We start from the raw sequence: 135,979 nt of genomic DNA, 5'->3' as shown, positions 1-135,979 counted from the left end.
CCTCCCTGGTATATTTCCACCGCCCCTTTTCCGCAGTCACTTGTTTGCATGGAAAGCGCATAATCATCGCGTGTCATGTGGAAATTTATACTATTTATGGTCTGTTTGTTTGTAGTCAGATGGAATCAAACGGAATGGGTAGCGTTGGGCTTTAGTCTCCGGTCTCCGGTCTCCGGTCTTTGGTGTTGGGCCTTGAATGGGGTGGGATGGGGTTGGGATGTACGAGATGTTAGCCCTGAGCATTTGCACTTAAGCCGGGCTTTTGTCTGCGTTGCCCTTAATTTTAATAAATTCATGGAAAATTGCGGGTAATTACGAGACAAGCGACGACGATTTCACAGGAATTCCGCCATCCAGCCCGCCATTTCCTTCAAACTGAAACGGCTTTCAGAGGGATCATTTGCATATAAGAAAATTGGAGCTCGTAAACCCCATTAACGCGCACAGCTAACATTGTAGATGGATTGCGATAAATCTTTTGGGCCCCTCGAGGGCTTCTGAAAACTGAGAGCTAGTTCGAGACCCCCAATTGGCATTTCCCAGGCAACTTTCTAAGCTGAGCGAAAATTTTGAATATTCATTCAGCAGCACCCACGTCTGCGGCTTAAGTTCTACATGCTTAAATCAACTGAATTATACAAATTAAAGCACATTTAATTACGTACTCCAGATGGTGTGGAATTATAGCTTTGGGGTGATGGGTCGTCTTAGAATCACACCGCTTTTCCTCCATTTAAATCACCGATATGACGATCCTAACACCTGCTTACCCCTTTGCGTTACTGTTTTCTTGTCATGCAGTGGCATCAAAGACATCAAAACTAACCTGAATGAGGCATAAATTTCATCTGACTCTTTTTTTTTTGCTCTTCAACTTTCTAGTCGCGAGCTGCAGCTCAAAAAAAATGAAGGAAAAAAATTTGCAATGCATTGCATTTTAGTTGGAATTGCTTAATTTATCAGTTCAGCACACAGTTGGCATTTCCAGCCCGGAAAATGGTGAAAAGCGGGAGGCGGACGAAGCACGTATCCCATGAATATGCATTGTGGAACTTGCCACTACCACATACTTTTAGTTAGACATCTAGCCTTTTCGAAGAAGGCCTCTGGTTCAATACTGGGAATGTTTGTGAACGCTATTGTGAATGCTATTGAACGAGTTTAAAAATTTATATGAATTATTCGGAGTTTGATATATGCAGAAATCTACGGGAGACAAAACTCAGTTGTAGTTTTTTTATAAACTACTTTTAGTACGGGTTCTACAAGAAAAATAATTTTTTTGATTTTTTTAAGTACCGTTTCTAGCGAATAAATATACTTTAATAATTTTTCAGGATTTAATTACTCTTCAGCTTTTAAATACCCATTTAAATATTAAGAATTTATATTATGGAGATATAAATACCATTACATTTAAGTGTGATTCATAGTCCCATTGCGACTTGCTTCCCACCCTCATGAACTAAGTATGGGACCTTAAAATCATACAAAGAACTTCGAATTATAACATTTGCGTGTATTTAATGAATGCAAGTGCTGACCACAATCGAATGTCGAGTGCCCAGAACCCAATAACCACGGGCAGGTGTTCTCCAATAGCGAATTATGCAATTGCAATTTGCCTTCGACAGAAAAAAGCGAAACAAAGAAGCCTTATTAGCATTCGGCCAATGCAAAAGGGAGCCAATTTGTAAATTATACTCATATGAAAAGGTCGAGCATGCTAGTTAACCACTTCCCGTTCCTGCTGGTCATTAATTAAAAATTAGTTTTGTAAATACTTTGCTCGCCTTTTTGCGCAATTCGGTCTCAGTTTGTCTGGTATTTTTTATTGTTTTAATGTATTTTCTTTGTTTGTTCCTTTCGGAAATGAAATTGTTTTATAACGAAGTGTCTGTGGCTTGCGAAGCGCAAAAGTGGCGCCGTCCCCTTCCCTCTTTTCCGGGGGCAAATGGTTAACTTCCCGGCACTTTGCATGCGATCATGCAACTGCACCGCTCGAAGTGGGCGGTCAAGTGGGCGGAAAGGCGGTAAGGGGGCGGGGCCCACAACCCAGGACGGTCCATATTATTTTTGAATTTAATTTACGGCTCGACTCTCATTAAAGCTCGTGGCCATAGAATGTCTCTGATGCCAAGATTGTGATTTTACCCAGGAAACCTGAATCCGGCGAGCAAATCCAGAACCCCCATTCGACTCTCTTGGCTGGGTATGTTAATATTGGCTGGAGGAGAAGAGGACCGTGTGGCCACAACACCTACTTCATTACAGGTTGCACAGATATAATGCAGTCGGGATTTTCATGCCACTTTGAGGTAATTCCTCATAAGTGAACAGTGGGTGAAAAGTACCTTAGATTTCTATTAACTCTAATCTTTTAAATCACTAATTATTTGATCACTTAGCTATGTTTGTTCTTGTAGATCTCTTATAAAGAAGAATATACAAAAATACTATTATTAGGCATGAAAAAATTAGAAGATTTATTTAGACCAACTTGAGTTTTAAATATTTGACTTAACCCACAATCCCCATATGTCGCATCACTGTGCAGCTACAAATCGAGTCGTTGCATTATGCCAAGAACTATCAAAGTCTTATTAAATAACAATGTAAAAGCCAATCCCCTGAGGCCCAGCGGATCGCGTTAATAGAAAACAACATCAAAGCGAACAAATATACATTTTATGATTGCGATAATCAAGTGAGACACCCAAAGAAAGGAACGTTTGGCCATGGTCAGTGGGCTGGTGGAAAATTATAATACATATAACTAATTGGTAAATATCATTTGCTGCTACCCAGAATCGCGTACATTAGCCATAGACACCGGCCATGCAAAGACATAAAATCAGTATAAAATGTACTATCTACAATCTAGCCATGATGAAGAGCGCAGAAAGCGATCCAGCACGCAATCCCAACGCGCAGCATTTTTATTTCTCATTAAATGCACATTAAACCCGATGATAATTGTATTTTCTTGTACCGCTGCGTCCATGCAAATCGCCATTTGTGGGTGTTTTGCCTGTCAACCGATTCTCATAAGAAAAATCCACTTGATTACTCACTTAGGAGGCGGCAAGGGGATCGTTCTCATCTCGTGTCGGCCGACATGAAGCCAATTAAAGCTGCAACTGCACTTGCAGCAGCAAGTGTCATAAAATTTAATTTATTTAAATTAAGACGATGGCAAAAAATTTGCGTTTTTAATTGTCAAGTACTGCCGGCGTTCGAAGCGTTTGTAGCGCTGTGCGAAAGTAATAATTATCTTGGGAATTTTCAGAATTTACAGAAACATATTTCCTTTTAAGCTAAATATTCAAAAATGTAGAATAATACAATATTACAATTTTTTATGGTCCACTATATAGCTAATAAATAGCACCTAAAACTATGATTAAAATTTTTTATTGTGGCAGGCCCTTTGAGTTGACCGCCATTGAAAATGGTTAAAACCTCACAATGAAACATCAGATGAATGTAATAACCCATATCCCCATCAATTTTAGCCCTTGAAAATTGCAGGCGTTCGAGCTGCTACCAAAATCGAAAGATTTTGTTTAACCATCCTCAGCGGACAATACTCCAAAATTAAACAAAAGAGCGTTCGAAATGCGCTAGCTGAATGCAATAAAAATTAAATAAAGTCATCAAGTCTATTTACAATTTTTCGAAATTGTTTCATTCAGCGCGAGACAAAAAGCCATTGTCAAATGAAGCGTGCAAGAAGAGCGAGCAAATCAAAGAACAGCAGCCATCGAAACTGAGTTTGTTGAGTAATTTAGTTGAACTGCAGGAGTGTCCGTTCTAACGGATGAACTATGACCTGCCCCGCAGTGTGTGGGTCACCCACAAAACGCTTCCAGGTGCAAATACTACTGATGGCAGTTTGTATCTATCTCTCCCAGTGATTTATGATGCCTTTTTGTCTCCGCATTCTGTGGAAAAATTCCGCTCGAAACCAACTGCCCAACTTTGTGTAGGCGTCCAAGCAACACTCCATGTCTGGACCCGATCATCCGCACTCTGTGGTCATCTTTCCACCCCTCCTCCGCTCTGATCATCCCCCATTTGGCGGACACAATGCATCCTGTTTGACCAACGCACTTTTGGCACGCTTCCCAGCCCCTATACCATTGCCATATCATAATAACCCTACCCGAAAGTCCTTTGCTACCTACCTACTCGTCCTCCCACTCCCTGTATCCCTGTATCCCCCTGCATGGCGATCTCGGCTAAACGCTCCGTTTAGGCTGACCTTAATTTCTCGAGTGGCGTGGAATTAACCTTGACTCGGTCCGATCCTTATCGCGATTGCCTTTATTGTTTATTGTGTAACATCCATGGAAAGTGCTTTGTCATTCCCGCAAGGGATCCACAAGGCAGCTAGGGAGCGAGGGAGGGAACCGCTTGCGAGGGTGTTTCTGGCCCCTCGATTACGTATTTCTCCCGGTGTTATGGTACTATAGGTATCCCTATTCCTTCGCTTCGTTCCCTTAAATTTATTATGACATTTGGCGCGTGTTGAAAGGTTTTAATTCGGGGGATCTGGAGTGCGACCATGTGGTGCGGTGAGTGAAGATCGCCTTGGAAATGGGATCAGTGCCCTTAAATTCTACGTTAGTATATGCATACTAAATCTTATTCTCCTGTCATTATAAGTAGAGTTTTAGTTTTAGACTTCCACACATTTACATTTCTTTCTCAATTTCATTTTGTTGTGAAATAGAAATAGAAAGAGTTAAATCCTTCACTCCTTTCATTATAATTTATCACTATGTACTTATTACAATATTTACAAACATTTAAATTGATTTTTTTTTAAATTTTATTCTGTTGTTTAAAAATTATTAAGAATTATAAAGATATCCTATATTCCTTTCATTATAATTTAACACTATGTCCTTATTAATAATGGTTTAACATTACAAATAATATTCAAATATAAGATAGAGTTTCTGTTTTCATAGCTTCCTTAATATAACTATATTTTGCATAAATATTAATAATAATGCAAAAGCTGAAAGAATGCTAATTGAATTCAAAAATACCAAAACATATACAAGCTTTTGGGGCATCTCTAATTGATCGTCGCTGAGAACTTTTTAGGGAAAAGCCTTGTCAAAAAAGAATTCCCATGGCTTAGTAAATTATTAATTGTCAAACTAAACCTTTAAGCCAGCGGCAAGTAAAGTTGTCTAACTCGCAATTGCTCTCCACTTGCCAACTTGTACATATCTCGTTGATTCTTTTTCAGTTTTTTTTTTTTTTTGACTTCACACACCGACGCCCATTTTTCTGGAGCACCGCCCCATTTATCAATATTCATTTAGTGTCGTCGTCAACTTGTTCTTATTGTTCCTGCTACTCCGCCCCGCCCGTTTTGATGATGATCATTAAACGCAGGGAGGAGGGGGGCAAAAATTAATTGACGGCGCATAATGACAGTTTATCTGGAAAAAATTGTTTGCCCCGAGTGTTGAGTTTTAATTAAAAATTATTGGATTACTTTGTTTGTCTCAGGCACCTCTGCCTCTGGCCGTCTTTATCGCAACAACTTGTGGTCCTACTTGGCTATGCCTAAGTGTAAGCCAAAGCATTTCATCATCTTAATGATAGTCTAAGAAAAAGCTAACTTCTTCGAGTGACAAAACAATTTGCGAGGCAGCTCAGGTCTTCCCACTTATATCTACCCTGTACTATTCTCAAAGATGGTTTGAAGGGTGTAGTTGGCTTCTGGGAAATTATTATGGCAGCTGGAATTCGCAGCAGTAAGGCGTTGGATTAAGTTGCTTCTTTCTAATTGGTGTTAGCCACTGCCAAATAAAGGTAACTCTTTTTACACCTGAGACGTTCTGAGAAGTGTTAGACTGGCGACTCAAGCTCTTTACTACTTTCTGCATCTTTCAATAAAATCAATTAAATGAAAAGAAAGAAATGTACATTGCTGGTAATATAAGATGCTAAATAACTTCTTGCATTGGTTGGAGAGGTATTTATATATACTAGAATTTATGAAAAGTACATTTATAAATATTCGGTAATTTACCAATAAATTAGAAGTGCATAATGATATTTTGATGATACTATACATAATATAAAAGATTATTATTCCTGCAATAAACAAAATTTATTCAAAAGTACCGCTTCAGTATGCACATGAGGATTAACCTTATTCTAATAACAATACTAATTATTAAATCCGCTCATTCCAAGTACCATTTTAGATCAGGAACCGCATAAAGTCGAAACTCCATCCTTGACACTGCCCGTTAATTTTGCTGGTGACCGATCCTCGGCATGGCCACGTTGACAACCTCATCATCATCTTCATGATGTTGGCCATCGGCGAGCGGCTCTTGCCTTTCTTGACTTCCACTGTCGGCCGTATGATTTTTGATCATGTGCTGAAGATCGGACCCCACTGCCCCCCGGTTCCCCCTTTTGTGTGGTTGGCTTTGGTTTGGGCCTTAAGGAAGCCATTACACGCATATATTCAAGAGGCAGTCGGCCTTATGAACTGCAATCATTTCTGCCGCAATGTCTCCTGTTCCCTGTCGCACTTCAGATTGCGATGATGGTCGGTTACGCTTTGTGGTCGCGGTTGTTATTTTCGATGGCCGCCTGTGCATCGCACAATTTATTACAACAAATTTAAATGTATTTGCCTTGTGTTTGGCATTTTTATGGTGTTTTTGTTTGGTATTCCTTGTCAACTGGACATGCAGATGGAGATATGCCATTGATATTTAAATTACAAGTGCGGTTTAAACTACAAATCTTATTAAATGCTTGCGTAAATACCATTTTATCGTTTGTCTATTAGAGGTAAGATTCTAATTTGTTGACTTTTTTAACGGCGCAAATGACATCCCCACATAGACGACTCAGGTTCGTCAGTCAATTTTCGCTACGCTTTAACAATGGAGCTGGAGCTCGAGCTGTGCATAGTTTTTAAACTCAAATTAAAGCACAAATTGCTACCGCAACGAGCGACTTCAAAGGCTCAAAGCCGATGGATGGGGCCAGGGACAAGAGCTCCGGGTCTCCGGGTCTCCCAACAGTAGCCCAAAAGATTTGCGTTGCGGCTGGGAGCCAAAGTCCCTGGCCAGAGCCCCTCTCACAACATTCAGCCCAGCCAGCCAGCCAGCATTCACATCCATCAATTTCTGACGCTTTCATCAAGCGGCATCAACGACATTTGCCACAAAGCCAAGCAAAAGCAAAGGAGCGCAACTTGGTTGAACTGAGCCGAGTTGAGCTGAGCTGAGGCCATGTTCTGATTATTGTTGCCACTGTGGACCGTGGACAGTTCAGTTCGGATCAGGTTCTGCCGCTCCTCCTGCCCCAAGCGCGCATTTAAATTGTCGGCAGGATCCAAGCGTTTTGCACTAATATCCACCAAAAGCAGCCAGTCCTTGTCCCCAATGCATTCCTTCTGTGAATGTGACGAGCAGCTTTTGTCTTTCGGTGTCTTTTTGCGACTTCGCTTCATGGCATTGACATCTTTTCGTCAAAGTCAAATCATTCATTTTGCCGCATCAAAATGCATAAATATTTTCGGCTTTTGGTTTTCGGTTTTCGGGTTATAGACTGAATTGGTAGTTGATTGTTGCCGATTGTTGTTTGGCTTTGCTTTTGGCCTTTTGCCTTTGCCTTTGCAGTTGCAGCCGCTTCTTGCCGCGGCCAAAAAATTTAAATCGCCAACATTCTATCTGCTGGGGCAAACAAAAACGCCGAACAGAGCTGCCAAGTCAATCAGTAAATTTAAAGTAAGCTTGACAATTATACATTTTTGGTATTAAGTAATATGGTTTAAACATTAAGAAAACTATGAGTATTTATTATGGCAATTATTCTGATAAAAAATAAGCCATTTCTATATTTGTGGACTTGCCAACACAATGAGTTAATAAATTATTAATTATAAAATTACAATCAATTAAAAATATTTTTGAAGCTTTTTAATATATATGCTTTTAATGTTCAAAGATATAATACTACAAATATTTTAGTTATTACATACAAAATTATTCATAAAAAAGTTTTTAAATACTTCACGTGCTACCAAACATGTTTTCCTATTTAAATTTTAACCCATTTAAGTTTTTACCTATTTAAGTTTTCATTGTTAACCTGGCAACCCTGAAAACTACCGCTAGCAGCTTGCGAGCCTTCGCCGATGACGAAATGCCAAGAGCAGATACAGAGATACAAAGATACATCAAAGGCAGATCGATGCTAATGCTGGCCGTATTCTATAGCTACTGTATTCCGCACCGGATCTCGATGCCCCCGCCCCTCTGGCCATCGAAAGGACTTGCGGCACCGCTTTGAAGAACGAACGTTGTTGGTGTTCACAATGCCATCAAAATTTAAATAGCAAACAATGAGGGAGGGGCGGGAAAAACGCAGCATTCCCCTATGTCTGCGACATTTTTTGTGCGCCTTTCGAAAGTTTTCTCCTTTTTTTTTTTTGGGGCTTTACTTTGTGGTGGTATTTTTGGCGAATGCTTTTGTTTTGCAATTAGTTTTTGTGGCCTACAGCGCCTAACGGTATAACAAATGCCTAACTTGCGATTTTATTTTACTAAAACCCAAGGTCGCAAGGAGGAGAAGAGAAGGCGAGAGGAGGGCTTCGAAGAGTCAAAGGCTGTTAACTCCCCGATTTGATTTATGCGACTGTGAAAATACCGAAGACCCACAATTACACAGCCGCAGAATGACAAAGATGAAAAACGAGCTCGATCCGCGGCTATGGAAATGTGATAAGCTATAATTAAGCGACCGAAAAGGATGCGAAGTGCTGCAAGCCCCAATTGGGGGCGTGGCATATGCTAAACAACATGCAAGGGGCGTGGACAGTGTAAGCAAATTTAATTTATACAATGCCATGCCAATATGCAAAGAATTAATTTCGTATTGCGAATAAGACAGAGGAGTGAACCCTGGGGTGGTGAAGGGGGGAAAGGGGGGCGGTTGGGGAAAGGGAGGGCCGACTGGATGCCGGGGGCGTGGCAGTCGTTTGGCATTTCAATTGGATAAAGTGGCGCCCCGAACTGGTTTACGAATTACCAATTGGCATTTGGCTAATCCCTGGCTAAGAACTGGAAAAATGGTTATGATTAACCCGTTACGAACGAGCAGGGTTGAGAACAAAAATATTAAATAAATATTTGAATACATTATTAATAATAAAATATTATGAAAAAGGAATTTAAAATTATTTAAGTGATACTGTCGTATTAAAATATTAATAAAATTTTGAGGAACCTTTCAAAAATCTTTATGACATAAACACATTATAATGTATACGTATTTTAGCTTTTTTGGCTGAACTAAGGATCTGCAAAGCGTAGATATGGGTTAATTATTCCCTCTTACGGACTCGCCTCCTGCTGACCACAGAAATTATACACAAAACATGCAATATGTCATAATATTTATTGTTTTTTGAACGGAACACCCCCCGGCCGTAATGCAAGTCCCCTAACCGATGACAACAGACGTAATCGATCAGGTGTAGAACCCACGGCAATTGAGTAATAATTCATAAACATATTTCCACTCGATGGAAATTAATTTGCCGGCCAAGTTCTGTCCGTTGTCCGTTGTCCGTTGGCCAACGAGTTCAATGGGGTTTTGGTGGTCAATACGGGGACGTGTTGACGTTTGAAATGACAACAGCCAGCACACACAGCTGTCAATCAATGCCGGGTGTTCCAGTAACTAGTCTTATTGGCTATGCCCAATTATTCATATTGTTCCAATGAATCGAAACCAAAAGCCGTCAGCTGTCGCGGTCAAAGAGGGTGGTCGTAATGGGAAACTTGTTCCTTCACGATTTTCACGTGATAGTTAGCGGATATTTCCGTTACTTAGAGTCACGCAAAGTGCTGTGAAAATTTGTGGAAATTGTTTTACAGGAACCGACAAAATATTGTGAATAATTCACGAATGCTGAAGGATACTGGGTGTAGACTAAAAACGTTTCAAAGTGCAGAAATAGTTTTATTTCAACTGAATTTTCATGAATGATTCCGCATTTATATTTCACAGTTGTATTCTCTTTTTTCCACCCAATCCCCCAAGGAACTTGTTCCTCCTTTATTTATTTCCAAAAATGCAAATCATTTCCCTTACTCCCCAAACGATTCCTATTATGAGCTATTAAATGGCCAATTGAACTACGAGTTTCAGCATTTAAATGTCTGCTTTTGAATAAACAAATTTCGGTTTGATTAATTGCACGTATGATAAAAGAGGAGGGAAATTTGTTCACTGTCATGCTGAAATGTTTATTTTTTTGGTTTTGGTAGACGTCGTAGTCAACTATCTGTGTCTAACGAGATTCACAACTGGTTGACTTTCTTCTTTTGATTTGAATATGAACCACATTCAATTATACACAATTGAAAGTAAGTAGCTCTAACTATTTTTTTTTATAACTATTTTCCCTTTCAACGGTCAATAAACTGTGTAAGCTGGCGGTCCTTTAGTTGCCCACGTCATTCAATCATCAATACCGAACACACCCATATGATGACACATAGCACCTACGAGTTACACAACGTATGCATTCGTACCCACATATTTACTTAGCAAATTAACTAAAAAGCAAATGGAATAAACGAGTTCTCCTCTCCGCTGGAGGAGTGGGAGATCTGAAATTGAAATTCAATATGATGAGCGAAGCAAATACGATTCGAATACAAATAAATTGGAATGCGATAAACGTTGCAATCAAAGGTAGAGAACGGAAGAAAACCACACCCCTGGCGACCCTTAGCCACTATTTCTATGTTATATTTTTACCAGCAGGTCCTGGCCATGCGATACTTTGTGACAATTAATACGCTAAACGATGGATGAAATGCCGGCAAGGACAACAGTTCTCACCGGACTGCCAGGGATGTGGTTAAAAATCAAGGGGGCCGGGGAAAAGGAGCACGCCTAGCAGGCTGAAAATTGCCGCAGGACACGCGTCGCGCTCGTTTGCGCAACTAAACTGAAATTAGTTGGTAAATGATGCGACTCCACCCTCTGATAAAAAAACAGATAAAAAATGAAACCAAACGCCAGCCGAAGGAGAAAGCAACCGCACGACGACCACAAGAACGCATCGATAATGACTGTAATACGGATTCAATGATTGTCGTGGATTTTGTTTTATTCTATTTTTTTTGGTACCAACTTGCACCACCCCTTTTTTATGCCCTTCTTTGATAGGGCGCCCTGCCAGGGTTACTTTCAATCCGAATCCAAATCGCGTTAGCTTGATGGACATTGTCATCCCCGATCGGTCGCATTCCATATGCATTTTGCCGTCTCGATGATGACGAAATTTGTCAAGGAATTGTGCACCCTCTTGGGAATATTGGCACAAAATGCAAATCATTTTGCCCATTTTTTATGGACAGTCATAGTTATTTTTATGTGAAATTTATGCCATGGGAAAATGGCAAAAAACTTATGCAAAGAAACTACATTTATTGCAGCGAAGGAAGTTAGTATAAAGTAAATCATTATCTGAAAATCAATATTAATTAATTTTCATGTTCCCATGTTGACGTCGCTTATCAGACTGCGCATAATATGATAATTATTGCATTTTAAATGCAATTTATGTAATTATTTGTCTTTCATTAAGTTCAACACACATTACAAGATAACCAGCAGTCAGCGAGCGGCAAACGAGCGACCAAGGACCAAACTGGAATCCAGCCGACAACAAACCACCAGATACGCGCCATTAGAAGCCATCGCAGAAGCAGAGGTAAAATTGCATATCGAACGCTCGAAACGCATACATTAAGATCTGACCAGTCCCCAGTCGGGCAAAAAGTGGCAAACCAACCGAGCAGAATGCAGATACCAGATACAGGAACCAACTGCTGTCCATCGCTCGATGGATGTGGATGTGGCTGTGGTTGTGGATGTGGATGCATCTCCGTCTCCACTTCTTGTCGCTGGATGAGCATGGGACCAGCGGTCCCAAGGATGGACTTGGACCGCTGGATGACTGCGCCCAGAGAGCAGTTTGTCATTGTGACTTTGGCAACAAAACGACCACTACTTACCAGATACAAGGGCACATTAGCTACACAGTGAATGTCATTAAAATGCATTAGAAATTAGAACTTAATCGCTTGACAAAACCAATATCACTTGAACAGAACCTTTGGTTCGGTAATAATATAAACCAGTTTTGAAACATATGTATACCACTATTTAATTATATATTTAAAAATAACTTGAATGTATCTTTTAACAATTTAAGTATAAATCCAGCCTTTGTGACCATTCAAATATCTGTATAAATATGTACGTAAAAAAAGTCTTCTTTTGAATAATAATAATATCACAGTTAAAAAGATAATATTATCTTATTAATAATTTAGTTTCTATTAAAATTAAGTTAGTTAGCGAACGGATGTGAATTTCATTTGAAATATATTGTTTCCCATTTTTCAGGCTGACTTGCTGCTTCTTAACAATATTCTTAAAGGGTATTTAACACAGGTTTTTAATTCCTGGCTGTTCAGCACCTGCAATGTAAATTTGACCACCGGTGTGTGTGCGTGCACCTCTGGAAGTTAGGATCGTTTTTTCCATCACCGCGAGAGGCTTGCATATTTATGTTTTCTGCGATGGATGGCGGGATCCCATGGATGGAGGATGGAGAAGGTTTGAACTCCATCTTGAATCTTGGCGGTGCATGCAAAAGGCGATGGGACAAAAAAACTTGATTGATTGGCCTGCCAACGACTGAGGATTGCGGGACGGGGGGTTGGGGGCTAAGGGCGGCACAAAAAAAAGAGGAGAATGCAAAAATCTTGGGGAGCTTCGAATAAAATGGCTGACTTAAGTGCCAGCCTGAACTGCGACTTACCGCTGGCATTTCCGCTTGTAACCAGTATCGAAGTGCACTTCGACTTTGACTTTTGACGTGTTCTAGTGCATGTAATGTATATTCCTATCGATTCTTGATTTTCTACGGGAAATCGTCGCTGCATTTCTAGGAATTTCAATATTTGTTATTTTATATCAGTCGGAAAAAATGGAGATAAGCGCTTGCCTTGCATCGTCACCTGTGAAAAGGCACTCAACGTAAATATCATAAACAAATAAGAAAAAGTATAAATTCAGCAACAACAAGAACGGCCGAAATTTGTTTATACATCGATAGCAATTACAATCGCTCCGATTCGTTTCGTTTGGTTTGGTTCCGGAAATTTATTAATTGGTTGTTCCCTCGCCTCCGCCTCCACCTCCCATACAATTTGAATTGAATTACGCGCCCGATTATTGTGTGCATTATCAGTTGGCCTGATACTCCGGTACTCCGATACTCTGATACTCTGATACTCCGTATATTTATTTAGGCCATGACAGGTTTGTCCACCTCTTTAATGAAATCATGTCCCACGTCTGAAGATATTCCCTGCTATATCAATCTCTCGAATGTCGTTCACATATAATCGGTCATTCCGTGTAGTATATATACATATAAGTCTATCGGTCGAACCCCTCGTATATCTTCCTATGCATGAAATTTAAATTCTTAACATACTCACTCGCCGCGAGATAAGAAATGCCCTTTATTGACTTTTAAAAAGTGGTTAGTTCCTATTTTACTTATCGCACTGGGGTTTTCATATTTTGGAATATTTACCGTCGATTATGTGCTTAATTTTCCATTGATATTCCGGGTCATAAAATTTCCGACCTGTTCATAAATTTTTATGAACATTTTAAAAACTTATATATCTTTATATCTTTACGCCTTGCAAGGCCGCAGCCATTTTTCTATAAAAAAAAAAAACAAATAAGGCCTTTAGATAATGATAAAGAAAAACATTAAATACATTTTTATAAATATTATTTAACCTTACATTTTATTTAACAGCACTTTCATCCCCACTTCATCCACTTTGATGGTATACAATTTTATTTAAATGACCCTCATAACAATTATGCATTCAATTGAGGGCCGCGGCAAGTATCTGTATCCGAAGCCAATTAATTAATTAAACCGTTGATCAGCCCACGCAGCTCAGATCTGCCCCATTGAGTGGTTAGTTTTTTACATAAAACAAAATGCAATGAGAATTTATGGCCCCTGAGAAGTCAATGTTGTCAGCGAAATTTGTCAAAGCAAATCAATCGACATAAAGCGACCCCGCTTCGATCTCTCGGTACCAAAAACATTAAAAAACATTGGTAGTTCTCAGGCAAACCGAACTGGGTAATTGTAACTGACGCCCAAAGGAGGACCAACGACATTTTTCATAGGGAAGAAAACAGGGGGAGTGGAGCGAGCTCACTCGAAATCGATACGGAACTACTCTGGCTAATTATTCAATTGAAGAACGTTTAATTTATTTCAATATAATCGAATTGAACGATCGCTGCGAACAAGTCGAGCCAGATGGAAACGAGGAGGACCAGTTGCTGGGGGCATAAAGACACAAGGAGTTGAGCTAGGGAACAGAAGGCCAGATGAGGCTCCCACGAAAGTCAAGCAAATTAATTTAGGGTTTAATTGGTGAAAACGAGAGCGAAAGGGAAAGCAGGGGTGTAACGAGGGGGTCTTAAACTAAGAAAAGGTCTCAAAAGATTTCAAAAACCAATACTTACTTACTTTTGAAAAAGTTTTATCTACGCTCTAGAAAAATTATGATAGCGTCGAAGTAAAATTATGATAACTTCGGAGTAGTTAATTACTCCGGTAAAAGTTTATTAATAAATTAAATATTACAGATAATTAATTAATATATCAATGTCTTTCATATTCAGTTATCCATTATTTACTATATCTGAATGTATAAATGTGTTCTTTATGTGGGATGCTACACTATAGTGTCCTTTTAATTAATCGTTATTTGAATCCCCTTTTCTACGCCTCTGAGTGGCGCTTCAAAGCTGTCGCCCTTATATTGACAGAAAGATGCCGCCCACTTGGAGCGCAATAAACGAAGACAGTGAATTTAAATTTGATTAAAGGCAAGCGGAAAATTTAATTGCGAAAACTGGAGTTTAATTAAATTGTCTTCGATTTTGCTGGGAAAAGTTTTACAAAATGTACGACTTTGCAATGGAGTCTGGTCAAGGCTTGATTAAACACAATTTTCTTAGCAATATATTTCTATCAATTTTTACTTCGTATTTATAAAAGAATAATTCTTGTCTATTTATACATTAATATATACTGAAAGTTAATATTATCAAAAATAAAATTGTATAGCAATAGACCTCGATAAAAACATGTTTTACACCTTATGCTAAAGCAATGACAATAAGGTTAGGCACTCGATTGCTGCGGCGAATGGCAATTAAAGAATCACTTTAATGAGCGTCAACATTACGCATAAATTAATTAAGTGCCCGTTTCCATTCGCAGTGACAATGAAAGTCGAACTGAAATCGTAAATGTTTTCGTTATTAATACGTTATTGGTCGGCTGCATGGCCAGTCGGTCAGTCCACGACAATTAAGCATTAAACATATGTATATGTACATATGTATATATGCACTATGACTATGTATTACTAATGTATTTACGATCAGCACAAATGTGTCAGCCATGACAAACGACATCCAACCAAGTGGCAATGGGGCAAAAACCGTAGCACGGCCACACAACATGACACAAATTTAATAACAGAAACGATTCCATTGTGTCTTGGTTGCCCCTCCCCCCCACACACAACTGACATCCATCCGCATGTGTCGCTTTGAGGTGAAGTCATTAAATTTACAATAATGCGTACAATAACTAAAAGCGTATTAAACGCCAACGAAAATAGACTAAAGCTGGCGGAGAGATATCGTCGTCACCCGCCGAAAACAGAACGATATGAGCAAATGAAAAAGATGTCAGTTGGGAGTGATAAGAGCAGAATCGAATTTTTGGGTGGCATTTAGAGGTGGCACAATTAATTTCTGACTATTTAAAATTTATGAAGAAAACTAATTTTTTAAATAATTTAAAGTTCCATCTTAAATAGATTTTCATAAACAGCATACATGTGGAGTAATTTGTAGTTGGATCTACAAGCAACTTGTAAAAACTTATAAAGCCTGCTAAAATAATATTAATTGAAGAGCCCAAATTGCACTCTTTTGGGAGAAGTAATTTTTGCAAAATTAAAAAATATTTCCTTGAATAAAATCACTGTAGAGCTCTCATCTCTTGTGAAAACTCCGAGATAACCAGAGATAAGCAATGGGGAAAGCAGCCATAATTATTTCCTTTAAATTCAATTACGCGGTACATCGTTTTCAGGGAATATGATTTGATTTTCTGAAAATTAGAATTGTTAAAACTGTGGGCAAACAAAGATTGCCAGGTATCAACGAACATAAATTCATTAATAACAAGCGGTTCAGTTTTTGTTTTTTTTTTTTGTTTTTTACTTATGGCTGAAGGTTATCAGCAAGTTAAACGGTGATAAACCCGAATGGAATGCACTTAATTTGTCGAAGGCTTCTTACGCATGTTAATTTCGGCTAATCAGCAGTGAGTGAAACAAAAAAGCCACTCGATGTGCGCAAAAAGTGAGTACACAAAATCATTTCCGATACGTGATCGTCGCATATTTATCGCCAGCATCTTTCTTCTGCGCTGGTCTAGGCCATTAACAGGCCAAACTTGGCCCGTAATGAGGCCAGAGATAGCAGAGATACAAGATCTGGTCGGGATTGGGAATGGTAGTGGTAGTGGTAATGGTAGTGGTAGTGGGAGTTCGGATGGAGGTGGAGATGGAGTTTGGAGTTTGGAGGTGGAAGCAGATTCGAGATGGGCCGCCTCGATATGGTAAGCACTCAAAACTGAGCTGCACTTGCCCGTCGTCTATGCAGAGCAGCACCCGTTGCCATCCTCCTGAGCTCATCTTGTGCTCCTGCTCCTGCTCCTGCTCCTACTCCTCCATCGCAGCAGAGATTGAGATTGCTATCTGGAGGAGTACGCGAAACGCGTGCACGAGCTGTCAAATGGCTTAAACTCGATCCGAAACTTTTTCACCATCGTGCACTCATTATGATTATGACTCGCTCATTGTGTTTTCGCCAGTAAAAAAAAAGGGTGTAAAAAGTGGTGCAAGGAATGTGGCTTCTTCTTGAGTGGAGATGAAATTTGTATGCCTAGGCTTAAATATCTTCTCTTCAAAATGTATCTTTGCTATATCTTTATTTAATCTTCTATATATATTAAACAGCTTTTATTTGCAATGGAGACTTACAGAACTGAAAGAACTACCCTGCAAGTTTATTTTTTCTGCCCAAGCTTACCACACTCAGCCTTTTAAGTGCTTCGCTTGGAATCCCTTAAAGCAAAGCGATGAAAATAACTTTTAGTTAATTATCCCAAATAATTCACTGCATATCTGTGATAATTTTCATAAATTCTATGGCAATCGTCTAGCATTTTGAGTTGACAACTAATTGGCGCAGCTCCATCCCCATCCCATTCCCATTCCCCTCTCCCGCCAGCCAGCCAATTAATGAAAGCCAGCCACTGAGGATTCTTACCTGGAGCAGAAACTCCAAGGAAAAGCGAAGGCGCAGATAAAGTACGAATATAAAAATGCTTTACAAGTACACAAAAGTGTCATTCCATCACTCACTTAAAGTATTCATCCATTAATTGCCCGAAAGCCATTGCCAAAGGAGCCTGGAGGAGAGGAGGGGGCAGGAGGGGGTCTGGGGCGGAGGATCCGAGGACATGTCGATGTCGCCACCAACTGACGCCAGACGAGGACGGCCACGTCGGTGCGACTTTCAAGTCCAAGGCGGCATCGCCGGCAGCCATAATGCAAAGAGGAGCTCCAGAGGCAATTACCATGAGTTGGAGTTGCAGTTGCCAGGATGGAGATGGAGTTGGAGTTGGAGATGGTGATGGACCTGAAGATGGAGTCCGGGTTGGGGCAGAGCTGGAGATTTAAATCAGACCTTCGACTGCAGTGCGCAGTACTTTGTGATGGATGCATGATAGAAGTCTTACAAATATACAATACATTTATAATATATTTAATATATGAAAATAAAATTAAATCACCACTTATTTGACAGATTTAATCACCTAACGGATGATATCTTTACAGCTTTAGAGCCAAACTATTATTGAAAGAAAACTATTATGCTTCAGATATAATCATAAATGTAAGTTGAATACTTTCATAGTGTGTTAAATTAATTTATAATTATGTTAAATAAATATACTATACTATATTTAAATATAAATTTAAATTTCACTTGAAGTATCGACGCCACACAAGCGATAGTTTCACGATCTCCTCACCAACTTAACCACTGACGGGCAACGACGTTGACATCCCGACTGGACTTGGATCTTCTCTCTATATCCCTCGACTGACTGGTGATATTCAAAGTAATTGCTTGAAAAATGCAATAAAAATGTACAAACAACAACAAGTTGGCAAAAGAGCAAGAAAACAAACAAAAAAAAAGAGGAGCAAAGGACGTTGGAGAGAAGCACAGAAAGGCCGAATGAAGAAGATGGTGGAATCTGGCTGGGAACGCCTGAGTATGTGAAAAAGTACAATTGTTATGGTGGCATAAAACTCTATATAAGTGGACGCCGGACCAGTGGACACTGGCAAAGCTCGGCAGCACCATGCCGCCGATCCCCATGCCCGATCCCCGATACCAAGACATCTGAAGAGCTCAAGACTTTGACAGGCCCAACTCCAGAGTCCGGGACCTCGGGACCTCGGGACACTGGGACATCAGGACATCGGGGCAAATGGCGCGCAGTGATTGGATGCATATCAAAGTAGACAGCGCGGAACAATGAAAGGCGGCAATCGTGGATGGAGTCAAGCTCCTCTGGTTAACTCCTTCTGGGTCCCCTAGGCCCCCAGTCGTGGTTATCCCTTCATCATCCTCTGTGCGTATGTACATCCCGATTCCCGAGCTATGTTTTTGGTTTATTTGGGTAACGCCTCTGACTGTCGGTGATGAATGCTGCAGCTCTGATTCGTCCACGGAATGGGAGGCATTCGGCTTGAAATAGGCAAGGAAAAATAGGTTCCACTCATTTTAACACTTGTACTATCAGGAAAAGTTAATAGGCAGGAATATAGAGCTTTATAATATTTAGAAAACTATTCTTATTAAACATTAATTCCCGTTTGCATTTTACTTTAGCAAGACGTATTTATTCATCAACGCTAAACTTCACCTTTGATTGATATACTCGAGAAATTTGATATTGTTATTTCATATTATTTCATATAACCGCTTTTGGAGAGCTGTTATCGTTTAGCCCTTTATCTGCAAATGAAATAAATGTGCTGAACAACGATTGAAGCAATTAAACAATCTTGGGCTCATAGTCTCTGCTAGCTTTCTATTTCATAATCATAACCAACCAGACGGTTTGCATAACCTGACCTGCTTTTGATTCAAAGTTATTCTACCATTGAACCGTTGCACCTAACCTCTAACCTTATCCTTTTATTAATTCACCGTAAAATTTTGATGACACGGGCAGTTATCTAGAGCATTTAGAACCTGACCTCCAAACAGAGAGAATTGACCTAGGCTGACCCAACGTGAAATTGGTGGGTTTTAAGTACATGCCAGAGCGCAACGGGCAAATGAAATGTAACCAGACGGTTTACATAACGCAGGACATTTGCCAAATCGAGTGCAGTCGATGAACCCTAAGGAATGGATGCCCAGATACAACGATAGAACGCAACGAAGATACAGAGATACAAGTTACAGATGCGGAGAGAGTGAGAAAGTGCCCACTGCTAAATACTCGTACTTGCAGTTTTATGAGCCAGCGGAAAAGTGAAAACTGGCTGCAAAGAAGGAAACACAATACAATTGGACACAGTCGGTGGCCAAGACGCAGGAGTCAAGGACATGCCACAAATCCGGGCAGACAAACTGTGGCTTGGGGGTGTTGTTCGCCTCCCCCCGCGAGGCCCCAACACGAAGGTCAATGGAAGAGGCCACAGTGCAAGTGAAAAATTCGCGCGAAAAAATAATCAAGTTTTGCAGCGAAAGTGAGATAACTAAGTGTTGGCCAGATGAGGTCAGCCAAAGCGGTGGGACAGGTCACTAAAAGGGGATTGCACGTTATCGAAATCAACAGTTTGCACTTGTTTTGGACAAAATCTTCTTTGGGCCCAATGCAACCTACCGACGGCAAAAGGTCTTGTACTCATTCCAAGATAAATTTGAAACAGCAAAATTATTGAAATAAATAGAACAAATCTAGAAATATTCAGCAGTATTTATAGATTTATAAAAGTAGCATTTACAACATGGATGCGTTTTACAATATTGTTCAGATAAATATTTCTTTAACAAAAGATACATATTAAAGGGCAGAAGTAATCATACTTGGATGCATTCATTTATTTATATAAGGTACATTTTTCAAGTGGTCTAAGTAATGAGTGTAATTTCAAACAAATATGATATATACATTTTTGTGGATTTTTTGATAGAGAAGCATATTTTGAATTTCCAATTATCTTTTTAGTTTGTGCAGTTTTAATTAACCCACCCCAAAGCAAGCTCAAAGTAAGGCGCATTCTAATCAAAAATTATTAGGTGCGTGTGCAGAGAAAGACCATGAATGAATGAGTATGAATAAAAAACATAAAAAAAAGAAAGAGGCACTGCAGCACGCAAAGAAGAGGGGGAGTCTTTAATGTAGAGTTGGGGGAGGCAAACTCTTTTCGCGTCTCGAAGGCGACGGTCGCGCGCATGACTCGTAAATAAAATTGTAGCCACAAGCAAGCTGAGTACTGATCTTTTGGAATACACTAAAAGAAACAATGCTTACCTATATACCATACGCCGGTATAAAAGGGATTCTATATTAATCTGATTAGTTTTATTTCAAAGTACGAACACTTATTCAATGGAAACATATAACGAACTTTAAAATGCACTTAGCCGACAGTTGGACATTACACTTATACAATTAACTTGAATTTTTTTTTAGTGCATACTATGGAACGGAGAGGACTGAACCCTGCTAGCGGAAGCCAGCGAAGATCGGACCGCACAGCAGCCAGCGGATTGGGCAAGGTTAGGATCAGCTTCATCTTTTCGGCCGGTAAATTGCTGGACTCGGTTCTGTTGCAAGAGCTTATCAGATCGGAGGGAGGCTGCCCCCGAATCGAGGCCCAGATGCTGGTGGCAAGTGCTCCCGATCCGAAGAGGGGAGGCGGATGGGGCACTGGTTTTTTGGGATCTCGTTGTGTGGGAGCTGCTACGTAGCCATTTACACGTGTGCATCCTCAGCTTTTCTCGCTGGTGCGTGTTCCATAATATTTAAAAATCGCAAAAAGTTAATTGCGAAAAATTGTGGCTGCCTCTTTCATTTGGTTCGGTTTCCTTTTTTTTTTTGTTGCGTGAGCGAAGGATAAATGATAGTGATAAGAAAGGCAGCCGGAAAAAAATTTAAACGGATGCCAGCTTCAAACTGTTAATAGTCGTTGCTTATAAGCTTAAAGGCAAATCTTATGATTGAAAAAATCTGTAAGCCTTACCAATTATTTATTACTAATAGGACATAGCTTTTGCATCGTGTTTATAGAAAAAAGCAAATACATTGTAGGGCAACAAGGTAAAATAAAATGCATTGACATTTAAAGAGCCTTTTCAATTGTTTATTCGGTTATAAAATGTAATACTGAGCTCAATTAAAATCGAAAACATCAATACTTATCTCAAACTATTGATAACACTGGACCCAATGCATTATGTCTACTTTATTTGCTCTGCTCTGCTGAAAGTGAACTAAAGCGACCCACAGCACTTGGGCAGCGAAAAAAAAAAACATACCAAGACAACAAAAAACGAAGTAAATATAAAAATAAATAAACTAAAGTGAACCGAACTTGAGGAAGGGTCTTGGAGGAGTCCAAGGAGTCCAGGGAGGAAAGGGGGAGGGCCTCCCTCCGGCGGAGGTTACTGCCACACCACGGATAGTGGTAAGTGCCGGGCTAAATGGCTTCCCCATTAAGGCTCATTTGAAATCAGACACGTCCGATTAAAATCTCATTTCTCACCTTGTGGTCCGTTTCGACTGCAGCTCAAATTGGAGTTGGGCTCAAGCTCAGGCTGAGGCTAAAGCTAAAGCTGCGACTTCCATTCCGAGGTATTGCACTTCAAGAAAATATAATATTCGTAATTTTATGAAAAAATTTCTGAAAGCTTGATGGTAATTGATGTATTACATTTTAGGTAAACTCTGTAATTCAATATAATATACATTAAATTCAAATAAAACCGATGGCTTTCTTTTTTTATTCAATCTTATTGTATTTCTTATCTTATTATATCATATTATATTTATACAAACAATTATTTTTAAAGCCAAATTAAATTTTTAACTATTTTTGAGCTTTTTAATATGGTGACCATATTTTCTACCGCTTCTAGTTGTAGTTTTCTTCTATTTAGCCGAATTTTTGCTAAGTGTCCTTTCGGAGGACTGACACTGTGGTATGGGGAAAGGTAGAGACAAAAAACAGCTGCAGAAAAAATCATATTTAGCTGGCGAGCCAGGCAACAACTTTAACTTCCAGCTCAGCCACCAAGGTGGCCAATGCTGCAGCTCCTGCCATTGATAGGCTGCGATAGAGGCCACCGAAGGTATTTCCCAAACATCCCGAAGGCAGTCACTATTTCACGCCTTTTTGCCACTTATTAAAATAGGCAAAATGTCTATTAGCCCGCCGTTGAGCAGCCGGTGGGTAAACCACATTCGGTTTTATGTGGGTGGCTAAAAAAACACCTGGAAACGCTGAGGGAATGAAAAACCGACTGGTACAAGACACGATGTAGCCAGCTTGGATCCTCATAATCGCTTCGTGGGCCAAACTCTGGTTGTCTCTCACAGATGTTGATCTTTGGAGGTTTGATCTTCTATATATCTCTAAGGAGATACCAAGAGTACAGAGTCTGTGAAACATGGTTAAGGAATGATAGGAAAATTATTAAAAGTAATTTTAATAATGCATTTACTTGCAAATGTTTTAGATCCACTACTTCCCACTCCATTGAACCATTAAAAACCCTAATAATTTTCTTTGGCTTGTGCATCGCGATAAACACGCAAAATCCGCTCCACACACTCAACACCTTTTTGTTCTGGTTCATGGTCCTGTTCCTTGTGGCCAAATGAGCTTTGAGCCTCTCCGAGCCACCCATATTCCGCAATGAATCGGATCGTCCGTTGTCCCCTTTGGGCTATTTAAGCAAATGATCAGCAGCCGCAGAGCAGCCGACACGCAACGCGCCCGTCTTCCCCCGCTCCTCCCGCGTTACCCATGAGATCTTGGCCAAGTGTGAATTGTTTCGTGCCCAGAGCTAAGTTGGCCAGATAAGTTTGAGATGCAGGTAAGGCCTAAAAGCTGATTTCTAGTGACCACACTTTCAAATACCCTTTTTTTCAGATTTTTTGTTTTATATTTTCAACACCAATAAAGTTTTCAGATAATTTGACAAATTAGGTACATACACCTTATAATTCCAATAGGCTGGTAAATATTAAAATATAATATCAAATAAAAAATCAATATAAAGTCAAAATGTTATTTAAGTCACCTTTTATCCTAAACCAAATACATCATTTACAAAAGCGCAAACTAAAAGGATCCTTTCTTTGCTTTCTTGCAAAAAGGCTTTCTTTTCATGTTTAAGACTTTTTTTAAATTATTTGAATTTGAAAGAATACATTGTAGTATTCCATAAGCCACTTGGAAGGGTATAAAGTTTTGGCTGAACTTGCAGCTGCCTCAGTGCAGGCTTTTTGCATATGGAGGAACTGAGGCCGCAGGGACGAGGAACCGAGGGAAACTGGCGAATTCTCTTGTGGTCCCTGGGCTGGCGTGCAAATTCTTGACGTTTTTTCCCACATTAAGTGCATTGTTTCTGGGCTACCGGGCTTGAATGTGGTTCGGTGGTTTGGTGGTTTGGTGGTTTGGTGGTGCGGTGGTTCGTAGGGCACCTGAGAGATCTGGCCCCATGCAAAACAGCTTGTTAAGCACTTGTGCCTGCAACAAAAAGAAAAGGCAGCAACAAGGTCCCACATTGTGTGCCCGACTTTTGGCTTGTGGACCTCTTAAGGCCCCAGTTCTTTGGGCTTATTAAGCACAGCTGAAAAAAGGCCAAGAGAATGGCTTATAAAAAGGTAGCAATTTCCGCGCTTAACGCGATCACGCACTATTATCATAATCAGTTTGGTCAAGGTGGAGTTGCACTCGGGGCATCATTATCATTATCGCTATCAAACTATCATATAATGAAGAGTCTGAGATGTTCTTACGTTCTACAGATGATACAATAAAAAATTAAAAACATTTGGTTAGTAAATGGATACTAAAGAAATTGAATACCAAATTTAAATGTATAACTTATGCATAAATATTTGTTGGATCCTTTATAAAATTGATTGCGGTTCCTACTCGTAGGTATCAGCGAGAAAAGTTTATGTATACACACTTCTTTACCTTTCCCTGGAAATAAGTGTAATTTTCCTATTAAATTCGATTTCAATTCCAGCCAACGTAAAACACGAAAAGCACATTACTCATACGCCCTGTGGCGGCCTTCTGTACAGCGAACAGAAATGAAATTTCACTCCCACATTTCATGTAAAGGAAACTACAAAATGAACTGTAGCACACTCCACTTGAAAATTCAATAAAAAAAAGGAAGAAATTGATCAAAATTGAAAATGAGCAATAGCTTTGACCTCCTCCGAATTCCCCTCCTTCGAGCTTATTCCGTATTTTCGGCCACTCTCATGCCAATATAAACAAATATAGAAAAGTTTCCATCGCTCGTTTGCCCTTTGCTACAGTTTGGTTTGGGCTCATAAATATTTAAAAATTAATTTCACAATATATTGAGCGGCCTGCGCTGATGTGTGTACTTGTCTGTGAGCGATTTTTTCAATTTCATACTTCATTTTATGGCACAAATGCCAAAGTTTCAGTGAGGAGATGGCAAAGAAAGAGGGAATATTTGGCTTATATAAGCTGCCATCATGTTTTATAGTTTCATTTGGGTTCGTATATGCAGTGCTGTGGAGGTTCTCAAAGGTGCAAAAGAGGGAGCAAGCGTAATTATATACGACCTCCCACTTCAGGACAAGGAAACGCCTTTTATACTCTAAAACTTGTGTATGTAGAGTGACTGCGGGGAGGTAAAATCAGGGCGGAAAAGGGGAGCCGTAAATGGGGAGCACTCCCAAGAACTACCTTTCATATGTAGCACTTTGGTCCAACGTTATCGTATTTTATGTGCAAGTGCTTCGTTGTCCTGCTAGCAGGACCTCTATTTTTCGGTTTGCCATGCACACAGCCCCCATTTTTACCACCCCCACAGGTCATGTAGCTTTGCAACATTTTCTGCACATTTGTGCAGTTTTTCATGTTCCCTGCTCTCATGTGCACCAGCCAGGATATGAAAATTTTCCAAGCGCAATGAACGAGTCCTGCGGACTGTGAGTGCGCGTGCGAAAGAGAGGCACGGCGCAGGAAGAGAGATAGACTGTGTGCATCTGTGTGCGCATTCAAGTTGGGAAAATTGTGCACTTACATTATCATAATGGAAATGCTTTTGACTTGAGTGACCAGGGTTGCCAGCGAGCAAAAATTCGGAAATTTAATTGAAACTTGCATCGGTTTTTATTTTATCACATTATTTGTAATGTACTAAAGTTATATTTGTGTTTTGTAATTATTATTCATATTTATCTATTCATATTCTATACATCCAGAATTAACTAGTCAATTCCTGATTAAATTTACATATCAATTTAAAATTCTTTAAGTTACCTAATAGAAACTAAGGGTTCATTATTGATCGAAAACAAAATCTTTCTATTTAGCAAAAAATTCAAATTTTAAACAGATTTTTGATAATAAAGATATTTTGTTAAAGATATGTTATGAAACCCAATTAAAATGCCTTTTATATTTTAGATGGCAAAACATACTATGTCTAATGGTTGGATCCCTCCGATACCATTACTCTTTTAATACGGCTGGCAACCCTGGCTTAAGCACCTCTATTCTGCAACTCTGTACGTAAATGCAAGCGAAGCCAACTGTGCCATATTGCCCGGCACCTACCCGCCCCTTCATGGCGGTGGTATATACACCACCACCCCCTCTGGGCGCCCTAGGCAGCCATTGTATTCTGATTGTGCGCCTTATGGCCCAGGACTCCTTCAGGGCTCCTATATACATATACACCAGTGTGTGTGTGTGTGTGCGAGCGTGGAGAGATGGAAAAATATTATTTTTCATAAATTTTAAAATATACCATGGGCAGGGTTGGGTGCGCGAGTGAGAGAGAGCGAGCTTGTGTGTGTGCTTCTCTTGTCCTGCTCCATCCGTGTATAACGGTAAATGCCAGCCATACGTGGTTATATATTTGCACAACATACATATGTACACATCGAAGGCAAAGTAGAGGAAAATGTATGCAACATTTTACAATGCAAAAGCCATTTACTTGGGCAGCATAGGAAAGCCAAGGGAGATGGAAGGCGAAGAGCCTCAGAGTGAAAGAGAAAAAAGAAACGTTTGCGTGTTAGTGTACGTGTGTGTTGTGTGTGTGGTTGTGTGAGTTTGCTTGTGAGGCAGTCAGCATATGAAAAATGAAAAGTCACAACTGCGAAACGGAAAATAAGAAAAGAATACCGCTGAAATACAGCCTTAGGAAAGGAAAAAAAAATTTCTCATCTTTGTTTCCCTATATACAACAAATACCACCCGCTAGCACTTATATACACATAAACATCATGGGAAACTTTCAACTTTTATGTCGCCTCGTCCTCGGTGGGTAATGTAAATAAAAAGAGACAGGAAATGCTTGCGATATGTAAGAGCACACGACACAACCAACCAAAAAAAAAAAGGAAAAGTGCAAAATTCTAAAAAGTTTCCACAGAATGCGGGGAGTGTGGATGATATGGCAGGAACCATAACTTAGGCACCCGTCAGCTTAGCTTTGTTGGTTGGTCCTTAGGTGCTCGCCCTTCAATATGAAAAATGAGCCAGGGAAGGCAGCTGAAATTTCGGGGCAGGGCGCTGTTTTCAAGTTTTATGGGGCGTATACGGAATGTGGAATAGCAAATGGAAAATGTAAGGGCAGAATTCCTGAGGTGGGTGCCTAATTTTTAGAGCGCGTTCTGCATATGGTAAAAATAATATTTCTAAAGTAATTAATTTTTATTTTGTTCAACAAAAATTAGTAAATGATCCAAGTAAACCGCTGAGATTTAAAAATTTACATAAGCTTCAAAAATAGACAACAAATATTTCTCTTCGTTTCACCAAAAAAAATTCCATTCTTACGTGTTAATCAATTAATATTGTTTTTGTTTCAATGCTGCAATATTATTATTTACTATCATGTATTATTATTTTTGTATAGCTTTTTATTGATATGACTTTGTACACAAAAGTTGAAAGCAGTAAGTAAAATTGAAATAGTAGCCACGCATCCATTTTATTGTTCCCCAACTTCCTTATTCCATAACTATCTTTTAACTACCAAATAGTTACCCCGTGAATAGTTAGGTCACACTTCATAGAACCTACCACCACAAACTATACCATTATCAGACGCAGCCCATCGATTAGTTGGACTTAAGCATCTCGAAACAGCGACAACTTAAATGCTTACAAAACAAGAATAGTGGAGAAGAGGATGTAAAGGCGACTGCCGAGAAAACCAAAACACAAGCAGACGGGCAGACAAGTGAATAGAAGTGACAAACCAAAAATAAAAGGGCCAAGGAGGGAATTTCCTCGGCGCTAATCAATGAAATTAAAGTTGCGGCCAAGGAGAAATATCTTTAAGGACTCACTGCTAAGAGAAGGGGGCGGCATGCCGAGGGGGAGTGGCACATACTACATATAGAATAGTGAGCGAGGCGGGCTACTGCCAACTTTAATGAACGGAAATTAGCAGTCAAAAGGTAAAAGCCCTCTCGCTCTCTTTTTTTTCCCCCGCAGCATCTGGACGCCGCGGCGAATTCGCACACATGCACACACAATGGCCACAACGGCGAAAGAGAGAGAGCTCCCCACAAAGAGCGAGCATGCGCCAGAAGAGAGCGCCAAAGCTCCAAGCCCATTGGCTGCCTGCTGCCCACTTTGAGTAAGTGTAGGTGTGTGGGAGAGAGCGCGCTCGTTGGATATATTTCCCCAAGATTTTCTGCCTCTCCCTCCGCACTTTCTCTCTCGCGTACTCTTTCTGTTCGGACATAAACAAACCATTTTGAATAAAATCAACAGCAACAACAACGGCAGCAACTGCGTTGTTGCAACAATGTGGATCCCAAGTTGCCGAGAAAAATCAACTGATTCTACACTCGGAAAAGTTATTTATATATGAAAATTGCTTTTAATAATGATATTTTCAATTGGGAATATTTGTTTAAAAAATAAAAGGGAAAAAATGGTTTTAGTTGCGGTAATTAAGGATGCAATATTAAATTCCTAGAATTAAGGCCACATTATTTGAAGTGTATGGTTACTGTAGTTGGTTGTGGTGCTTCTTCTTACATTTATTCAGCTAGTACTGCTCTTCTTCTAGCCGCTTTGGCCTGGTCAAGTTGCATTCAATTGCAGTTTTTCAGTTGCCACTCCGTTGGCCGTTTGTCGGTTGTCGTCCTCGCGACTTTTCTTGTTTATTTTTTCCCCCGACTTTTCAACTAGCTGTGTGTGCGTGACAGCAACAACAATAATCTGAGGACGCCTCTTGTAATTATTTTAATTTATGCGTTTATCGCTTTTTGCCTCCTGCCGCCGTTTCAGCGCATTCTGTGGGCTATCTTGCTGCATTTGCTTCTTTTTTTGCCTTGACATTCGCAGTTTGACAGTTCGGCGAATAATTCCCGGTTCTGCCATCATTGCAATGTCAATTTTTTTTGTATTTCGCTGTTATTCCGACTTGTTCACGGGGCGTATGCGTAACGCGAGCTGTGTTGTGATTTCTGACAAGTGCAATGCCGTCGGAACATTGTTTTTTGAAAGGAATAAAATCAGTTTTGCCCAAAAAATCAAACAAGTATTCGTATGGTTTTGCCTTATTTTTATGTATCACAAATAATACGAGAATAAAGAACTTTTTATTTGACAAAAAAAGTAATCCACTTATGATACTTAAGCGGAAAAACTTATAAAAATTGAGCCCTATAAATAAATTGATGAAAAATAGTACTTCAATGAATACCAGTTATAATAAATAATATTATATTTTATAAACTAAATTATTTGTTTACCCATCGATTGCTCGTATGTGCGCGTCGACTTTTCTCCTCCTTCCATTTCCTATTTCATCCAAAAGGAAATTTTCATGCCGCTCTAAACTACAAATCAACTTAGGAGCCCCCATATTAATTCTTCCCTCAGCGAACAGAAGCAGCGGCAGTCAATACATATATAATTCGGAATCCGATAAGAGCCACCCACCCATATATACATATATAGAACACACACACACATATAGAGCACTATATTCCACCCACACAATACAAGCTTTTCATTTTAAAACCTCCTGCAAAAAAAAAAAGAAGCAAGAGAAAGAAGAAAGAAAAACGAAGTCAAACGCCCCAAAACACCCACGCACCACCCCCTCCACCTGTTTTATGGCTCCCTTCCACATTCCCCACCCCCCACAGACACACACACACACACACACACACAGACACAGCGCAGGCAGACCAATACACGGGCACACACACACTCACACTGACTCACTCTCTCCAACATCTTCTATAAAAAAGTATTTTTTGTACTCGCTTGACATTTTGTGGATACGTCGGACGTCGGACGTCGTCGGAAGTCGTCGCGAACTTTGCTTCTTTTTGCTCTTTCTCTTTTCTTTAGTCTGTCTTTTTTTTTCCACTTTTTACTTTTTGCCCATATCTCCTTGCGCGTTTTTTTAAGTCAGTCGTTTGTCGGAAGTCAATCAAAAAGCGTGTCTCGGAGAATTGTCCCAAAAGACAGAGATCACCTCGCCTCACCTCGACGGCCCACAGAGAATGCAGCAAGCAGCAAGCCGCAAGGCGTGAAGCTGTCGCCATTCTCGTTGGCAATTACAATTTATAAAAGTGTGGCAAAATAAACAATTAAATTATAATTCGTGACAGGAGGCCAAAAAACGAGTGGAGGAAAACCGCAGTAAGGAGGTGCGCCGTCTTGCAGCCCAAGTGAGTTTACCTCTTTTTAGGACCCACTGAGTGTGTCAAGGAGCTTGTCTTGTAACGCCCACACTCAATGGTGGATCGATGGATCAGCCAGATGGATGCGGAAGATGCCGCAGATGGGAGGAGGCAACTGTTTCTTCTGGCTTGTCAGATTCCTAATGAGCTTTCCCAAGTGTCTGCGCGTATTTCTGCGTCCTTAATTGGCCATATGTGTTTGAGGGCCAACAAGTGTCCCGATATGGCCGACTGTGCCAGTTGGACGGGCGAACTGAATCCATCATAGAGATCTTGGTCGGAATTTAGCTAATCTCAACAAAATGGTGACCAGTACAGCCAAATCCTTAGCAAAGGATATTCTAAAGGTTCAGTCAGATAGGGAAGAGCAAACAAATATTTCGATTAAAAAGAATATATCGTTAAACTAAATCAATTGAAGCAAAATTGATTTCTATTTAAAAAAACAGAAATAGGAAGTAGATTTTATTATATGCAAGGAAATATACTTTGATTAGCATATATAACATAACTTAATGAAACCGATATATTATTTAATTTAAAGGACACTTTATTCACTTTTACTGAATATTTTCCAACAAATCTCGTGATTGGGGTACACTATCTTAGAGGTGCCACATATATTTTTATGGGCCTTTTACAGTTCCACTTCTGGCAATGATTCGATAATCACGACAAACAATTTTTCAACCGAGTGTCAGGCAAATCACATCATCGAACTAAGTTGCCTCGTATCTTTACAACCGAACTGTGTACACCCAATAGGAAATTATGAAAACACAAATTCCAAATTGAAGACAAACAATCGCAATGTTCGGTATTATACGACAGGCGATACGATTCCAATTGGAGTAAGCAATAGTGTTTAAATTTAAAACAAGATAAAGTTAAACAAAAATAGCGAAAGCCCCGATATCGACGGCCCAATAAGGAATTACCGATTGCCGATTGGGAATTATTGAAAGTAGCACCGAGGAATAAGTGACTGCATTTAGTCGGCCACTTTGATCTTGCCGGCAGATAGGTAGATATATGGAATCCTCGCAATTGGTTGCTGACATGCAAAGAACATAATTTACCGACTGGCAAAATTGATAAACAATCTTCGTGTGGCACTTTGCTTGCGGCCAATTTGCCGTCGATACTGACAACTCAATTGATTTGTTTACACGTGCCATTAATGTTAGTTGCCCCGCCCCGCCCCGCGCCGCACAGCCCCGCCCCTATAGCTCCACATACCCGTTCGGTTATGTATGTAAATAACCATTTCCATAAACTTTGCGATGCACTTTGCAGCACCGTATCTTATCTGGCCGAGTTCACTTGTTGTTCGGGGCATTTGATCGTGGCGGTTGTAGTTTAATTTCCCATTTCCATTTCCTTTGATTTCATCGCCTTTTGCCGTGATTTTTCGACTCCCACCCACCCACTCGCTCCTTATCTCATTTGACTTCAATTTGCTTTCAATTTACAACAATTTCGTTTCAAGCCACTTTTGGTAAATGTGCCCATTTCCATTCCCCTACATTTGTTTGCATAATATCACTAGGTTTAGGTTTTAGTGCATTTTATGGTGTCTACTGCTGTAAAGTTTTATACAACCACTTTTCACTTGTGGGAGCTGATTTGGCAGGCCATGGGAAATTTTAAAGAAATGTGTGCACTGCTCATAAACAAATTCAGGAGAGCAAACATGTAACTATTTAAATTGCGATATGTACTTTTATGACACACTTATTATTTTGTTTATCGCGTTAACATAAAAGATAACGACAAATTTAATTTGAAATGTTCACTCAAAGCTTAGAATTGTTAATTACTTATTTTGAATAAGATTTCCGAGAATCCTCGATTATTAGCTTCCCTATTGGATGACGTACCCCCTTGTTATCATTTATCAAAATTCAAACTTGTAATCGCAGAATGGGCAGACAAAGCATTATACACATGAGCCAGTTAATAAACAAAACTAATTAATCTCAGTTGTAAAGTATGCAAACATCCGTTTGACTTCAAACAAATCCACTGTTTGCACCTGCAAAGTGAAAAGTCACGTGTGAAAGAATGTGGATTGGCCAGTTACTTTAAGGGAAAATCAATTACTTCCGCTATCGAGTCGTTGAGATCACAGCGCTATATGTATTTAATAACAGCTTTTTAAAGTGCACTTAACAGCAAATTAGGCTTTCAGCAGAAGAAGACACTTTTAATTACCAACCATTTGCAGGCAGCAGAGAAGGCAGGAATATATATCGCTAGCGGTCCATGGGTCAATATCATAATCTGAGGCAGCAACCGGAGCGGCAAACAAGTCGCCACAGGCAGCAAGGAGCACTTGAGTTGGCCATAAATCAAAGCGACGCAATTTGCTGCTGACGAACTGCAACGCAACAGCAACAGCAACAGCAGCAGCAAGAGCAACATCAGCAGCAGCAGCAACAACTATGCCATTACTGCTGGCAACAACACTTGCCAACAATTCCCATCATCAACACTTGAGCGCAACAGCAGCAGAGACAGCAACAGCAGCAACAACAGCAAAAGCAGCAGCAACTGCAGCAGCAACAGCAACCATGTTGCTGACTTCGCCGACAGCAGCAACTCATTGCCTTGCTGCTGCAACATCGGCAGCAGGTGTTAATGTTCAAATTACTGGCCAAGGCGTTGCGGCCACTTTGGTCGACGATCAACTGCAACTGCCGGCTAATTATGCCGCCAACATTGGCCATTTGAATGGCTTTAACCCTAAAGACAACTGCCCACCACTTCCACCCACCAGCGAGCAGGCATTTGAGGGATTGCTGCGCCTGCCGCAGATACAAGTCAAGCAGGAATTCATGGAGTCGCCGCCACAGGAACCCAGCTGCCATCCCATGAGCCACCAGCGAGCACCAGCCAACTCAGGTGAGTTGACCTTTTTCTCATTCCCACGAAAATATATATATCATTAGGCTAAGGAGCAATGCGCAGGCATTACATTATTACAAACATATTTTAAATAGTTTACACGAGTTGCTAAGGCCAATATTAGACTATTAGACGGTACATACCAATGATTGCAAATTATGTTCATGAAAAGCATTATTATTGGAAAAAAGTGTTAGTGAACCCAAAAAAAATTTGAATAGCTCATTTATAAATATAACTTATTGAGAGCCAAATATCTTTCTACATTATATATATTATAGATCATTACTTGCAGCACTTATGTATCTATGAAATCTAAAATATATTTATTTTGTTCGCCTTCCTTAAGTGCTATAAGTGCAATACACTTTATATCAAAATATTTTACATCCTAAATCTTTATTTAAAGAACTGTAAGTTAGCCACCTTGCCAACTTGTCTGAGTCCATAAAACCCATAAAAAAGTTAACCCTTTTCAGCCTACCGCCCAGTTTCCCTGCATATGTGTATTTAAAAACCCGTTAAGTGAAAAATGAGGTATTTACAACGTGTTAACAAGAGCACGGCCATTTTTCATGGCCTCACGAAGTGGGGGAAAAACCCCGAATGTCAAAGAAAAACTCGTGCCAAACGCATGCTTATGGGATTTTCAATTTTTTATGCATCGAAACAGATTTCATTTTTTATTGGCAAGGCAAGGGGTCGTCGTCGTCATCTTGATAGAGCCAAGAAAAAGGATGCGACACAAGGGACCCAGACTCAGAATCGGGCTAATATTGCAACAGAGTGTGGTACGATGCCACGAGTGCGAACATTTATGAAGATTGAAAGGGTTGTCAAACACTTCATCCGTCTTAAGGGACAAGGACAAGGACGAGGACAAGGAGAACCACAAGGGGTTCAAGAGGGTGCCGCACATCCTGTTGCTCCTGCTCAACCCAAAAGAAAAAGGGGGTTGCAACATCTTGTTTTCTTTCGATTATTGAAATTGCCATTTTGCCGTTTGATGATCTCACTCGGGGGACTTGAAAACACTTCTCGTGACCTCAATTGTTATTTAAAGCCAACCAAAGCGAAACCCCAATTTACCCAATACACGATTTAAATAGGACTCATTACCATTCATCTTCATATGTAAATCCATTTCCTCTGCTTCAACTCGGAAATGCTCGCCTGACATGCAAAACCCACAAAAAATCAAACCTCCTTAAGTGCGCAATTATCAAAAATTTAATGTAAAACAAAGGCAGGCAGCCCTAAAACGAATAAGTCCAACACGCGACCGGAAATTAAAGTCGATTTAAGCAAATGTAACTCACCGAAGTTGGTTTCTTTGATTAGATTTTCTGTTAGATATTCGTGATTTTCAGTCCCAATCCACTCCCAAGATCGTTAGCATTTGAGGCTATCCATCACCCGAGTCAGCAGCCAGCTTCCCATTACGATTTGAACCATAATTTGCCATAAATGAGCCAACTCCATACAATGGCACATCTGCGGCCGATAAATGATGGGAAATGGTCTGACTAGCTGGTAGATGCAATCCAAAGGTAGAGACTGCCCTTCTAATGCATTAGAAACTAAAAAAAGAAAGAAAGTTGCACTATAAGTGACTCATTCCCACTGTTTAGACACTGTTTATTTTTGAAGTAAAGCTATATTCTATATGTTTTATGACTTGGTAAGAATCGAACAACTGCTGCACACAAAAAGTGTCTTTATAAAGCAATATAAGAATGAAAGAATGAATTTTCCATCCAGATCTTAGGAAGTAACACAAACAAACACATATGCAAAAGGGTATTCAAAATAAGTGCTGTGCATGCAGCAAGTGCCGGAAATGCAAGGAAAAAGAAAACATTCGAATGCATCCTCTTTTCCCAGTTGCTGCTACTGGGCTGTGTGAGAACACGAGGTCCGGGTTAACAAAAGGGAAACGGCGTTAGGAACTCAAAGATTTCATTCAGAACGGTCTCGGATTTATCTCGCCAATCTCCGCCAGAACCGAGATGAACTGTCAGACGATGAACGAGACGAGAGATGCTCAATGCATCGCCGCATGAATGAAAATAATTATGATAATTGCAACTGCCACGAGATCGGATGGGTTGGTCTAGGTATAGTATGGTTATGGGTTCCTCAGTTCCTCAGTTTCTTGGTTGCTCGATTGCTCGGTTCACCGACTAATTGTAGGATCACTGGCAGCGGGAACCGCAACGGCAACTCGATGGTTCGATTCAGATGAGGAAAACCCAATAAATCCATTGTGCGCTTAATTATTGTCGAAATTCAAATTGAAATGGTTGGGTTACCTGCCGTGCCTCTACCTTCTCTACCTGTCTTACCTGCCCCATCATTTATCTTCTCGAGATGCGCGAAATTTGAATGCTCAACGACTGCACCTGATCTCTCTATAAACGCATCTCCATATGCTCTTTTCCCTCTATATATGTATATTCCATAGCCGTATATATTCACATAAAAAATGGGATTTTCTTGTGTGGAAATTAGATCCTATTTGGCCCAGCGTGTGATTAGCGCGCCCCTTTGATCCACGCTGATGTGCGGCTGTCGGTTGCATTTGATTTATATTCAATTGAGGTGGTTCTCTGTTTCTCTGACGGAAAGCAGACAGGTTCTGCCTGCTCCAGCCGCAGCAATTAAATTCAAATCAAACATTTATTTAAATTTTATGCATCGGTTGGTGGTTGATTGAATTGCATTTAACTGGGACTTTCCTGCAGCTACTGAAGATGAGCGCAATTCGAGATGGTTGGAATATAGTTTAATGGTCTAAGAAAGAGCTACAAAGCACTTTATTGAAAAGAACCTGCCACAGCTTGAATAACATCATCAGCACACTGTACTAATTTTTGAGGATAAATTTATTTATGACAACTTTAAAGCATATTGGAAATTGTAGTTTTACTTTCTTTCGAGTTACAACATATTTGTTTATCCGCCCAAAACAATTGGTTCACTTACTTTTGACCGTTCTGACCCTTCTGAATTCATGAACCCAGGCTGAATCCATTTCAAAGAAACCAAACCGGAAAGGCGTCAATTAGGCCAGAGCCGACTAATATTCCCCACCAAATTATGCATCATTAATCAATAAATGGTCGCGTTAGGAGAGATGATGCCCCAGCTGACGCCGTCACATCTTCACACCTTCTTGAACCTTAAGGTTCAAGGAAGCGCCGATGGAAAACCCTTGCAACAGATGTGACTACGTGCAACGCTAATATCGTTTTAATCGCGTCAAATTAAAGGTTCAATGAACAAACAAGTCAACTCTACTGAAAAATTCCCATCGCCTTAAGATCAATGCATGGTAAACACAATTTTGTGGCTAAGAAGCAGAAACACCAGTGATCCAAAAACGGAGTGGAAAAAAGCGGTTGCCTTGTGCCGCGTAAGGCGGCTAAGAAAATTAGATTTTTAATTAAAATAATTTCGTATGCAATTTAGATAATCGTTGGCGAAAAACAGAAGAAGCTGGAACATGGGCAGGCAGAATCCCCAGCGATCCATGCGATCCATATGCGATTTGTTTGGCTGCATTTTTGGCTGGTCCGCGTTTTTGGAGCTGAGAGCATTCAGAGTTTCTGAAGTTCGGAGCTTGGCAGTTGGGGCGTTAACCCATGGAGGCGGACGCCGGTCGCGGCCAAATAAAATGAAGCACATTTTTTATACAAATCGAGAGGAGGCGGCAGCATCGGCAGCATCTGCAACAACAGCAGCAGCAGCAGGTTGCATCAAGATCCGCATGCATTTGCCCCGCTCCAAAGATGCTTCTCCTGGCTCCCCAGCTGCGGTGGCTTCGACTTCTTGCGGAGGAGCACCACCACAGCTGAGGGTCACTAAAACCAAGAACACTCACGCACCACCGGCAACAACAATTGCAAAATATTTAAATTGATCATCTCCATTTAATAAACCTACGGGTTCAATGGTTGCAGTTCGCCAGAGGTGGCAGCGTGAGCTAACTTAAAATATACCTAAATCCAGAAGTAACATTTATTTCTTCATCAGTGCTTTAAGATACACTGAGGAAGGTAGAGATCAATAGTAATAATTACAAAATAATTGTTATACAGTATATAGTACACTCAATCAATATACAATGACTCTTTCCAACAACATCGTAGTTTATTATAGAAACTTACTTTCTCTTTACTGATACTATATCTCAGGTAAATATTTATAAAACAGATTTTTAGTGGATTTCAATGGGTCATCAGAACATTTAAAACACCTTCTTTGCAATCCGCTTTTATAGAAATCTTCAATATATGATATGCAACTCACGATCCTCTCACGCTGCCACATCCACTTGCAACTTCCACTGCGCCTGCCTTTTTGCTTCCTGCTCAGCTGGGGAAAAGTTCTTAACTTAATTTCGCAACGATTTTCATAATTCACCATGAACACCCGACTTGGCAGCTAGTGCACCGATGGATTCCTGCCGATCCTAGTCCCTGTCCCCCCAACCACCCCCCCCCAGAAACCCCATCCCCAAAGTGGCCGGCAAGTGCAACTGTTTTGGTAGTTTCTACCTGACTGTTGGCCCGGCTAAGCTTAACTTTTAACTTGGCCTGCGACGACGCCCCTTTCGTTCAATTTCGGCTGCGATGGTGCAGGCAGATGGAGATGATGGCCAGGACGAGGACGATGATGGGCATGAGGATGAGGATGCGGATGATGGTGGGTCAGCCAGTTGGGTTACTGTGGAAAGGGGTGATGGGTTATGGGTGTAGGTTGGATGAGGCATTATTGGCTAAGCGGCGGAAGCAAACTGCCGTGCCATGAAAGGCATTCTGCATGTAATTATGGAAACATGGTTTTGGCAAGTTGTTTGCACAGGTCGCAATGTCCCAGGGTTGCCAAGTCAATGTGTAAAGCGTCTCATTAAGTAAATCAAAGAGCAGCATTCGTCTGTAAATAACTTCTTTCTTCTTGGAGGGACTATTAAACGAACTTTTTTTAATTACACATTGAATTGTCTTTAAACTGGTTTTGTAATGCCCGGCAACTCTTTTAGTTCCCAATCCCGCACATCACCCACCCAGTGTGGACTCCACCCTCTCTGCCCACCAAGATCTGGCCATAGCAAGTTGATTTTTTATTACAACGACTACGCCTTTCGAATTACTAGCGACAAGCCCTCTTCGAAATGGTTTACATAAACGGAATTAATGCGATCAAGATGGGGCATCTAGATGGTCGAGATGTGAGGAGGGGGCGTAGACCCAAGAAGCTGGGCCACAAGATTACAAATGAAGGCTAATTTGACTGGTCCATTGTGCTGGGCAAATGCAATTATGAGATAGAGCACTGCCGTCTCGAATTTCCCAGCCGAGGAGATTTTGCAATTTGCTCGGCTCGAAGACCACCTCCACGATCAGTTGTTTGATGTGGGTATATGTATACGAGTATATGTATAGGATTGCACTTTGCATTTCCTCGTGCACAAAAGCCATTAAATTAATGATCTATCTCATGCAATGCATGAGCCAGATTGTTGCGACCTGCCAGGAGTCAGGATGCCCCGCTGCGAGGATGCAAAAGGCAGCAGGATCGCTTACCTGGCCAGCTAATAAGAGACCTGGCGCCGAAAATCCATAACAAATGCACGAAAATCCGTTATGCCGTCGCTGGGACGGCCGAGATAAGCCCGAATATCCGAATATCCGAATATCCTTAAGCAAATACATATCGTACATATCCTTATTTCGTATGCAGACGGCAGCAGGCTCGATCCAACGGTTTGGCTACCTTTTTGACTCCTAGCCTTTGGCTGGGCTAACACATTTGGGTTTTGTTCTCCGTATCTGGACTCTCAAGTGACGACTAATGATGGTAAAAACTGTTTTTCTTTTTGGGAAAAACAGAACACGGCAACGGCTTTCCAACTGCATCCTCACGTATTCTGCACCTTTTCTTGTAGCCGGTGACTTTCTATTCGCTCTTTTGTTGCACCTTTTGTTCGCCGGCCGAAAATGCCATTAATTCGTAATGAGAAAGGTGTCATCGCTGCAAAGTCAAAGACAAATATTGCCAGGACCCGCCCACAGTTCGAGTTCCCCTGCCCGATGGGTGGTTCCTCCGGCAGGTTCTGCATCAAATCAATTAGTATTTCGGCTCTTTTCGATTGCCATCAGCTGTTCAAAGTGGGGGGCGTTAGTTTGGCCCATGAAATATCGATTTTCTGCCAGCGGAAGAACTATAAAGTCGCTGATGGTTTTCAAGCGGAAAATACTTGGCCTGGCTAAATGAAGACGTCATCGGGGCTGGCAAAACAATATTTATTCGGGTTTTTAATTCCAACATTATTGCACTGAACAGGCAAAAAAGGCACTTGAAAAAATAAAAAATGATACCCAAATAATTCAATAATAATTTACTGAAATGCTGAAACACTATTTCTACATTAAACTAATTTTGAATATTAATGCAGTACTTTTTCATGTTGTCATTTACTAGTTAGGTAATAAAAGGTGTTTAATCTCTTGCATCTTTTGGCCAAGTATTATATTTGTACCACATTTTTCATGTCCTCCAAATAATCTGCCCAACTATTTCCCTCATTGAACCCAATTATAATAAACAACAGACCCCCCTTCCATTCGATCGAAAATCAATTTTATTTCACCAAACCACGCACTTCTTGAGCGGATTCATCTCGGTGCCCAGTTTACAATTGAAAGCCTCGCTGAACTCGGGCATATTGCTCAAGGTGCCCTGAACCCGGAACTCGTCGTAGGCGTGGACATCAGTCTTCAGTCTCCGCAGCTTATCGCCATTATCCTTGCCGTTGCACCAGGTTTGGGCAAACTTAACGAAGAACAGCTGTTTGTTGTTGAAATTTACACCTCTCAGGGGTTTTTCCAACCAAGCCTTGTCGCCAGTTTTTCGCTTGAATGCATAATATGCCATTCGAGTGCCGACATTATCGGCTATATTATCGCCAGAGGTGAGAGTGCCATTAGTTTGGACGCCCATCAGAATAAATTTATTGTACTGCGATTCGAGGCAGCGATATCGCTCTTTGAAGTTTCTCAGTGAAGCTGAGGACCACCAGTTCGCCTTCTTGCCATCGTAATTGTACTGATAGCAATAGCTGTCGAATCCGTGGGCCATCTCATGGCCTATAATATTACCCACCCCAGCGTATTTAAGGACATCGGGGAAATCTATGTGATAGAAGGGCCACTGGGCCATACCGATGGTAATGAAGGCCAGGTTGAGGAAATCTGCATAGTAGGCGTTCACAGTTCTCGTGGGCATGAGGAGGGGAATGAGGGCCTTGTCCACCGATCGCAGGCGTATCCTGGCTCTACTGCCCTCCAGGATGCACAGGTTCTCGAACCAATTTCCGGTCATATTGATATCGTTGTAAACACCATCAATCACTTCGCGATGCTGCAGATCGTCCGTATAGCCCACCAAAATATCCATGGAGGCCAGTTTGGTCTTAGCCTGCGAACGAGTATCTTCATCCAGCCAGGTGTGATGGTCCAGGAGATCATAGAACGTGTCCCTGATGTCCTTGGCAACACTCAGGATATCTGCGCGCCTCTCCTTGTCGAAAACCTTGCCAATAAACCAGGGCAGCAGAGCGTAATTGAAATATGTTTCCGCCAGGGAGCGACATTCACTTTGAACTCCGCCTGTTTTAGTTTGAGTTTTCCACAAGCCATAAAACTTGAGCAGCTCCCGCATTTTTATATAACCTTTTAACGTTTCCAAATTGGTTTGTTCCAGAAAGAATACCAAATCGTTGATATTATCCAATTGATTGATCACTGGCCACTGGGACTCCTGACTGCCATTGAAGGCCAGGTCAAAATATCGCGTCCAATTCAAACGATCGTGTTTATGTTTCACCAGGAATTCCCTGAAACTTAACTGCTCTGTTTCATTGCGAGTTTTGGCTAAGGAGAGAAAATTTCTTTCGAACTGCGTGAGGTTTTTAAAGTTCTCTATAAATTGCTTGGCTTTCTCTGCACTCGAATCCAAGCCAAACTCTTTGGTCATATTCTTCAACTGCTCCTCACTATACCCAGCTAAAACCAAGCTGGGGAGTGTTATAAGTATGTCAAACTTCCTGGACGAAGTACTGTAGTGCACTTTGAGAGTCAGTAATGGATATAGGTCGTATTTGGACATAAAGTTGATGTACATCCAATCGTAAGTCGCATTGCGCTCCCTCAAACGATCCTCATCGAGTTCCAGAAAATACTGATAGGCCAACGACAAGTTGGCCTTCATATCCACACAGCTGGCATAGAATTGCTTGGCCTTAATCTCCGCCGATTTGGTGCCATTAACTCCCAGACCCTCTAGCTCTCTCTTAGTGGCATTCTGCAGGAATGCCTGGATCTGCTCATCGATCTTGTGCTGGATGGCGTGCAGGAAACTGGTATTCCTGGCCTGTTCCGGTACCAAGTCCGCCTTCTTCCAGCCGCCACAGCTGAACTCGTAGAAGTTCTCGCAGGGATCGATGCTCCTGTTCATGGTGGACAGCACGAATCGGCCATAATCCTCGAGTAGCTCCTCTCTGTGATTCGTGGCGGGTGGCAGGGAAAATAGATCGTTGGCTAGAACACGGCCGACTAAAATGAGCGATATTAACGTGGCCCATAAAGCGTTGACCATGGTCCAAAAAACACTCGAACACACACACGATTCAGGTGAGAGCAATAATTAAATTGGAGTTGCGCGCCCGGCAGCAGACAGAAAAGTTCTAAACTTTTTTGGCAACGCGCTTTGGCAATTTATACAATCATGATCGGGCCAAAAACCAAAACCAAAACCAAAAAGGGGGCATTCGGGCTAAAAGGGGGCTGAGCACACGCTTCAGTGGGTTAGGTAATACAACACACTCGGATTCACCACAGAAATCACATTAGTGGCACAATTTATGGTTCTAGCTTCGAGCAGCTGAATCTTCCGCACAAATCTTGGCATTCTTCAATTAACCGCAATTCTCCAAAAGAGTTCTTATCACTCTAGAAAGCTGATTTTACTATTTTATCGCTCTTTGGGGATCTCATCCCAGACTGTTTCTCTTCTGTTCGAATTTGTTTATTTGTTTTTCGGCTTTTCAGTCTCTTTTTTTTGTTTGTGAATGTCACATGTTAATGACCCCGTTCCGAAATAATCACCGCAATTATAATGCAAACATTTCTAAATGGTTTTTAACTCTCTCATCTGGGTTTTTATATATATATTTATGTGTTACGTATTTGCCTGCGAATAGACTCGTTACATCAGTCAGTAGACGGAGAGAAATTTGTGGAGAGGAAGCCTTGGAAAAAGCCACCAATTTTACCGATTAAAACGAAGCCACACTAAATTATGGCTTAAAAATAGTGCTACATTTCAATTTAATACAGGAAAATCAATTTGGGGGTTTTTTGATAGCATTTTATTGGGACGTTTCATTTTAAATGCTGCACTGAAAAATACTGCAAGTTTATATATGCAAAAAGTATACATTTTTTAAACAAAAGAAAATAATTAATTTATTTCCTCGATTTACTGCCTAAAAATTAAAAAGATTTCCAATAAAAATCTACCTTTTATGACACCTTTTTGCCACATCTGCTGCTAGCCACAAATTTTAATAACCTTTAATACTTCACACAATCAGCCAAGTGGCTGTTGGGTGGTCCGATTTCTCAATTAAAAGTACTTCCAAAGAAAAATCATTAAAAAACGCATTTCGATCGACTGAAAACAGAGATATTCAGCGAATTTCCTTCGCAGGCATTGCGTAATTGGAAATCCTTAAAGGATCGAAGGAACAAGCCAACTGCGAATGCATTGAGCTCCTGACACTTTTGCGTGGCTGCCCCTTTCCTTACCCCCGCGTTTCACTTTTTCTAATGTGTTTGCCAGCCGGTGCATGCAACAAAGGGGCACAAAGGATAAAGGATATTGCCGCAATGGGAAATCAAAGCGCATAGGATAGCAATAAAGAGGGACCAGGTAGTGAGCAGGATGCGCGTTAATCGCCATGTTGCAGGTAAATATAATCGCACAAAGTAACAATGCCAAAAAAATAAAAAAATAAAAAAGAAGCGGGGAAACTGGTCGGGAATGGCAGGAGGATCCTTGGAGCGCCTTCGCTTTAGTTGAAACAGCTTGCCGGGCTTAGGGTGCACGGGGCCAAAGGATGCACGGCATCAGTAGCAAATTGAGCCTGAAAAAAGGATTTAATGTTCAGTTTTTTAACAATTGCGGCTTGTGCGGCTAAAGAAGCAGCAGCAGCTGCTCCTCCGATGGCAACTGTGCAAGCAAGGAATCCTTTCTTCGTCCCCTCATTTGATTGAAACTTTCACCTTTGGATCTTCATCTGTCAGCGAGAGTTTTTCCCCCAACGACAGATTGCATTTCCAAAAAGGACCTTGACTGGCACGCGCATTCAGGCACATTGACAGCAGCAGCGACACAGGACTCGCTTATAGAAATCAGGAAGCCTTTCCAATTATTGAAAGTCAGCTTTCTGGGCCGTACCGCCTTCAATTCATTTTCATAATCCTCGGCACACTTCGCACTCAGTGGTGACAAATATTCTCAGCAAAAAAGCCAACTCACAACATTACTAATAAGAATATTATTGGAAACTTTAAATTTAATTGTTAATTTATAAATTGATATCTGGTTTAAAAAAAACTAAAATATATAGATCCCTAATTACAAAAGTATATAGAAATGTACAGATTGTTATCTATAAAGAAATAGAATATTCTACACCATTTACATTGGCTCGATATTGGAAAGCAGGTCTTTAAGCACAAAAGTATTAAACATATTACAACATTATATATATATATAGATATTTGCAAGCAGATATTTAAGCACAAAACTAATAAAAATATTACAACATATTATATTATATATAGAATCCCATTTTTAGCTACATTTGAATGACTTGGCTGGAAAGCAGCTAGATCTGACAGCACAGTTCGCATCAGATGTATTTTCGCCATTTCCGGTGTGCCAACCCTTTTTGCATCTTCAAGATGTCGCGTGGCCAACACGATCCGCAGCGCAGGGGTGACAAGGGGTTAAGCGTTAACTAATATTTTCCCTATCGTTATGCTAAAGAATCCGGTTCAATTTGCAGCGGCAAGCGAACAGAAGGGGAAATGGCTTTCCTGCGGCTTTGCCGGCCGTGTTCTACCTGACCCCCGGCCATAAATCAAATTAATACCCATAACATCGGCTCAGATCCGATCTGACTACTGCCTCCAATCTCAATCACAATTAACTCGAACTCGTGTTTCGTGGACTTCTCTCATTATTCAGACGGTTTTTGGCGCTCTAATGAACATTTTGTGGTTGCCTTGGTTGGACTTGAAGCGCAGGCAATTGTATTTTTTGGTTATTGGTGCTTTTCTATTTTTGTGCATCATTAGCCATAGGTCAGAGTTTCATTCATAAAGTGTTCTGTGTTTTTCCGTGCTGGCACTGGCTCCTAAATGATCCACAATGAAGTGATCATAGGCCATACAGTAGCAATTGTCGGCGGGAAAGCAAATGGGGCATCGGAAAAATGTAAAGAGAAGTTTTGTTAATTACGGCGCTTATGCTTTATTATTTAATTTGAGCATATTACAGAAATTTCATTGACATTTCTAGTAAATCACTATAGTACTTGATAAGTATTAGGTAGGAATGGAATGTATTCTTCCTATATTCCCCTAAAACTGCAAAATAAAGGTACTTTTAGAAAGTAACAAATGTTTAAAATGTACTTCATTCAATTTTACGCCATTAGCAGTCCTGAAATCCAACTAATAGAGTTACCCCACCGCTCAGCGAAGGGCGTGTCACTCAGAATGATGACGTACAACGCCCACACTTCGATGAACAAATGTTCGGATTTCACTCCCTGCGCTGCTTATGCGAAAACTATAAAATGAAAATTATGTACAGATTTCATAATCAATCAAAGTCATAAATGAAAAGAGCGCCGTAGAACGAAAAACAAAAAACTGATTGAAAAGTGGATATGGCGAGTATGGCGTACAACCCCCGCTAAAAAGCAAAAACAGCAGCGTAACCAAATGGGCTAGGGGTGCAGGATCGAGGGGGTTACGAGGTGGAAAGGCGTATCAAAGTTCCATAATGATGAGTAATTGATAGTGACATAAACGGTTTCCATTGGCAATATGCTTTGCTTTGGGAAAGGGGTTGGAGGCGCTGAGAGAGGGCTGTTTACCATCGGAGGGGTGAAAAGCCGGCAAGTGTTGATAATGATATTGAAACCCTTTTTTTTACCCTTTTTTTAGCCCATTTTATCAGCACTTTTTTCCGCCAAATTCTCACTTCATTTCGTTTAGTCTATAAAAATGCAATTGTTTAACCCTTTTTTTCCGCTCTTCCACTTATTTTCCTGTGATTTATAGCGCTGGCTACAAGCTGTCGTGGCAAAACAATATTAAATCCCTGGTATCTAAGGCCCGCCGACGGTATTGGATATCATAATTATAATAGCAACAACACGGGAAGCGGGGAAATCAACAAGGATGTTGGCCAGCAGATGACTTCCGCATGTGGCGATGGCCAGACATGTCTGCCACTCTCGTATTTTGGCATGGAGACGCTGGCATCTGTCAAACAGAGACAGAAATCCCTGCCAGACTTTCTAATACCGCTGCACGAAATTATGTTCCAGCAACAACATCATTACCAGCAAAGGACAATGGGCACATTAATTAATAGTCTGCCGCCCGGCTTGGGTTTGGTCGGGTATCCCCCACAAAAAGCCGAGACGTTCAAGTCGTTAACCCCGCCGAAAGCAGTGCAGCACCACCAAAATCACCAGAATCACCAGCACAACCAAAATCACCAAAATCACACCGGTGACCACTCCTTCGTCCGGCACTTTCACGAACGAGATCGCCTCATTCGGGAGCACCAGCTCAAGCATCAGCAATTGCGTGACGAGGAGGAAGTGCTTCAGGAGCAGGAACAGGAGCAGGACGAGGAGCAGGGGCACGAAACGCTGGGGAAACCCCACGATGTTTCATCTGAGCTGGAGCTGAAGCACAACCATCATTGGCATGGCGTCGTTTGCGATGCCAATGGCCATGCCACGAGGCTGCTCCACATTGCCACACCAAGGGCTGGACCTACACCACTGCCATCACATCAGCAACCGCCAGTCAGAGAGGTCCTGCCCCCGAACTCCACGTCCTTCTCGACTGTTGTGGATCCGCCCAAGGAGCCCAGCATTTACGAGCAGAAAACACCAAATGGTCGACATTGTCGTCCTGCCAACAAAGGTAAGTTTTATGCTCGAATTAATTGTTTAGCAGGGAGAAAAAGGGAAATGGAATAGTTGAGTAAATGGGGATAATGTGTTCAATATACTCAAAAATTACATAGTTCTATCTAAAGTTAAATAGTATACATATATTATGACAAATTTATTATAACTAGTGAGGGCTTTAATTATAATTTTATAAATGACTTTCAAAAATTTCTTTTGTACTCTCAAAAAGGGAGCTATCACAATCATACCACATTTCAAATCCAATTCAAGGTAACCCAAACCCAAGCACTCTGAAAGTTCAAAATAAAACCGAATTCAACTCAATTACAAGCTCTCAACTTAATACAATACCTCTCCCACATCGTCAGCCACCCCAAGCAAAGTCCAGTGGAAAGAAAAGAAAGTGGGTATAGAAAGTGCCCCTCGGAATTGCCAACATACAAACTCCATTTAAAATCACTAAAATATTAATAAATTTTACAAAAGTGCGAACAAAATATGCGTGAAAATTCTCAAGTACACCAGCGCAACCTTTACAACTTTATTTAATGGAATTTAAAACCACTTTGTACGACCCACTGGGTGGGTGGTTCAGACTGGGGTCATTTGGTGGGTGGTTGTCGGGCTGCCTGAAAAGGTTGCTTGCGGCATTCTAAAAAAAACCGAACCACAATTGCATGAGGTAACCTTTGACAGGGACACAACAAAAAGCGAAAACAGCACCCACCCCGCACCAACAATGGGCCAAATGGGAAAATCCAAAGTGAAAAGCTTGGAAAACTGCTGCCCTCGAAACTGGTGTCACTACCAACTGCGACCCGGTACCCTGAGCAGCTTATGGCCAATTGAGCCCCGCCTCGGGTACCAAACTCCACTCCGTGGGTGGCCGTAAATCCAATAAAAACGCTTTACAAGCCGTAAAGCAAAGATCATAAATCCATTTTTGTTTTCCACCCACCACCGCACCTCCATTTAAATGCGATTTACATTTTCCACCGACTTTAAAATGGTTGCGCATCGCCATAAGGGTTAGATTTGCATAGATTGATTTCTATTTAGACTGACAAAAAATGGAGTCAAATGGAAAGCTTTATTATATTTCAGTTGCTATATCTGCCATTCAGTTCCTAAAAAAATATATATATATTAAGTAGTATTTGTTGCTATAAAAAATTTAAAAAGCAATCTAAATATTTGGTTAAGGCCTAAAGAAGTTAAGAAAATGGCATTACATTGTGCAGTAAACCTTGTCATATTAACAAAAACGTTATGTAAAAGTCCATACTCAATTATAAATAATTTTAAATATATATAGCATTCATAGCGAACCATTTATTTAGAATATATTATTTTTTAAAGGATTTAATTCAATAACCAGCACGATAAATCGTTACAATAAGTATTTATGCCTTTGTACTTTTAAAGCCATTGAAAGTTTTCCAAGCTGTCAATCGCTGGAAGAAGAGGAACCCTCTCGAATCGTTCCCTCCAAAACTTTTCAACTCCTTCCATCTGCTGACCCAAAAAACAGAAACCGAGTACATCTTGTACAAAAAACCCACAAAAATAGCGCGCCAAAGTAGTAGAAAGAAACGCGATTAAAGCGAGCGCAAATCGATGAGGAAACCTCAGCAACGGAAATCAATAGAGGAAGAGCACAAAGCATCCTCTAAATGTCCTTTTACTTCCGCATTTGTAGCGCCGCATCTTCTGCCCTTCCAGGATTATTTATTAACGTTTATTGATTCCGACTTGCCCGGCGGCAATCTGCCACAGAAAATCGCTGTCAAACGGCGCTGCAACCCTTCGCCGAAGAACATAGTCTGATATTTCAGCAGAAAATGATGCATTTTCTTCACATTTTTTCGCCACACAATGCCGAAGAAAATTGCGCGCCGTTTTTTCAGTCCGTTTTTTTGGGACTGAAAACCGAAGAAAACTGCAGAGCAGAGGACTCAAGGGTAAAAATTGAGGATCACTGTCGAGGATTACCCGAGATCTTCCACGGCTTAGCTCTAAGGTAAACTCACGAGGGGTTGCAACCCCTTGGCTTCGGGCTACCTAAGGGTGAATGTACCCCAATAATGCGTAATTTTTTAAGGTAAAAACAGCTCGAAATTGAAAGAAATTCAAATTGAACAAAGGCCAATTTTTTGGGTGATTTTTTGTGCGATTTCTGTGTCTTCGGGGAGGGTGGGAAAAAGGCACGGCAAAATTGCGGTTCCTTTTTTAATTTTTTTTGGGTGCCAGGACTCTGATTAAGTACGGGATATCTAACGGAATTTTCGCAAAATTTTCTCACAATTTTTTGGGCAAAGAACTATTGATTTATGTGCCTGCTTTTAACCCATTTCGGATAAGGAAAATAATATGTTTTTTAAGAAAACCGTTACTTTTGGGCACAAAATTTTGATGCTAAGCTTTCAGGTCTTCGCTTCTTCTAGAAATTGGAAAAAATTGATAGTTTAAATAAATTCATCTTTAAAAAACTAAACTGTAGCCTAAGATGCCCTGCTAATATGAATATTTTACGCATAAATCTGCATAGACTGAAATACGTTTTAATTCTTCCACTAAAACGCCAACTAATGCCCATAAGCCGCTGCAGAAGCCACACAAAAGGACGAAAGATGTGAACCCCAACTGTAACCACTGCCCCAGCCTCAACTTCATATCCCCCCCAATTTCCCTATCCGAAATGTACAATCAACTTGAGGACGGAATGCTAGTCTCGTCTTATTTGCTTAACGCAAATTGGTATGTCATTTTAATGCGTTGCAACAACAAGAAGCGACAGGGAAATGTCGTAGTTTTCACAACCACCCGACTTTGTTTGGTTCCGGGTTAGTGCTGCTCCCACAACCACTTTCCACTTTCCTTCTCCCCCGGCGATCCTGGCGATGTCCTTGTCCTTGTCCCGTCTGTTTTCGTCATGCAAAACTCCCTTTTCCTTTCGATTTGCCGGCGATGCTGCGAAGCGTTTATTTTCTTGATTAATTTCAATGCCCAAAAACCTCCATGTTGCTATGCACATGTGTGCGTATTTGGCTGTTGGTCCCCCCGTTCTTTTTGTTGGTCCTGTCTGTTGTGTCCAGTGATGTCCTGGCTGTCTGTGCCGTCTGTGCCGTCTGCTCCTGGCAAATAATCAAATTGCCTAGACACCGCCCAAGAACTAGGCAAAATAACGCACGGGGAAAACTATCCAAAGTGAGGAACTGTTTATCTTTTGTCTCCCTGTGACAAGTTTAATCAGCAGCAGCAGCAGCAGCAACGCCAGGACCAAAAAGGATAACTATTGAAATTAGTTTGGGGGAGAATCGAACGATTGCTATTGATTTTCCTGAATTTTTCCTTTGTTCCTTAAATCATTTTGGCACTTTAATGTGCAGTAATGCGGAAATAGTTATAGTGGAATAGTTATTTGTGGGTAAAATACTTATGTTAGTAAAATTCTACAAAAATTATTACTCATATCAAAGCAACATCAGTTTAAGTGGCCTATTTAAACAGCTTTTTAAACGTTTATTAAACTTTTTCAACATTAAATTTCGAATCTTTTAAATGTTATAAAAAAATAATATTTAAAAATAATAAGAATGTTTATATTCATAAATGCTCGTTTATATTTCGCTTGCTTTTATTGCTGCTTTCAACATTCTTTAATTGTTTTCGTTTTTTCCAAGAGGAGACAAGAGGAAATCGAGTCCTGAAGGCAGAAACATTAATTTTGCAGTTTTAATTAAAATGCTTCAGACGAAACGGGAAATGGCCCAGGTCAGGGGAAGGGGAAGAGGAGGGGACTAGGAATGAATTTCCCTCAAGAAAGCATTTTCTCCTGCAACTCCCACGAACTTTGGCGCAAAGAGAAAGAAAGCCAGGGCAAGTGCAGTCACAGTCATAATCATAAAGTGTATGCGCTGTCGCCAGGGCTGCAAAGGTCCTTTTCTCCCGCTTTTCCTTCGCAAAAAAGCAGGAAAATCGAATGGGTGGGAGGTGGAAAAGGGAAAAGGAAAAGGGACGGAAGCAGGGGAGAAAACGAGAGAGCGCAACAACACTTGTTGTAATTACTCGAGCAAGTCTCGGTTCAATGGCTGCGGTGATGTTTATATGAATGAGCTTTGTGTTTATATAATCACACCAAATGCTCAACTTGATGGGTGGACTGGATGGCAGGACTGCAGTAGTGCAGGATTCGGGAAATGCAGGATTGAGTTTCATAGAATAACAATAAAAGGTGGTGAAAAGCTAGGGATTTTAACTGGCACTATGAATTTGGATCTGGACTCTTTCTTTAAAGTAACAAATATGTTTTATGTATATGAAAAGGAAAAGATTAAATAATAAAGAGCCCTAATATTTAACCTCCCAAAATATTATATAATTTAACTTGTTTATTTAAATATACATATACCATACCGTAAGTACCATTATTGTGATCAGAGATAGAGTGATGCATTCAATGTAAAGTCTGAAGGTAGCAAGTGAATCTTAGCAAGCTGAGCTCCCGAGGTTTCTCCAAAAAACTATACCTTCAGTCCGAACTATACATAACCATAAGCCCCAATGGTATATAGAAGCCAGACGACACCTTCCCAGGAGCACATAAAACCCCCCACTTAATTATGATTTACTTGCAACTGGGAGCAAATCGGGATATGCAAAGAAATGCTGCATACTGCGCAGAAAGTCGGAGAATGCATAATACATAGGCCACACCCATTCGCAGGAGAAGTCAACTTGTGGCCTATGCTAATGCAGGAAAATGTGGAAATGCAGGAAAATGTGAAACTGCAGGAGAGGGCCAACACAATGAAGTCCCAGCATATTCTGATCAGAATGCACAGCGACAAAGGATACGTTCCACACCACACCACAGCACACAAACCCACACGCACACACTGAAAGTCGGCTAACGGTGCAGGGGTTGATAGCTGGGGAAATGAGCGAGAGAGCGGAGAGGGAATGAGGAAAACTACGGCTGCAAATCATAAAGCATATCACACACACAGGCACAGACACTAGCCACTAGCCACCAGAAGAGAGAGTGAGAGAGAGGGCAGCGAGTGCGAGCGAGAGGTGGCATGCACATAGCAGAGAATGCAGCAAAATACGATTCCTCAATTCAGTTTCTAAGTTGCATTCGAGCGAAGAAGTTGAAGCTAGACGGTCCGGTTTCCTAACTCGTGCACAACTATTGAAATCGAACCGAGCAGACCGGGAAATTAGAAAATCATAGACTGCCTCAGTTGTGAATGTTTAAGTGACCAACGGATTATTTAAATTTTATGAACATTTGTTAAACACAAAACTGCGAAAATGATGGTGCTTCAGCAACAACAACAGCATCTCTGGGATGCGAACACAACCAGTAACACAAACACACAAGCAGCACAGCAATCGGCGAATGTGGAAAGCACGCCAACTAAAGTTTGCCATCAGGAAAATGCAACAGCGGCACACACATGTGAGTTTTTCAGGGCTGCCACCCCACAACCAGCCATGGAAGCTTTTCGATAGAGTTGTCAAATACAAACGGATTTAAAAAAAAATATTTTGAATTTTGTTGAGCATCTCTGTGAATATGATTTGAATATTTATTACAAAATTATACCAAAGTTAGATAACTTTAGAACAACCAACAAAACAGGATTTGAATATTTTAAAATGTAAAAATCTTTTAAAGCTGACTTTAGAATAAAATATATTCAAGAAGTCAGCCAAAACAACTTAACAAAGGAAAACCAAGATTTATAGTACCCCGTACCTGTTACAAAAACTTTTCACTTTCTCAAGCAATAAATTTGGTCAGAAGGGGACTAAGAATGAGTCCAGTCCAGGACACACAAAGGACACCGATTATCATTACACGCCCACACATTATCCCAGGTCCAGATCAGATGGAATAGCATATAGAAGAGGCACACACAATTTCCATATCAGATGAACGATTTCATGGCGTTTTGCAATAGATTTGATGCGATGTCCTGCTGCTGACGGTGTCCTTTTTTGGGCAGCTGCTGTCCTTGAGCATCCCACTGTGCGAGCGTGTGATCGTAGTTTTTAGATTTCTTGTGTTTGCATTTGCATCCTGGCAGTGTCCTTTTTACCTGTGCCCCAGACGCTGTCTTTCTTCCATGAGGGTATTTTGCATGAAGACAAAGGAGAAAGGAAACGCTGTTTTTTCTTCTCATTCCTGGCATTTCCTTAGTTTTTTAGGGCGAAAACTATTTGCCAGCCTAGGGAAATTTACATGGAACAAAAGAAAGAAACCAAATTAGCCACAAAAGGCAAATGTTCAGTAATTACATTTAAGCCGAAGGTGTGTGGATACAAAAAGGAAGAGCAATTCCAGCATGCAGATCATGTGCACAGCCAAAATCCCAAAGATCCTTTGACTAATGCCACTTGTTATCCTGCCAACAACCAACAAGTGAGGTGTGAGGTCAACCACCGCCTCCAACTAAGCCGACCCCAATCCCATCGGGCCAAACCAATACCCAACCACAAGGACAACGCCATTCCAATGGCCAATGGCCACTGGTAATCTGTATATTTATATTGTTTTGCACTGGACATTATGCACAAGGATTCCCCAAGTCAGAGCGTCCTCACACAATATATTGTCGTAAAAATATGTTACTTTTTCCCTGCTGCCCGTTGTCCTTTTTGGGCCAGGCTACTACTTTGCTTACGCCCCGAGGGAGCTATAAATTTAATATCTACTTTGCAAAACAAAAAACCAAATGGCACAAAAAAAGAGCTGAGGGAGAATGAGAAAGGACGGTGGGAAATAGCTAAAAGATGGTGAGGATTTGGTGCCCAGTCTTTTGAAGGGGCCTTAAATGCGAGGAATTCACTTAAATCAAAAACGTAACTATTGGTATAACCATTTAAGATACATTTCGATACCTTGGCATTACGTGCAGTGCACTTTTCTTAGGCTATAAAAAATTGCGTGAAAACTACTTTCAGCATAATGCCAACCATTTGCACTCGGAAATTGACTCTTAAAAACTTTACACCGCCGAGCACTCGGCTGAGAGCTGGAAACATTTTTGCATGTTATATACGCCATAAGAAATGTGTTATGTCCGAACTCCTAATGGACATTTTACGAGCCGGACATGAAACGAAAACACCCTGACACCAAGTCACCATCCCCACTTCTTGTTTAAGCAGTGTTTATCCCGTCCATATCTGTTCTGCGATGACGCGTATGTGTCATTTGCATTTGAGTTTTCTGCTGTTAGACATTATTAAAAATTAAAAACATATTTTTTTTCTCTTTGCAGTTATGCGGCACATGTCGAACTCACCCACACCGCCCTCGCCTCTGCGTTCGCTATCAGGTAAATAAATGTACATATAATATGGCTAATCCTTGGCCAGCATTCAGACGTCATGTCCTTTTTATCCTGCTCCCCGACTCGCTCGACTCGTGGCGGAACGTGGCTACTTTGTGGCTAAATTGATTACTCACACGACAGACAATTTTTATAGTTTTCAGTTTTCCTCTTTTTGCAATATGCAATAAGCCACGCATCCCCTTTTCCGCATCCCCTATCCACATTGGGATCTATTTCAGGGTTTGGCCTAGGTAGTAACTCAGAAGTGCGGCCAAGGACTGGCGTCCTTGTTCCTTCACAAGTTCCTGGCTCTGTTATAGGTAATGAGGCATTAGGTTAGGGCACCTATAATATTTATAGGTGCTGTTGGGCAACCAGCACGTGACTGAAGTGTGACCCAGGATGGGCCAGAAGCCTTTGGGTTTGAAGAAAGAAATCCGAGGGCTCTATGTGAGCGAATGCTACATGTTTAGCTTCTTGGTTCAAAAATTACATACTTTACTTTAACATGCAAAATAACCCAAAAACCTGATTAACCACAAATATGAACAATTTGTAGGAGCTTATCTTAGTAGCAAATTTACTGTATATTCCTTTTATCTTTATTTTATTTTCATGACAAGTTTTTGTAAAAATCGTAGGATTTAATTATTAAACATTTGAGTAGTTTTCGGTCCCAACATTGAAAATAATTGGTATAAACATGCATTCATTATGTGCCTTTGTATAAATTATTCAAACCTTAACTGCTTTTCATCCATTTCCATGGAATGCCACCCAAAATCTGCTTTGCCACTCCCACCAAAAACTCCCCCGAGAAAACAACCCCCGCATGGCAACAAGCTTAAACCAGAGATCATCCTTGTGAGACCCCTATATGCTCTTTTGACCTCCACCCCCACCTCCAACTCCCCCGGTGACCCTAACACGACCCTCTTCTGTTCGCAAACAAACAGAAATAACAATTTGTCAAAATGTAAATTTCTGCATTGGCGCATTTAAATGATGGGCAGGGCAATTATGTAAGTGCCCCGAATGCAAGGCCAACAACCCCTAACGAAGTGCAACTAATCTATGCAAAAACATGCATGGAAATCCACCCCATTTGAATAAATGCGGCGCATTAACAGGGTTGCCAATGCCATCCGATAGTAGTTGGCAATTAAACTTGCATTTTTATTGGTTTACACAAATTAGTTGAGTCAATCGGGCCAAGGGTGCCCCTAGACCCTCTCACACCCCTCCTCCATCCATTATGCATATTCAAATGTTGTCAAAATAATCGGGAAAGGGGGAACCCTTTTTTTTCAAATAAAGGGTTGCTTAACCGCTAAAAAACTCAAGTGCCGTAACATTAGCATCGCACACAAAAAAGGCAAACTGTTGATCCGGCTCAACCCTGTTTAACATATCATTTGAATAGCGTCGAGGTGTGAAGTCGATTGAGGGGGTAACCCTAGGCGAAGGGTTACCCTTGCCACCTCATTTTTTAAAGTGCCACTTGTTGAACGATCTCCCCTCGTTCTGGTTATTCAAATTGAAAGGATTTCGCTTGCGTGAAGTTAATTGAGGGGTAATTCGGGAGAGGAAGCGCGAGAAGGATATTACAATCAGCAGCTCTGATTGGGTGCTCTTTATTTATTCTAAAAAACTTTGTTTGGAGGGCGTTTCAAGGGCGTTTTTGTGGCATGCAAACAAGTTTAAAAGATTCCGTGGGCGTGACGAGTTCTTGATGAAGGGTTAGTAGTCAATGAAAGTGCAAAATGTAGGTGGTTATGAATTTAATTTAAATAATGGGGAACTTAGGAAATCGATTTAAAGGGTACCATTTATTAGGAGAGATTTTACTTCTAGCCACAAATGTTAATATATTGTATCTAAAGACTATTCAAGAAATCCTGTTCTATTTCCGAAAGTGGTTTTTACTCATAGATAAACAGCTTGAGATATGCAAGGATAATTGGATTGCCAGAGTCTGGCCCTCAATCACCCTTCGCCCATCTTTCAGTGCACTTTCCAAATTTTTGGCTGTATCTTTCCGATAAATCGAAACGCACTTTACATTCCCTTTTATGGAATGGCATAGAGGGAAAATCAACCCCTAAAAACTGCATGCAAAAGGAGTACCCAGAATTCGGAGTTTTCCAATAGAGGCAACACTTCATTTGTCAGTGGAAACATTCACACATTGCCATTGTGGCTGGACGAGGAACTTGCATTCACCATGTAGTCCTCATCAGCAGGATAACACATCTGCCACGGAGACAGACAAAGCGGTATCACCTGGTTTTGGGTTTCGAAAAAAATCGAGTTTCGATGCTCGTGGATCGCTCGCTGCAGGCGCGTTCCACTTACAAAGGATCACAACAGTGTTTCTTCGTCTTGATTTGAACTTGCTCGCGAGGCTTCTTGACTTTCCTGCTTTCTTTTCATTTTTTTCCAAAGCCAAACAATGCAACTTGGAACCCTTTTTCCTAGCTGGTTCAAATCTCCATCCAATGGCAAGATGCATTCGGTTCTAATCCGCAACTCGTGCATTCGAAATTGTAACGAATTTTAAATTCGCAACTGCGCTGCCGTCGGAGGGTTGAAAAATCATACCAAAAAGGGTGACAAATTTTGGACTATGCCTAACCCTTGGATGAGTTTCTGACTGGTTCCAATACATTTTCAATGGCTAATTTTATTACGGCGTATTCAACTTTCGCCGTTCTACATAAAGGGAGTCATAAAAACAGCTGCCCACATGCAATTTATTTTGCAAAGTTCAAACGCCCGCATTGGATATATATAATTTTTGAAACATTTCCTAATCCGCTGAATCGAGTTTAACATGGGGTTGAATCCGCTTAAAACTATCAATTCTCTTTATTTTCAAATCGGTTTAACATTTTTTACATTTCAGAAAAATGTTGGAAAGTTGATTTTTAATGGTGGATCGAAAGCGGGGAAGTTGGTTGCGCTATAAATATGAAGGAAAAGCTTTTATACTCGAAAGGCCCTTGATCATATTTCTCCAGTCGGAAGTTGAATACTCATTATTATATTTTCCCATCAAAATCAATAATTTTCTATTAAGAAATTATGAAATCTGAGCTCCTTTCGCTGCTCTACTGCGCATTTATCGGAGACAAAGGAGCAAGCATCCTGTTTGACTCCACCATGGCCTCTGATGTATGTATGGCTATTTTTCAATTATTATGCATGGTTGGGTTTTCAACAAGGATGTTGGGGTATGTCGATGGTTAATGGGGGAGTGGAGGCCACAAAGGGAACCCTTCCGCTTGAGCGTCTATCGTAGCCAACCGCAGGACGCAGACATTGGACAGGATAGCTGGGAAAGGATGGGCATTCGATTGGAAGATTGAATAAAATTTGACTTAAAAAGGCCGAAGAGAAAATGTTTACTGAAAGTCGGTGAATGAATACACTTTGTGCGTGAATAGAAAAGGCCTTAAAAGGGACTAGTGGGATATAGGATATATTATTCCCCTCAAAAATCTTATTTATTTTGGAAATACAATTAATTTGTTTAGCCAGCTAGACCTTTTATTTCGATACCTTCAAACATCCTTTCAAATTCATGCAACCTTTGAGATACCCTTTAAAATAGCTGCAGAAATATTGAAAAACTTGCCGAGTCTTTTAGTTAAAATCAAATTATGCCACGCGTGCGTTGACCAGTCCGGCTACTTGAACTTCATTGAGTTGGAAAATTGAAAAGCAAACTACCCACAATCATCTACTATAAAAATATCCTTTTTCCTTACTTACAGACTGTGGCAAGAGCTTCGAGGAGGAGGAACTGGAGCTGGGCGAGAACTGCGAGATGCCCCAGAATCTGAGCAGCAAGCGCCAGGCCAGAGAACTGGATTCTGAGCTGGAAAACGAGGTCCTGGACTTGGCTCCGCCACCAAAGAGATTGGCGGAAGCCCAGTTGAAGGAGGAGCGGGAGGAGGAAAAGGGAGCCAGTGTCAATCCACCACAGCCCGTGGGATTTGCGCCGGAGGAAATGCATCAGGCCCTGCAACTGCAGCTGCACAGCTACATCGAAATGGTGCGCCAACTGGCGCCAGAAACCTTTCCCAATCCCAACCTGGTCACGCAGTTCCTGCTGCAGAACTCCCTGCAGGCCCTGGCGCAGTTTCAGGCCCTGCAGCAGATGAAGCAGCAGCAAAGGGAGGATCCTCTGCCCAGTTACTCCACCCCCTTGGCCAAATCACCTCTGAGAAGTCCCTCCCTAAGTCCCGTGCCCAGGCACAGCAAGTCCCAGCAGCGAACTCCGCCAAACTCGATGACCGCCAATTCGCTGGGTCTGAGCAGTGCCGTGATGACTCCAAATACGCCCAGCATGCAACAGCAACAGCATCCGCAGCTGCAGCAGAGCACTCCGAAGCCCACGAGTGGACTAACGGTGGCATCCGCCATGGCCAAACTGGAGCAGTCGCCGGAGGAAACCACCGATCTGGAGGAGCTGGAGCAGTTCGCCAAGACCTTCAAGCAGCGCAGAATCAAACTGGGCTTCACCCAGGGCGATGTGGGTCTGGCCATGGGCAAACTGTATGGCAATGACTTCTCGCAGACCACGATTTCCCGCTTTGAAGCCCTCAATCTGAGCTTCAAGAACATGTGCAAGCTGAAGCCGCTGCTCCAGAAATGGTTGGAGGATGCGGACAGCACAGTGGCCAAGTCGGGCGGCGGAGTCTTCAACATCAACACGATGACCAGCACCCTGAGCAGCACACCGGAAAGCATTCTGGGACGCAGGCGAAAGAAGCGCACCTCCATCGAGACCACGGTGCGGACCACGCTGGAGAAGGCCTTCCTGATGAACTGCAAGCCCACGTCGGAGGAGATCAGCCAGCTGTCCGAGCGCTTGAACATGGACAAGGAGGTGATCCGGGTGTGGTTCTGCAATCGCCGCCAGAAGGAGAAGCGCATCAATCCCTCGCTGGATCTGGACAGTCCCACGGGCACTCCACTGAGCAGTCATGCCTTTGGGTATCCACCGCAGGCTCTGAACATGTCCCACATGCAAATGGAGGCCGGATCGGGCTCCTTCTGCGGCAGCTCCATCAGTTCCGGGGAATAGGAGATGCGGGATCACCGTGGAAATCCATCAATCCAATGTTGTACATAGTCAGCTTATACTCCAAATTCTTCCACAACATTCCACAAGCCACTCTCTCCATATCAAATGCAAACAATGAATGCCATGGATGTATTTAAAAAACTAGGTGATAGCATGTCGTATCAGAAAATCCATTACGAATTTATGAGTACATATAGCTCCACTACACTACACTACACCTATTCGTATCTGTATGCATATAGAGTTCCTAGTTCTAGCTATTCCCCAAATGCCATACGTGTATCTGTTGTGCCCCATATCCACTATGCCACAAATCAATCCCCTAGTTGTATTTAATGTGTATTGACTTAGATGTGTATGTACGGTGTACCGATGTTGTTGTACGATGTCCAATTGTAAATTGATCTTGAACACACTTAGATCGTAACATTTCAAAAATTTCAATAAAATTATTCCGATAAAATAATTTATAAAAACAAAATGTCTTTTATTGTTGGGTGAAAACTATGATGAAACTTTGAGATATAAAGTCTATACTGATATTGAGAATTAGCATCATCTAATCTAAACTTGTTGCTAAAAAGTATTTAGTTGAATTAAATTTCTATCAAATATATTTAAAAAAGTCCTAAAAGTTCAATTTAATCTACCACACATATTCACCATGTAGATACCAAGTATGTTTTTGAAACACCCCAGCTTATTATTCAATTAGCCAGCGCTTTAGGATTTGGACAGCGTGTGCCGTATGAAAACGCACTCGAATCTCATTAGGCACCGCCTAAATAAATATTGAACGAGGTATTTAGTTAACTGATTTCCTTGGCCCGCTCCAAAAGCGTTTGCCAGCCACGCGACAAAGGCAAACAAGACCATTTTTTAATAAACTTCCTGGCAAACGCGGGCCAGAACAGCAAAAGGATGCGAAGGACCCACACCAGCAACCCCTTTTTTATGTTCAGTTGGTTGTCGAGTGTGGATTTGCTGGATAAGAAATCACTTCATCTTTTTGGGCCCGGCGACAGTCAATATGGCAGCCCAGACAGAACCCTTATTTGTATATCGAGGCAAGCGTGTAAATCCTTTTTTATCAACCCCCAACCCCGATCCCTCAGCCCGGACTGCCCCTGCTGCCAAAAGTTTGCCGGATTCTGATTCGTTTAGGGCACGAATCTCTAAAAAATGATAGAGTTGGGGAAGTTGGCAAAGGGTTCATGCCATCAATTCACACATAGTTATGTCATATGCTCCTGGCCTCGGTGGTTGATTTTGGTCTTGTTCTGGCTTACAGCTCCTGTTGTTTGCTGTTCTGGGCATCCGATGTGGGCAGTGGAAGTATTTTATGTTGTCCCAGTTGTATCCTTTGGAAATCGCTTAGGCGAGTCAAGTCCTCAGTCCTCAGTCCTTGATGGAGATATCTTAATGGAAGTGTGCCAATAAATTAGGTAAATGATTGTGGAAAGGAGTGGCAAGGACACATGTGCTTAGCACTTTTAAGCTGGAAAAATAATATTGAGTAATATTATCTATGCACTTTAAGAAAGCTTTAAAGTATCCCGAAATATCGTGATTCTCATATATTAATTCTCAATCATATTGATTTTATAGGGGTACTCAAAATTCTATTTTAATGAACTGTTTAATGTTTTAATAAATTATTTCGCATTCAGGCAACTCTTATGCCTCAGCGATATTTATTTAAAACTTGACGACTTACTTGCCCGCAGCTGACCAGAGTTGCGAATAAATTTTTAATCTGGCCAGAAGTGAAATCTCGACCAGAATGCTTACCCTATTTAATTTGCAGGCCATTCGCCCCCACATTCGAGCTCGTGCACACATCAAACGGAGGCCAAAGGAAAAGCCCATCGATTCCAGCACTCACACTTAATTGGCGAGCACTCGAATCTCGGGAAGCTCGGGGGCTTGGGACTCTTTGAATGTTATCAGTCCAGTGCAGACGACGTGCGTCCATTCCACATGGCCAAAATGTAAAGAATGGCCACGGACGCAAAATGGCTTTGAGCAATTTGGGTTTGAAATGGGGGAACTTCAACGGAAACTTCAATTGCATTGGTCATATTCAAAGTGCCCTAAGCCTGAGCAGGTCCAAGTGGGTTGATAAGCCCCGTGGGCTATTATTCAGGGGATTCCCTGATTCCCGGTGGTTGCAGATCGTCCGGTCGAGATTTCATTCGGGTTTCGTTTGATCGATTTCCTTTCCTGTTGTTCGATGGACATTTTGGCAAACATTTGCTGCATTTGCAAATTGAATTTCTTGTCCGGAATATATTTCGTTCTCATTTCGCCCGATTCATTTATAACAATTTAATGAAATTTTCGAATGCGTTTTCATAATATTGTCGTGGTCCTGGCATCATTAATCACTCGCCACTTGGCAGGACTAACGAAAATTAAGCTTCCTTTATGCTTTCGCTCCAGCATTTCTATTCTTGATGCTCACTTCGGTGTTGCCTCCTTGAGTGGCATGAACTAGATGAAAGTATTTCGTTGAACTGAGCTGTTTAATGGTTGAACCATTAACTAAACACTTTAAATTTTATTTTAAATGGAAATAGATTATTAATTTCTTGAAATTATATTTATAGAAGTTATATAAATTTATGGTGACATTACTCTTATATCCCTAAATACACTTATAAATAAAACACTAATAAACTTGACATTTTCCAACCTTTGATTTATTGAATTTTTTAGTTTCCTTTGTTACTTTTCAATCTGCTAGATACTGAGATCTAAGATATAGCAGACATTGGTAAATTCAGCTGAGTTTGGCGAAATGAAAAGTGCTCGCAAATTATATGGCGAACATATGTTAAATTTCTGCGTGACTGGCTGACAATTTGGTGCTTTGAATTTCAATTCGTCTAGCAAAAAGAAATGTAACAAGGACATACGAGGACAGGACACACCCCTTTGCGCCCTTTTCGCCCGAATGGAGAACATAAGACTTGTGCAAACATTTGGCCGAAAACAACAGCAGCGGCGGGGGAAAACACAATTGAATTACAATGAAAATATGAAATGAGCAAAAAGCAGATGAAGAAAATCGCATACAGAAATTAAGCAAACAGGCGAAACAAAGGAAAAACCCCCGAAATAAAAAGTTTCAAAAGTGTGGGCCACTGGCTCTGGCAAATAGCTCGGGAAAAAAGCGCAAATTCAATATTTGCTCAAGAAAGAAATGGGAACGAGGACGAGAATAAGAACGAAAACGACAATGCCCCAAGACAGTCGAGCAAACAGCTAAAAAATATAAAAGTAGCAAAAATAGAATAAATAACTAAAATGGGAGCTGCTCAAATCGAATGAGTTAGTACCCTTTATTCTTTTATGTGGGTAAAATTTATGGCTAAGATTGGTACTTTAAATACCAATTTCTCACAGTTGGGATTACAAAGATGAGTTTACCAGGGTCCTGTGTAATCATCATATTCATAATTATCATCAGTTCATAAAATATATAGAATATGCTTAAAGTAAATCCAAAGAAGGGAGCGATGACTTTCCCACCCTCTGCAAGTCAAAATGGAAGCACAAATCAATGGCTGCTGAGGAAATAAACTTTAAAATGGAAAATTTGCATGCGACCCCCGGAAAACTGATGGAAAACCAACCCCCAAAACTTTTCAGCAGCCAATTAGCGGAAAAGCTTTTATTTGAGGGCTAAAAAATCAAAGCCAATCAAAAGGGCGTGATTCGAAATCAACACCATCTCGGGCATCACCTCGATGGGTGGTGAAAGATAGTGGGCTGGAAAACTTGATCCCTTTGACATGTTTACACATTTAATTAACTTACACGCGCCGAAAGTTTCCGGACACGATAGATAGTCCCCGTCTAATCACACCCAAGCGAAAACCCCACCCGCATGAACTTCCAAAATGGGGCTAAGAAAACAAAAGGATAAAGACCCTTTCGCAACCCAACCCCTAAGTCTTCCTTTTTGACAATTTGAAACCAGTTCAAGTGGTTTAATCATTTAACGCACATCATAAAAATCGCATCAAGTGATTTTTATTTACACGCCCAGGACAAAAAGGAGCCCCAAAACTAAACGGAGTACAATGATTGGGGCGGGGTGCGAAATGGTTGGGGTTCAGATATCCCTTTGAAATCGAGGGTGTTTTCTGAAAACGAGAAAAATGAGCTGACACACTAGATAGGGATTCGGTTAGTTGATAATCTTTAAGGCTTTACTGCAGTTCAAGAAATTCATTATATTATAAAGTTGTTTTGATTTAAGTTACGAAATAAGATTCAATATAAGTTCCAAGTCCAGTTTGTTCTTAACTAAGTATATTCACGTATTTAAACTAAGGACAATCCACAATATACCCAAATTAAAATCAAGTTCTTAAGTGGGTTGTGTTAGCGAAGTATTTAATCATTTAGTTTTACTTTTAAATACATGTTAAGCTGGTGAGGCGTAGTGTATATGTGAATTTTATTCAAAAATTAATGCGCAACCGCATAATGGGTATAAGATGTGAGGCTTTAGATGAATTTGCGTGAAGATTGATCTTGATCAGAGACAGACAACCGAAAAATCCGGGTCACACTGCTTAACTGAAGGTGTTGACCTGAAAATAAATTAGGACAGTGATTAGCAATCAATTTAATCAATCAATCAATTCTTATAGTACTTACAATATCGTCGATCTTCAAGATCGATCGAATAGTCTCGGTGGCCAGGGTGATCGACGAAATACTGACCAGCAGCGGCTGCACCACGTTCTCCGCAAAAATGTCTGTGATGGCGCCCTTGCGCACATTAATACCGGCGTTCTTCTCACCCTGAGCGTGGCGGTTGCGCAGCTCCGTGACCGTGGCAATGGGATTCAAGCCGGCGTTCTCAGCCAGCGTCGAAGGAATCACCTCCAAAGCATCGGCAAATGCGCGGAAGCAATACGCGTCCACACCCTCAACTGTCTGAGCCAATGCGGCCAGCTGCAGGGCCATCTCAATCTCCGGCGCACCACCGCCCACAATCTGGGCGCGCAGCTTCACCAAGCAACGCACGACACAGAGGGCATCGTGCAGGGAGCGAGCAGCCTCCTCGAGCACCAGCTTGTTGGATCCGCGGCAGATGATCGACACTGTGCGTCCCATGTTCTGGATGCCGGTGATCTTCACAAACTTGTTGGTGCCACTGGCCACCTCCTCTACCAGATCGGCACTGGACAGGTTTTCGGCTGTGAAGTGATCCAACGAAGCGATCGGACGGCAGTGGAGGGTCTTGCACACGAACTCAATATCCTCGCGCTCCACATCCTTGACCACCAAGCACTTGATCTTGTCCAGGAAGTGCTGAGCCAGATCAGAGACGGCATCGCTAAATAAATGGAAAACTATCAGCAAAAAGTGGATAAGAACAAGTTATGTAAACCTACCGCAGGATAGACTTCTGAACTAAGAGAACATTGCATCCAGACTTCTTGATCTGCTTGACAATGTTCAGGATGTACGAGCGCTCCTCCTTAAGCACACGATCCATGGCAGCGTAGTCCGATACAATCACATTGTGATCCATCTGTAATTTCAAGTTTAAATTATTAAAAACAATGAAACAATTGTAAGGTTCATTGCGTAGTACTCACATCGGTCTTGGGGGCCGAAATGCAGAACTGGATAAGACCGATCTTGGCCTTCTCGATGCGCTTAGGAGCGTTGGAACCGGCGGAGCGGCAGGTGAAGACCAATCCATCAACCAGCTCGGTGTCCTCAACGGTGCCACCCAGGCTGGAGATGACCTTGATGTTCTTGAGATCCACAGAGGTCTCCTTGCCGGGGTCTGTGACCTTAAGCACGGCATCCACGGCAATGGGGGCCAGCAGGCTGCTCTGCTGGGACACCACCTTGGAGTTCAGCGAGGTGGAGGCGCTCTTGATCAGCGTCTCGCGGTCGTCCAGCTCGATGGGTGTGGACATCTGTTTCAGGATCTCTACGGCCTTGTTCGAGCAGCGCTGGAACGAGTCCGAGATGGCCGTGGGGTGCAGACCCTTCTGCAGCAACTTCTCGCAGGCCTCCAGCAGAGCGCCGGCAATGACAACCACGGAGGTGGTACCGTCACCAGCGGCCACATCCTGGGCGCGGGACAGCTCCACCAGCATCTTGGCGGCCGGGTGCAGCACGTTCATCTGCTTCAGGATGGTGGCTCCATCGTTGGTGATGGACACTTCGCCGTTGCCGGCCTGGATCATCTTGTCCATGCCTCGGGGGCCCAGACTGGTGCGAATGGCATCGGAAACGGCTGGAAAGCACAAGGATTTTGATTAGTTATTCAGTATTTTGATTAAGCTATACCCAAAGGAAGAAGAGTTCATGTGTTTAGTTCCACACAGAAAACTCCAAAACGGCATGACTAATTTACATACATATGTATGTACATATGTGCATACATACAAAAACAGACAGATGGTGTTTGGTGTCTTAATTTAACAATCTTCAAGGGGACTAAAATAAAAAGGTAAGCAATAAAATCCTTATGGCAACCAAAGGTCCTCTCAAAATGGGGCTTTAAAAATCCACAATTTTTAGGTTGATTCAATTCATCACATGAGTAATGCTCGCTTCTTCTTCTTCTTCCGCCCAAGAAGTTTCCAGACAGCCGGCATCCAACTGCTTTTTCAATAGACCATTTGGCCAGAAACTCTGGTGCAGCATTGTTCCAAGTTAATCAACGTGGGTCCTAGCTTAATAAATAGCATATCCGCCAACAATTTTTCACACAAAAGTGCTTAGTTTTGTTAATTTCCTCGCATTTGCTCACCTTTGGCCGCCTGGATGTTGGACAAACGCACATCGGTGGGCTTCGACTTATCCTTGAAGGCCTTGGCCGTTGGCTTGATGTTGACCGATTTTGCCTTGGGCGCCATTGTAGGGTTAAGTTATGGTTTTCAACAAAACACAGTTATTCTACAATAAATTCACAGCGATTTACACAGAACACGTTGCTGCGAAATGTTAAGGAAAGTGTGGCCGCACTCGATGAGCTTAAATATACCGCCAACTTCTTTAATCGATAAGAGCTTCTGCCTATCGATTACATCTTTACCAGTGAATGGCAAATCTGGGTGACCATATTTTCCTTAGTGACTCGGCTGGTTTATTTACATTACAATTTTTGTTAGGTTTTTGAATTTAAAATTGAAATAATGCCGCACGGACACTCGCACGACCACGGCGGCTGCAGTCATGAGGCCTCGGACGTGGACCACGCCCTGGAAATGGGCATCGAGTACAGCCTGTACACGAAAATCGATCTGGACAACGTGGAGTGCCTGAACGAGGAGACGGATGGCCAGGGCAAAAGTGTATTCAAGCCCTACGAGAAGCGCCAGGATCTGTCCAAGTACGTGGAGAGCGATGCGGACGAGGAGCTCCTCTTCAACATTCCCTTCACCGGCAACATCAAGCTCAAGGGAATCATCATAAGTGGAGCCAACGATGACTCCCACCCAAACATGGTCAAAATGTAAGAAAGAGCAGTCAGATTTCATAAGAAGTCCATTTTATATTCATATGCCTTATTTTTTAGCTTTAAGAACAGACCCAGAATGACCTTTGACGATGCCAAAGCCAAACCCGACCAGGAGTTCCACCTGACCCGCGATGCCCGTGGAGAAATCGAGTACTCGCCCAAAGTGGTCACCTTCTCCTCCGTGCACCATCTCTCCCTGTACTTTCCCAGTAACTTTGGCGAGGACAGCACACGAATTTACTATATAGGTAAGGACAGCACAATCTGTGTTTAGTTACCACCTAACAGCACGTCGCTATCCAAAGGTCTTCGAGGAGAGTTCACAGAAGCTCATTATCATGGCGTAACCATATGCAACTACGAAGCTCGAGCCAATGCAGCAGATCACAAGGAAAAGGCATTCGACGGAGTGGGCAGAGCCATCCAATAAGTCAGTAAGGTTATGGAGATAAAAATGCGCAATTTAATTGAGTATCTCTGTAAAGTATATTTTGTGATCATTTAAGGCAAGAAATGTATTTGTAATCGCTTAACATATTGAGCATTTGTATTGCACTGATATAATGGGCTTAAGCACACTAAGTATATTGTGTGGGTGGAACCACATCGGGTCCAATCTTCATGCCAATATTGGGCACTTTATCCGAATGGATTTCAGCCGTGACCTCGGTGAACAGTTTGTCCCACTGCCAGAGATCATCTTTCTCGTTGAGGCTCTCCTGTGGAACTAGGCAATCGGTTAGAATAGAGAGATCAAAGCCATCCACAGCCGAAAATGCGTACTGAGAGAGCAAATCGGAATTGGCCTCCTTCAAGACGGCGGATCGCGAGGTGCCGATACTAAAATTATAACCAATTATCATAGTGAAGAGAATTAATCAGGCCAGACTTACGTAGGCGGCTCCACAATCTCATTGAGCATGATTTCGTCCTTGACATCATCCATGTCTGGAATGACGGGAATGTCATCCGTTGGTATGGAATTTGTAGCCGACTTTGTTTGCCTAAAACGCTCACTAAAATAAAGTATTATTACAAGAGTGAAAAGTTATTCTGATAGAATACGTGCAAGTGTCGGATAACTTTAAGCTATTCTATACTTACTCGTCGAATGAGTTTTTCTTGGACCTATAAAGATGTAGCGCAATCAGTAAAGTGCCTATAGAGGCCAATCATACCCACTTTAATCCCTTGAATCCGGAATCCGCCCAGCCACCCGAAATGCGACGAATGGGTGGTCGATGGGACTCGAATTCATTGTTATATGTGGACGTGGTGGCCGTGTCCGATGTGGTGGGTGGGGTACCCGCCTGAACATTCAGAGTGATGTCGATGGAAATGTCCTTGGAGCCACCGGCCGCCTGGGAATCCTCATCCTTCAGAACATCGCGACTCTTGGAGCGCCGACCTTTCCTGGCCGTCGTCTAGGGTGGAAAATACATAGAATCTTCAATATACACCCATTAAAACCAGGTTTCTCACCTTTCTTATGGTCATCTTGAGTTCTTCGGCCCAGTCCATCATCTTTTGTTTACGTTTTTCCTCAGCGTTTCCTAGGCAACAAGTGGTCATGGTTACTCCGTGGGAATGTCCAAGTTTACTCCCGGAGTTTGCCATTCGCCCGCGATGCGATAGTTTTCAAATCACTTACCTATCGCCAATGACAGTTAGAGGAGCTTCAAGTTGCCAAAATAAACAAATATTTATTTTTTAATAACGGAAAATGCTGACGGACACGGAGGATGACTTCTTCTTCGAGGAGGATAAGATGTAAGTGGCCATTGTAACCAATTTGTTGCTGCAATACCTTCGCCCAGCTTTATTTGCGCACAACAATCTGTTGCGATGTGCCGAAAAGTATCTGTTAAAAATCAATAATCGTCACAACTGAAACATATTGTTGGAATCAGGCCAGAACCGCTGCTCATCCAGTTGGATGGGGATGGTGCTCAGGTTGTCCGGCGGCACAAGGATCGCCCGGAGCAGCTGGAGCATCCCTCCGCCTCCGCCACTCCCAACGAGGCCACCGTTATGCTCTGCTCCCCGGCGGGCTTCTCCTGCGATTCCGCATCCGGGGACAGGTTCGGCATCGAGTCCGCCAGTAGGCAGAAGTATGAGTTAGATCGTTTGTAAGTCAACTCCGTTGACCCGGAATCGTTACAATACCACATATATCCTGTGGAAGCTCTGATTTTATAGGCCATATCCGTAGTTTAGCTCACACTTAAATTTTTCTTTGATTCTTCATACTTTTATGTTATACAATTGGCGTATTTCTAGAACAATAATGTATGTCCTTTTTGAAATATGACATTTAAGTAGCCATTTTTTAAAATTTTATTTTGACACCTTCCTGTAATTATATATTTTACATTTGAAATTTATTATATTGGTTTCTTTTCTTACTATTATTTTCTTTTTAAAGAGCGACCACAGTACTATAGCCTTTTGTTGTACAGTAAGCCCTCCAGAACTAGAATTAAAAAAATTATCATTTATTCAGTTTATTGATTCCACCAAAGGAGGACAGATATGAATTTCCTTTGTAGAGCTTTAGATGCTTATACTAAACAATGTCGTACTTAAGCTAGGCTAGCTAGTGTACAAACTATATTGAATTCGAGGTGTCCTTTGGCTGTCCAAGTCCCATCCTTCAAAATCGATAGTATCACGAAGTCTTAGAATAAACTGCCTCGATCAACAGATTTCCCAAACAGCCTTAGGTAAACTTAATATAAGTCCAATGGCCTTGCTAGAACTGGTAACATGGCTAATTAGAAAAGTGCACCGATCGATGTGAGTACGTTGGAAAACTGATATCAAATCACCCACACATAACCATATATACTTCAAATCATGTAGCACGCGTAGATCACGCTTCAAACTTAATATAAACTTTATAAACTAATGTCTTAACTTTCTACTAACCTCGATTTAGGGGCATGACTGTCAGCACGAATGCTGTCGTCATCACAAAGGATCAGAGCAACCTGATTGGAATTAGCATTGGGGGTGGAGCGCCCATGTGCCCATGTCTATATATTGTTCAGGTGAGTCTAAAAATCAAAAATGAATAAACGCCCACAAATATCTGTTAGCTTCCACAATCAGCTTTATTTTCAAATTTGATATATTATTTAATGTATTATTTCTAGGCTCCCTGAGAAACTGTTTTAGTTGTAAGCTTTGTTCGCTTCCAGGGATTTGGAGTAGCCTGAAAATTTGTCATTTTGCGTAGCCTGAAATACTCGCTCCTTTCCCGCGCAAACCAATCCCTGGCCAGCTGATCCAAGCGCTGATCCATCCGTATCCTTTTCCTCTCGTCATACAGTTGGCGACTCAGAGCCCGATCCGACGTATGGAGACGAAAAGGTTTTGGGTGGGTATAGGAGGACTTGACATGCGGGACAAAGGGCTGACGGTTGAGGTAGTCCATGGAAGATCCTGGATTGATTCGGGGCACAAAGTCGGATGCCTTTGGGCACTGTATTCGCTTCTTTGGTTGGCTGTTGGCTGACGGCTTCATGGACGCGGAGAAGGTGCCAGGACCCCGGGGCTTCGTCAGCTTTTGCAGAGAGTTCAGGTACAGCCGGCGCCTTTCCAATTGCCGATGAGATCGCTCAAAATCGGGCACAGGTCTGCTCCGGAACTGAAACGCATTTCGTTGCGTGTTGGCCAACCGCTTTAGCTCCCTGCGTTTCTCGGTGTAAGCCTGCTGAAACTCGCATACCCGTGGTGTCTGCCCCCTGGTCCTCTTTAGCTTCTTGGGCTTTCGCTGGCTTTGGCCACCACCCGCCTGTTTTCGCTTACGCTGATCCTTCACCAAGTCCCGCTCCTGAAGCGCCGCCTTCAGCCTCTCATCCAACTGGTCGAATCCCGGAATCAACTTGGGTCTGGCATGGGACTCATTGCTAAAATCCTTAACGGACCAATTATACCAGTTGGTGATGGTCATAATTTGGCTAACCAAATCGGTTTCAGTTGCTAGGGACTAACCTTAAACGATAATTTTGAAACTTAATGTTATGACTACTATTAGCTTGGTTTTATAAAACTGTTTACTGTTCCAACCAAGTTTGATTTACAAACTAAGATCAATCGCTTGCCAAAAAATAAAATGCTAATGTTCTTATCTCTAGATCTTTGATGGAACACCCGCTGCTCGGGAGGGATCCCTGCAATCCGGAGATGAACTGTTGGCTGTGAACTCGGTGAGCGTGAAGGGCAAGACGAAGGTAGAGGTGGCCAAGATGATCCAGACGGCCACCGACGAAGTGGTGATCCATTACAACAAGCTGCACGCTGATCCCGAACAGGGCAAGACACTGGACATCATCCTAAAGAAGCTCAAGCATCGGATTGTGGACAATTTATCGAGCAATACGGCGGATACACTGGGCCTCTCGCGCGCGATACTGTGCAATGATTCGCTGGTCAAGCGGCTGGAGGAGCTGGAGGGCACTGAATTGATGTACAAGGGTCTCGTTGAGCATGCCCGCCGGATGCTCAAGGCCTACTACGATCTCCTGCAGACATACAAGTCCTTTGGCGATTGCTTCACCCAAATATCGGTCCATGAACCGCAACAGCGGGCATCGGAGGCATTTCGCACATTCGGCGAGTTCCATCGCACCTTGGAGAAGGACGGCTTGGGCATCATCAAACAGATAAAGCCAGTGCTGGCCGATCTGGGAACGTATCTGAATAAAGCCATTCCGGACACAAAGCTCACGGTACGTCGCTATGCGGATGCCAAGTTCACATATCTTTCGTACTGCCTGAAGGTCAAGGAGATGGATGATGAGGAGCATGGCTTTGCTGCCCTCCAGGAGCCACTTTACCGCGTCGAAACGGGAAACTATGAGTACCGCTTGATCCTGAGATGTCGCCAGGATGCACGCAGCAAATTTGCCAAACTCCGCACCGATGTTCTCGAAAAGATGGAGCTGCTGGAATGCAAACATGCCATGGATCTGAACAAGCAACTGCGAAGCTTGCTAGAAAGCTTGGCCGAACTTCACAGGAGTTTGGTCGATCGACTGGAATCCCTACCACCGCTCTTTCCCATTGAAGTGGACTTCAAGGAGACAGACTTTCAGTACAAGTCGAGCACTCTGAAGCCGCAAGAGCTGGACGATGATGAAATCGAGGCCAACAATCATCCCCATTCCACTCCTTCGCAAGTCGATTGCGGTTTTGAGGCTGTGGAGCAGCCGGCGGCAATTATAAATGTGGAGCCCAAGGCGACCGATGAATCGTCCACCTTCCAATCCCCCAGCGAGAACGAGACGCTACTCAAGGAACTGGGCCTGTACGACGTGGACCTGCTCTCCAATCCGCAGACCATTAGCAATCAAAAGGACTCCATTGCTGCCCAGAATGATGGCTACGACTTCGACTTGTTTTTAAACCAGGCAACTGCAGCCACCACCAGTTTGGAGCGCGATCTGATGTCCTCGAATGCGGAGGAGATGGATCTACTTCTGCAATAAGCTCCTTAGTACAAATATTAAGAGTTGCGTTAGATAAATATTAAATGTTTCAGTATTTGGTGAAGATATACAAAAATATGAGTAGTCTTTGAATTCATTAGGATAAAAGTTGCTAACCACTTTTATGTATATTCTCGTACAGCTTACATTTATGGAAACCAAAGTTCTTAGTTTGTTCTTATTATTTTACTTATAATTTGTTTATTTGTACCATTTTGTTTAATTGAATTGATTGTACAGAATGTAATTTCTTATTGACTATGTTTTCTTGAATTTAGAATAAATAAGATAGTTTCCTATTTTCAATTATACATTCAGTATATATGCCTTATAAGAAATCCTGTACTTACAAAATTGCACATTTAGTCCTACTTTGAGTCTTATATTATCCTACGTTAAAGGAACCACATTCCCCGCACTTGACTTGTTATTCGTGCCAAACAATTTCATGCAGATAGACCCAATTATAGATACTCCACCCAAGACCAAAAAATAGCTGCCGTAAACCACGTACTGATCCCGCGGCTCCAAAGCGAATCCAACCCGCTCCACAACTGCAATGGTCAGAATGGTCTGCAGCATTAGACCCACCAACGTGTTAATACCGAAGATCAAGCCAAAACTGTCCTCCACCAGATTCTCGGCCACCACGGCGCCCGCCACCGTGATGATGAAGAAGAATACGGCGCAGAAGAGCACATAGTTCACATAGGCCACCCAGATCTGCTCCGTCTTGGCAGCATAGATGAGCAGGGCGCCCAGGACAGCGGCACAGATGGATATGCCCGTCATGTAGGATCTGCGTCGTTTGTTGGAGTTCAGCAAGCCCGCCAGAATGGCTCCAATAGCTCCAAGCAGTGTGGCCACGGCCTCCACTCCGCCATTGTAAACGCTAAGGTGATTCGGGGCCACTTCCTTCCACAGGAACTGGATGTAGGAGATCACCTGGTGGATAAAGCAGAATTTGTATAGTTGACTTCCTTTGGAAATGTTAGTATTGCCATAAACCCCCCACTTACTTGAACTTGACCGCACGTGGCCAGTGCCCACCATATGCTCCACTGCAGCACGACGGGATTCGAGTAGGAAGAGACGAGGTGGTACCACAGCAGGCGGCAGGCGTTGGCGAAGGAGAACTTTGGTGCAGTCACGTCGCCGTCGGGAGTGGGATTCTTTTCGACGTCCGCGTAGAAGTAGAGGCTCCGCGGCACGCTGGGCAGGAATAGGGACACGGCCAGGGAGATCAACTGCGTGGCCAGCGACAGGTAGTGCAGCTGCCGGTAGTCCATGCTGTTGGTGGACACCAAAACCTGGGCAAACAGGCCGCCAAGGAACTTGCCGCTCAAGATGGCAGCTCTCGTGTGGCCAGTGACCACCTGGTACTGCTCCTTGTTGACTTTGGCGTACATGTATGTGTAGTAGGCCACCTCCGCGGCCGTGAAGGTGCCAAAAAAGACTTGGGCCACCTGCAGCATACCCACGGTCTCCGTCCAGATAAGCATTGAAAACAGGGTAATCCCAGCCAGTGCCGACAGTACGATAACCGGTTTGTACCTCACCAGATCTGTGATGAGGAACACAATGACCAGCTGGGCCAGCACCGAGTACGTGCCGAAGGGATACACATCCTGGTATATCTGATCCGTGGTCAGGTTGCCATAATCCGTGGACAGGTACTCCGTGACGTACGGCTCCGAAGGTCGAAACTCCCGGAAAAAGCCGAACGTGCACAACAGCAGCGAGATCTTCAGCCAGTTCTTCATGTCGTAAATCGCGACACCAGGTGGGCCACTCGAGTGGAAGCTCCAAGCTCTAGGCACCAAGCTCCTCCGGCGATAGATTGGTGTCGTAACCAACGCGACGAACGCCAGCCGGCAACTGATCGCGCGAATTAAGAGCGCATGGTATCCCATCACTCTCCGCGAAAGCGACTACAGTGCTGGCCAGCAGTATCCACACACAACAACCAGAAAACGAGAAACTAAAGAGCTTTGAGGCGTCCAAGAACTATTATCCCAGAGTCCAGTACTACAACATTAAATTTAAAAAGGTCATAGGATTTTAAAAGGTCATATTTGCGTTAGTGTTGTAACAGAGATTTATATAAATATATTATCACAAAAACCCATATTTTTTATTTAATTTATAAATAAAAAACTATCATGTGTATAGGTACGAATCAACCTATAGTTCTATTTTTAAAAGGTATGTGGTTAGTTATATAAATCATAATTTACTGTAAATATTTTGTTTTAAAAATGCTATTGAAAAATAAATATATCCGAAATACTGCAAATTCTAAAACCACTCTTTTTCCAATAAAATTTATTGTAGCTACTGTTTGACCATAAAATTCGTATATTGCGAAATATACACACATATGTATTTGGACATATGTTTAACCCAAGTTCAATGACAGTTAGTGTTAATGATAAGACCCAAAAACACAAAATTGAATATTTGTTTTGGTGTTTCTATCAACATGAAATTAAGTTGTATAACATTCATATATTTTTGGCAACTACTGTATGACCTCAAAAGACCGTGAAATATTCATTTATCTACATTCAATTAACTGGGAGCATTTCAAAAACAATAACTTGACACGTTTATGGATTTGGTTTTAGATCACAGAGCACTGAAAGTGATAAATTCTAAATAAGTTTTGTTTTGGTGACACCCAGCTCTCCATTCGCATGATTGCAAAGTTATTTATCACACACAAACAAAAATCAAGATTCTTGAGTTGTTCCACATCAGTTTATTGGCAATTAAGTGACGCATTAATTGGAAATTTGTTTAGATCTCAACGTTGGCTCTTGGTGTTCACAATCAAGAGAATGATACTCTTCAGTTTTACGGTTTCAGAGGGTAAAAATAGAGCATTCAAGTTATCACCGATAAGTCTGTTCTCGCCATCTTATCTTGATAGTCTAATCTGTAGACACTAAATTATATTTTGGAACTGTCTAAACACCAAAGTCGACCGTATATCCCTAATCGGTTTTACTTTACAATAAGCAGTTTGGTTTAGAGGCTGATCCAGTTAAGAGGTTTAAAGAGGTAATAACAAGCTAATTTGTTTAAACAAATTAAGCAGATTTGTTTTCGTTAATCTTATCGTCATTTTTTAGCGCATTCTGCCTAAACAGTCATCACAATTAATCTTTAAATATGTAGTTTTAAGTAGCTAAAGCATTTTCCCATGGCGTTGATAAAGGAGGACGGATTCCCCGATCACTAAAACTACTTTCTTTTTAGGTAATCTTCGTAGAGTTTTAGCAATTCAGGGCTAGTCCGCGGAGGCACCGCCTTCAAAGCGTGCTCGAAGTCAGTCCACTTTACGTCCTCCGCTTCGAAGCTTTGCTCCAGGGCTCTCAGGGCAGCCTCATGGCAAACGGCTTGTATCTCTGCTCCGGAATATCCCTCCGTCAGCTGCACGAGCTTCTCCATGTCCACATCGTTTGATATCGGCATGGCACGCAGTTTGATTTTTAGGATTTCGCTGCGTGCTTCGCATTGTGGTAGTCCTACGTAGAGAATTCTATCAATTCTGCCCGGACGAAGCAGCGCCTTATCGATCATATCTGGACGATTGGTGGCAGCCACTATGGTGACATTTTGCAGGGCCTCCACGCCATCCAGTTCGGTGAGCAGCTGGGTAAGAACACGCTCTTTTACGGAGGAACCAGAGCCGGAACCATCGCCCTCGGAACGCTCGCCACCAATGGCGTCGATTTCGTCGAAGAAAACTATGGCTGGTGCCACCTGACGAGCTTTTCGGAAGACCTCCCGCACCGCTCGCTCCGATTCGCCCACCCACATGGAAAAGAGCTCTGGTCCCTTGATGGACAGGAAATTAAGCTTGCTTTCGGTGGCAAGGGCCTTGGCAATCATGGTTTTTGAGCAGCCTGGCGGTCCAAACATCAGGATGCCCCTTGGCGGCTTGATGCCCAGACGTTGGAACTTCTCCGCATGCAGCAGTGGCCACTCGATGGCCTGCTGCATCGCCAAACGGAGCTCGGATTGACCGCCAATATCCGACCACTGCACATTGGGACATTCGATGAGGACCTCACGCATCGCCGATGGTTTAATGCGGGTCAGAGCAGCTTGTAGGTGCAGCATCTGTAGAGGATTCGGTTGCGCCTGTAGTATGGCAGCATAAACGAGATTGGCTAAGTCTGCTCCCACATAGCCATGAGTAATAGATGCAACGTGCTCCACATCCTCATCACTCAGCTGATGCTCCACCGACTGAATCAGGCATCTTAGAATTTGCAGCCTGGCCTGAGAGCTGGGAGCACCCAACTCCACTTCACTGTCCAATCGACCAGCTCGCCGAATGCTCGGATGCAGTGCATCAATCTGAGATGTAGTGGCCAGGACGAAAGTTTTGCTTCCTTTTAGCTGGCTGGGAGTACTTAGCTGATCTAGCAGGGATAAAAAGGCCAATGAGACTCGCTTGACAAGATCGCTGCTTTCCTGTTTGGGGCACAAGTTATGGACATCCTCAATCAGCAGCAACGTTGGATGCGGATAGTGATTGTAGGCACGCTCAAAAATAGCACTCAGCTTCTGTTCCGTTTCGCCCAGGAATTTGCTGTAGACTTCGCCGCTGTTGATGCGTATCAGTTGGACACGTTCCTGACTACGCTCCTCGGCCAGTGCACACATGGCTTCCAGAACCATGGACTTGCCACAGCCAGTGGCGCCGTACAGAAGCAAACCGCGGGAAACCCTAAGGCCTTAAATATAAAAACAATAAATAGGTACAATGTGAATCTTGCGTTAAACTTACCTGCAGGCAACGTTCGGAAGCCCAAAGCGTACTCCATGCTCTCCTCCACCAGTTGCAATTGCCTGTCCAGCCCGCCTATTTGGGATTTGGTGATTCTGTGACTAATCTTCTGCTCCTCCTGCTGCTGATTTTCATTTTCTGCTATTAGTTGGACCTTAGTAACGTTGGTAACCTGGATGAACTGCAACGGCTTGGATTCTAGGCTAAGACCAGCTAGAGCCTCTTCCACTGTGCTCTGCCATCGCTCCAGGCGAAAAGTCAGCGATTTGTTAAAGAAATTCATGTGTATTAGACTGTCCTTGCAGAATACCCTATTGACCATGTCTCTTTTGAGAAGGGCAATGGCGTCCTGCAGTTGTCCTGACTTCAGGAAAGTCTCTGTGCTGTTTAGATGCTTCAGGGAAATGCTGGCAGCCGCAGTGAGGCGACTGGGAGGCAGGGCAGAGATCTTCAGTAGCTTTCCTCGCAGTTGCGTGCAATGGAGTTTGAAATCTGGTAAAAACAATATTAATTAGTGCTCAAAACCCATTTTAAAAATCAAATCACTTACCCCCTTCACTCACAAATACTGTGGTAAGGAATTGCTCCGATGTGGGCCATACAATCCTAACCAGCGGCTGCTCTGACGTCGAAGGAGCTTCCATCACCACATGTTGTCCAATGTGCAGCTGTGCCAATTGCATCGCACCCTCGGAGACGAAGACTAGCATATTGGCATACTTGGCGGGCAGATCCCTCAGGGACTCCACCTCAAAGTTTCGCTGCTGAAGACTTCTCGTATAGATTGCCCCACTCCGGACGTACTCCGCCTTGGCATCGGGACCAACATCGTCCTGGCTGATGGCGGAGCATAAGCCCTCGTGGTTCTCTCTCGCTTTCGAGGGAATGTGGACGCCGCAGGACTCGCAGTGGTACCAAGTGATCTGGTTTTTCTTGCTGCTCGACTTTGGCGGCATTTCGTTGGCCGGTTGCACGTTTTGTTTTCATTGTGGATTGAATCGTTCGTTGCGAATGGCAACTGGGTGGCAGCTCTGGCATATCTTAGTAAAAATAGCTAGATCTTTGTATAGCTAAACAGAAAACAAACGGCGAACGGAGTGCTAATAATAAATTATTTCATTTCATCAACTTTCCTCGCACATTCTTTAGCGTTAAAACCAATCATTAGTAACAGTAATCTTTAAGCTCACAGTTTTAGTAAAACAAGCCAGTGGAGGTATTGCTTGAAAAATAGCTAACTTTGGCTAGTAAATGCAGTCAGTCTAGCTGGCATCACTGAGGCCGGTATTTTCCCGCTGTCCGCATGCAGCCACTCTGAGATTCGTTGTTGGCTTGTGACTCAGACTTCCTAGTGCGAAAAGCAGGAGCGGATCACATAGCCATGAACGACGGCGAAGCCTCATCACTGCAGATGCCCCAGATGACGGTGGGGGGCATGCTCCCGGGTGAAGCCAACCAATCGCCTGACACCGCTCCCCTTTCGGTGGCGCAGGCGGTATCCAACACGGATTTCTACATCGGCGTTGGCCTGGCGATCTCCTCCTGCTTCTTCATCGGTTCCAGCTTCATCATCAAGAAGAAGGCGCTCATTCGACTGAGCAGGTACGGCGAGGTGCGGGCGTCAGCCGGAGGATTTGGATATCTGAGGGAGTGGATCTGGTGGGCGGGTCTTCTAACAAGTGAGTGAAGAACAAAACAAAGAGCACTTGGTTTACGGAATACCCTTGCAGTGTGAATATTCTAGTGTTTATATGTTCCATGAGTAATAGTGTTAAGATACTGTAAAATTCAAAAACAACGATAACAAAGTGAGGATAACGCTATTCCGTATATGTATTTCCATAGTCAGAGTGATTAGTAAATATTTATTTTCCATATACTTTACATAGAAAAATGTTATTAATTATGACCTTCATGCTACCGCAAACTTCCGTTCCCGGCATGTGTCATTTAAATATTTCAAAATTCCCAAAAATAATCTGATTAAGACAGATCGGTTTTTGGAACAGACTATAATAGTTTTTAATTAGCTAAGTCACACAACGCAAATTGGAGCATTTGTGAACATTTAACAAATAATCTTTAAAACAGAGAGATAACAGCCACATGCATATGTGCTTAGAAGCTTTGCTGATCTATAGAATCGAATATTAGTGGCTTACCTTCTCCGGAAATTTGAATACCGCCTGCAAGGGTATATTATCAGAAAAACAGAACCCCTTATCACACTGACCTTATGACTCACGTACTCTGCTTGTTTCTTACAGTGGGTGTGGGAGAAGCGGCCAACTTTGCGGCCTACGCCTTTGCCCCCGCTTCGTTGGTCACCCCGTTGGGCGCTCTGAGTGTAATCATCTCAGCCGTGATGGCCTCCAGATTCCTCAACGAGAAACTTAACCTGCTGGGAAAGATAGGCTGCTTTCTGTGCATACTGGGATCCACCATCATTGTGATTCACTCGCCCAAGGAGAAAGAGGTCGAGGATCTGCAGCTTCTATTTGACATGCTGTTGGACCCGGTGTTCATCCTGTACGTGATCTGCATCGTTGGCTCTACGGTGTTTGTGGCCTGCTTTATTGCCCCACGCCATGGCCACACCAATGTGGTGGTTTATATCTTCTTGTGCTCCGGAATCGGTTCTCTGACTGTGATGTCTTGCAAGGCATTGGGCCTAGCCATTCGGCAGACGCTGAATAACGGAGGAAACGTATTCCTCACATGGATGCCATGGTTCCTGATCCTGGTCACCACCACATTCATAGCCATCCAAATGAACTATCTAAACAAGGCGCTGGATATATTCAATACTAGTATAGTGACCCCAGTGTACTATGTGATGTTTACCACTCTGGTGATAGCTGCCTCTGCCATTCTGTTCAAGGAGTTCACTCACATGCGGTTCGACGATATCCTCGGCGATGTGTGCGGCTTCCTCATCGTTATCACAGCTGTGTTCCTGCTCAACGCCTTCCGAGATATTGATATATCGCTGAATGATGTACGAGGTCTGATGCGACCGAAAATGCAGCGGGTGTCGCAGTTCGACGAGGAGGTACTGGTCACTACCAACACGAAGGAACGCCGCCTGTCCTACGGATCCAGCGACATCTTCCGGAAGGCCTGACACAAGCAGCGCTACCAGGTCTAGTTGCATCCCTTGCAGCGGTTGACCTGAAGACAAGGTTGGTTTTACTCCGTAAACGAAGCATTGGTCCAAATATCTGTGCATATCACCTGCATTCACTTTCATCTCATCGCCATCTATTGTTCCTTCGCTCTTGTTATTCATACATTCGCTAGTATAAGACCATAGGTTTAGGTTAAACTTATATTAAACACGACTTTAGAAAAATTAATTAATTTTGTATTTTTATTTTTGATATAACCCCGAAATGGTTTTTATTGGTTTTTTATAGGATATTCATGATGTTAACTTAATAAACTGTGCAGTGATACAAGTTAAGCATTTTGTAACGATTAGATACATCAAATATGATTGGTTTTATAAGACTATACCTCTGATAAAACAAAAAATAGCTAATAGCATTTTCTTTTAATAACTTTCTCTTAAATATAAAACTTATGTAGACAAATGTAGACCGTTCCAAATCGAACTTTAAACAATATTTTAATTTCAAATAATTCCGTACATGCTCAACAGCTCGGTTTTGGTAGCATTTAACTAACTCCTTATAAAATATAAATCTTCCAGTTTATATTCTATCTGAACGTGTAAGCATCTATACATTTTTCTTATGAAATTTAATTGGATAGCGTGGCGTTATTGGAGATGTCATTTTTTTCTGGATTGATTTTTCCTTCCATCTTTTTTGTTTTATCCAGTTCAACTGGGATTGCCTTATTGTAATTAAATGAAGTTACTCTGGATATTTTGATCCGTACAGCCAAATGGAGCTGCTCAGACTTTCAGCGATGTGGAACGAGTCATCTGCTGAGTTGTTAGGACTGTATTCCGCTAGCGGAAGATCCTTTAATCTGCAAATCTTCCGTGGTTTGAAGAACTCGCGATCTGTGATCAGATAAAATTGCTGACTTTCATTTTGAGCAGCCTTAGGTAAGTTGTTCGGCTGCGAATGGAGGGGTAATGAGTCCTGTCTAAAGGACATGCTTCCGAAGTTTCTGATGATAGCTAACGCCTCCTTCTCAACCGTTGAGGTGTCCCCCAGTCCTCCATTGTGGCGTGCTCACCCAGCGGCTTGGTGCCAGCTACTCTCTGAATCTTCTCCATCATTTGCAGACTTTGACGGATTTCCCGCCCCTTTCCGCCCGGCGTTCCACATTTAAGCAGATCTTCACGGGCTGCCAAGTACTCGTAGGTGTTCATACGGACATCTCTTGAGAACTCCTGTTTCTTCATCAGCTCGTAGGCGATCTGCCCATGAACCAGATTAAAGTCCGGCTCCAATTGCACCAGATCGTGCTCGAAGCGCGTCTTGGGCACCCAAGCCATGATGCTTTCAGTTGTTTCAAGTATTCACAGCTTGATTTTCATATCTAGGAAAGCCCTTTTCAAGTAGACTGTGCAAATATTTTCGAAGAAAAATATAAATTCAAAAACACTACAGTGCTATCGATACCGATAACCATGTTATTCGCCTCCAGGTGAATTGCAGATTATCGATAGACCATAGGCCAGCAAATAAAACAATAAACCGTTTTTTTAATTAATCCAATTTGGTTTACTTAAGCAATAAGGATGATTTGTACGCGGTTCAGGGTGTTGCGTAATCTCAACCGGAGCGCTCTAAGTGGACTTGGAAAAGATTTACCACGATCAACCGCTGTGAATGTCAACTATCCGGCTGTCAACTTTCCGGCCGCCATTAGAACGCTGAAAACTTTTGGCCAGTCTTTCCTAACCAAGGAACCAATCTGTGCATTTAGCGCATCTCAGCGGCAGTATTCTTGCGAAAAAATAGGCAAAACCATGGAGGAGCACTGCGTAGTTCCGGATGTGATCGCCAAGGCCCCGGCGCAGACAGCTGTGGTGGAATATGCCGGCGATATTGTCGTGAAGCCGGGTCAGGTGCTGACCCCCACCCAGGTGAAGGATGAGCCGTGCGTGAAGTGGGAGGCGGACGCCAATAAGCTGTACACCCTCTGCATGACCGATCCGGATGCACCGAGTCGCAAGGATCCCAAGTTTAGGGAGTGGCACCACTGGCTGGTGGGCAACATACCCGGTGGAGATGTCGCCAAGGGCGAGGTTCTCTCCGCCTACGTTGGATCCGGTCCACCACCAGACACCGGACTCCATCGCTACGTTTTCCTGATCTTCGAGCAGAGGTGCAAGCTCACCTTCGACGAGAAGAGGTTGCCCAACAACAGCGCAGATGGACGCGGCGGCTTCAAGATCGCTGAGTTCGCCAGGAAGTACGCCCTCGGCAATCCCATTGCCGGTAACCTCTACCAGGCGGAGTACGACGACTATGTGCCCATCCTCTACAAGCAGCTGGGCGCTTAATTTGCTCGTGCCATGAACCGTGCTTATATAAGCCAGTTTGAATTGGATTCGCTCCTTGTTTGCAAATATATTGTAACCTAGAAATTAAAGACACCCATGAACACTTTGTGAAACGCTGTTGCTGGCAATAAAATTGTTAAAAGACATCTTAAGTCACTGTATCTAATCTCGGACTTTTTGAAATCCAGTTGATCCAAGATATGATTTTTACACGAATTCTATTTTATCTTATCTAATGTATATTCAAACTTTAAATGATCTTCCCAATATTCAAAGGCTGAATCAATTTTATCTATTACTAGTTTGGCACCGACTAATGAGAAAATAGTTTTTGGGCTGGTTATTTATTTGTATTCATTCCAATTACAATCTACCTTTTTATCAATAGGATTCTTCTAGCGTCATATACAATTTTATGAACTTGAAATAAAATATCTTACCAAAATACATGTTTTGAAGATACAAGACATAATTGCTATCGACCTTCCTAGTAGGAAGAACGTTTCTGATCAGTATTATAGTAATTTCCCAGAGCGCATAATACACCCTTCTGGGTAAGTTTTTTATTTGTAAAAGCATTCTGAATTAATTACAGACCACTTCTTAATGTCAGGATGGTTCTTCATGTGTGCAATAATAAAGGGGTCTAATACAACTAGATGCAAAATCATACAATCGATAAAATAATGCTGTAGAAGAACCTACTTTCTGTTCGGTCCTATGTTGGGACCAATGTATGTTCGGGTGTTGAGAAGGAGGGTATGGCTAATTTTCAAATTGCTTTACTCTATAGAGGGAAAGACGGTGCTGTGATCTTTCCATTCGGTTTCGCTGATTGCCTATAAGAAGTAAGTTTTGAGTTAGTTGATTATAAGATGGCTTCAGAATATTTAACCAACTCACCACTAGCTCTTCGAAAGCCTGTTTAGCCAGCCAGTGGAAGCATGGACTCTTCCATTCGCGGGCGATTGCCTGCTGATCCTTGACGTCGTCCTCGGCGGTGGACTTGGAATTTGTAATGCTCTTGTATCTGGCCCACAGGAAGACCATGCTGCGCAACTTGTATACCCAGAGGTCGTTGGGTACGCCGCGAATTATGTCCTGGATCTCCACCATGTTCAGCTCCGTAAGGTTATCCAGAAGGGTGCGGTTCATCAACGTAAATATGGTCTTCATAGTGTCGTACGGCACGTCAGCATTCTTCTCGAGACCGAAGTGCGCCGATTTTATGATGGCGTAAACCACCTGCTCTGTGGTTAGCTTGGGCAGATTGGGTAGGAAGCAATGTTCCAGGTTCAGGTTCCCGCACTCCAACAACTGTTGGTCGATCTCTTCGCCAACATTCTTGTAGTCCTTCCACCAGTTGCCCCAATCATTATATTTTTTCGATTCGTTCAGCGGAGCCCACTCGGACCTTATGCGCTTCCTGTTCCGCTTCGAAAGCTTGCGTGCCGACTTGGCGTCGTCGGCAACGGATTCATCTTCCGAATCCTCGTTGAGCACTACGGCCGCCTCTAGGAAGTCCTCTTCGGTGGCGTCCTGGTTTGTACTGTAATTGAAGGTTTGTTCGAAGAAGGTCAAGGCATATGAGTCCGCCTCGGGTTGTGGTAGCTTTTTCGGCTGATCGTTGAGATAGGGAATTCTGAATCCGCCAATTAGGAATCCGCGCTTGCGTGCCACGCGTCGCCATTTCTTGACCGACTTGGAGGCAGCCTCAGTTTCCAGCGGTGGAGCTGGGGCTACACGCTTCTGGCCTGCAATGAATCATATATTAGGGACTTGAGTGTGGTAGAACTATTCCTGACCAAACTATTCTCTACCAAATGAATAGTCCTTCACTTGGAAGAGAAAGTCTGTTTTTAGGCTTACTAAAACTTCAAGGTTTAAGAAAAGAAAACTATAGCTTACCAACTTGAACGGGGTATCCAGGAGCATTTGGTGGCCTATTAGGCACTCCTGCTGGCTTGCCTACTTGTGGTCCACCTTTCACTGCCTGCTGGCCAGTCCTAGATGCCAGTGGTCCCGTCTTCTGCAGCTGTGGTCCAGTTTTCAATCCCTGTGGTCCAGTTTTTAATCCCTGTGGTCCAGTTTTCAATCCCTGTGGTCCAGTTCTCACTCCCTGTGGGCCCGTCCTGGCTGCTTGGGGTCCGCTCCTCACGGCTTGTCCAGCCACCGGTGGCTTCTTGTTGGCTACCACAGCAGTAGTCGCCTTGGGAGCTAAGTTGTTGACCTTATACTGAGTTGGTGCTGCAATGGGTAGTTTCTTTTGTGCTCCAGCAGCGTTGCCCGGTCGCTGGTTGGCGGGCTTGTTAGGCTGGTTGCTCCTGTTGTTCGTCACAATGGGCGTGCCCGCGGTTTTAACGATTGCTGCAACCTTCTGAGGATTGTTGCGCAAGTTCTGGACCGTCCTGGCGGCTGGCTGGGGTCCTGGCTTGCGGACAGATCCGCCGTTGTTTAGATTCATCTTCTGCAGCTGATTGCGCTTCGAGTTGAAGGCGCGCTGACTAGCTTCCCATCCAGAGCCACCGGCACCACCTCCTCCTCCTCCTCCGACACCTCCAATTACTGCTCCGCCGCTGCCGCCACCAACTCTACTGTTCGATTGATAGCCGGGGCTCTGGAACGAGGAGGATTGTGATTTGTTCCAGTTGTTGCGAGAATCTTGGAAGGTGCGACTAATGTTGTTGCTAAAGCCGCCTCCGGCATTGTTGTTGCCAAAGTTGCCACCAGAATTTTGGTTAAAGCCTTGGCCTCCGGACCCTCCGACAGCCGGTCCGCGGTTGTTGAAGTTTCCTATATTCCTATTGTTGTCCCCAAAGTTACCAGAGTTCTGGCCAAAGTTGTCCTGATTTCCACCGCGTCCGTAGGAATCATTGAAGCCAGAACGCTGGTCATCAAAGTTAGGACCTCTGCTTGAGAAATTGTCATTGTTGAAGTTGCGTTGATTGTTTCCTCCGAATGAGGGCCCGGTGTTTCCAGCAAAAGGGACATCGCTTCCTCCAAAGGAAGGTCCATTATTGCCACCAAAAGCGGGGCCATTGTTTCCACCAAAAGAAGGGCCATTGTTGCCGCTAAAGGAGGAACCATTGTTGCCGCCAAATGGGATTCCATCGTTGTTACCGAAGTTACCGAAAGATCCCTGATTTCTGGGTTCATCGTTGTAAAATCTATCGCCGCTTCCCTGAGACTGGGGACCTCGATAGTTGATGTCCGGATTGCGGTCCATGTTAAAATTACCAGAGTTACCGGGAATGCGGTTCTCCAGTTCTAGCAAGCGGGCTACGTTGCCTGAATTCGATGAACCCCTGTTCGCTTGTCCGAAATTGGAGGACTGGCCGCCACGGAAGTTGTCGTGGTAATTATCGCCGAAACGCTGGTTGCTTGGATTGAACCCTGTCCGATCTCCGTCTCCGGAACGTTGGTAGTTGTTGCCGCCACTGTTGATGTTGTTGAAGCCACCGCCGCTGCCACCGCCACCGCGACTGAAGTTGCCACCAACTGGACTGGAATTCCGGTTGCCGCCGTAGCCTCCGCCACTTGGATTTCCGCCGTAGCCTCCGCCACTGTTATTGCCGCCTCCGCCGAAATTGGCGCCACTACCACCGCCACCGACTCCGCCTCCGCCGAAGTTTGAGGAATACATCCCGCCTCCGCCTCCTCCTCCACCACCGACGCTGGAGCTCCCCATTCCGCGCCGCTGGCCAATGCCGTAAGCGTCGTTCTTCATTTGGCGGTAGTCCATTCCGAATAGTGCTTACCCGGAGTTACCTTTTCGTCGAGCACTCGCCGCTACTTCCAATTAACTGGCTTCTTAGCAATTTTTTCCAACACAACAAGCGCGCCCCAAAAAAATGCTTTCCTTTCCCCGATTTTTTCTCTGTCTGACAGCCAGGGTTGCAACGCAATGAAAGCCGGCTACACAAAATGGTAATAAGTCCGATTTGACGTTGGTATTTTTTGCGAGATATACCAACCTTAAAAAAATACTGCAATTAAATGAACTGGAAATATCGTTCAATAATTACTTATTTATTTAATAAATCATTTAAGCGAATTAATTTTCCAAGTAATTCTCATAAAATTGAATTTTTGGTTTTGTTTTGTTTGAACCCTCTTTCCCAAAGAAATACCTTTTCAAACTCTTTTTTCTTTATAAGAGTTTAATGTGTATTTTTCTATATTGAACTCCCTCTTAGTATTTAACTTAACAACTAGCTATTATTTTGTTGAGCCATCATAATTAAGTAACTATTTGTTTCGATAATGAATTTAAAATATTAAGTTTTTAATAGTTCTTGAAAAGTGAAAAGCGAAATTTGAAAATCTTATATACCCGCTTCTTATCTTTACCAAATATTAAGTTTTTAATACTTTTTAAACGAGTAAAGCCAGAGTCGAAAATACAAAAACCCGTTTTTTGTTTACCAGTCCCAGCAGCAGCTTGGGTAAATTTGAATTAAATTAAAGAATAAAAATAGTTTTCAAACTTGTGCCTTTATTAACATTATCACAGCGGCAATGATTCATTATGACAAACATAAGAAGTGATTAAAATTTGTGTTTTTAGTTGCTGAACACGGGAATGCGAACCTGAAGCATCTAAAGAATGGGAAGAAATAGAAATTAATACTTGGATCCTCCACATTTGGTTAAGTGCATCACCTTGGTGGTCTTGTCGAACAGAGCTTGGGCCCGATCTTGCTGCAGACGGTAGTTGACAAATTTGTCAAACAAATAGCCCTGCTTGTGGGATTCCACTGCGATACGATCCTCGCCAACAACGAGGCTGAACTCCTGCGAAGAAACCTGCGGAGTAAAATAGATTTTTCTCCATAAATAGAATCCGACTATGCATCCGCCGGTTTAATCTTACGCAATTTGGTAAGTAGATCTCAGCATGGATTTCATCAACGGACTCATTGCGAACTCGAGCGCTAAGTTTGTATTGCAACTCCTCACTACCGCCTGCTGGTTGCCGACTCCTTCTTATGGCTGCTGCATCCTTCTCGTTGATCTCCTGCACCAATTTCCCGGAGCTCTCTGGTGCCACATGCCCCTCCTGGTTGGTGAGAGCAGCAGGATCGCCGGCCACAGGCTGGGCCCTTTTCACATCATCGTTGCGCACACGATGAGTGACCAGAGTGCCGATGAACTTGCGATTGTTCAGGATAATGGTCTTTTCCATATTGAGCTGCACATTATACTTTTCGCTCATTGCCTCAGCGACAATTTGCAAAAAGAAATTATTAAATAGCTGCGACTTCTGAATCTTCACCAGAAACTTTGGGTTGACGGCAATGTCGCAGACATCAACGGTTTTATCAGAACGATCCTTAGTATGCCTTGGTTCTGAGATACTCATGGGCACTCGAAACGAGCCAGGAGTAGTCGATTCCAGTATGTCAATCAATTCCTCCTCGGTGACATCTTGCGGAGCTGGAACTTCCTGAGCCTGGCACACGTTGATAAAGAACTTTTCATCACTATTTATCTTAAAGCTTTTCACGCAGATTCCTAATGGGAAAAAAGAAAAGGTGGGTAAGTTAATATTTCTTTGTTATTTGCAAAGAATCTTGCTGCTAATAAATATGAAGGTGATTCAAGCGCATTGGCTATTGCAGAGGTAAAACCCTTATTTTATTTGGCCTTTATTCCGTATACAATCTAATAAACATCAAGCTAAAATCATTTGGGCAATTCGTTTCGCATTTAATTACGATTTTAAGCCGGGATAGATTTTCTTATGATCCGGCCACGCGATCTCGCTGATTGCCTATAAATAAATATAAGGTTCGTTGTCAGTTGAATAATTATTGCTGAAGATAAAACTACATGCGTTTCCTTAAGGTTTTCAAATGCTTTTAGCTTTGGGAAATGTTGTTCTCACCTTAAGCTCATCAAAGGCCTGCTTGGCCAACCAGTGAAAGAGTGGATTTTTCCATTCTCGCGCAATGGATTGAATTTCCTTAGCGCTATTTAAATTTTTGGGTGCTTGGGTTTTAAGAGTGCCATGGTACCTTTCCCAAAGGTAGACCATGCTGCGGATCTTGTAGAGCCACAAGTGATTTGGAATGCCACGAATCAGGTCCTGCAACTTTTCCATTTGTTCATCAGACAAACTCTGAAGGAACGTTTCGTTCATCAGCAGATAAATCGAACGCATGTTGCGGTAATGGCTAAAGGTGTTCTTCTCCAGACCCATGTGACCCGCTTTGAAAATCTGATGGATCATCTGCTCGGTCAAGCCTTTCCGGCCGATGGGAGCAAAGCGGTGGCGCAGACTGCGGTCGCCGTACTTTTCAAGCTTTTTGTTGATCTCGCTGCCGCACCACTTGTAATCGCTCCACCAGGCGTGCCAGTCCTTGTAGTTATTGGTTCTATAGATTTTGGTCCATTCCTTGCGCAGCTGGGCGCGCACCTTCTTCTTGGAACTGCGTCCTTTTGCTTTTGACAGAACACCAGACCGGTTCGAGTCCACAGATTCAGCATCGGACATGTCCTCCTCGTCGCCATCTGAGTCTTCATCAACATGGCCATCGTCGTCGGCATATATGTTTGTGTTGTAGATAGGCGTTTGCTCGAAGAAGGTCACCGCGTACGACTCCGCCTCCGGTTGTGGCAGCTCCTTGCTATTGCTGTTGATGTAGGGCAGGCTAATTCCGGCTATAATGAAGCTGCGATCTGTTTCCGCTCTCTGGCGTTTTGGCTCGGCTTTGTTAGCCCGCTTCGGAGCCCCTAAATTTGTGGCCTCGGCTTTTCTCTTTTGCCCTGCAAAATTAAACATGTATTTTGTTGTGGGAATATCCGATAAATTAGGAATGCAAACCAAAAGGATTTTTATAACCAGCTTTTCGAAGAAGAAATTATAGTTTTATACCAAGTGCTGTTGGTAACTTCGAATCGGGTTTGAATCCAAGAATACAAGTGTCTATTAAAAATTCTTTAAGTGTGAGAAAGGTGGTTCCGTTTAGGTAGTTTGATTTTGAAATCGGGAAGTACCTCTTAAGGCCATACTTGAAAAAAATATATTCTTAACGGTTTGCATTCCAAGGTTCTTGCAAATGTTGCTTTTAATTAATGAGCAACAATTTCTTCACTTTAAAACCAATTCAAAAGTTTTATCTCCTTGTAATTGGTTAGCATAAAATTTGGAATTTATTAAGAATCTATAAGCTTATCCCTTACCAGCGCGTGGTTTCGCCATGTCCGCGTTGTTCTTGGTTGCCTGTGGTTTAGGTTTGATCACCGGCTGACCAGGTTTGGATGCACCAGGATTGGTGTTCACAGGTTTGTTTGCATGAGGTGCACGATTGTTGGGTGCAGCTGCTGACTTCTTGAAATTTTGGTTTGGACTTGCACGTCCTTGATTGGGAGCACCAGATTTCACATTACGTGAGGTCGCACTGCGATCTTGACTTGCCAATCGATTTTGAGATGTGATGGAGTTTGACCTGGGTTTATTAGGAGCGTCAGAACTGTTTTGTGGCTTCCTACCAGGATTTATATTTTTAGTCATTTTATTATTTAAATTATTTCTGTTTGGTATTGAACCCCCCGAAAGGCCCACTCTTGGTGCAGTTTCGTCGGCATTTGGTACGTTTCGTCGGGTTTGATTGGGATCCATTGGTCTGTTGGAACCCGATCCACGGCGAATAGTTTGTTGATAGTTCGGTGGAAAATCAGGGCTATTTGAGCCTAGGAATGTGTCATCCGCCCTTCGGGGAAAGCGCTGGGTGTCACCGCCACGCGAAGAGTTGTTTCGCTGATTGAAGTCGTCGTTTAGGTTGCGACGATCGAGTTCTCGATCGAACTGGCGCCTATTGCCCTCAAAGTTACGATCGTTGCGATTGCGTCCATATGCATTACGATCATCGATGTTATGATCTCGGGGGTTGGCTTGGTTACCCCTGGAGTGACGATTGAACTCGCGCTCTTCTGGGCTACTAAAAGTTTCGTACTGCTGTCCATGAAAATGATCATCATCCATGATTGCACCATCTGTGTAGTCGGTGAGGTGTGCATCTTCCAGAAGTTCGCGTTCATCAGGAACATAGTCGTCTCGCCCATAGTGATCTGGATTCTCTTCGTTTGAGTTAATCCAGTCGGTGCGACGTAGTATTATTTGATTGTCATTCACTATACGCTGGTAATTGCGACCCGTTTGGGGTCTACGGTTACCGCCAATGCTGGCGTTACTTGGATCTTGATCAATATATTTTTCCAATTGTTTTGGGTGGGCTTCAGGTGAACGGAATCGATCTCTGGGCAGCTGAGTGCCGTCATTCATTATCGCATTTCGATCCAAGTTGGTTTGTTGGTTGGGAACGAAGTTCTGATTACCAGGCCTGCGATTGTTGTTGGCTTGGTAATGACCATAGTTTGAGGGATGACCTCTGTTTGGCACCTGACCACGAAAGTTGGTATGGTGTTTTGGTCCTTGAAAATGTTGGTTATTGAAGTGGGATTCGTCTTTAAAAGTATCGCGATTGGTTTGTTCATTTGCATTACGATTGTTACGGTTAGGTCCTTGTGGGAATGCATTGTTGTTAGCATTACGATTATTTCGATTGAATTCATCATTGTTTCGATTACGATTATTGAGCTTAAATTCATCATTGCTTGCATAACGATTGTGATTAGGTTCCTGCTCATTAGCATTGCGGATATTACGATTAAAATCCTGTGGATTGGCATTACGGTTATTGCGATTAAACTCCTGGTGGTTTTGATTTCTAATAGGGCGACTGAAATCCTGCGGATTTTGATTTCTATTAGGGCGACTGAAATCCTGCGGATTTTGATTTCTATTAGAGCGATTGAATTCGTGGGCATTTGCATTTCTATTTGGCTGATTAAATTCCTGGGCATTTGCATTTCTATTGGGACCGCGGAATTCCTGTGGATTAGGACGTGAGCTCTCATTTCGGTTGAAACTTGCATTTCGATTATCCCGATTGGGTTGTTGATCATTTGCATTGCGATTATTTCGATTAAATTCACTTCTGTCCATATTCCGATTATTACGATTGACGTCTTGCGCATTTGCATTGCGATTACCACGGTTGGGATCCTGCTGGATTGCACCACGGTTGTTACGACTATATTCGACTGCAGGGTTCACGCCAGGATTATTGCGATTAAAATTCCGATTTTGATTGATCGGAGCATTGATTGGCGCTCGCTGTTCCACATGTCCGTGGTTGTTGTTCCTCCGGTCTGCGAAGTTATCCTCCCTTTGACGATTCCTAGGACGCGATCGGTCGTTCCTCGCCGGCGAATTATCCCGCCTGGCACAGTGCCAATCAATGTTTCGCGGCGGCGATGGAGTGCGCGGACGCGACTCCACATCGTCGTGCCCCTCCACCGCATCCTCTATGGCCCGAAGCACCTCCTTGTCCACCACATCCTGGTGACTGTCGCCCAGCTCGACGCTGAGGCGGAACCTCTGGCGCTGGAACTGGCGCAGGTTGAACTTGGGCACGCCGAAGGTGCGCTGCGCCAGGGCGTTGGCCAACACCCGACTGGCGCCCAGGTCGCGGAGAAATTGGCGCCGATTGTCCATCTCGCTGTTTCCTAATTTCATGGTACCACCACACATGAAATTTGAAATTTAGAAAAGCAGACACGTTTTGGGTTAGAGCTATGGTCACGTTTAGCACACCAATTCCAATCTAATCTACTCATGACAGTATAGACATATTATTCAGTGCTCACTAACAATATATGTATACAAACTTTATTAGATATGTATAAACGATATGCTTTATTTTGCAATTCTTCCCACCATTACTTCCTTTTATCTAAAAAAATTAATTGGTTTAACAAATTGTAAAAAAGTTAGTTTCATTGCATTAATACTCGATGGCCTTTTCGGTCGTTATCAAACTGCTGACTAAGCTTGATGTTTGATGTTTTTTGTCAATCTATAAAGTAATCACTGCCACTATCTCATAGTTTAAATTAAACATTTGCTTAGATTGATTAGATTCGCTGTTTTTGTATGTAATTGTCATTTTCATAGCAAATCCTTTCGGCTGTCTAGAAACTACTGAGCACTGCATGGACATAAGTATGCATATAAGAATTATGTTTATGGCACCGAAACACAATAAACTGATAATCAAGCGAAGAACCACGTACAAACTAAATAGGTATGGTCATGCTTATACCAAAATCGTGAAGCATTCGCAGCCAAACAATCATTAAATCCTCTCAATTGTATGACTACTGTTGATATCGTTATCATCTGGGCCAACTTCTGTTGCTCTTGCGACAACAAAACGTTTAAGAGTGTCGTCGTGTGTCCACATGGGTTTCAGAATAATTTCACCAGAGTTGGAAAATATGCTTCATTTGGCACTTAAAGCCGCGGAAGAGAGTCGCGTTATCTCTCAGTATATTGCAGCTGGATTTTTTAGTTCTGACCAAAATCGGCATTGTAGGAGAGTCGGGCCTTAATGGCATGGGGTTTTAATTGATGGGGCGCCCAGCGACACAAAAAGAGCCAAGTCAAATGCTCTCTGAGGTGGCGCTATTATCTCATTTTTGTTTTGAGCACGGAAAGGGAAAACAAATAAGTTTGTTCGCAGCGCTCGGTTCGCATTCAGTTGCCTTTTTTGCTCGTAGCGAGCCGGTTGTCCGTCGATTTGAAGAGTTCTGCCGCTGACCTCCATCCAAAAACCGATCCGATCCCAACCGCTACGGCTCGTTTTCGATTCTATTCACTCCGATCAGAGCCGATGCGTTTGAATCGCAGCGAGTTTTTCTCTACGTAGAGGTAATTATAAGTGACATTTCAGTCGCATTGATACCACCACCACCAACGTCCATTTTTGATTCCCATGTCGATATGTGGTTGTTGAATTCCGCCAAAGCGGAACAAGTGTGCCAGTGTGCGTTCGTATCTATGTGATGTGTATCTGTGTCTAGTTTCTTTGCCTGAAATTGTGAAATTTCCGAAAGGCTCCAGAAAATCCCGCGCAAACATTCCTCATAAAACGAACAAAACAAAAAGAAAATACGAGAAATTGATGATTCACATTCAAAATTGTTTGATAATAACCATTAGTGTTTTGTCATGCTCGCAGCGCGATTATTTAATTGATAACAGAAAAAATTTAAAATTGGAGTGCGCAAGGTTGTCTCGCTTTACACCGCCACAGAAGTTAATTGCCGCGTGGGCTCCAGCTCCACTGACGTCAGAGGCCTTGAAAGATGGTCTATGGCCAATAGTTTCGACAGCTTCTCTACTAGCCATTTGTTGGATGGTTATCAGCTCGGACTAAAGCTGTGGAGAAGCAGCAAGCAGCAAGTAGAGCAACAGAGTGTGCGATAAGAAGCAATATATGGATTACAATGTGCAATTCATAACTAGAGTAACGACAAACACAATAGAGGAGTGTAGTGGGGGGCACCCGATAAGGTTCAGCTGTGGGGTCCCCGATAAGGAGCTGCTGGTAAAAAGCCTTCTCGCTACGTGGAAGTAGCTTTTTTCAGAGTTTGCACTTGGCTAAATGCAGCCAGTCAGCCTTATCTCCGCTTTTCCCTATTAATAAAGACATCAAGTGTCGAGTGTCGTTGATATTGCGTAAACAAATCACTTTTCTTTGGCGGTGTAAACAATTAATGCCGGCTGGCATGATCCAGAACAAACAATAAGTGTATCAGTTTGTTAAGAGAGACATTTTCACTGAGAAAGTCATGATTTTCCCTTGATTTTTAGAGGCAGCCAAGAGATCTCTATTCCATTTCGCTTAGCATCTCATCGTGACTCGACGTTTTTGTTTTTAAAGAGAAATTTCGCGTCGGTGGATAGGTAAAACACACTTTTTGTACAATTGAATATTAGTTTTGTAAGGGGGTTTTCGTCTGCCCGTTGTGTTGTGCTTATATAATCGATGCGGGAACAGGTTTCGCCGTTAATTATTTCGAACTGAAAATACTCGTTTCAGATGTGTTAGAATTTTATCTAAAGCCGAATGCTTAAAACACATGCGTGTACCGGGCAAACAAGTTTTTGGCACCCATAAAATGTGACTAGTCCAACGCCTTAAACGAAATTTTGCGGCTCCGGTCAAGATTAGTTCGAAGTTTGTCTTTCTTTTTGTATTTTTGTGTAAATTAGTTCTTCTTCGAGGCGGGGAAACCCGTTTTGTCGCATATTTGTCATTGGCAATGAACAATTGCCGGACTATAAACTATCGTTTCAAGTGGGCGCGATTAGACCTTCCTCCAAGTGGCCCTGGACATGTAAACACTTATCTGCTGTTGCACACAATAACGTGGGGCCAGATTGCAAACTCAGTACTAACTACCCTCACACCGGATTTCGATATAATAGTAATGTGCATAGGAATTAAGTTAAAATAGATGGATAATGGGTTTAAACTGAAGAGAACATGCATTAAAAACCAAATAATTGTTGTGTTTTGACCAAATTATCCAATAATTAAAAACAAACTAATAGCAATAGGAATTAGTTGAATAGATTTTCTGAAATTGAATATACAGAAACAGTATGCACAAACTATAGTTAATTCCCGGTAAAATTTAAATATGAGGAGCAATTAATTACATTTTAAATAATAATAGTAGCTTAACTATTTATATATGTTTTAATATTTGTAATTGGTATTTTAATTTTTGTATAAGTATGCTTATGATGGCAACACACACACATTTGGCCGTATCTACGGCGGTTATTAGCATGTGTTTATCTGTCCTTTGACGTGCTCCGTTCGCATGCGTTCGCCTTATCGCGGGTTCACTGTACTATTCTTAACGATTACGCGCAATCGAGTCGACGTGAGATGTTTATCAGGTTGACATGGTTCCGCGCTCGCAGAGATTACTGTGCACACAAGTGCTAAGTAGACCATAAACTCAGTGTCATGCCTACTAGCCGGCTAGAATCTCCGGTATTCTCCGCGCCACCAGCAGCGATTTCCGGGCCATGCCAAACTCCGGTTGCTGCGATGGACGACACTCACCTGCTGTCGGCTGAACAATTAGCGAGTCCCGCGGCGGCGGCTTCTGCTGCTGGCCACTGCCCTCCGGATTGGCGCCTCCGAAGAACTGGTTAATGTTGTCCTCGAACTCGTTCTGTATTTATAAAAACAAGTTCGTCTTTAATGGCGAAGAGACTTCCTCACGTCGCATTCCTCAAGTCTTGCTTACCCGCACAAATCGCAAGTTCTGGTCGCGAAAATTGTCGTTGCCCTCAATGAAATTGGAACGACGCGACATTTTGCTTAACGATATCAACAGCTAGTTGTGAGTTAATCAAATCCGTATGCTATTTTTGCGCTTTGCGACGAGCAAAAAACACAAATATTTTTTTTGCCAGAATAGAGCTGTCAACTCGATTGAAATAAAAAACGATGTGATAGTGTGACCCTTGGTGAAAAGAAGACTAATGCCATTGAATAGTCCAAAAATACTAAAAACAAAGGGTTGGCTCTGTACAGGGTCCAAAGATATAAAAAGTAAAGGAGATACATTTCCGAGTACATTTTCTATGTATTTATACATAAAAAGTAAAAACCATAATCAAAATTGAAGAAACCCATTTAAATTCCAACTCTTGCGAATTTGTTTACCAAGTGTAAATGCTCAATCAATTAATTCTCAACCTATTGATTTGTGTGGCAACATTACGTGAGTTACATTTTAAAAATAGCCAATATAAATAAAACGCAGTTCAGAAGCACAGACACATTCCATTCCATACGTCGTCACCCACTGTGCCGCGAAATACCAGAAAATACTAGTGCTTGGTGCACCCAACTTCCCACTGTCGCGACTAGCGGTTGTTGTAGTTGTGCGGCTTGGGAAGGAACAGCTGTGTTGGCCAGAAAATATAGATCCATTTGTTTCCCCACCGCTTTACAGTTACCACATCGCCCGATATAGCATATACAGACCAGTTGCACGTGGAGGAGGTTGCCGAGCAGACGAGTGACCATGGCGGAGGACACAAGTTCGCCGATGGACAGATTTTGCGGATCCACATTCTGGGTGAGTGCAGCATCAGTGGATGGGCTTGGTGTTCGATCCGAATTCATGTGTAAATGTATGGTTTCCGTGTGCCCAATGAACAGAACGCGACGCAAACATGGTGGACCAACGATCCGGACTTCACGCCGTGCTTTGAGCAGACGGCCCTGGTCTGGACACCCTGCGCCTTCTACTGGGTGTTCGTGATCTTCGACTTCTATTACCTGAAGGCGAGTCTGGACAGGAATATTCCCTGGAACAAGCTGAACGTGACCAAAGCGCTGGTGAATCTGGGTCTGCTGGTAATCACTGCCTTGGACCTGATTATGGCCCTGATCAAGAAGGGCGGCGACTCCGAGCTGCCCCTCTACGACCTGGATGTCTGGGGTCCCATTATTAAGTTCGCCACCTTCCTGTTGGTCTTCATATTCATACCACTGAACCGGAAGTACGGCGTGCAGACCACTGGATGTCAGTTCATCTTCTGGTTCCTGCTTACTGTGCTGTCGATTCCCCGCTGCCGCACAGAAGTTCGCCTGGAGTCGGAGCGACAGAAGATTTTGGATTCGCAGCAGCCCTCCGAGCAGGACTTTTCCTGGGAGGAGTACCAGTTCGTTAGCTTCTTTATCTTCTTCACCTTCACCAGCATTATGCTGATTCTGAACTGCTTCGCGGACGGATTGCCCAGGCAGACCAAGTACCAAAGGGGGGAGAACGAGATTCCCGAGCTATCAGCCAGTTTCCTTTCCAGGATCACCTATCAGTGGTTCGACAAAATGGCCCTCAAGGGCTATCGCAACCCATTGGAGGAGAAGGATCTGTGGGACCTGAGGCCCCAGGACAGCTGCTCCGAAGTCATGCCCATCTTTGCCCACCACTGGAACCAGAACGTGCGCAAGAACTACAAGAACAAGGCCCGCGTAGAACCTAAGGCCCAGTTTAGCAATGGCAACGTGACCTTTGAGAATCCCCACGGAGAAAAGAATGGTCGCAAAAAAGGCATGGCCAGTATTATGCCACCAATTTACAAGTCCTTTGGCGGTGTCTTTTTGTTCGGCGCTCTGATGAAGTTGTTCACCGACACCCTGACATTTGCCCAGCCCCAAGTCCTGAGCTTGATCATCAGCTTCGTTGAGGCCAAAGAAGCCGAGCCCGAATGGAAGGGTATTATGTACTCTGTCCTACTTTTCGTATTGGCCGCTGCCCAGACCTTTATTCTTGGTCAGTACTTCCACCGCATGTTCATCGTGGGCCTGCGAATCAGGACAGCTTTAATCAACGCCATCTACCGCAAGGCCCTGCGCATTTCGAACTCCACCAAAAAGGAGTCCACCGTGGGCGAGATCGTCAACTTGATGGCCGTGGATGCCCAGCGATTCATGGAACTGACAACCTACCTGAACATGATCTGGTCGGCGCCCCTGCAGATCGGTCTGGCCCTGTATTTCCTCTGGCAGCAACTGGGACCGTCTGTGCTGGCCGGTTTGGCTGTGATGATTATCCTGATCCCTGTGAACGGAGTGATTGCTAGTCGCATTAAGACCTACCAGATCAGACAGATGAAGTACAAAGATGAGCGTGTTAAGTTGATGAACGAAGTACTGAGTGGCATTAAGGTAAGTGGTCCTGGGACTAGGGATTAGGTAGCAGCCTAATCTCTTAAGTACTACAATTATCGCCTGTCATGCTGACTCCTGTCAGAAGTCGATGCTGTATTCTTTGTTCCCCCAAAGGTAATGTTTTTATAATCCGCATAGGTTCTCAAACTGTACGCCTGGGAACCGAGCTTCGAGAAGCAAGTGTTGGACATCCGTGACAAGGAGATTGCGACGCTCCGATCCACTGCCTATTTGAACGCGGGAACATCGTTCTTGTGGTCCTGTGCCCCCTTCCTGGTAAGATATGCCAGCCCTGCAGGGCTCTGAGTCCTCCGAGATTTCTTTACAGCTGACTGAGATGAGTTGGACGTGTAGCATTGGACTAATCTGGCAAATATATGTACTTCGTGTCCGAACAAACAAAGGTTTCCTTGGTCACGTTCGCCACTTACGTGCTGACCAGCGAGGCGAATCAGCTGAGCGTCGAGAAGGTGTTAGTCTCAATCAACCTCTTCGACCTCATGAAACTCCCGCTGACCATCCTGCCCATGCTGAGTGTTGACATAGCCGAGGTACAGCTCCCACGATGGCGATGGATTAACAACCTCTTCGGCTATGGTGCACCTCCGCCTCTCCTATATCCATCAACTTCAGATCAAGGATCAAGAACAACCATTTTATCAAAGCCTTAAACGAAATTGTGTATTATCTTTTAGGTTTCATTAGTTACATTCGCCACTTACGTTTTAATCGATGAAAATAACGTGCTTGATGCCACCAAAACCTTTGTCTCATTATCATTATTCAACATTCTACGATTTCCGCTAACAATGTTGCCCATGCTGATCACCAACCTGGTGCAAGTAAGTTACGCCCGATTGCAATACCAAATACTACCACTCTAGTCGATCACAATGTGGCTGAGGGATTCTACTTTCCTTACAAATTATGCCGATCCACGGCCCCATTGTGATCGTCGATTTTGTGCCGTTTTGTGATTGTGATTTATGTTTATTTACTTAATTTGAATTCTTTTTTAGCCAAATCGAATTTACACCGAAACTACTTACAAACCCCAGTTCCCCCATCCTGCACTAAATCCTTACACTCATTTATTCAAAATTATACACTTATCGTCTCATTCGTGTGGGATTGAAAGTTGTCCGAACCAAACCAGTTCCGATTTGTCATATATCTGGTGGTGGGGTACCTACTTCATCCGTTTCAATAGCAACCATTTGTTTGGCTTTTCAATATGCCCTTGCAGAGGGCATTTAAGGGGGATTTAATTAGAGGTTTATGAAAATTTGTCTGAAAGAACATTGGGAAAAATAATTAGTTTTTTGTTGATATTTAAATGCAATTCATTTATAAGGCCCTTTTAAATGAACTTTTTTTAACGTGATGATCTCAACGCATATCCCAATTCCTTGGACGCTGATGTTCTGTTTCTTCTGCAGGGGTATATGAAACCCTCGGAAGACCCGAGGATATTCCCTATTCATTCAGATTTCGATTCATACCTTTTCCCAATTTCCACATTATTTTTCCTTTCCCCAACCTATTACTAACATATTTTGTGTTTGAAAACAACGTATATTGCGAAACAATTTTAACTGATATCCCATATTGCATGTGCAACCGAATAGACGCAAGTTTCTGTGAATCGTATCAATAAGTTCCTGAACAGTGAGGAACTGGATCCCAATAGCGTTCTCCACGATTCCTCCAAACGTAAGGACATTTAAAAAATTTGTGAAGATCTTCAAGTTAATATATTCCTTATTCCAACAGCCCACCCAATGAGCATTGAGAATGGCGAGTTCTCTTGGGGTGATGAGATCACGCTGCGCAACATTAACATCGAGGTGAAGAAGAGCAGCCTGGTGGCCCTGGTTGGCACGGTCGGTTCCGGCAAGTCGTCTGTAGTGCAGGCTTTCCTCGGTGAAATGGAAAAACTTGCGGGCGTTGTCAACACTGTGGGCAAGTTGGCCTATGTACCGCAGCAGGCGTGGATTCAGAATGCGACGGTGAGGGACAACATCCTCTTTGGGCAGACGTACGACCGAAAGCGCTACAACAAGGTGATCGACGCCTGTGCCCTGCGTGCCGATATCGACATCCTGTCGGCTGGAGATCTCACGGAAATCGGTGAGAAAGGCATTAATTTATCAGGTGGCCAGAAGCAGCGCATCTCGTTGGCCCGTGCTGTGTACAGCGATGCCGATCTGTATCTGCTGGATGATCCTCTGAGCGCCGTGGACGCCCATGTGGGCAAGCACATCTTTGAGGAAGTTATCGGACCCAAGGGTATACTCGCACGAAAATCCCGCGTGCTGGTCACCCACGGCGTCACTTTCTTGCCCCAGGTGGACAGCATCTATGTGTTGAAAATGGGCGAAATTAGCGAGAGCGGTACATTCGATCAACTGGTGAAGAACAAGGGCGCCTTCGCCGACTTCATTATCCAGCATCTGCAGGAGGGCAACGAAGAGGAGGAGGAGCTTAATCAGATCAAGCGCCAGATCTCCAGCACCGGAGATGTCCCTGAGCTGTTAGGCACTGTCGAAAAGGCCATTAAGTTGGCGCGCACGGAAAGCTTGTCAGATTCCATGTAAGTACATCATCATAAAGGATTAAGCAAACAAATGTTAAAACATATAACTAATTAAATGAACCCTCTTCTTAGCTCCGTTACATCCGCTGATAGTTTGATGGGCGGCGGTGGAAGTCTCCGCCGGCGAGCCAAGCGCCAAGACTCCCACGATTCCGTTGCGTCTGCCGCTTCCCTGAAAAAGAAGCAGGAGGTCGAGGGCAAACTGATTGAAACTGAGAAATCACAGACTGGTGGCGTGGAGTTCGCAGTGTACAAGCATTACATCAAGAGTGTTGGCATCTTCCTATCGGTTGCCACATTGGTACTCAACTTTGTATTCCAAGCTTTCCAAATCGGCTCGAATCTGTGGCTCACTAAATGGGCGAACGATGAAAAAGTCGCCAACGACACTGGCCTCAGGGACATGTATCTGGGTGTTTATGGTGCCTTCGGATTTGGTCAAGGTAAGTCCATTGTGATTCGATTTCCGTTTGAAATGCTTCGTTTGAAGTTATCCTTGTTTCATGTTCGTTTTGTCCATTTGGTTGTTTAATTTTAAGTTTGTTATGTTATAATTTTATACTTTTTACTGTATTGTTTGAGTTTTACTGCTTTTAATGCCATTTAAATTTATATTTATGTTATTTTGTATTATTGCTTTTTGCTTAAGTAAGAAAAATGCGTAAGAAAAATGGTTTCAAAATATTAAAGCAAATGGTGTGAGGTAATACACAGATCGTTACCAAATTAAAAATCATAAAGTGCAACGGTAAAAGTATCAGTGTACTTACAAATGTTTTAAAGTTATGAAACCATATTTATTACATTTTTTTTATGTATTCTATGTTTGGTTGGGGGCTTCATTTATGTTTTGCTTGCTTATCTTCTTTCTTACTTCGGCGCCAAGAGAACACATGCTGCTCAGCTACCAGTAGGCGGTTTGAATAACCTTCAGTCCCTATTTAACTATATTTAACTAACTAACACTATTTTCGGCTTTCTACACAAAATTAAGAAAATGCACACAAATTCTAAAGCACTAACAAAGCACTTCCAAACAAGTAATAACAAATTTGTATATGGCTGCACGCTTGGCAAACTGAACACAAAAGGCTTTTCATATTAATAAATGCTATTAATATTATTCCCACACAAAAATGTTTCAAAAATCGATTTTTGCTTATCGATCCTTTTTTGATTGATAAATTCGTAATTCGGAACATTGTAGTCAAATCACTTTACTAACGGTTCTCCTTTTGTGTGTGTATGTTTGTGTGCGTAAATGTGTTGCAAAGTCAATAATTTTATTCACCAATAATCTGTGAATACCTTCTGACCCTACCTAATCAAAAAAAAAACTATATTGATCGACAAAATCGAAAAAATCGATAAAATATCGAATTCTAGTCGCGACGAACTTCTTCTCATCCCTCGCCATCTCATTGGGTTGTCTCAAGTGCTCGCAGTTGTTACATCAGACCCTACTATACTACAATCTCCGCTGGCCCATGGAGCTCTTCGACACGACACCACTGGGAAGGATTGTCAATCGCTTCTCTAAAGATATCGATACAATCGATAATGTGCTGCCATTCAACATTCGTGTCGTCATTGGTCAGGCTTATATGGTAAATGATTGGAGTGGATCCATGCACGGATAAATTTAATTTATCAGAAATATCGGATCATTCTTTATATCCATGGATCGGTTTGGCTTATCATGCACTACCATACATATCTATTATTAACCTTACCCGTAATAATAATCCTTCGTGCTCTTTATTTTAATGATGCCATCTTTTATTGAACATTTTTTACTTGCGCTTTACGAATAACTAGATTCAAATAATTGATACATATATAAATCAGAAATAATTAATGATTTAAAGTAAAAGGCAGTTAAAATGAGAGCACGACTGAGTATACTTTGTCGTCGGTGGGCAAGAGGTTCTGGTCACTAATTGGCATACCCGTGCTGTCGCTCTCTTCGAAGTTGTTACAGGGTATCTATCCACCCTGATCCTTTCATTGGGCTGCGTTTATAGCGCCCGATTCATGCACAACGTGCTGCTCCATGGCACTTTGCGTTGGCCCATGGAAATGTTTGACATCACACCTCTGGGTCGCATTGTGAACCGTTTTTCCAAGGACGTAGATACAATTGACAATACTCTGCCACTCAATTTGCGGGTCGTCATTTTGCAATTGTTTGCGGTAATTATCCAAAAAAAAGTACAAAGTACATGTCCGAAACAAATCGCCATCGCCCATACTCAGCTGAGTTCTGAGTGCAGTTCTTCTCTGTAGGTTGTCGAAGCTTTTTAGAATGTTTTGTCCACGCTTTTGCCTAGCAATTCAATTTAAATTAATAAATACAAGGTGTAAAATACATACAAATTTAACTTTCCAGTTACCGCGTACTTCTTTTGTTCTCTCACTCTGGCCCTTGGATGCATCTACTGCTCCAAGCTGCTGCATGAGACGCTCCTGTCATATGTATTCCGATGGCCCATGGAACTGTTCGATACCACGCCCCTCGGTCGCGTTGTCAATCGCTTCTCAAAGGACGTCGATACCATCGACAATGTCCTGCCGATGCTTTGGCGCATGGTCATCAGTCAAGCGTTTGCGGTAAATGTCTATTAAGGAGGGCGTTTCCTTGCTAGAATAGTTTAATATCATTATTTCGTTCATGACAAATATAAGTCGCATTAGTTTCAAGGTCAGATTTACGAATCAGATAAATAACTTAACTTATTGTACGAAACGCTCTCTGCAAGAATTTGAATCTCAAGCCTTTTGTTAGTTACGGTTGAAGGAAATCATAGGGAGTGTGATAGTTTGTTGCACTTCTAGTTTGGAATCTACTGCAGTATTTCCTATATTATTATTCCTATATAGTATAACTATATCAATGATACACACTAACTGGTTTCAATTGGCACTATCCCAACAAGAAGTCCTATCCTAATGCTATGTGACACTAACTCCAACGATAAATGTTGTGTATTTATATGTAAACATGAACACTAACCTTTTACGGGGGCTTACACAAAAAACCAACGTTTAGAAGCATGATCAGTTGAATCTTAAGTTCTTTTTAGAAAGAAAGTTTCCCCAAACACCCAAATTTAATGCATAGCACCTAAACCGATTTACGTTACATGCAGTGCTATCCAAATATTTATCGGGTCTCGCTTTGGCCATCGGAGGACTCCATTGCTCCATGAATGTATTCAACAAGCTGCTAAACACAGGCCTCAAGTGGCCAATGGAACTGTTCGACACGACGCCATTAGGTCGCATTCTGAGTCGCTACTCGAAAGATGTCGATACGGTTGACAGTGTACTGCCCGCGATAACCGTACAGTTGTTAAACACATGTTTCGGGGTAAAGATTGACCCTTAACCCTCCACCTCCTCCATTGCCCGATTGAATGGGGAGAAGCTTAGATCCCAAGCCTAAAACCTAACAAAAGCTGCATACTACTAACAATGAAAACTGCATTTTCGCACGATTCTTCTAATTTACCAATTATCTTTCAAGCTGCATTCTTTTCCATCCCATTTTATCCCATTCTTTCCCCACGTTTCTCTATTAATCAAACTATCATCACACAAACATTTAAGCGATACGCTGATTTCACTAGTGCCTTGCAAAATGTATTGCCTTTTATTTTGGATCAAAGACGCCTTTACGTAACATAAGACTCATTAGTATATGCATTTTAAAAAGAAACCCCATATTTTGGATGTGCGAGTTGTGTGTGCGAAAGCCCGAAAGGGGAACTCAGACCACTTAGGCTTAAGCCCATTCTTAATCAGGGACTATGGTCACAAAAAACACTCTGCAGATGTACTGGTCTCAGAGCCCTAAGTGTTAAGGTTTCTTTATAAGTGGGAGCTGCTATAATGCTTCGGTTGAACGACCTACGAGATAAATGATAACTTAGAAGATCGCCTCATTCAGTCAGCCATCCATACGAATCGAGTATCCCAGACATTCACCGAGTGCTCCCGGGCGCACCTGTTCCGCTCTTCCACATTTCCGATTGTCCCAGGTGTGCTAGCCTACTTTGCGGTGGTCATCGTCTACCTGGGCGGCTTCCAGGCGGCAAAGACCATCCACAATGAGCTGCTGGCCGTCATAATCCGAGGCTCCGTGTGCCGCTTCTTCGACATCACTCCGATCGGGCGACTCCTGAACAGCTTCAGCGGCGATATGGATGTTGTCGACGAAGAGTTGCCCGCCACCATGGATTCCTTTATGACCTTTATCTTTATGGTATTTGCATAATTGATTTCGCTCATTTTTTCAGTATATTTTCTGCCCCCCTCTTTATTATTGTTATTATTGATTGATAACTTTTGATTTGTAGCCCTTAAAGAGTTACGGTTTGTACTAGCAGAACTTTCGTTGTAGAAAGATTTTGCCCTCGTTTTCATACATATCTCTCCAGCATTTGAAATATCTCTCTATATCTCATTTGATCTCTTTCTCTATTTCTCTAAACCGCATCATATCAAGCTAGGTCTTTGCAATTACGGCGCCGCCATATCACTTTTTACAGCCACCCTACACGCCTCATCCAGAGTTTTCCATCGACTCTTTAACAACATCATGCATTGTCCCTCCGAGTTTTTCGATACCACGCCCAAGGGTCGGATTTTGGATCGCTGCTCAAGCGATGTCAATTGCTTGGACTTGGTAATGCCGCTCAATATAAGAATGGTCTTGAGCACGGCATTTCAGGTAATCTCTTTATGCATAGTCGACGAGCATGTCTTATACTTTGAAATATTTTTACCAAAATATATATTCAATTTGTTATAAAATTTATATTTTAAAGCATCGAAAGTTCTAAATATGAGTTAAAGCATTCAATGATCAGTAGTGGGTTATGAATGTTAATATAATTTCAGTTCTTATTTAAACTTCAAATATGTCGTAAAATTTGTTTCTTAGCAGCAGCTCTGTTTTATTTGTATTGTCCCAAAAAGATACCCTAACCTAGGCTTAATAATAGTGTGTCTCCTAACCCGTGTCCCAAATCTTGTTCAAATCGTTCAAAAATAGACAAGCAAATCTATATGAGTTACGTTCCGATCTTATAAGGATAAATTCCCTTTGATATCCCAAGTCTTTAGCTATATAGGCAGTGTGGTTATCGTTTACCTGGGTGCCCTGATCGGGACCCGGAAAATATTCATCCAGTTATTCGGCCACATTTTGCATGCCCCACAAGCCTTTTTCGACATAAAGCCCCGGGCACGAATTCTCGATCGTTTGGCAAACGATATATACAAATTGGATGTGGTATTGCCAGAACTAATACGCGTGTTTAACTCGCAAGTATTCCGGGTACGTTCGCTGTAACTAACCGACAACCAAAGTACTAACTAATCTCGACTAACAAATGGTATACCCATCATTGTACAAACTCTCAGCCCGTAGCAATTTGGAGTTCCCTGGCATTCCACATTCCTAGACCGTAGTATGTAAATTAGTATTGAATCCACGGGGCGGGCGCATGTTGTAATCTCGTTCACTTTTGTTAATTCATTTTAAGATTACGTTTCCTGTGGTTGTCTCCCCTTTCTTTGGAATCGTAACTTGGGGGCCAAGTGACTCGAACAACTAAAAAAATTACTGCAATTATTATTATTATTATTTGCAAAGCATTAATATTTAACAATTTTATTTTGGCAATTAAAGCCTTTAAAGATGTAATTCTTAAAATTGTATGTTATCACTAAAAATATCTGCCAAAAAGTTACCAAAAATACTCTCTCTTAAGTTTTCGTTATTAAAATACTCTTACCAAATTGCAAATGTAAGAGCATCGATTTAAATTCGGTGCATTTTTTTTAGTTGTAGAGTAAGCCAACCCCGTACTCTCTTGGGGAATTGGCTGGCCAACCTCAAAACGATTTTCCGACTCGAAGAGCCCTTCTCGAGCATCGAATTCAGCTGGTTGACTATTGCTATGCCAATCGATGAGTAATTTAACTCTTCATCCATACTGAATTGCCTAATCGCAGGTTTCACGTCATTCTTTTCGGACCTGGCTCCGGCGCTGGGTAGCCTGCATGCCGCAAGAGTCCTGCACTCGATGCTCCTCGAAAATGTGCTGAGAGCACCAATGACCATGTTCGATACGACGCCGGTGGGTCGCATCTTGTCCCGATTCTCGAAAGACGTTGAATCGGTTGACCAGAAAATGCCGCAGGTCATTAATGATTGCATTTGGTGTGCATACGAGGTAATTTTCACAGCACTATGCACTAGGAACCGTCTTCAAATTGCTACAAAACGTGTACACACATCGAAAGTAATCCCAGTGACATTAAACCCTGTGCATATAAAACGACTAACTAGTCCAGACTAATATCCTTATAGGCGGCGCCTAATGGCTTCTCCTTCTCCATATTCCATCCCTTGTATTCGACCTTACTAAGTAAAGCGTTTGATCCAAAACAAAGGCAAATTCATTATAAATTAATAATATTCTATTCATCATGATTTTCCTATTAACAACCTGCATTTTCCCGCACGTATGACCTTTTCTGTTTACCCGAACAGCATTTACTTACATTGCTATCTTGCTATTGGTTAGGTTCTGGCTACCATTGTGGTTATTAGTCTGTCCACGCCCATTTTCCTGGCCGTGATCGTGCCCATCGCCTTCCTGTACTACTTCGCCCAGCGCTTCTACGTGGCCACTTCGCGGCAGCTGATGCGTCTGGAATCCGTCTCCCGATCGCCAATCTACTCGCACTTCAGCGAAACCGTCACCGGAGCATCGACCATTCGTGCCTACAATGTGGGAGATCGGTATGTATTTGGATATCATTCATTAAGTTAAGTGTAATGAGTCTGATTTCATTTAATTGCTTTAGTTTTATTGAGGAATCTGATGCCAAGGTGGACAAGAACCAGGTCTGCAAGTACCCGTCCGTGATTGCCAACCGTTGGCTGGCCATTCGTTTGGAGATGGTTGGCAATCTGATTATTCTGTTCGCATCGCTCTTCGCCGTCCTTGGAGGTCAAACCAATCCCGGCCTGGTGGGTCTGTCGGTAAGCTACGCCCTGCAGGTGACCCAAACCCTCAACTGGCTGGTGCGCATGTCATCCGACATTGAGACGAACATCGTGTCCGTGGAGCGCATCAAGGAGTACGGCGAGACCAAGCAGGAGGCTCCCTGGGAGCTGGAGCAGGACAAGAACAAGCCCAAGAACTGGCCACAGGAGGGACGCGTTGAGTTCCAGAACTTCCAGGTGCGCTATCGCGAAGGTCTGGATCTGGTGCTGCGCGGTGTTAGTTTCAATATCCAGGGTGGCGAGAAGGTCGGCATCGTTGGTCGCACGGGTGCCGGTAAATCCAGTCTCACATTGGCCTTGTTCAGGTAAGTAAATATATAAATGATTTAAGATCACCACTGATTCTTGATTTGCATTCAGAATAATTGAAGCCGCCGGTGGTCGCATCTCCATCGATGGCGTGGACATTGCCTCAATGGGTCTGCACATGCTGCGTTCCCGCCTGACAATTATCCCCCAGGATCCAGTGCTCTTCTCTGGCTCGCTGCGCATCAACTTGGATCCTTTTGAAATCAAAACCGACGACGAAATCTGGAAGGCTCTGGAGCTGTCCCATCTGAAGTCCTTTGTAAAAAGTTTGGCAGCTGGTCTGAATCACGAAATTTCCGAGGGTGGTGAGAATCTGTCAGTGGGCCAGCGCCAGTTGGTTTGTTTGGCGCGTGCTCTGCTGCGAAAGACCAAGGTTCTGGTGTTGGACGAAGCCACCGCTGCTGTGGATCTGGAAACCGATGATTTGATTCAGGTGAGTGCTATTGACTTCTATACATTTTTACAATATCAATACATGAATTTAATTATTTTACTATAGAAAACCATCCGAACGGAGTTCAAGGAATGCACAGTACTCACAATTGCCCATCGCTTGAACACTATTTTGGACTCGGACAAGGTCATCGTGCTGGACAAGGGCCAGATCACTGAGTTCGCTTCGCCCACGGAGCTGCTAGACAATCCCAAGTCGGCCTTCTATAGCATGGCCAAGGACGCCAACCTAGTTTAAGATCCCTGAATGTCAACTTGAAACTCCACGAAACTCAAACGGAAGAGTGTGTGCCCCAATACAAAAACCCCTAGGAATATAGATGTACGAAAAGAAAATCATTCAACGGTAGCTTTAAGCCATTGGCACTGACAGCTCTACCTCATGGCTAGGACAAGCAACTATGAGACAAAGCAAGCAAACACAACAAAAGAACAATAAGCGAAAGAAATTAGCAAATACCAACTAAATGTTCATTAGACTAAGCGAAATAATTCAAGCCAGTTGCGCCTTCGTCGGTTACGCTGTATTCGTTTTTATTATGTATATGTATTTACATAGCAAAGTGTATTTTTCTATTGTCTATTGTACTTAGTTTTCTATGCAACCAGAACCGGTATACGTGAGATGGCAAGATGGAGCATAAGCCCAGAAAGAAAAAATAACTTATGTATGCCACATATTTATGTACTTAAATTAACAAACCAGAAGATTGAGATACTACTTAAACTCCCTCAAGAATTTTTGCCTTCAACTGATAAAATCAGTAAATCAGGTCAATGTAGTTAAATCAATTTATTAAAACTTTTGTAGAATGTATACCTAAATCAAAAATAAATGCCGGGAGTGAATAAGCCAAACGAAATCCCAATGAAATTTAGATGTGTTTTTTTAAGATACAATTAAAAGTGGACTTTGTGTGATTTTTATTTGCAGCTCACCTAATAACCTGGCACTTTGAATTCTGCAATAATTTGCATAAAATAAACAGTGCATCTATAAAATAGCCTTTAGCTTTAAATGTGTTGTCATCTTAGAAATCCTTCGAACCTTCTTGCGTGGCTTTTGACAACTTAAAGCTTTAGCCTCACATTTTGCCTGACTAAAATGGCAGCGAACGGGCCATAAATTATATTTATAAGAGCCGAAAAACAGTCTAAACTGTTTGGAGACAATTTCCAGCCACCTATTACCATCCAACTTGAGATATATGTATTTATTTTAGGTATTTGCCTGGAGCCACCCACTGAAAATGAGCATTCCATTTGTCTTTATTTAGGCGCGGACACGAAATGGTTGCTCGGAGGCTGCATTTATTGACAATAAACAGGTCATAAATTACGAATTGAATGGTCTGAGCATTAGAGGGCGAGTTCTTTACCAAATTTCTAAATACAAGGAAAATAACAAAAAAACTTAAAAGTCCTTGGCCAGGCCTTACTTTTGTATTGTTTTTCAGCACGACAAAACGAACTTCAAAGTGAAAGTTGCAAGGCCTTTGTATTTCCCCTTTGTGGGCGGCTTGGGGGCGTGGCTGCGGAGTGCACTTGAAAACAAAAAGCGTAAAGTTATTAAAGGTTTTGTGTGTGCTTTGTGTGCCCGCTTTCATGTCACTTACACTTTTGGCCATGTTTCAAAGCCCCTTTTAGCCACCCCTTTTAGCCAGCCCCTTCGCCGGTTTTCAATGTGTGTGCCGGCTGGTCTTTCACTTGGTAATCTTGAGAATGGCTTTTGCATATATCTCGTCGTGGGTTTGGGAGCTGGGGAACTGGGGAACGCGGGAACCGGGAGCACCAAACTTCAAGCGTGCGGCAAATTCAATTTGAAAATTTCAAATGCTTTGCTTATTTTGCAGCCCCTGAAAAACCCCGTCCACATCAATGCATATATTTTGTTTTTGTTCTTCACTGTTTGGAAATTACATTTTTATGAGGGGTGCCCGGCACCCGACTCCTGGAGTGTCAATCCCCAATTTCAAGACAGGAATGGGAGGGCGTGGCGCGGCACCGCCCCTTCTCGAACTCCTTTGAAAGTTGCATCGGCCCCCAACAAAAAAAAAGGGGCCAAATGAATATTTTATTGCCCGCGCATCAGAGGCAGCCGAGAGCAAGTGAAAGATTTTTGATGTATGGCAAGGCGGTGGCCAGAAATTGGCCACCCGCCGTGCAGCAGCAGTCATAGGAGCCCATTGAGTTCCCGAGCACAGTGGGAGCAGTGGAGAATCCACTTGGCTAGGAAACGAATTCCATTCCAAAACCCAGTGCTCATGGTTCCCTCGATAAGCATGTTAGTATATGAATATTCACTTACACGGTGATCTTTTAATGCATAGAAATCCAATATGAGTTAAAGTCACTGTTCTGCCCACCGTGCGAGGTAGGAACAGGATCCCTCCCTGGCTCAGGGGCATCTCCTATGGTCGCTGTGGGATTGTGCGTGTCACGGAACTAAACAAAATATATTTCGAGGACCCTGCCCCAGCTCCTGGGGGGCAGGTCCTTCGCCTGGCTCACGCATCAAAGGAGCCATTTCGGATGTGCCAAAAGCTCCATGGTGGATCTCATGCGGCGCTTCATTTTACATTGCTCTCTAGTTGCGTACTGCATCAAAATGTTGTATGAAAATAAATTCGGATATAAATATTTTCATATTTTATTTTCTGTAATTGAAAGTGTGGGTAAGGGAAAATATGTAAGCAAGCGAGTGAAAGTGCGTGTCCTCCATTAAAGAAAGCGGATTTATATTCTATGTCACATTTAAATAAATGTACTAAAGTATAAAATGTGTTGAGTATGCATTTTAAAACCTACAATATGTGTACACTAGGATAGTGAAACGATACTTTGTTAAGTTATGTATGCTATTTACTGCACTTTAAAATAATAATAAATAATTCTTTCAGTCAGTAATCTTAAAAAAACATGTATTATTTATTGTTAAAAAGAGCGCATTTAGTTTTATGCGCATCAGTTTTCAATAGTTCTACACAAAGCCAGATTCCTGGCAAGAAGCGGTAAATTATCCAAAAACCGAATCACTGGCGGACACCAACTCCCAAATGCTTTCATTCGGTTTCCATGTCCTGTATGCGACGCAAGGCATATGGCAATGGTACGCCAACTCCCGCAGAGGTGACACCCAGCATACGGGTTTTATAGCACGCTTTTTAGGGCCTCCGTCCCCGCCAGTCGCTGTCTATTTCGCTTTCTATTCAAGTGACATCCAGCTGTCTAGGTGTGCGTGAGGTCGCGATGCGAGCACTTGAAAAAATTTCTCAGATTTTAATGCTCATATGGTGAGAATGTAAACTTTTACATTATTTCCTCAATAATTAAAGAACCTTTGTTTGCAGCACGAGGAGAACTCATTTAAAACATTTCATTAATGTATACCACCTCACTTTCCTTAAAAGGACATTCACCAGCTGAATTCCGTAGCTTAGATTTTTTTTCGGTGCACGTGAGTGTGTGAGACCGTGCTAAAATTCATTTGTCAAAAGGATTACCATGGTAATAGGGTTTTAAGGATATCCTGGCAAACATTCACAGCTTTTTTGCGTGAAACATTTTTTTTTCAACTCGCCCGGCTTCACATGGTTTCGGTTTCGGTTTGTTTTGCATTGTTTATTTTCGGTTGCGGCGGCCACAGGTGGTGGCTAATTAAAAAGCGGGATTAAGCAATTATGACTGACATTTGTATAACACACATAATCGCACCTCGCTCCGCGCCCCACCACCACAGGCACTTGACTCACCTTTGGCAAACAGATTTATTTTTGGCAGCAAGCTGCTAATAAATTGACTGCAATCAAAGCTGTCATAAGTTGAGCCGGACAACGCCCACGCAGCCTTTACGAATGGACAAATAACTGAGGTCACCTCCGTATACGCAGTCAGAGGCAGGTCCTTGAAAGGGATTCTCTCCACGGTCAGCTTCGAAAGCCTCAAACAACTCACTACCATGTCCTGCAATCAAATGGCTTAGAAACTATTACTTTTTAGTTACGCCACCTTGTATTTGGTTGTAATCCATTCTCCGTTAACGACGCCCCTGGCTTGGCGGACAAGCAACCCACCCGCAGCCAAATGACAGCTTAATCGCCCAAAAAACCAAGCCAAGCGGAGACATTGTCCTTCCCGGACTCAAGGATTCCTGCTGGCTGCCATGTGTCGCCTCTGCCATCATCTTCGCCGCTGTGGAAAACTACTCCGCCCGCAACCCTCGGAAAAGCCGAACACACTCGCCCAACGAGGCGAAAATGTACAAATTGTTGTGATTTATTTTAACAGATTTTTTGTTAACCCAAGAGAAGGAGGAAGCGGGCGTGATGGCATAGAAGCATTCGCTACTCTATTGATGAATATGCTGGTGGGTCACTCACATGTGACAGGAACAGAGGTGGGAAGGGGGGGGGGTTCCAAAGGGGGGTATGGAGAGCCCGGCGCGTGACAATGCGCCAATGTGTGGTCAAGTGCGCACGACTGAGCCGGGGGAGCCGGGGGATCCCCAAAGGAGGCTCCATCAATTTGTCCCCAGATGGAGCACGGCAGGATTGGAGGTATGGAGGTGTGGGGGCGGGCACCCGTAGAGGAATGGAGCAAAAGTTAACGTTAACAGGTTTAACCAGGCTAAGGACAAGTGTGGAGACAGTGGCCGGAATAGCTGATGGAGAGACGGGGATGGGCGGCCCCACAACTGTGGTGTGGATGATGATGGGGCACCCTCATCATTAGTGAGAAATGCTTGAGTTTTAACTGAAAGATTTAGATGAACACGTGTCCCCCAGCGAGTATGCGTTCATGGTGGCCATCAAAGGCGTGCCCGAAGAGGGACACATACTCGTATTTCCCAATAAAAAATTGACTAATAACACGTGCATGTTTTTTCAGCAAATTGCATTGTTAAAGCTTTAGTGTGTCTGAAATATACAGAAACTACTTAAGTGTATATCTATCATAAACCCCTGGAATACGCCCATGAAAAGCATAAGATTTCATCGGTGAGATTTTCCAACCAAGGTCTGAGAGGCTTCACTTTAATGTGGATAACATTGTAGCTAAATGTTTAGTAAATCAGATATCGCTTTTCCTTTGTCTTAGAGAACAAGAGAAGTTTTCCCGAACAAGAGTGAGTCTTCCTAGACCGATGGCTTTGTCCTATGGTTATATGTGCTGGATAGAATTAGGGTCGATTTTGTACTTAACTTACCTCTAAAACTAATTAGATTTACATGTATGCATCCATTGCTCTGTTAATCGAAGGCAGCTTATTAATAAACCCAAAATGTTGGCCTTAACTAATACAGTTAAATAGAGCAGAAAAGCGAATTAACTTTTTTACTAGATGTAAGTGTGAACTTATGGAATAATCTAATTATGGCTAATTCAATGCCGATACTATTTCATTCGAAAATCGTTATTAAATCCCCTACACTTTTTCCCTGTAACTTTGCCATCAAAGGCAATTATTAGGAGGAAATACTAAAGTTTATGTTACTTTGGCCTGGCCCGAAATGCCAATTAGCGTGTCCATTTGGACTTGGTAGCCTCTTATCGTGGAGCTCTGCTCTCACTTACCTACCTCTGATTTTCCACCCGGCCCCGCCCACTTTGCTGGTTACAATTGGCGCGGTTTTTCCCTATTTAGGCTAAACAAACGATGCCCCGGGATTAGGTTCCGTTTCGGGGTATCTATGTCAGCATTAGCTAATTCTATAAAGCAGCTTCTGCCCCTCGTGTCATGCGTCCTGAGTCCTTCGCCCTTCCTCCTTCGTCGCCGCTTTATGAAATATTGCGGAACACTTTTTTCGCATTTCCGTGGCAGGCAGGACGAGTGTAGGGGAGATGTCAGCTCTGGTTCCCTGACGGAGATGCTGCACATCGATGGTGGCACGTACTTTGGTTAGCATTTCAGCTCAGCTGCGGCGACAGGGCGACAATTTAATTTATTTGGCCGCTTTACTGGTGCGCCGGGGTCTTGAGTGGTGGGCGTGGCTGGAAGTCAGCGAATTTACGATTGACATTTGCGTTTAACCTACTTATGCTGATTTGATGGCAGCTCATAAATAAAATTTAAACCATTGGCCGGACGCAAGACCTAGACCTCCCAGATGATTTCCGTTAAAATCTCACCCACACTCTCCGCTCATCAATCGCAGCTGCCATCAATGTGGGCCATCATCTGGCCCATCATCCTAATCATTATCCCACTCTATTATTATCCTCCACGAGCTGCTCGTAATTGAACTCTTAGTGGGGCAAGCAATTTGGATTTCTAGTGCAAGTAGCGGCAAAGACAAATATTTAAAATCCCCCCAGCACTTGAAGAAAAACGTGATAAAGTTATTCATTATATCTAAATAAATTGAAATAAAAAGGTTTACTTGCTTCTTACGCATTTTCAGTTTAGTTAATAATGAGCAATAATAACTCGATGATTTTTTGATATAGAACGAAAATATAGTTAGTTTAGTATTTAGGCATATTATTTCTTTCTGTGGATTCCAGCCACTTCATCCAGTCCAACTGCTCGACAAATTTTTGTCGTCGGTGTCAAATGACGCAGAAAGTCAGCGCAACGCCTAGAAATTAAAACGTGAAATGAGTCGTAAGAAAAACAATGAAAAACTCCTAGAAACGAAAACGAGAAGCGGAAAACTCGTCTGAAAGTTTTTCGATTGTCTTGGGAGTAGGATGGAAAGATGGGGGTACGTCCATATCTGTGGAAGGAGACTGCGTTTGCTGGCAAGTGAAAGGTTAGGAGTTCGGCTAAATGTGTCACTGGGGTGCAATTTGAAAATGAAATTTTACGTATTTTTTGTTCAGCTCTTCACAGCGTTCCTGTAACGCTCTGCTGCCAGATGACCTTGAGGAGGTGGGGGGCTGGCCCGCAGGGGAGTTGGGTGGTCTGGGTGTCCTTGCTGGAGATAGTTTTCCAACTTTTCTAACTTTTCATGTATATGCCGTGAAAGTCAATTTGATTTTTCCAATAAGCATATTTTACGTATCTCAAAAAAAAATGTTCCCATAGGACAGTGCGTTTCATGACTTAAAAACTCCACATGTTTTCTGATGTATTTATTTAAAGGCACCAGAAAAAAATCACCTTTAATACTTTTGAGTTTCCATTTGAAAAAAAACAGCTCTCTTCGCATTTAAGGCTACCTTAATGCGATTATTAAATATGTAATTTAAATTACACGTAACGACTGCATGAGCGTATGTGAAATGTGCAGACTGACCCTTTGAATATTTAAAATACAACCATTTTATTACAATATCTCACTCCGCTTCATAATCTCTTCATAAATATAATATTTATTAAATTTTCCAACCGGCAAGCACTGAGCCCCTGACCTTGGCCCATCGAAACCCCCAAAGACGCTTTAAAACCATCAGCTCCCAATACTTTCCACTGGCTTTTCTTTCGGCTCTTTTTTTCGGTTTTATGCACTGGCCGGAGTCAGTAAATGGTTTGAAATTTGACATACTTATGCCCAAACAATTCGAATAAAGGCCGGAGCCGAACAAAAGAGCAGTGGTAAAGGTTGCGTTGAGATTTTGGCCCGATTCTTTTGGGTGTCAGCAGCATCCCACGGGTTGAGAGCGATGGGTTGTGGAGGGAGTGGGAGTGGGATTCAAAGGGCTTGAATTGGATGCGGGGTCAAAAGGTTGCCAACCCGACCGACTCGACTAAAGCCCAATTCAATAACTCAGACGAAAAGGAGTCTCCGATCCTGCAGAATGTTGGCTTCCGATGGTTTTGCTTTGGTTTGGCTTGGTTCTTTTGGTTTAATGTGCATGTCGAGAGCTGAGGCAAACAAATATTTATAAATGCTCAGATAGAACAGATAAATGTATTTTTATATGCACACGCTCAACTTCTCATCACCCACTGAATATATATATTCCGATGTACATATACTGGCGCTCACTTGGCTGGGCCAAAAGAATATCGAGATTCGATTCGATTCGATGCTGCATCTCGTGGAAGTTGAGTCGTCGATGGGTCGACGTTTTCATTCATTCATTCATTCAATGGCATCGGATTGGCAGCAAGAACAGCAAAAGCAACACATCTACATGAGCAACAACAACAGCAGTTACAATTTTATTGCTTGGCATGAAGCATATGAAAGCCGCCCAGCGAACCCATTCCTCCATTCCGGCAGAAAAAACACACCCACAACCCTTTAATGCCTTTTTTGTGCGGAATACTCTGTGCCGGAATCGGCCAACTATATAGTTGTGAAATATCAGGGATATATTTCACAGAAACTAAATGCTTAATCCCTTTGCCACTATAAAATACGCCTATTTATACAGTCTTCATTGATCAGAAACATATGTTAAACATAACTTAGTTAACTTATACGCTAAAACTGAGGCACTTTTATAGATAGATAAACATACCCATGTATAATTTAAATTTTTTCAACATTTTTACAGATTTGTTTGCATATTAGTAATAATTAATATTTGTAATAAATACCTGCGAATTGAGAATTCATAGGATATATAATATTCGAACTGTCGCATTATACTTTCCGCCAGTTTCCTGGTTATTTCGTTTTTATTCTGTTTTATTTCTGCTGCCAACCCAAACGAAAAGAGCGCAAAGGCGGCAGAAAAAGGGGAGAAGGGGGCAGAGGGAGGAGGGAGGAGGAGAGGAGGAAAAAGGGATTGCTTGCCTGTGCGCAGGAAAGAAATATATATTTTTCCGATATTTTAACATGAATTTTGCATATTGTTAATTTTGCCTTTCAACTGAAAACGTAGCGCAAACAGTGAGGAATGGAAATTCAGCGGAGTGAGGAAGCGGAAGTGGGAGTGCGCTTTTATAGCATTTAGCTTCCGCTTTCTCGTGCGAGTGTGTGAGTAAGTGTGTGTGTGTGTGTGACTAAGCAAATGCTACCTTTGTGTGTGTGCGTAATATTTATTTGACAAGCGCATTGAGTTTGATTTCTGCTCTTAAGTATGCGAACAGGAGGAAATGGAATGGAAAACTGGAAAGTCATTTTCCACCTGTTGCTTTGCACCAATTCACCATTTTCCAGGTGGTGAATATCCATTCCCCGTCGATTCGAAGCACATTCAAAATATGCTATTAACTTTCCCGCAGGAGAGTTCTTTCAACTTAATATAATTCACGAACATCATCATAGAGTAAATACTTAAATGACCAGCAGCACGAGGCTTCAAAAGCGCTTCGAGTGTTAATAAATATATGCAGTTTAATCAACATATGTATGCAATGGTAAATCATCGAAACGAGCTTGCGGCAGTTTAATAACTTGAACTGGCAGTTTGGATTTAAGCACTAGGGATGCCATTGAAATGCTTTAAAACTGCTGCAATTTGAGTCTCCTAAAGCAAAAACAATAAATTTTAATTGGCCCCATTAATGTTGATTGAGATGAATATATTTTATTGCTCATTTATGCCATTTATTTAAACCACTCATTTTACAATGTCTAACGGCACACAAAATCGATGGTAATGGTAAAGGATCGCTATAGGTGGGAGCCGACTATAAGATGCCCCCTACTCGGTTAGTTGGAGTTTTAATAATACAAACAAGTTAAACTCTTTTCTAGAATTATAAAAGTTACAGTTGGTAGGCGTTAAAGTGGCATCGATTTAAAAAAATACAAGAAACGGGTATACAAATATTATCTTACACTTTAATTTAATCTTTGACGAAAAGCAATCTGCTTATGTACTAAGTGTATATCTAAGCACAATGAGCATTTTAAAATTCCTTCAGAAAACACTTTTCGTTGATGTGGTAAAACATCTGCAAACAAATACAATACCAATGTATCCGAAGTACGCCTTAGGTCAGATACGGAGCTTAATAATATAATATCCAGCTTGGCAGTCCAATTAAGATGATACCGAAATCCCGAAGCTAGGAAACATAATAATAATTTAATAACCAATTCCGGTTGAATGTACGAGTAGCAGCTTGTTTGCGAGATCGCTGTCATAAGTTAACCCCTGTTTTGTGTATGAATATACAAGCATTTGTGTGTCTGGAATCTATTAGTTGTTTGCATACGAAATTTGTCCGTTTGCCATTTGGCCTTATGCACATTTGGCAAAACACTTAACTTTAACCTTAACCTTAGCAATTTCTTTGCTGAGTTATGCATATTTCATGTGCTGCTGCTGCTGCTTCTGGGCTGCAGCTTGGCTTATGCTGCACAAAGCCGGAGCTCATGTTCTCTCTAATGCAACAGCAACAACCACTATCGAATTGACTAATGGCCTTGACTGGAGGTGGGTCTTAGTGGGTTAAGAGGGCTATGAGGTGGAGGGGGAGGGGGAGGGCCAACGGATGGAAACAGCAGCTGCATGCCCTGATAAACATTTGTTTAACATGACCATTAAGGCAAGTCAAACTGCAAACGCACACGGTGCACACTTATACACACTCACACACAGTAGCACACACTCACACACAGTGGCACACCAAAAAGGACCTCCGATAGAGACACTCATCCATGCAAATGGTGCAATATGGCATAGGACATGCAATATGCCATATATGTGTATATATACACACACACACATTCACACACCCAACTGCCGGCACACATCCTAATAAGTAACAAACAACAGACACGATTACAACCAAATGACACAGAAAATCACTCCTGGGCGTTATGTAGATGCTCATTGCAGTCAGCCCGCTTCTCTTCGCTTCGCTTCGGTTCCATTCCATTCCAGTTCGCTCAGTTCTGTTCAGTTCAGCTGTTCAGCTGTTCAGCTCACTTCAGTTCAGTTTGGTTCAGTTCGGTTCGGCTAGATCCGTTCCTGCCACGCCCCCCTGAACAACAACGCCCCCCGCTGCACGAGACGCAGTTCGGTTCATATAGGAGTAAATTAGCTTAGTGCCTCCTCTCGGTGCACGGAGCAAAAAACTATAATGTCATTTATATATCAACGTACATAAGTATTAACAATAATATCCCTTGTTTCTGCCAGTGTATTTTGGCCGACTTCTGACTGCTATTTATGTGCAATCTGCGCCTCTTCCATCAGACCTCATGCATGTTCCATAGCCCGGTGCGTGTCTGCAGTCCACAAAATACGCCGTGCCACAATTCCAATGGACGGGCATAAGCACAGCCAACTGACTTAGTGACTCCCCACATCCCCCACATACCCCACATACCCCACATTCCCCCCATATATGTATATCCTCTCGGCCCTGCTGGCTTCCTTTATGGGCTCGGTCCAGCCGATATGGCTTAAATCGACATAAATGCGGTCATTGGGGGGCCATGGCTAGCATTTCGCTTTCGATTTGTTTATAGCTGCGTTTAATAAATTGCAAATGAACTTGGAGCTTCAGCTCCATCTCACCACCCCTTCCTCCCTCAAGTGGATTTTTGTATGATAAGCCATCGAAGTAGAGGCATTTGCATTGCTTCTGGGTTTTATGTTTGCCATGTGGGGGAATGGTCGAGACTCTGAACAATCACGAGGAACAGGAAAAGCTAAGTTGTGGGAAAATGCTGGCTGAGTAATGAGCTAATGGGATGAGTGCACCTGTTAATGAGAATTTGAGTTGTTATTCAAACTTTTTGTGAAATATGAAAAGGTAAAGGGCCTCTACAAAACAAAGGCATTTTCAATTAAAAGCACAACTAAAGAAGTTATTTGTTATAAGCACAGTAAATAATAACATTTAGCTTGATGTGTAAAACCTTCTGCCATAATATTTAATTAATATCCCCATTTAATGACCGAAACCACTCTATTTGGAAGCCAGATGTTGACAGTGCCATAAAGATTATCCCGACCTATTAGCCCTTATATCCTTCCAAGTATCCTTTCTGAAAATAATTACAATAAGAGAATTTCAGCATAAGCCCTCCATATACCATATATTGATCGGGTTTTTTTTGTGTTAGTTCTCATGCTTCCCAATGTTTATTTTGCTCGGCACTCGATGGCCTTCTCTATTAGTTTTTGTGAGTGTTTGTGTGAGTTCCAAGAAATATGAGTGCCCCGTGGCTGGTCGAGCGGCAGCTCCAAGTTGCAGCCTCCCGATTCCTTTCGTCTTAACCCTCCAGCGGTCCTTGGGCCACGGCTGCCCCCGCAGTGAGTCATAAAAATAGTGCAAAATAGCAAATGCTACAAACGCCAACGAACCAAAAATGAAATGGCTTAAGCTTTCCAAAGCGTCGCCGATGGTAACTTCACTCTGTTTTTGCCCCCCTTTGAGTCCCTTTCTCCGCTTTCTCTGCTTTCCCCGATTGCCTGCTTGCTCCTTCCCCGATCCCTTAACCCCCCCGGAATTGTTGTTGCTGCTGCTGCTCAAATATAAATGCATTTCACCCGACCACAAAATGTGTTCAGCCGGAAATTGTACGTGGAGAGCATGCACTGCTCGAAATTTCGCCACGAATTGTTTAAAAATAGAATAGAATAAATTAATATTTTCTTAAATAATGTATTAACCTTTTGATTATCTTTTGTTATAAAGCTCAACTATATCATATGTATAATCTACTGATTTTTTCTATGAACAAATAAAAACATGTTGGAGTTATTAGAGGAACACGGTACGTATGAGTAATATTTTCCCAAGGAAAGTAACAAATGCATCCCTGCAAAAGATACCTTAAAAGTTCGAATGCAATTTGAATTTATTGCAGTGCACAACACATTTAGAAGGCGGAGGGGCAATCGAAACCCCTTCAGTTTTGTGGGAATATGTGGTGGGCGTGGTCTGAGTGGGCTAAGATCCGCTTGGCCCTGCAACAGCAGCCATATGTTCCATTAGCGTTTTTTAAGCGCCTATTGCCACTGCTGAAATTTTAACAGATTTTCTCCTCCAGTTCCGCTGGTGTTTTGAACATTGCGGTTTAAATTTCCACTAACCAAAAAAGCGAGTACAAACAAGAGAGAACGCTATAGTCGAGTTCCCCGACTATCTGATACCCGTTACTCAGCTAGTGTAAGTGCGAAGGACAGTTTTTGGCGGTTTGTGGGCGTTAGAGTGGGCGTGGCCAAAAGTTTTTTGGCAAATAGATAGAAATTTACAAGACTAATACAAAAATGAAAAAATATCAAAACATTTTTCAAAAGTGTGGGCGTGGCAGCTTTGGGCGGTTTGTGGGCGTTAGAGTGGGCGTGGCCAAAAGTTTTTTAGCAAATAGATAGAAATTTACAAGACTAATACAAATATGAAAAAATATTAAAACATTTTTCAAAAATGTGGGCGTGGCAGTTTTGGGCGGTTTGTGGGCGTTAGAGTGGGCGTGGCAACCTGAATCGACAAACTTGCGCTGCGTCTATGTCCCTGGAGTCTGTATACTTAATCTCAACTTTCTAGCTTTTGTAGTTCCTGAGATCTCGACGTTCATACGGACAGACGGACAGACGGACAGACGGACAGACAGACGGACGGACAGACGGACATGGCCAGATCGACTCGGCTACTGATCCTGATCAAGAATATATATACTTTATATGGTCGGAAACGCTTCCTTCTGCCTGTTACATACTTTTCAACGAATCTAGTATACCCTTTTACTCTACGAGTAACGGGTATAAAAATGGAAACTACCAAAATTTGGGGCATGTGTATATAAGGATGGGTTTTGGAACAAATAATAACTAATATAATAACTATCGCGGCTTATGTGTTCTTGAAAGGAAATATAAAATTATGTATATAAATATATGATTTAAGAATCAGTTTACACAGTTGGAATTTCGGAAAATGCTAGTTATCATTGAATTAAATCTTTATGCAATAAAATGCATTTCTGTGGATAATATTTTTTGCATTTATTTGCGCCATCCTTCTGCTCACAATCAAAATGCCATTTGAAAGGGCATCAAAGCGCGATCGGCTTTTGGGGACTCAACTTCTAAACTGGGCAATAGCGTCGCCTTTTGCTTATTTGCATCGATTTGCGGGGCAAACGATGGGGCAATGGGGGCGATGGGGACACAGCGATGGTTTTGGTTCTGTGGTCCAAAAGAGTGTGGGGAGTTGGGATGGGAGATGGGGGCTCAAGTTCTTTGGTGCTGTTTTGTGGACTCGTTAACATCGTCATTGCCGTCAGTTGCACCTGCATCGGCACCTGCACCTGTCTGACGCTGCAGTTTCGTCCTGTTTCGTCCTGGTTCGTCCTGCCATGCGATGCCGTGCCATGGAATTGTGAGCTGAGGACGCGTCAAAGTGCAAATGAGCTCAACGATGTCTGCTCTGGCTCCCCTTTCCACCAATCTTCTGCTGAATGGATATGCCAACAGGACGAAGGAGCTGAGACTCTGGGCAAACACAATAAATGCATTCATGCAATATGCATCAGGTAATCTCGTTGCTTTTAATCGTTGTTTGACATCAAAATTACAATTTTCTTAAGACGCTCCATCCATCTATCTATCTATATGGCATTTGTATGGAAAGGATATTCACTCAATGGTAGATGTTTGCCCAAGCTCCGCCTTTGAGTGGGGGTTAAAAAACTGGCAGCATCTTAAGAAAGTTTCTGGCCATTTTCAAGCAGCCATTTCTATGGCACAAAAGGATTCCCAAGCCAACGCATCTTTGCAATCTTTTATTCAAAAGAAAAATTGATGCCGCAATGGTTTTGGTTAGGGGGAAAATCCCAGAGTTTGTCCATCTAGCCAAGTAAACTTCCTGAAAAAGCATAAGTATATTGCATGTTACTTGCTAAATTCTTCTTTATCGTTTCACCTTCTTTTTAAATATCACATATAAATATTCCAGTATAAGTAACTAAACTATGTTAAACTCGTATCTCTAGAATTGCTATAAACAACGTGTATATAAAAGTACATTTTTCTGTTCCTTTAATTATAATAGTTACTCTTAAATCTCTGGTAATAAAAAACTCGCTTTTTAAACGATTGTCGTGTTTTTCAGAAACTATTAGCTTAGTAGGCTAACAAACTGGGTGAGTTGTTATACTTTTGGGGAATTAGCCCCTGGTTCGCTGTCCACTTGGACCCTCTATTGATGCCCCGACACGTTGCAACAATCGCTCACTTTGAGGGCTGCCTATTGTTTGGAGTTCTTTTCCCGCTGTTGCTCACTTTTTTAGTTTTCCTCCCCGGGTACTTTTGTATTTTCCTCGTTTTGTTTGTTTCGCCCGTCGCTTTCCCTAGTTTTTCATACTCTATAACAATAGAGGTAGCTGGGAAATTGGGTGTTTCTGTTGGGGCCAAAGGACTTATTGAATGCCGCTCTGGTTTTGCCTTCATTGTGGTCAATGCTAAAGACTGTCGATGGGGCATCTTGGGTCGGGTAGCTTGGGAAGCTTTTCATAGGTTTCCTTAAACTATCAAGTGCTTGCGCCTAAACGATAGGGTCATTTGGGACATTTAAATTTGTTTGCATATTGTTCTAGTGTACTTTTTCGTGCAAAATCCAATGAAAAGCTCGTGCATTAAGGATAGTTCAGTTACAGACAAATATACAATATAATTTCCATAATTTCCCTCAAGTTAGATTAATTGTAAAAAATGCTATCAAGTGGGACTGCATTATGTGATTTGGGCTCTGCTGAAAAAAGTTTTTTTAGTACGCTCCTTGTCGAGTACTTTTAACTACCAAACTAGTTGGTGTTTTGGATATTTGTCATTGTCTTATTGAGCAAAAGTCTCAGATGTTTTCTGAGAATGGCCACCTGGACCATTCAGCATCGTTCAGGTGAAACAGTTTTGCAATTTCACGCCGCCCCAGGCCCAGTGTACCTGTCTCCTTCATACCCAGTGGACATAATCGAACAGGCTGTCTCTTTCTCAATTTGGGGTAAATCAAACAACGTCAGCAGTTGGCTGGAAGATGGAAGACAAATGGAAGGCTTTCGCTTGCTTGGCTACGGCTACTGGTGGCAGCAATTAAAAGATTTCCATGCAGCTTCAGCTGCTTTCGTTTTCCGTACTACTTCATCCATCCATCCATCCAATCCTTCCAATCCTGGCAAGCCTCCATTGACCACCCAGTAGCCCACCACCCACTCTTATGGTTGTATAAGTGGATGCACCCTGGGCGAACACACACATTTTTTGCTCTTGTCTCCATTTAGTCACTGTTAGTTTCAACTTTAGGGGTCATTTGTCTTTTTCGAAAACTTTACGTCTCACTTTGTTTCGCCAAGTTGCCATGTCATTGTGACGGGTATAGAAAGGACACTATGTCTCGCTCTGGTCAGTTTTTTATGGTTTGTGCATATTTATGTTTTGCCTGCGGATGGTAGCGGGATATTTCGGCCTTATAAGGTCCCACTTCCCCAATAGGAAGTTGGATCCAATTTATAGACTCTCGAACCAAAAACAACGTATAGAGTACTGGTAAGATTTTCTTTATGGAGGTTATGAATAAAATTTATTTAATTTTATACAAATACAATTACCCTCTCATTGCTGCAATTGTTAAGTATTCAAATTGCATGGTTCTTCTTGTTTAATTTAGAGAGACTCAAGTAGCTTCCAGTTGAAGTTTAGGCCCTTGAGTCGATGTTATTAAACCACATCTGGTCCTTAAAGCTTGCGGACTGCTGCCAGGTGACCAGGTTGGGCACGAGGCACGAGGCACGAGGCACTTGGGTCATCCGCAAAGTGCTGTGAACCACAAAAATGGCGCATGACCTCGCAATTGGCACTTACACGAGTGCATTGTGTCTGTGCATGAACCGCAATAAACAATATGAATTTATATGCGCTCGGAAGCATTTTAATTAATCACTGGAGGGCATCAATTGCATTTTGTATGCTAATAATTTGCGCTATAAATATTCCATATCCCTTTGGTCTCCCCTCCAATCAGCCTCTAAAAATCCCGCCCTGCGATTGGATTTCTTTTTACTGCCGTTCTTCCCTCTTTATGGTGCGCATTTTAAAACGAATTGATATTCAATTAAGCTAAAAATTTTGCTGGCATATAAAACACACATAACCAGTAGAATGCAGCAAATAATAAATATTTATTTAGGTTTGCAGTTCATATTTTATACTATTGATGCTGTTGCGTTTGCAATTGATTGTTGATTTTTTTTTTGTTAACTGCACAACAGAAAAAGTTAAGCAAACATTGACGGAAGCTGAAAAGCGATGGCGAATTTTAAGTGCCCTTTTGAAAAAGTAACGAATGTTCGAGTTTGGATATGACTTTAAATATAAAACCCATAATAAAACAATAATAAAACAATAACTTTAGTGGTCAAAGTTAAATGAGCTTAAGCCAGACTTATTACAGCTTGTATTTCACTTAACATTGAATTTGAATTATAAATTTCTTATGGAAAAACTACACCTAAATAACGCAGCCCTTTCGAGAACCGTACTTCATCCGCAACTCTTTGAGGATCTTTCTATTGATCAGGCCGTTGGTCTTGTGGATTTGAGAGAAGATTGCCTTACGTTTGCCGGGCTGTTTGATGCCGGGCTTGTGGACCAGGAAAGCGTTGTCCAGGATATGGAACTGGTAGTCCAGAACGCACATGGCGTAAGCCTGGGTCATTTTGTCCCGCTGCCCCTCCCAAGTCAATCGCTCATCGTAGGCAGGATCATCAACGGTGCCAAGGAATATCGGCTCCCAATGGTTGTAGTCTTCCGAGCGATGGCCGACATTAAAGACATTCAGATCCTTGGAGACGACGATCGCATTTATCCACTCCTCCAGCTTTGGTCCCTTATGGCACGCCTCACAGATCTCCATGTGGAATGGAACTGCTTCGCCCGATTTCAGCATCTCTTGCAACTCTGGCTTGGTGTTCGGCACGGAAACATTGGCCATCACCTCGAAAATACGCAGCACATGGACCAGCGGCGAATCGGGCTGCTGTCCTGGGATTCCAATTACCTTTAATGCAATTATATGATCAGTTCATTAAATTATATCAGGACTGATATTGTAACCAAACGATCACTTTTAAACCTTACTCTGTGGCCAAGGAAATGCAAATAGGCGGGCACCAATCCTGGCGAGGGATAGAGCTCGATGTCCGAGGCCAGGACGTAGTGCGTCAGCGAAGCCCTGCGTGCGATGTTGCGTCCCAAATTGACGGGGTAATCCAGCGAGTTTCGCGCCCTGTACATGTCCGTCTTAACCACGTTTTCATATGGCGGTGGTCCACCGCAGTTGGCTTGCTTCCTTAGAGCCATTTTGGGTGGAAGCACCACCTGGGGCAAGTGCTCCACCTCGAAGTACAAGTGGAAGCTGCACAGCTCGCGAACCAGGACGTTGCCAGGATGGCACTGCAACAGGTACAGAATGCTCTGTATGGTGGGCTCGAAATCCGTGCCAGGAGCATAGATGGCCAGGCTGAGGGGTGATCGCCAGCGTTCCAGGAGGGGCACCACATTATCCAGATACGTATAGTCCGCATGCGTGGTATAGGTCACATTTGCATAGCACGGAATATCCCCGTGACCCGCCATCACATAGTTCTCCAGCACCCAGTAGTCCCTATGGATCGACGTGCTTGGCTTGTAGTTCTTAGGCTCGCAGTTCACAAACTTTTTCAGCTTGGCCATGGTTCCATTCTCCAGGCAACTGACCATTGGGACAAGAGTAAGGACCACAAGAGAGATCAGAGGGCAAAAGAGTCGAAACATATTGTTACGATTTTCTTTTTTTCGTTTCCCACAAATTGTTTTTGGACATGACCTGTGCTTCCTCGATAAATCGATTGACAGTGTTGAAATTGAACTGGATTTTTACAGAAATATATATGAATTTATAAACTGTATTAATCAGGGTGATTTAATTGAAAGCTTAAAGATTCATTTAAAACTCAATTAAGCCAACCTTTCCCAAAAGGCTTCTGGCCCCCACCACATGGCAACGAAATCCCAACGAAAAATAATCTGTTGCGAATGGGGTTTATTATTGATTAGCAGACATTTTAATATGCAGGCTGCGCAAATAAACAATTAATACGGAAAATTAATGTACATTGTTCATTGTTCAAGGTAAATCCCCAAACTCGCCCCCAAATCCAACCATCTAACCATCCCAACGTCCCTTTTCACAGCAATCGTGGACAACAAATTTTAATTATGCGCCAGTTTTGGCTTCTATTTGGGCGCGCGATGGGGGTGCTGTGTATATAGATTATGTATTTGTATGTATATTGAAATATTAGTAATTACGAGTTGAAAATTCATGAAAATACAATTTGCGATTATTGTTATTAGTATCAGGCAACAGGCAGGGCCTCTCCGATGGGATTCCCCTGGAAACTTTTGCCAATGCCTGGCAAAGTTCGTCGTGTGCGGTGGAGGAGCAGGCAGGAGGGGGAGGTCGCAGAGCGAAGGACGAAGGACAAAGGGCGCAGGACGCAGGACGGCGACAGCAGCTGAAAAATTTATAAATTCAATAGCACCTAATTAAAATTAAATCTGAAAGCTTTCTGTATCGACGATGGAGCACGGCTTAGGCAGCCACAGTTGGTAAAAGGAACGGCAACAGCAACAGGACACAACGCAACAGCCAACAGCCAACAGCCAGGAGTCGAAGGAGAGTTGGCCAAGGATACACGGCAGGATATGCACGGTAAATGCTGTAGCCGGAAATGAACACGTTCTGATGTGTGCTAGCACAGCACTCGGAGAAATAACTAAGCCGGTGAGACTATAAAACAAAACACATTCCAAGGCAAGGTAGATTGTGGAAGGATTTATAATATAAATATATATATAGTAAAAAAAAAAGTATATATAGCACATATAGTATATAAAAGTATATATTGTATAGTATTTTTTTAAATTTATTGTAATTTTTTATTTATTTACGAGTATTTTCTATATTTTTAGAAGAGTGACCAGCAATCATTACGTGTTGTTAAAGCAGAAAAGTGCGACCCATTTAAATTTGTGGCATAAACATAAAGCACTAGTAAGTAAATGCAGTGCTATTGAGTGGGCTCAAAATATTGCCTGTGGTATTTGCGAGGTGTAAGCTTATGAATTTGCATGCGATGTTGATTTTTGGGCAGTGTGTGTGCGCGGCATGGAAAACTTTACCAACTGAAACGTTCTGTGTGTTTATTTATGAGCCGGCGTTTGTTTGCCCAGCCAGCTCGACGCCAATGTGCACCCTACCTTGTGGGTGGCTGTGGGCCATATTAATTATTGAAAGATTTGATATCGGCTTAAAGTTACGTCCGCCGTCTGTTGCTCTTATTGTTTCAACTTGCTGCATCAGGCGGAGTCTCCAGCTTCTGGAACCTGGAACCTGCAACTTGGAACCTTAACTCACTTGTCGCATGCATCATCATCATAGCAGTGCCAAATCTAATTTACCTTGTCTACCTTTGCAACACCACTACTCAGCTCCCTTCCCGATCAACTTTTACCTAGCTGGCATTAGTCCTTGATCCAGGTGCTTGGAAATGAACCAATAAATCAGTTTATAATAGAGAAAAGGAAAAAATGTGGGAAAGCTGCATCGAAGTCAGGTGCAACTTTTGATGCAGGGCGGATCAATGGCCCCGGGAGAAAAGGTGAAAGTGCCTTTTCCCAAAGAAATCATATTTACCTGTGCGTTGGACATAAAAATGTCAGGGAAAATGCAGGGCGAGGAAACGGAAATCAGGTGGATAGAGTTTCATAAAGCAAGACTCAGCTGAAAAGGAGTATACCTAGTTGTTAATCAGAATCTGAAAAGTCCAGGCCCTATCTTATTAAATTACAAAAGTTGTAAAGCAAATAATTAGAGAGCGCAGCAATGATGGGAATAGTAATAACAAGTCACAAAGTATTTTTAAACTTTAACATCAGGAATATAATATTGATGAAATGAGCACAATGCTTAACGAAAATATTGCCAAAAGTTTTTACGATTGACTGTTAAATTGGTCTGAAAATATATCAAGTTTTCAAAATGTGGCTGTGGCTCAATAAAAATGTGGCTAACAAAATAACCAGGCTAAATCGTATATCTATTTACATCTCCTTTAATACCGAAATGCAACTGTCACACTTTAAATGCATTTTCAGCTAGTTTATACAACAATGGACATTTCATTTTAGATTGATGTTTATTCACTTGTTCACATTTGCCCAATTGATTTTCCAACCGAAAACGATTTTCAATTCAAATGTCTTTGCACTGCACCAAGATTAATTAATTTGCTAGATAAAATGTTTTCTGTTGGCGAGCATGGTTCATAATTCAATTTCGGTGTTGGCATTTGCCATTCGAGTGAGTCGATTGTTTCTGTCCTAAGCCGATTCACTGCTAATCCTCAAGGCCGGATAACCAAGACACAGACCGGCCGGAAGCACAGCTGCAACAGCATCCCGCCGAAGCACTCGAATTTTGTATTTTATTTAATACTCCGACATATGGCAGATGACGTTTAATGTTGCCCTCTGTGCTCCTGTCGACACCAGCCAACGTCCACATCCATCCAGGACAATGCAAATGAGCCGGAAGGCGGAACTGGGCTCAGCCTGCCGGAACGGAGGGCGTGGTCGGGTCAAGAGTCCCGGGCACGCTGCATATTTCAACAGTTCCGGTTTGATTTCACATTCCAAACAAAATGGCCGGCAGACGTGCTTCCGCCATCAGCTGCACGCATCGCACCTGAACCAGAATCAGAATCATTACCAGAACCTGGACCAAAGTCTGTACTCGGGTCTGGTGCAGGATCCAATCCACATTTACAGGGCCAAAGAAAAAGACTGAAATTAAACTTAAGTTATTTAAGAAATAGTATTACTAGCTTAAATTAAAATACATACTCTTAACATAACATTAACCTAAATTGTAAGTTGCATAAAAGAATGGTAGTTGTATTGTAAGTTGCCTAAAAGAATGGTAGTTGTATTGAATTAAAGAGAAAAATCGCATTGTTCTATAACAAAAATCACAAACTTTGTTGCTGCTTATTTTCAGTATCTACAGCACAGATCTGTGAAGTGGGCGTGGCACATTCGACCAATTTATTGTAAACCAATTGATTAGATCGCATGTCCTCTCCATCATAACTGGCTTACGCTGCATAGGCAGATAAAAAAAGGCAGAAAAACATGGAGAAGGGATTGCATGAATGAACCCCTATAATCATATTCGATGCCATGATATACATATATGTATGTATATGTACATAGTTTTAGGCTCGATTCCCAGTCGCTCACAACGGGTATAACATTTAACTCTTTAATCTTTTTGATGGGGGAATCGCCGGGCAGGGGCACATAAAAAATTTACCAGTTGATTTTATGCTGGATTAAGCTTAAACTTTATACTAAAAGGAACTAAGCAAGCGTAAATGGAGTTTTTCCCCTTTTCTTTGGCTCTCGAAGCTCGCCGCTGTTGTTTCCAGTCCCTTTCCTTGTTAAAATAGCTTTAGTGCGGTCCTTTGCCTTCATCTGGTCTGGGTCCTGCCCCGAGTCCTTTTTACCTCCTTCATGAGTGTGTGTGTATATGTGTTTGTGGGGTGGGGATGAAGCTCTTAAGCTACGTCTGACTGATTCCGGCACATTTCGGATGGGATGTCGAAAAATATTTGCTGTGACAGTTTTCGGCCCCAAAAACTCCTCTGCGCTTTTTTCCGCCCGTTTTTTTTTCCAGTTTAGAGGGTTGCATTTCGGCCTACCGCATCTCCAGACCATAATTCGCATCGAAAACCCATCAAGTAAATTTTTGAAGGCACGGAGAAAAGGGGTAAAACTTGTGGTCGAAGGCTTGGCTTTGGTGCTTTGACGAAGGCAATTTTGTGTTCAGGTAATAGCTCTATTATATAATTATTGTACATTATTGTCTGCGGTTTGGTCTGCTGCACACGCACTCAATATATACATATGTATATAAAAACATATTGGAGATGCTTATAAATCAGAGATATCGGATATGAAATATCGATGGGAACTGCAAAGCCATATAAACGGTTTAGTATGGAAACCTAATGCAGAATATTGTATTCAAGTAAGACCTAAATAAAAATATATCTTTTAGATACATGTATCGCCTGACCACACACTATTTCTGCCATCCCTGAAAGCGAGTCCTTTGACCTGACTTACTGGTCAACTTCAGATTGGTTGAGGTATCCGTATTAATATTCTCTCGTCCCATCCGTCGAACGTTGAAAAGGCAATAAAAATTTGTGTCATTCAACTGCGATGACAACGATGAATCGAACCCATGCAGCCATAAGCCACCCACTTCACCCTTATTCCACGGCGATTCATTCCGGCCACTATCGATATGCCTTGACAGAATCCAATTCCATTTCAATTGACCGGCCAATGCATATATAATACTGTGTATATATGATTTGCCACCACCACCCAACATCCAGGGAATCCGGAGTCCGGACCGTAAGTGTTGACATTATTTATTATGTAGCTGTTGCATATGATTGGCTTTTTGTATTCGCTGCCTTTGCGAGTATGTAAAATATTCGTTTCTATTGTACATGAAGCTGTGCATAAGTATATTATTTACTTTTCACCTCTTTTATGCGGAATAATAATCATCGCGAATTTGTATTTATTTATCCGGTGGGAAAGGATTGGCATAGAATCCAAATATTGTTCTGCATTTTCAGAGAGTAATGAAACGAGAAAATTTAATAATTAAATTCACCTATAATATCCATCAATTAATTTATCTCTCCCTACAAAATATATTCAATGCTAACCAAACTTTTAATATTTCTTCCGTGCAAAAAAATAAAATATAGTTACTTGCTAACATTGCGACCTTCTCATATTGGAGATCCAAATCAGTAGAATTTTGCAGGATTTTCCGACAAATTAAACTTAAATTTTCTCTGCCATTAATCTTGATAATCAACGGTTCGTTTGTATCTGTCTGTAAATATTGAATAATAATTGTTAAAGGACGTCTGCTTTCTGTTCCATGCGGTTCCTGGCGTCGTTGTTGTAATTTTATTATAAAAATGATCTCGCAGCGGGTTCAGCTGTGGGTGGATAATGAAACCGTAGCAAATAAATCAATAATTTTTACTCTTTTGTGAACTGCCCGCGGCTACTTTGAGTTTGTCTCTGCTTTCCCCCATTCGCTCCACTTCTTTGTTCTGCCTGGAGAACAAAAAGAACATACATACATATATAATGTACATTTTTTACGTATAAAAAAGCCGAGCCAAAGAAAGAAGAACACATTTTATTTGGCTTGTTGTGGTTTTGGCTGCGAGCGGATACGAAGCGAAGGCTTCAGTTCCATGGCTCTAGTTAGCCGATTGAGCACTTGAAAAAACCTTTAATTTATACCTCATTCATTTGTTATAAATCTTAAAACTACATACGTGAGATTATATTAATATCCTACAGATCTTATATTTTATTCTTGTTGGCGATTCATACGAATAAACTTTAATTTCGAGTAAGTTTTTGCATAACTAACGCAATTTTTTAAGAAGTTACTGACTGTATGATGCTGAATACAATACAAGTAATAATTTTTTGTATTAAGCTTTTGTTTTAATACATTATATATATTTTCAGGGTTTTTAAAATATCCAATAGCATGAAAAGATCAATATAACACGCAAACTATTATTAAGGACCCCTGCTCATTTTCTCAGTGAGGCCCGCTGGGCCTATTTGTTGTTGGCAGCGGTTTTGTGGTTTTCATCCTTTTCAGGCTGATGAGAGAATGTCCTGGCTTGGCCTCTTCTGTGTTGCTCTGGTCCTTTTTGGTTTGGGCTGGTATGCTCCTTTCTTTAACCGAAAATGCGACGAAGGCACTGACTGTATTTCAGTGAAACACACACATGTGTGTAAGTAGACTCATTGCCATGTTATCCTCTTTCCTTCATTATTTTGGCTCGTTTCTTGTAGTGGCCACATAAATTGGTTGGCAAACTAATTGTAAATGGTCCGGCCCCTCTGTCACCCACACGAGCTTACATATTCAATAACCTGATAGTACGTTAGTGTGTGTGTGGGTGTGTGTGTGCAATCTAAACGCTAATTAAATGATTCAATGATTCCCTTCCCGCCCCCTTGATCCTTCTTCCGTTGCCTGCTACTTTACCTTAATTCCTTTTTATTGTTTTTCGCATGTTCTTTCAATTGCTTTTATGTGTGTGTTACTAAGGGTGTTGGGGTGTTGAGTGTGTGCAGTCCAAGTCCAAGCAACTCCTTCAAGTGAGCTGACAAGTGCTAGGGGGTGCACTGCCCCCCCCCCCCCCAACTCTCCTCCCTCCGCCTTTTCTCCGTGTGTATTTGCGGGTTAATTGAATTTTATGTGTTGGTCGCCAATCCTTAAGATTGTCTTCCCCCGAATACGCCCCACTTTCCCGACAACTGCCCCAGTTGGTCTGGACTTTGGAAATTAATTTCCTTATATTGACTTTTTTCTTTCTGCCCCACATTCCCTATCCCCTTTGTGCACTCCCTCAATTTCCGCTGCTGTCTGTAGAATTTCTTTGGAATTTTTTCGTTCCTGCTTTTTAGGGATTCCTTGGATTTATTGCCTTTGTGGTATATAGAAATTCTTAGGCTGACTAATGAGAAAATTATAACCAGGCACCGGGGTACTTAAGAATCCCTACCCATACTCAAAAGCTCTTCATCTTAGTCTTCCCCAAAAACCTTGCCATGATTTCTCCTATCAGCCAAAGAATACTTTACACTGTGCAAATGTGCTAGTACTTGATCTGAAAATCGATGTAAATTTAGTTTTATTTTTTGTACTTAATAGTAGTAATAAGTAATAGTAACCCAATGCTTTAGCAATGTTTCAGAGCATTGTGTTTTAAAAATCTATTTCCAATTTGAAAATTTCCCTTTGAAAATGACAAACTTTAATATTGATGCTCACCGCGTTTCGCTGAGTGCACTCCATCTAATGCTTCACTTGATGTTAATGGATTCGCACTTGCAATGAACCACAAACATATGCAAATGTCTCGAGCACCTGCTAACAACATTAACTAGCAGGGAGTCTACGCATACATACATACATGCATATAGCCATCCCCATCAGAGAACTGCAAGAGTGGCATTTTTTGCCACCCTGATCACACTCAACAATTTTGAGTGCGGGTGCCACTCACACCGGTTTTCGCGGGTACATACAAACACCCGCTCAAAATATTCGGGTGTCTGCAAACACCCTGGTGCCTGCGCACCCGAATCAATGCGGCACCCTACGTCGCGGGTACCGATCACACTCGCCACTCATAACGAAGGGTAGAGAAGGCAAACATGCAGAAAAAGGCAAGTGCCTTTTTCTCGGAAACACCCGGGTGTCTTGGTAAACACCCGGGTGTTTTGGTAAACACCCGGGTGTTTTGGTGAACACTCGGGTGTCTGGTAGACATTTCAGTGCCTGTGATAGGTAACATACAAAAAAGAAAAGTACATTAAGTACTGACAAACGAAATATATTATGCCGAAAATCCGTAGAATTATGCGTTCTATTTACAGAAATTTAACCAACACGAAATAGACATTTCTTTTTTATATCTTATATTATTTGCTTTATTAAAATTTTGTAATATTTATTTACCATATTTAACTTTGTATGTATAATTTTTCTTTTTAAAATGATAAAAAAAAACAATAGAAATAGAATTGTGTTAATTAAGTATAAATACTATTTAATAATATACATAATATATTATTTAATAATACATAAGTTTGTTTTTTGTTAAGACATGAGATACATCAAAACGCAAAAACATGTGCACGACCTTTTTCTTGGGTGTTTCCATTCACCCTAAATTTTTTGGACCGTGTCTCGCTTCCACCCATACAATTTTTATGCATACAGAAAAGTACCTGCGGCCGATCCTTGCTTGCGCGTCACCCACCCTAAACTTCTTTGCACAGCAGACACCCGGGTGTTTTTGTGCAAGTACAAAAAACACCCTGGTGGCAAAACACCCGGGTGTTTGTCATTGCTAAATTTAGGGTGTCTCCAAACACCCGGGTGCGGAGACTCCCGGTGTTTAGCGAGTACACTTAGGGTGCCGGTGGCTTGCTGCAGTTCTCTGATCCCCATTGCCTGTAAGTGTACTCATCATTTTCAGGCCTGCTCCAACACTCGCACTCCATCAATAATTATATGCTGCATACATTTAGGCGCCGCTTTTCCCACCCACACCTACAGCCTCGCCACGTTCATCATCGCTTCGTTTCGCTGTGCAAATGTTTGTGCAGCACTAGAAATGTGTGTTGCAGACGCAGTGCAGCAGGAGCGGGGGGCAGGAGGTGGGAGTTTTCGGAGGCGGTGGTGTTTTTGGGAAGGAAACGTCGCCATCACCATCACCAACACCAACACCAACGTGGCAAAAATAAGACGGTTAACATTTTTGAGTGCGTGGTTGCAATTGGGGCTGCCTCAGATGGTTTGATGTGGGCCGGAAAATGTGGAAAACGACGGGTTGCTTGCTGGGTGGGTAGCTAGGGTAGGTAGCACTGGCAGTTGGGTGAAATTGTGGGCGGGACGGGCCTGCTGGATTCCGGCCGAGTGTGTTTTGAGGCTTTGCTTTGCTCTTTGCCGGCTGCACTTAAATATTTTGCATATGCGTAAAGTGGAGCATCAGCGACTATGACGACAGCAAACACTTTGTTGCAGCCAGGACCTGGCAGGATTTCTTTTCTTTTTTCTTTTTTTCACCGCCGCTGTAAAACTTCTTATACCAATTTGTAGTGCTCAAAGGGAGCTCATAAGATTGCCTTGTTCGTTGGTAGTTAGTGAGCCAATGGAGTTTGGGGTAATTGCCGGCATTTTGGCGAAGAAACTTCAAAGGCAGCGATTAAAAGGGAAAATGCGGAGACTGTGA

General features: G+C 42.4%; 16 protein-coding genes and 1 long non-coding RNA gene across 40 annotated transcripts; 6 read left to right on the top strand and 11 right to left on the bottom strand.

The window, feature by feature from the left end:
- Positions 1-28,472: 28,472 nt before the first annotated feature.
- LOC6527403 (POU domain protein 2) lies at positions 28,473-59,353 on the top strand. Of its 2 annotated transcripts, XM_002088459.3 has the most exons (6): positions 28,473-28,784; positions 30,176-30,235; positions 32,475-33,151; positions 45,577-46,455; positions 53,738-53,794; positions 57,568-59,353. In XM_002088459.3, exons 3-6 carry the CDS (start codon positions 32,692-32,694, stop codon positions 58,881-58,883), a joined length of 2,712 nt encoding a protein of 903 aa, XP_002088495.1. In that variant the 5' UTR covers positions 28,473-28,784; positions 30,176-30,235; positions 32,475-32,691; the 3' UTR covers positions 58,884-59,353. The 2 variants fall into 2 exon arrangements, with proteins under 2 accessions (XP_002088495.1, XP_015053671.1); XM_015198185.2 differs by lacking the exons at positions 28,473-28,784; positions 30,176-30,235; positions 32,475-33,151; positions 45,577-46,455 and adding an exon at positions 51,576-51,909.
- Positions 39,806-42,024, bottom strand: LOC6527404 (neprilysin). Its single transcript, XM_002088460.3, has one exon. The coding sequence runs from the start codon at positions 41,813-41,815 to the stop codon at positions 39,806-39,808; it is 2,010 nt and encodes a 669-aa protein (XP_002088496.1). The 5' UTR covers positions 41,816-42,024.
- A 3,908-nt stretch (positions 59,354-63,261) lies between the features above and the next one.
- LOC6527405 (T-complex protein 1 subunit delta) lies at positions 63,262-65,893 on the bottom strand. The gene is made up of 5 exons (XM_002088461.4): positions 65,677-65,893; positions 64,505-65,157; positions 64,298-64,437; positions 63,555-64,239; positions 63,262-63,487 (listed from the first exon to the last, which is right to left on the bottom strand). The coding sequence occupies exons 1-5, from the start codon at positions 65,780-65,782 to the stop codon at positions 63,470-63,472; spliced, it is 1,602 nt and encodes a 533-aa protein (XP_002088497.1). The 5' UTR covers positions 65,783-65,893; the 3' UTR covers positions 63,262-63,469.
- Positions 65,894-65,990: 97 nt separating this feature from the next.
- LOC6527406 (PITH domain-containing protein CG6153) lies at positions 65,991-66,924 on the top strand. The gene is made up of 3 exons (XM_002088462.4): positions 65,991-66,381; positions 66,445-66,635; positions 66,693-66,924. Exons 1-3 carry the CDS (start codon positions 66,062-66,064, stop codon positions 66,815-66,817), a joined length of 636 nt encoding a protein of 211 aa, XP_002088498.1. The 5' UTR covers positions 65,991-66,061; the 3' UTR covers positions 66,818-66,924.
- On the bottom strand, positions 66,850-68,002 carry LOC6527407 (intraflagellar transport protein 43 homolog). The gene is made up of 5 exons (XM_002088463.3): positions 67,870-68,002; positions 67,570-67,811; positions 67,492-67,515; positions 67,281-67,403; positions 66,850-67,227 (listed from the first exon to the last, which is right to left on the bottom strand). The coding sequence occupies exons 1-5, from the start codon at positions 67,957-67,959 to the stop codon at positions 66,966-66,968; spliced, it is 741 nt and encodes a 246-aa protein (XP_002088499.3). The 5' UTR covers positions 67,960-68,002; the 3' UTR covers positions 66,850-66,965.
- Positions 68,003-68,010: 8 nt separating this feature from the next.
- LOC6527408 (PRKCA-binding protein) lies at positions 68,011-72,190 on the top strand. Of its 2 annotated transcripts, XM_002088464.4 has the most exons (4): positions 68,022-68,157; positions 68,298-68,516; positions 69,326-69,437; positions 70,527-72,190. In XM_002088464.4, exons 1-4 carry the CDS (start codon positions 68,111-68,113, stop codon positions 71,877-71,879), a joined length of 1,731 nt encoding a protein of 576 aa, XP_002088500.1. In that variant the 5' UTR covers positions 68,022-68,110; the 3' UTR covers positions 71,880-72,190. The 2 variants fall into 2 exon arrangements, with proteins under 2 accessions (XP_015053673.1, XP_002088500.1); XM_015198187.2 differs by lacking the exon at positions 68,298-68,516 and having other exon boundaries at positions 68,011-68,157.
- LOC6527409 lies at positions 69,476-70,440 on the bottom strand. Its single transcript, XM_002088465.4, has one exon. The coding sequence runs from the start codon at positions 70,340-70,342 to the stop codon at positions 69,539-69,541; it is 804 nt and encodes a 267-aa protein (XP_002088501.1). The 5' UTR covers positions 70,343-70,440; the 3' UTR covers positions 69,476-69,538.
- Positions 71,973-73,904, bottom strand: LOC6527410 (thiamine transporter 2). Its single transcript, XM_002088466.3, has 2 exons — positions 72,899-73,904; positions 71,973-72,824 (listed from the first exon to the last, which is right to left on the bottom strand). The coding sequence occupies exons 1-2, from the start codon at positions 73,790-73,792 to the stop codon at positions 72,270-72,272; spliced, it is 1,449 nt and encodes a 482-aa protein (XP_002088502.2). The 5' UTR covers positions 73,793-73,904; the 3' UTR covers positions 71,973-72,269.
- Positions 73,905-74,620: 716 nt separating this feature from the next.
- On the bottom strand, positions 74,621-77,694 carry LOC6527411 (ATPase family protein 2 homolog). The gene is made up of 3 exons (XM_002088467.4): positions 77,231-77,694; positions 76,681-77,172; positions 74,621-76,627 (listed from the first exon to the last, which is right to left on the bottom strand). Exons 1-3 carry the CDS (start codon positions 77,634-77,636, stop codon positions 75,126-75,128), a joined length of 2,400 nt encoding a protein of 799 aa, XP_002088503.1. The 5' UTR covers positions 77,637-77,694; the 3' UTR covers positions 74,621-75,125.
- A 303-nt stretch (positions 77,695-77,997) lies between these two features.
- Positions 77,998-80,036, top strand: LOC6527412 (magnesium transporter NIPA2). Its single transcript, XM_002088468.4, has 2 exons — positions 77,998-78,359; positions 78,948-80,036. The coding sequence occupies exons 1-2, from the start codon at positions 78,062-78,064 to the stop codon at positions 79,802-79,804; spliced, it is 1,155 nt and encodes a 384-aa protein (XP_002088504.3). The 5' UTR covers positions 77,998-78,061; the 3' UTR covers positions 79,805-80,036.
- A 253-nt stretch (positions 80,037-80,289) lies between these two features.
- On the bottom strand, positions 80,290-81,151 carry LOC6527413. Its single transcript, XM_002088469.4, is given in 2 exon segments — positions 80,290-80,863; positions 80,866-81,151. Coding segments are annotated over 2 exon segments (591 nt in total). The 3' UTR covers positions 80,290-80,558.
- A 46-nt stretch (positions 81,152-81,197) lies between these two features.
- LOC6527414 (protein D3) lies at positions 81,198-82,331 on the top strand. Its single transcript, XM_002088470.3, has one exon. The coding sequence runs from the start codon at positions 81,398-81,400 to the stop codon at positions 82,163-82,165; it is 768 nt and encodes a 255-aa protein (XP_002088506.2). The 5' UTR covers positions 81,198-81,397; the 3' UTR covers positions 82,166-82,331.
- Positions 82,332-82,502: 171 nt separating this feature from the next.
- LOC6527415 (uncharacterized transmembrane protein DDB_G0289901) lies at positions 82,503-86,066 on the bottom strand. The gene is made up of 3 exons (XM_002088471.4): positions 84,074-86,066; positions 83,069-83,919; positions 82,503-83,004 (listed from the first exon to the last, which is right to left on the bottom strand). Exons 1-3 carry the CDS (start codon positions 85,905-85,907, stop codon positions 82,948-82,950), a joined length of 2,742 nt encoding a protein of 913 aa, XP_002088507.1. The 5' UTR covers positions 85,908-86,066; the 3' UTR covers positions 82,503-82,947.
- Positions 86,067-86,640: 574 nt separating this feature from the next.
- On the bottom strand, positions 86,641-95,609 carry LOC6527416 (PIH1 domain-containing protein 1). Of its 2 annotated transcripts, none has more exons than XM_015197631.2 (5): positions 95,342-95,572; positions 95,155-95,266; positions 87,039-87,679; positions 86,828-86,971; positions 86,641-86,764 (listed from the first exon to the last, which is right to left on the bottom strand). In XM_015197631.2, the coding sequence occupies exons 1-5, from the start codon at positions 95,408-95,410 to the stop codon at positions 86,729-86,731; spliced, it is 1,002 nt and encodes a 333-aa protein (XP_015053117.1). In that variant the 5' UTR covers positions 95,411-95,572; the 3' UTR covers positions 86,641-86,728. The 2 variants fall into 2 exon arrangements, with proteins under 2 accessions (XP_015053117.1, XP_002088508.2); XM_002088472.4 differs by lacking the exons at positions 86,641-86,764; positions 86,828-86,971; positions 87,039-87,679 and adding exons at positions 87,774-87,938; positions 88,053-88,933; positions 89,351-91,738 and having other exon boundaries at positions 95,342-95,609.
- On the top strand, positions 92,646-109,092 carry LOC6527417 (multidrug resistance-associated protein 1). Of its 21 annotated transcripts, none has more exons than XM_039371581.2 (14): positions 92,754-92,942; positions 96,056-96,181; positions 96,265-97,776; positions 97,918-98,055; positions 98,184-98,330; positions 99,408-99,492; positions 99,553-100,372; positions 100,448-100,818; positions 101,262-101,285; positions 103,525-103,745; positions 106,972-107,189; positions 107,255-107,761; positions 107,817-108,198; positions 108,265-109,092. In XM_039371581.2, the coding sequence occupies exons 2-14, from the start codon at positions 96,128-96,130 to the stop codon at positions 108,454-108,456; spliced, it is 4,671 nt and encodes a 1,556-aa protein (XP_039227515.1). In that variant the 5' UTR covers positions 92,754-92,942; positions 96,056-96,127; the 3' UTR covers positions 108,457-109,092. The 21 variants fall into 21 exon arrangements, 20 of the variants coding, with proteins under 20 accessions (XP_039227516.1, XP_039227517.1, XP_039227518.1 ...); XM_039371580.2 differs by lacking the exons at positions 98,184-98,330; positions 103,525-103,745 and adding exons at positions 98,475-98,621; positions 101,762-101,982 and having other exon boundaries at positions 92,761-92,942; XM_039371579.2 differs by lacking the exon at positions 98,184-98,330 and adding an exon at positions 98,475-98,621 and having other exon boundaries at positions 92,762-92,942.
- A 13,817-nt stretch (positions 109,093-122,909) lies between these two features.
- LOC120320747 lies at positions 122,910-124,597 on the bottom strand. Its single transcript, XR_005560287.2, has 2 exons — positions 124,353-124,597; positions 122,910-124,297 (listed from the first exon to the last, which is right to left on the bottom strand). It is a non-coding gene; the product is annotated as an uncharacterized LOC120320747 (long non-coding RNA).
- Positions 124,598-125,419: 822 nt separating this feature from the next.
- Positions 125,420-126,918, bottom strand: LOC6527418 (beta-1,4-glucuronyltransferase 1). The gene is made up of 2 exons (XM_002088474.3): positions 126,150-126,918; positions 125,420-126,069 (listed from the first exon to the last, which is right to left on the bottom strand). The coding sequence occupies exons 1-2, from the start codon at positions 126,822-126,824 to the stop codon at positions 125,521-125,523; spliced, it is 1,224 nt and encodes a 407-aa protein (XP_002088510.1). The 5' UTR covers positions 126,825-126,918; the 3' UTR covers positions 125,420-125,520.
- Between the last annotated feature and the right edge of the window lie 9,061 nt (positions 126,919-135,979).

This window comes from Drosophila yakuba, chromosome 2L, assembly GCF_016746365.2.
Source record: "Drosophila yakuba strain Tai18E2 chromosome 2L, Prin_Dyak_Tai18E2_2.1, whole genome shotgun sequence".
Taxonomy (NCBI): domain Eukaryota; kingdom Metazoa; phylum Arthropoda; class Insecta; order Diptera; family Drosophilidae; genus Drosophila; species Drosophila yakuba.
The sequence above is the reverse complement of the archived record's forward strand: the minus strand, read 5'-3'. Positions and strand labels throughout refer to the sequence as shown.

Excerpts from the sequence above, each read along its gene's own strand:
- LOC6527403 (XM_002088459.3), top strand. The coding sequence starts at position 32,692 with ATGCCATTACTGCTGGCAACAACACTTGCCAACAATTCCCATCATCAA. Across the intron at positions 33,152-45,576 it reads GCGAGCACCAGCCAACTCAG|CGCTGGCTACAAGCTGTCGT; the intron begins GTGAGTTGACCT and ends TGTGATTTATAG. Across the intron at positions 53,795-57,567 it reads GCCTCTGCGTTCGCTATCAG|ACTGTGGCAAGAGCTTCGAG; the intron begins GTAAATAAATGT and ends CCTTACTTACAG.
- LOC6527404 (XM_002088460.3), bottom strand. The coding sequence starts at position 41,815 with ATGGTCAACGCTTTATGGGCCACGTTAATATCGCTCATTTTAGTCGGC.
- LOC6527405 (XM_002088461.4), bottom strand. The coding sequence starts at position 65,782 with ATGGCGCCCAAGGCAAAATCGGTCAACATCAAGCCAACGGCCAAGGCC. Across the intron at positions 64,438-64,504 it reads TTTCGGCCCCCAAGACCGAT|ATGGATCACAATGTGATTGT; the intron begins GTGAGTACTACG and ends TTGAAATTACAG. Across the intron at positions 64,240-64,297 it reads GTTCAGAAGTCTATCCTGCG|CGATGCCGTCTCTGATCTGG; the intron begins GTAGGTTTACAT and ends CCATTTATTTAG.
- LOC6527406 (XM_002088462.4), top strand. The coding sequence starts at position 66,062 with ATGCCGCACGGACACTCGCACGACCACGGCGGCTGCAGTCATGAGGCC. Across the intron at positions 66,382-66,444 it reads CACCCAAACATGGTCAAAAT|CTTTAAGAACAGACCCAGAA; the intron begins GTAAGAAAGAGC and ends CTTATTTTTTAG. Across the intron at positions 66,636-66,692 it reads CACACGAATTTACTATATAG|GTCTTCGAGGAGAGTTCACA; the intron begins GTAAGGACAGCA and ends CGCTATCCAAAG.
- LOC6527407 (XM_002088463.3), bottom strand. The coding sequence starts at position 67,959 with ATGACCACTTGTTGCCTAGGAAACGCTGAGGAAAAACGTAAACAAAAG. Across the intron at positions 67,812-67,869 it reads TCAAGATGACCATAAGAAAG|ACGACGGCCAGGAAAGGTCG; the intron begins GTGAGAAACCTG and ends TTTCCACCCTAG. Across the intron at positions 67,228-67,280 it reads GAGATTGTGGAGCCGCCTAC|TATCGGCACCTCGCGATCCG; the intron begins GTAAGTCTGGCC and ends TTATAATTTTAG.
- LOC6527408 (XM_002088464.4), top strand. The coding sequence starts at position 68,111 with ATGCTGACGGACACGGAGGATGACTTCTTCTTCGAGGAGGATAAGAT. Across the intron at positions 68,158-68,297 it reads TTCTTCGAGGAGGATAAGAT|GCCAGAACCGCTGCTCATCC; the intron begins GTAAGTGGCCAT and ends TGTTGGAATCAG. Across the intron at positions 68,517-69,325 it reads AAGTATGAGTTAGATCGTTT|GGGCATGACTGTCAGCACGA; the intron begins GTAAGTCAACTC and ends ACCTCGATTTAG.
- LOC6527409 (XM_002088465.4), bottom strand. The coding sequence starts at position 70,342 with ATGACCATCACCAACTGGTATAATTGGTCCGTTAAGGATTTTAGCAAT.
- LOC6527410 (XM_002088466.3), bottom strand. The coding sequence starts at position 73,792 with ATGGGATACCATGCGCTCTTAATTCGCGCGATCAGTTGCCGGCTGGCG. Across the intron at positions 72,825-72,898 it reads CCACGTGCGGTCAAGTTCAA|GTGATCTCCTACATCCAGTT; the intron begins GTAAGTGGGGGG and ends TTTATCCACCAG.
- LOC6527411 (XM_002088467.4), bottom strand. The coding sequence starts at position 77,636 with ATGCCGCCAAAGTCGAGCAGCAAGAAAAACCAGATCACTTGGTACCAC. Across the intron at positions 77,173-77,230 it reads AGTATTTGTGAGTGAAGGGG|ATTTCAAACTCCATTGCACG; the intron begins GTAAGTGATTTG and ends TGTTTTTACCAG. Across the intron at positions 76,628-76,680 it reads CTTCCGAACGTTGCCTGCAG|GCCTTAGGGTTTCCCGCGGT; the intron begins GTAAGTTTAACG and ends TTTATATTTAAG.
- LOC6527412 (XM_002088468.4), top strand. The coding sequence starts at position 78,062 with ATGAACGACGGCGAAGCCTCATCACTGCAGATGCCCCAGATGACGGTG. Across the intron at positions 78,360-78,947 it reads GTGGGCGGGTCTTCTAACAA|TGGGTGTGGGAGAAGCGGCC; the intron begins GTGAGTGAAGAA and ends TGTTTCTTACAG.
- LOC6527414 (XM_002088470.3), top strand. The coding sequence starts at position 81,398 with ATGATTTGTACGCGGTTCAGGGTGTTGCGTAATCTCAACCGGAGCGCT.
- LOC6527415 (XM_002088471.4), bottom strand. The coding sequence starts at position 85,907 with ATGGACTACCGCCAAATGAAGAACGACGCTTACGGCATTGGCCAGCGG. Across the intron at positions 83,920-84,073 it reads TGGATACCCCGTTCAAGTTG|GCCAGAAGCGTGTAGCCCCA; the intron begins GTAAGCTATAGT and ends GATTCATTGCAG. Across the intron at positions 83,005-83,068 it reads AGGCTTTCGAAGAGCTAGTG|GCAATCAGCGAAACCGAATG; the intron begins GTGAGTTGGTTA and ends TACTTCTTATAG.
- LOC6527416 (XM_002088472.4), bottom strand. The coding sequence starts at position 95,410 with ATGTCGCGTCGTTCCAATTTCATTGAGGGCAACGACAATTTTCGCGAC. Across the intron at positions 95,267-95,341 it reads AGAACTTGCGATTTGTGCGG|AACGAGTTCGAGGACAACAT; the intron begins GTAAGCAAGACT and ends TTATAAATACAG. Across the intron at positions 88,934-89,350 it reads CATGGCGAAACCACGCGCTG|GGCAAAAGAGAAAAGCCGAG; the intron begins GTAAGGGATAAG and ends TTAATTTTGCAG.
- LOC6527417 (XM_039371581.2), top strand. The coding sequence starts at position 96,128 with ATGGCGGAGGACACAAGTTCGCCGATGGACAGATTTTGCGGATCCACA. Across the intron at positions 96,182-96,264 it reads TTTGCGGATCCACATTCTGG|AACGCGACGCAAACATGGTG; the intron begins GTGAGTGCAGCA and ends CCCAATGAACAG. Across the intron at positions 99,493-99,552 it reads TCTCCACGATTCCTCCAAAC|CCCACCCAATGAGCATTGAG; the intron begins GTAAGGACATTT and ends TTATTCCAACAG.
- LOC6527418 (XM_002088474.3), bottom strand. The coding sequence starts at position 126,824 with ATGTTTCGACTCTTTTGCCCTCTGATCTCTCTTGTGGTCCTTACTCTT. Across the intron at positions 126,070-126,149 it reads TGCATTTCCTTGGCCACAGA|GTAATTGGAATCCCAGGACA; the intron begins GTAAGGTTTAAA and ends ATTGCATTAAAG.